A 144,179-nucleotide genomic window follows, 5' to 3' on the forward strand; every position below is an offset into this window, starting at 1 on the left:
GCTGGAGTAAGAACAGAAAAGGACAGTCAGTGTAGGACTAATATGTTCAGTTTAATACAGTTAAGAACTCTAGCAGATGCTTTCTTTACAGATTAAACTTTATGGGAGCATTTATAAAACTTGAATACACAACATTACAGTTATCTTGAGTTAATAAACATTTGCCGTTATTCAGCAGAGGGAAGTTATGCAGTATGTTATCCATCCCTAATGTCCTCCATATGTTTCAAGCTTAGAGGATTGAAATCTGGCTTGATATGCAGTTGTATGTCACCATTATAGCTATGATAATTAATACCATATCAGCTGAACACCAAGAAACTGTTCTTTTGTGAATATTACAAGTAATTCATCATTTACTCAAACTTTGTAACTTTCTGACATACGCCTGAAACCAACAAGCAAAAATGTTCACCAAGTAAGACCATACATTACACTGTCCTATTGTACCAAAGGTGTCACGTATCCCTAAGCACTAAGATTAGCAGTCATAGGAGAGATGCCATGTTGTTTCAGTGTTACTTGAATTCAGTCTGTGTGTCATAAACCTTATTGGATTGTTACAGAATTTTCCATATAATTGGAAATCGTTCATAGGAATCTAAGTTAATCTTTTTGGAAATATGATTTCCTTTAAAGAACTCTAACCAAAAAAAGATTTGTTTAGTTCCACCTAGATATTTAAGCTTAGCTATTCAAAACTGTGTTGCATTTATACTATTGTGAGTTCAGTGATGGCATTTGTATAAAAGAAATTCCAAACTTCAACTATGAATGATTCAGTTGATTCATTTGATATATCCTTTTTATGGCTTAAATGTTAAGATACAACATACTAGCAGAAGGCATGATGAAGTACATTTAATCAACCACATGTCTTTGCATTAAGAGGAAGGAAAGTGATTTTATGTCAGATGAATATGACCTGTGATTTATTTACTCATAACTACGTTGATGGGATGGAACTTTTTGAAATTGCTGGTAAGCCAGAATAAAAATCTGTCAGCCCATAACTTTAAAGTTAACCCTTACCAATGCAGCAAGCATTTACATCAATAAAATACAATTACAAATGTGTTTTAGTTAATTGTAGAAAAACTTCTACATTTTACCCGATAGCATAACTGATGTTTTATTGGATTATTAATGTTTATTTAGCTCAACAGTAATATGTTTTATCGATTATAACTACTGTTTTTGAGATATAAGAATTGTTTCACTGGCTTTTATTAGATGTATAATGTATATTTAGCTTGATAGCAACATGTTTTATTGATTATAACTGTGTATTTAGCTCAATAGCGACATGTTTTATTGATTATAACTGTATATTTAGCTCAATAGTGACATGTTTTATTGATAACTACCATATATTTATCTTGGCAGGACCATGTTTGCTTAACCTGAATGATTTGAAATAAGTAGGCATGTGTTATTCGGTATTTGGGCTCTGTTAGCATTACCCCCATTCAAGTCAAGTAAACTTATGTAACTTGATACTATTTTCTACTTTACTTGTACAAGGACGGTACTTCCTCCACCTATGATAGTGTTGACAAAAAAGTCTGAGCAAGCAACATTCTTTGTCTCTGGGACCCAGAGAAGATAGCAATCATCCATCTGTTTGTAAGCCTCTCACACTCAGTTGGATTACCACCTTGGGTTGCAGTTTCCATCTTGATGTATGTGCTGTCCTGTGCTTGCTTGTACATATGAGTTCTCCAGTGGATATGTCTTCACCCTGGGAGCCACTCCCAATCAGGGCCGTAGCCAGATATGAGGTCACTCAGGTCTGGACCTTGGTAATTTTTGTAAGAGCTAAAAATAAAATTTCAGGCTAAATATTCACCTGAATAAAAAATCAGCAGTTGAAAATGTCTACGGGCCAAATGGATTCTTAATTCAGTTTGAATGTGTTAATAATAGTGTCTGCTGTGTGTGTGTGTGTGTGTGTGTGACAGAGAGAGAGAGAGAGAGCACACATTGTGCACATTGTGAAGGAGGGCATTCGGTAAGACAAAATAATGATCATTATATGTTCCAAAACTGCGTCCTGCTGTCGCGTTTGGAGTACAGATAACTGTATGAAACATGATAAATATAATCATTGGCGAGGCGACCCTGGCCATGTTAAAGGTTGGGTTTCTTTCATATTACACCTAATGGGCTAGATGAGGCTAACTAATGTTTCACGTAACGTCATTAATAAAAAAAAATAATTTATGAAGGGGACGGTATCAGTAATAGTGTCCATAGAAACATTTCAAAGCCTTGGCTATCAAAACAAGTGTATTTGATGTTGGCTTATAATGGTGTGTTAATATGAAGCATTTCTCTTTCATTTTTATCTTTATACAGTGGTACCTCGACCCACGAACAGTCCTGTTCACGAACAAATCAGGTTATGAAGCAGAAGTTCGAAAAATTTTTGTACCGGTTCACAAACCGTGTTTCAGGCTGCGAACATAAAAACATCCCCCAAAAGCATCCCAAAAACCACCCAAAACACAAAGAAGTGTACATTATGCCCAAGAACGGTTGTGAAATGTATAAAAAACTTGTAGTAGATGTATGTCTTATTATATATCTTCAGTATGGAGCCCGGGAGGGAACATGGGAGAAAAAAAAAGTGAACATTTGCGAGATTTCGCAAAAAAGTTTGTTTTTTATTGTAAAAGTACTTCTGGGTCAGTCGGTGATCATAGGGAGAGGACAGCAATGGAGCGCGCACAATTGTGGGAGCCGTTCAGAGAGTTTTATTTTGAACTTGGCCTCAAATATAGAGACATTCAATCGGTGCTTGAGAGTAAACATGGTTTACACTTAAGTGAGAGACACTTGAAGAGAATACTTAGTGCAAAGGGCTATTCTCGTCGCAAAATGTACTCCGAACTGGTGGACATGCTTGAATTCATTAGTAACCAACTACAGAACTCGGGACAGCTTCATGGGTACCGATGGATGTATGCTAAATGCCGGGAATATGGACTACGTGTGAGAAAGGTGGATGTGCGCTTGGCTTTGAAGGAGTTGGATCCCTGAGGGGTGTCATTAAGGCAAGCAAGACGTCTCACACGAGGCAGTTACCTTTCAAAAGGGTCGACCTTCATCTGGCACCTGGATTTGTATGATAAACTTAAGCCATACGGTATTTGTATAAAGGAAAATTGATGGGTTTTCAAGAAAAATAATCTGGCTCAATGCCTACACAACAAATAGTGACCCAAAGTTGATCAGTGGATATTATATGGAAGCAGTGCAACGTTTAGGTGGCTGTCCTAGAGTATGAGGGGTGATCTTGGAATGGCTAATATGTCAGAGGCTTTCAGCGTTTCCTTCTCCTCACTCAGCCAGACATTTTAGAATTTTTTTAATATATATTGTTGGTTACTTCATGACACACACATTCTGTTTTTGAGGAAATTACCTGTGATGGCGTAAAGTTATAGTTTGGCAAATGGTAAGTCAAAGTTTTGTTGTCAATTTTTCATACTGATTATGAAGGCCAAGGCATATACAGCAACTACAAGCTGACATTTTCAAGCAATAATTTCCATCAGCTTGTAAATTTTGTAAGCAGGTATCTTCAGTATTAACTTGCAAACAATACTTTACCTAAATAATCAAAAAGTCTCTAACACCATCAAATATCAATGGTATATCAATATGTAATCTCCCTTTATAGCAACCCAACTTGTACCCAAACACCATATAAATCTAGACCAAAGCTGCAACAGACCTTAAAGCACCAGCCACTTCAAACATATACATTATTAAAATGCTACATTAAATATAATAAAACAGAAATAAACAATGATAGTGAAAACTATGGTGATGCCTTTACGCACTAATTGAAATGCAGACGTCTCACCACATTCCTGGCCTGGCTGGAATGGAACCGTGCATCAGAAAATCAAGTAAAAAACAAAGATCACAAAGAAAACAAAATCCAGCATCGGGAGCTGAAGGCCCCCCGTCATTGGAAGTGATGCACCGCGGGCTGCCACCAAACCTTGGGACTTGTCTCAGTACTGAGGTGGGGGCTGGGGGTGGTGGTCGCTGGGACAGCTGGGGGGGGGGGGGGGCAGTGTAGGAGGGGATTGAGTATCCCGGGAAGCTCGCAAGCCTTGTATATGGCCCTGTGTATGTCCTGTAAATAGACCTTGTACGTATTTGTTAGTGTTATTACTGGTGCTCCCGACTGCCGTGTGCACTGTAAGGCTGGAGGCCTTGCAGGCCCCGTCGGTCTGAGCTCTGCTCTGGCAAGCCTGTGATGCTCCACCCAGTGTCCAGAAGCAAAGGTCCACCGGCTCCGACAAGACTGGACCCAAATCACCTGATCACCACATCAAAAGGGACACCTCACCCCCGCTGGGCAGCCAGAACCCTGCAGCCAGATTCCAGTGACAAGTCCTGGCTGCCTCAAGACACAGATGCATCCTACACTCACTAACACAGGAGGTATACATTAGGGACACACACACCCATGTTTGGTCTCGTTTGAATGGTCACAGTACGACGAGCACAATACTCTCAACCTTAAAGCGGTATGTTCTCACATAAGAGAAATATAGAAAATAAGACTAAACCCACCAAAGTGGAGGATCTTATCACCTGGTAGAACAAAGGAATTGTCACATTCCTCCTAAAGCAATTTGATTGGCTGAAGGCCAACAAAGATCAACAGTTCTCCAGGACACACACACAGGATCAAAGCAGGCCCTAAAATAATCAATCACAACCTTTGGTACAGTCTATCACTTGGTTTGGAATACTTAAGGAAGAGCACCAGAGTAGCATGGGGAGTCACTCTGTAATCAGAGCTCCCGCATAGTGCTGTATGAATCTACATCTGTAATCAGATATTTTCTGCAGTTACTATGTGTCCACTCAGCTGAGGTATGGAATTGTTGTATACTTTTAATTGGATTATATAGTTTAGGACTTGTGGCCACATGTTAAAATTACTTTAATGTTATATTTAGTGAAATTGATGTGTTATATATTAATTGTGAATAAACATCAATTTGTGTTTTTGATTACTTCTTGGCTGTCTGACTTTGCTAACCTCTGCATGTTTCTCAGAGACTGGGGTTATTCTAACACTCTCTTGCAGCCTCTGACTCGACCCTGTTTCTCCGAGACCCCTTGTCACTGCCCAAGTTGAGTTACGGTGAATACCGGCTCAGCCTCTGAGGTGCGCACACGCTGGGTTACAGTAAAAGACCGGCTCAGCTTCTGAGGCGGGCACACACTGAGCTACGCCAAAAGTCCGGCTCCGCCTCTGAGGCGGGCACACACTGAGTTACACCAAAAGTCCGGCTCCGCCTCTGAGGCGCGCACACGCAGAGTTACAGCAAACACCGGCTTAACCTCTGTGGCCCTCACTAGCTCAGATTTGACAAGTGTCAGCTGAGCCTCTGAGGCGTTATGGGTCGCCAGGTCCTGACGGGTATCTAGGCTGGCACTGTATTACATTGTAGTGATTTCCCAACTTCTAAACCTACATAGCAGATCCGCGGATCGGCCGAGGCAAATCCGGTGTACCCCACTGTCCGGGATTAGTGAGAGTTCAGCAATAGAAGGCACAGCCCAGGAGTAATCTAAATAACAGACATGTCATGACTAAAATTGCCATAGAGATCTTTAATTAAATTGGAGTCAGATATAATTCGGTCTTTACCTCAAACGGGTAAGTAACTTACAGGAGCGCTCGGAAGGACCCACACGCATTCCAAGCCTTTGGCTGCCCAATTGGATTGTGCCATTGGGCCAGTGGACGGTTACCCTACAGTGCCATTACCTACACTATTAGGCATTTCTGTAAATTTTACAGTCAATTACTGTATATCACTCAGCATGATACAGTAAATCCTTTTTCCAGTAAATAACTGTAATATCCAATGCATTATGGGAATTTTCGGTGACGTCAAACACCATATACAGCTTCTTACTGTATTTTTACAAATTAATAATATATTACTGTAGTTACCTCAACGGCTCGTTTCGCGCCCATACATCATTTTGTTTCTTTTAGGCACAGAGTTGTTTTGTCATTTTTCAGTTTTTTCATTTAGATTAGGAACCCTTTTTTTCACCTTTGATTTAGGTAGGAACCAACACAATAGCGGCACGGGATTTTACCAGGTGAAGGGCCACAAGAACTTATCCAAACAAAAAAGATTTTTATTGCTGCGAGGACACCAACTGAACAAGAGACAGACTAACTAGGTAAAAAATAGTGAATGTAATAGCTGTACCTGAATTTAACTTGAAGATAAATTAGCGACTTGACAAAATTAGCGACAACTTTAAAGTAAACGGAGTTGTCCTTTGTTTTTTACAGACAAATTTGTCAGCTGAATTAAAATCAAACTTATTTCATAAAAATACAGAATGTGGCTGACATTAACATAAAGCTAGCCTCTGCAATATTCACATACTGGAGTCTAGCTAGTGCTACAAAAGTGATTCTCATTAGCAGGCAGCAGGATAGGGATCAATAATGGTCCACATTTCATTTAAATGATCCTACTATCTGTATTGCCCTTGAAAAGACAGTTAAGAATATGTATATTTGTATGGTTTGCACAGAAACAAAAAACATATCTGAGTATTAGTAACCACACGTTCAGTGTTCAAGGATGTGATTATGTGGCCCATAATGTGTCCTTGCTGTGTGTTCATTTTAGATTACACAGACGCAAATGCAAATCACTTGTGCTTTTGAGGGATGCTCAAAATACTTTAGAGTGAGGTCATCCTTTGCCACACACATATCTAGAAAACATAGGTAGTCATCTGTCACCCAGCCACTTACACGACAAGATGGTGATCCAAGACATCCAAGCCCAAGATGAGCATAACTCAGCTCTTGATAGTCACAGATCCCTTGATAGTCACCCGGATTTGATCCCTGAGATGTTTCTAAAGAATTTGGCATTATTTTATTTAAAACTGCAGGCCAAACTGCTTTTGCCACCCAAAGGTGTTTTGAGATCAGACTGAACCAGGAAAACATATTTTCCTGAGGAAGGTGAACAGTTGGGAACAGGTTATTATTCACTTGTTAATCAACTTAAGATAAGAGTTGAACATGTCAATCATAACAACGTAACTGCAAGAATACGGAGACCAAGGTCAATGACAGAAACTAATGATAGTGCCACTACCACCAAAGTGGTACCGTGCAAAGGAGATAGCTATGGCTGAATCATTTGGCAACCAAGATGTCTTCCAGAAGGAGAGATAATAAAATATGGCAGCTATATTTCACTCTGCTGGCCCCAGAGCTGCGGACAAACCAGATGTTGACCAGTCAATGAGTCTGACATTCATTTGTCAACGTCACATGATAAACACCTGCCCTTCCAGCATCAGTGACATTAAAGAACAGTGGCCTTTTCTCTTTACAAAAAGAGGAGTCTGCGCCCATTTCAAAACTCTCACAGGTATTGATATCTGTGATCGAGTTGGAGAGGCTCTTCAAACCAAAGGGTAGAGGATCATATACTTATTCCAATGGTAGATGCAGAACAGAGACATGCAGAGTCGTCTACAGAACATTGAGAGAGACACCACAACCATGCAGCAGAGCCAGACCAGCGTAGCGGTAATGCTTCTTTTGATGAAGCACTTCCATGACAAGGAGGACTTTATTTTGGTAGATGTAAGTAGGCAAATAGTCTTCTGAATTACATGAAACATATATTTGGTCATTTTCAGGTTGTATTTTTATTATGAAATAATCACAGACTTTTGGTGTTTTAAAGGAAACCGCGACAAAGTCATCAGTAGAGAAAGACTAGACCCTGCCAGCCACATCGAGACTGATAATGCTTGGTAAGAGAAGACTTGGCTATTTTAGGATTTTAAGAAAGGTTATTGTGTCATGTGTGCAGTTTGCCTTTTAGGAGTGTGCAATTTTTATTTGTTGTCTTTAGTGTTGTAGTCAAGACCGCCTAAACCGAGACCAAGACATTGCCAAGACCGGAGGGTATCAAGACCAAGACACTGCTGAGACTTGAGGGTACCAAGACCAAGACCAAGTCCAAGACCAAGACCAAGACACACTAAGGCGAGACCAAGACCAAGACTGTTTGTGGACTGTGAAGCACTGGCAGTGTCCGTGGAGAAAATGTATAAAATGTAACGTTTTTGAAATGGATGCATCTGACTGGTTGCATTTGAATTGAGGCGCGTAATAAATAATGATACTGTTCTGTGAGGATGTGCAGTTTTCTCTTTTTTTCCCCATCCCATCGAGAACGCTATGTCCGAGACCAAGACAAGACCGAGACCAAATAGAGTCGAGACCAAGACAAGACCGAGACCAAATAGAGTCGAGACCAAGACAAGACCGGTCTCGAGAACTACAACACTAGTTGTCTTTCAGGGAACACATTCCTCTCCCCAAGAAAGTGGATGGAGAGCATTGAGGGAAAGGTGACCTACATTTTGGAGTAGCACCTGAGTTTTGCAGATGCCCTGTCTGTGTTTTTTTGCATGTTTCTATGTTCGTATCGAATACCAGGAGCCTGCCTGTGCGACACTTGAACTCATACAGCGGTTAGTCTTTTTTTCCTTCACGTTAATTCTCACACAGTTCTCACATGTATAGTTGTTTACCTGAATCACAAAAATACACATTTTCTTTTCCTCTGAGCTGCATTAATTAGCCATGTAGACAGTTTAATTCTTATCAGGAATTCACCACCCACCACATCTGTACACGCGTTTAGCCAGTGAGTAAAGGCATTTAAATGAATTTTTGTGTTAGCATATTTGTTATTGTTGCAGTGGTCTAGTGGCTTTACACCTCCACTGCCCCTTGTGTTTCCCCGTTATTTCAGTAAAAGTGTCCTGTTGTGGTGTTTGGTTTTCTTATATTACATTATACGATACGACACCATGTTTCATTCTATAGCATACACATTGGTTCCAGATGTCACTTATGAGTCTCCATGCTTAATACTAATCAGTATCTGTATTGGCCCTGAAATATCGACCCCTAATTCTGATAGAAACAGTTACTCTTTTTCACAAAATGCAATAATGGAAACATTTCATTATTGTCACAATTGATGTATTGCATCCTGATATTCATCATATATTACATGTGCTCTAGTTTTCACATGAATTTTCTCTTGCCAAAAGATTCTTTGTCAGGATAAATCCAGAAGATGGAACAAAATGCACTGCAAAAACTGGCATGAGTCGTAAGAGAGGAGAAGTGAAGAGGAAGACGACAACAACAGTGTCATCCTTTGTTCGCCACCTAACAGAGTTTGAGTGGAAGAACTTAGATTAAACAGTGCACACCGTTTATTAGGGACAAAACGTTAAAACATTCAGTTTTTGTTAACTGTTTTATATGGGAATTGGCTCAATTTGTTTGAAATTATAATTTTGCAGGATGAAGTTTGTGCTGTTCGTGAACTGTATGTTGTACTGATGGTTGTTTCTGTTATTTATTCTGTATGTTAAACAGTAAACATGAATGTAAACAAAGTTTCACACAAAGGCTTTTGCATAATGCCTTTTTTCAGGTTTAAAATACACATGTGGCACTGAATGCAGTTTTTTATGTGAAAGTTTTGCTATTAAGCGTATTTCTGAAAAATATCATTTGAAATTACACTGTTTTAAATGAAATGTAAAGTTCCCTAAGCATTTGCAATGTTTTAAATAAAGATTTTCGATGTTTTGTAATGATTGTGTAGATTGAATGCCGTTAGTAATTTTGTAGGATTAAAATAAAATTAGTAATATATAAGAATTATAAAATCCAATAATATACAGAAATAAATAAAAAAAACATTACAGTCTAGTACTGTACACTGCGTGATATTTTTAAGGACTGTACATTAAAGAGCAACTTGATGAGAAACTGTCTCCTCTCGTCGTTTGCCGTCACAATACACTTTTCAAAAAATATTGCTTAGAAATTGTTAAAAAAAAACATTAGAAACATTTCTAGCCAAGACAAGTGGTCTTTAGGGTGTCACGTGGCTACCTGTGAGAACACTGACGTTTCTAGCGAACCGACTGTTACTCTTGTGAAATGTTGGGCTATTTAGAGAAGCTGAAAGCTAGATCCACTACGGGTTATTTGCTGTATTATGAACAAGCAAAACGAAGTAAACCAAATTAGCGACATAAATGCCTTTAATGAGCAGATTTTAGTAGTTACAGAGATTCGTGAATTATGTCATTTTTTAGTTCGTTTTTTTTAGTTTCAAGTGATGGTGAGTTACTCCGTCTAAATACACGTACAGTATATGTGGATATTTGCTGTGTAAGTAGATAAAAAATACATTAGACGTTTCTTATTTTATTTAGGATTTTGGTGTCATACATTAGATATATTGAAAGAATATAACCGTATGATGTCGGAGTAGTGATTTGTCTATCGAGTAGCAAGCAACACGTTCATAAAGTTTCGTTTAAACTACGATGTAGTGTAACAGTTCTAACTAAAGCAGATATTTTTCATGTGTTTTAACGTGATAATACATTTCTCACAGATGTATGCACAGATGTATAAAATCAATGGAAATTTTTGTTTGACATATAGACTAGTATTTAAATAACGTGCGAGCAAAATTGTACGGTTTTAAAACAGAGTTCAGTGGCTCTTTTGATTAATGTGCCATGCGATCACGGTTCATTTTATTACAATTGCGGCGCAGATTTCTGTAATGGATGTTTAACAGAGAAAACTATTTAACCTTTGATCCTGTCTGTTCATCTGTGGTGGGCATTGGCAGTGACGGAAAACGTACGTGTCAGCATTTAAAGTGATCAATCTAGCAGTGCATTTAAGTTATTGCAGCGGCCTCCATTGCTTTCTCTATCCAGCTGTCACCGGAGCGTATCAGTGCAGCACATTTTAGCGTTTATGTAATCCTCATAGTGAAATAATAATAGGCCTAATAAAAACAAAACCGGGACCGCTATACGATTGCCAAAACACTGACCTAGGTAAGACACGAGTAGAAACGTTATTTCAGGGATAATATATTGAGCTAAGCCTTTAACGAACTACAACTTATGTAAGGACTTTCGGAATGTATAATGCTTCATCATCAGATTACAATTAGTACAAATGAACTGACTTTTTCTTAGAATGTATAGGGTTCTTCGGACCCTGGAAATGTACACTAACAAAAATCAATAGTAAATGTTTTAATACTTAAGTTTGATTATTATTTAAATAACGCAATAAAGTTTAAAAATTTCTAATTTAAATTTGAAGACGAACTAAAATTTAGTTGTTTAGAAAGGTTTCGCTAAGAGCAGGGGTTTTCTATCGCGATTACTTGTTTTTATTGTTTTCATTTCGGCTAGCTACAATGTACTCTTCAGTTATCTGATCAATGCAGTAAAAGTTGGCGATTATAGTATAAATATGAAAACACATAAAGGTAAGAAAGACTATTAACAGAGAACCAACATTTCATTCCCAATAGTCTCATTTTAGTCTGCCATTTCTAATGATTTAATCTGTACTGTCTGACAAACAAATGATTGCAAAAATTTCCAAGTAAATACTTTTCAAAGGGGGTTTTAGAATGCCACATTACATCCGTGACTTCTCATAGACTGTGCCATACAGTTGTGTAAATGTAAAAGGAACCCTTAGAATTTGTAGGATGATCACAGTCCCTTAATACATTCAGTACAAACTGTGGTCATATACCTAACATGTTTCACATAAGTGTACATGAATGTTTAGTGTATGACTTGTATTTTGCATTTTCTGCGAAGGTAGAAAGATTGCCGGGAAACTGCTGGTGACTGAAGGCACTTTCCATGCCCTGAAAATGACAAGCAAACAATAGATTCTGCCACCATTTTGCCATGCTGCCAAAAGAACATAAAAGGTATGTCTTAAAGATTTTATGATTTTAATTTATTAATGTGCAATACCTGTGTGATGCTCTCTACTGTTTCTTTTTAACAACATAAGCCCTTTGTCAAATATTAGTTGATTTAGTATATTTCTGACAGTTTGCTTACAATGTAATTTATAGATATACCTGTGTGCTGTACGAGCAACTTGCAGTGTACTCACTGCTGTCAAAGCAAACAGTGAAAACTTTAATGATTTCAAGTGTATCAGCCAGTAAAAGCTGAAACGTAAGCTATGGACAACAACGTACAAGCTGTACTGCACCATCACTGTAGCTGGTCAAAAGAGTGAACCTCATCCCTTCATCTCAGTCAGCATTTAGCTGAACCATATGCGTACCATTATGGGAAAAACATCACTGCAAGTTATAGTGACATGCTTCATAAACTTGGAGAATGTGTGATGAATTGTACACTCTTCTGAGGTGGAGTGTATATCATTCAATTTGGTCCGGTTCTTGGAAGGCAGGTGGTGTGAATTCATAGGTGTGTATGAATATATACATATATATGTGTGTGTGTGTGTGTATACATACACACACACACACACACATAGAGAGAGAGAGAGCTAAAGTGGGGGTTAGTGTGTGGCTAAGCCTCTGTGGCTGTGATCAGAAGGTCACTGGTTCACGCCTGGCCTCAGCAGAATAGTCACATGTCTGTGGGCTCTTGAGCAAGGCCATTAAGCCCTGGGTGTCACAAGGTGACTGTCCCTTTGCTGTGACCCCCAAGCTGGCTCTCACCTGTATGGAGAGCAGGATGAGCCAAAGCAAACAGAGAACTTCCTCACAGCTATTATTAACTGAGTACTGTTATTACTCGCAGCTATTATTAACTGAGTACTGTTATTACTCGCAGCTATTATTATCTGAGTACTGTTATTACTCGCAGCTATTATTAACTGAGTACTGTTATTACTCGCAGCTATTATTAACTGAGTACTGTTATTACTCGCAGCTATTATTAACTGAGTACTGTTATTACTAAACTCTAATTAAAATATTAATTACACTGTACTAACCATTTCCCATTAGTTTATCATTTCAGTGAAACGTAGCCCTATTTGGTCTGTATCCTAAGACTTCAGCAATGTAACTATTAACCTGTGAGCTGATGCTTTGAAAGCGATTCTGTCCGACATGTTTTTGAGAGTTTTCAACCAATTTCTGAAATAGCCAATGCAGAAATAAAAGTAAAAATAAGAGTGACTTGATTACAATATGAGTAGGCTACCCAGTTTTGCTCTAGATTACATGTGGAACACAAACCCACCAAAAGACGCCTCGTGGTAGCAGGAAAGCACATCTGTAAATTCCCTGTAGGAATTTAATATTTAATAACGTAATATGTGCAATGGGTGCAAACTTCTCTCATTTCCCAGAAGACTTAATTGGTGAACAAGTGGGTTAGTGATGCACCGATAAGGAAATATTTAGCTGATACCGATAGCCAATTATTTCAAAAACTGACACTGATTGTTTGGGAAGATCTGCTTAAATAGGTTTAAAGGGATGCTCCATCCAAATAAATGTAAAAAGGATTTATTTTTTTGGTAAGAAAACAACTCTAGCATGCAACAACACTTCCAGAGGATTATTTTATAATTGTATACATCTTATTAATTTCTAACATTTATAACAGAGAAGGGCCAAGTGTGATGAATTCTCTTATTTTCCTAGTAGTATCTTTTGGATTTTGCACTGTCTTCACTGAATTATCTTTTGCTATCAAAGGGCTGCATTACTGATGGGCTGGAGTTATTTGGCAATACTGCAGGATTTATTTATTAGAAACTCTTCACTGTCTTGCCTTTAGGTGAGCAGTCAAATTTGTTGTGTTGAAATGTTTTAGTAGATCTTCCTCGTGAAATTTTAGTAGACCAACGTTTGCAAAATGCATTTCTAATATTGTTTTTGTTGCTATTAAAATAATTCCACAGAGCAGACATTCTTCTAACTGTTTAGTATGAAGGTGTGCAAATCAATATGGGATACCATTTTAAAGGAAATTTTCGGTGGTATATATCAGCTCATTTTTAACCATTGGCCAATGGCCAAATGTTGCTGCATCAGCCGATGTCGATAGTTGGCCAGTGCAATCGGCGCTTATCTGAAGTGGGTTTATCTTGCCTGTGAGTTTCCTGAAGCCTTCTTAATGCTACGTCGTTAAAAGGTAGAACTTACCAATGATGTAGTGCTAAGGAGGCTTTGGGAAACTCACCCCTGAATGGTTAAATGTGCATCAGTCATCTATGTGTTGAAAATACTATTATATAAGAGGTGACAAGAAATATATTGAAGTCTATCACCTTACTGAGGCAGAAGTTCCTATCATCAGTTCCAGTAGTGCTGCTTTGCATGATACATAATCAGACATTTTTTGAACAGCTGAACGTCTTTAGTTTCACATGGAAATGATCATTGTGGTTATACACTGCCATTAAAATTACATTTTATGTGATATGAATGTTACATTTTTTTTTTCTTTGGTGAAGCTCTGCTTCACCTGTTATCTTAAAGATACAGCCACTGGACTCCACTCTATTGAATTCTGATTAATTGCACTTTGTGTACCTGTGACAGGGGGGAGTGTTGTGAAATCAGGCCAAAGAAACAATAACAGGATATTGCATCATAGTATTGGATACGGAGGTTCTGATTCTGATCCTTGCTATTTCCCGCTCAGCACTTGCTCCAGTGCATAGCTGGGTAAGATTAGAAGCACATCATCTGCAAATAGCAGGGATGTCACCTCTAGTCCTACATACCAGAAACTGCTCCAGCTATGGTTGTGCCTTGATATCCAATCCATGAAAATCTCAAACAGGAATGGAAAAAAGGCACGCAAATCCCTGTCTATTAGATTTTCTGCTAAGTATTAATAAATAGCTCTTGCTACGTGAATAGAGGGATTGATTAAACACAGTATACCAGCACCTCATACTCCGACAGACCCTCCACTATCATTGCATTTTTCCACAAAATCTCACACAACTGGCCCACTGATTTCACGACCAGGCCAGAATCCACATTGTTCTTCTTGAATCATGGGTTCAGCTATTAGAATTTTTTTCTTTAATACTTTGCAGTACTGTTTCATAGGCTTTCCCAGGGAGGCTGAGAATTGTGAGCCCTCTACAGTAGGACACTCAGTCCTGTCTTGCATTTCAAAATTACAGGCTACTACTCCTGTTTGGCAGTCCAAAGGTACCTTACCTGCCTTCCATGCAAAACTGAAGAAGCACAGCGACCACATTTCCTTCACAACAAGATGTGCTTTCAACTTCTCTGGGTGTATTTCATCTGCTCCTGCAGTTTTCCACTGCAGAGGCCTGTGAAGATGTAACACCTTCAGCTGCAGTGATAGACTTACTAGAAGTGACACAATGGAACGGACAAACTAAGAACAACAAAATGGACCATGAGAGATCGAAACTAAGTCAGGAGATAAAATTAGAACTAAACAGGCTATAACTGAACACAAGGAATGAAAAACACAGGTTCAGGTGGAGATGGCAATTTCGGCACCCAGGATCGATCCGTTCCGAAGACGTCCGAAACTTCTGGTCTCGATACAGAGTTTACTAAATGCTTCGAAACATCAGTCACGTGACCACTGTGTCATTGTTCACGGCGAGAGAAAAAAACCTATAAAAAACCCTGGAAAAATCGGTGCTTGTTGGGTGTTTGTGGCGTTGTTGGTTTGATTGAGTAGTCAGGCGATTATTATTATTTGAAATCCAATTGTATTAGTGAAACAGGTTAGCAGTTAGTGTGATTTAGGCATAAGTGTAGTGAGGGACATATCGTTATAGTAGGTGTAATGTCAAGGTTTTGCTTAGAATAAGTTAGAAACATAAATCGAAAAGCTAGAGTATGCATAGACACATAAATTGCTAACATAGACAAAGACTGTTGTCTGAAACTGCATTTTTGCACTGTTCTATTCTATACAAATTAATTAAAACTAAACAATTCCTATAACCTGCTGAACATACACAAACCTAGATAGGATGAGTATTCTGACCTCAGTAGCTAATTAATTACTATGCACACTCAATATTCGGATGGTATGTAAATACAGAAATGATGTTTTAACAACACCCAACCATGGGAACAAATAATTTCTATATGATATAAGACCCAATTGATTGACTGTATTGACTGGGGGAAATTCTGGTGCATACAAACATGCAAATAATGCAGATAATGCCAAACAGACAAGGTACAAAGACTGTACACATGGTGCAAGCAAAGTAAACATACTGCAGCAGATTTAAAAGGTACATAGTGCACAAATGGATGTGAAATCTTGAGGAGCAGAATGTGAGACTAAACGTGAATATTTAAAGATGAGAATAATAATCATCTGAAAATAAATTATGTGCAGTTAGAACACAAGGCACCGGATTGTATTATAATAAGAGAGGATGATTCCTGATGTATTATGGCTATGGATGGGGAGTGTAACGTCTGGAGAAAGTGTGATGTTGGTCACCAGTTGTCTGACGGCTTCGGGCAGCGATAATCCCCAGTAGCATTTTTAGCACAGCTTGGTGGAATGAGCCGGTGGCTAAATATGCTCCATTATAGAGGCCACTGAAGTGGACATGCAGACTTGTTCATAATATTGCTAACATCCTCTTCTCTGCTTCTGATATCTGTGCAAGAGAGGTTTCGCGACCATACACAAGAGACATTAGTTGAATTATGGTTGGCAAAATGTTATCACACGCTAATTGCAGATATAGGATACCTATGACAGAATATAAAAATAATCAAAAAGAAATTATATTGTATTATGCACATTTTTGACAGTTCGAGCTTCGTGACATTCGAAACTTGCAGCAATAGGTTTTTATTCTGCCGTATTTGCTATAGCTGCAGTTCCAGGTTTTGCCAGCAGGCTGTGCACAACTAGTGTTTTGAAACTTTTCGAACCATTTCGAAACATTGTTTGTTTCTAATGTTTCAAAATTGTTTTGATGATTCGAAATTGCCATCTCTAGGTTCAGGAAACACAGGTAAGGAATACACAGAACCAAACAATGCAGCACCTACAGAAAACACTCAGGAACACAATGACCAACCAAGGAATAGAGTAAGGGCAGGCATTTAAATACGGAGATAACAAGGGTGAAATGAGGGACAGGTGTGGGTCATTACTTATTACATGCAAACACTAGAGACTATAGGGGCAACAAGGAATAGGTGAGGGTAATTAACAAGCACTAAGGACAGAACCTCTAGGAATACCAGTGAAACAAAACAGTACTACAAACCCAGACACAGGCATGGATAACCAGCAACAAGGATACAAAAACAAAGACCAATACTGAAAGACAAGGACATAATAACCTTGGCAGGGGAAAAAACAAAATTCAAAATGTCTAACAAAGTTGAGGCTGGCTTCTGGTTCAGCCTTGAACTCACAATGGTAGGGGAAGCACTGTTCTCAGCCACACACTCAGCCCATTCAACCACACAGTGGCCATGGGACAAAGGAAGATACTAGGAACTAAAAAGGCACTGAAAAGAATGGGATGACCAGCAACACCTGCTGGTCAAACAGGGAAATGACAGACATAGCAGGGACTGGTCCTGACAAGTCTCTGGCAGATGTTTTATAATTGAGACATTTCATATTTTATATATTTTTTCCCTTTTAGGTGATCCTAATGCTCTTTCATACAAACCCTGTGGAGGAAAAAATATGAGAACTGTTAGTTAATCACAATGTATTTAGTGAAATGGGCTCTATCTGTAACTATATATATTTTTTTACCTTTTTTGACCAGGAAACTGGTCTCCATAAGGGAAAACTCAGTTTCCTAAAAATCAATGACTGCAATCAAAAAACTAAAAATGCAAAAACTCTTGCATTTTGTTTGGTTATTTATGGTTATAGTTAGGGTTTGGTAGGGGTTAAGGTTGTCATAGTTAGCATTAGCATGTTTCCCATTAAAATGGATGAGCGGTCCCCACAAAGATATGATTACAGGTGTGTGTGTGTGTGTGTGTGTGGTGGGGGGGGGGGGGGGGGGGGGGTGTGCACACTGGGTTATTCCCTGCCTTACACCCATAGCTTGCATGACCCTTGCAACCCTGCATTGGACAAGCAGGTATAGAAAACGGATTGATGGATGGATGGATGATAGGTTGGTATGATAGTCCAGACAGACCCTGCATAACCTTGTATTGCATTAAATGATCTTATCCAGTTATATTTTGGTTTAGGTTTTAATAAATCCATAGTGAGGTGTTTTGATTTTAGGCCAAGAGACAAAGCATTTGTTAAAACCTACACTATTCATACTATCTGTAAACTTAAAGTTGAATCTAAAAAGTTTCAATTTCTTTCTTGAAAGTTTATTTTGACTTTAATCCCAAACTTTTAACCTTTAATCTCAAAATGATTTATATATTTTTTCCTTTGGTGTTTCCTTAATAGTTCTATAGTTTCGATATTAAAATGACAGTGGCAAGACAAAAAAATGCTAAAATGCATAACTTGGCTCAGTCAAGTCTTATAAAGTTAAAATGTTCCAGGGAGGTAATAAAATTTGTATTTGGAGCGTTAAAGTAATTGTTGGTAATCAGGAGCAATTAATTGTTGGTGATGGCATGTGGGGGGTCTGCAGTTTGAGAAGGCATGACAGCACATGTACTCAGACAATGTTGTGCCACCAAAAGGAACTGATCCTGTGATGACACAAGTACAATGCTAATGGCTAGATCTGTTCAATTCCCAAATCAGGAAACTGATCAAATGCTTGGAACAATTTAAGATTCAAGAGGTTTATTTGTCACAAACATAGTGATACACATAGAACAAGTAGTGATAGTTGAATTGGTGTCATTGTCTAGTCATCAAAGAATGATAAGGGACTCATAACAATGATAGTGTTTGAATTACTGTGGTCTTTTCAGAGAGAATGAATCATGGAATATAATTCCATTGAAACGGACCTTATTATTTGTTTAACATATTTGTGTTAGCTGTTAACTGTAAGTCCAAGTAAAGACCTTTTTCTGAGGACAAAACATAACTTGTATATGTAACTTATGGGTGTTAATAAATTACATTTTACGTCTGGAACTGTGACATGACCTAGGCCAGGGGTCCCTAATTATATTTTACTGAGGGCCAAATTCCATCAGCAAGCCAACAAAGTCAAGGTCCACTGCTTCTGGAAAAAAATGCCGACCAGGAAAATCGCCAGTTCATGACCACTGACCTAGGTTAATGTAATGCTTAAAACTGAGTACTGTCACAGTTTGGTAGATAAAAATTATCTTTTGAATTTGTTTGTGTTTTGGTTGATGAGGGCTGTCTGACAAAGTAACTGAATATGACTTTAGAAAAGAATGTACTCAAGGACAGAGGTTATTCAAAACCCCATGTCTTCACCAAAATTGCCTTTCAGTAGATGTTCTTTGAGGGACTTGATTTAAATACATTGTGCATTTATATTTGACAATGAGTTGGAGGTATTCATTTCAATCAAGTTTCTCTTGCATTAAACTGAAATTTAAAATGTAAGCTTTGTGTTTCTTAGTGAAGTTAAAGCAGTGAAGATGGCCTCTTACGAACAGACCAATATCATCAGTAAGAGGAAGGAACAGACGGACCTTTGCTTTGCTGATCCTCCAGACGGAGGTTGGGGTTGGGTGGTGGTGTTTCATTGTTTTCTGGTAAGTACTTGACTTTATTACATTGTGCTTTGTATTACTGCCTCAATTCTTGTGTAGGCTACTTTTCTGCAAATATAATGATGTAACTAAAGTGTCTGCTTTTTGAACATTTTTATTAAAATAGTGTGCTATGTAGTTTTAGTTTACCAAGATTTTAATAAACCGTGTTTACATTTTGTCACATCCTGCATTGTGTATTGCATTATTGCAGCTGTTTCACATTTGATACGATTTTGTCTCTGCCTTAAAAATATAGCTGAGAGAGGAGGACCATCCATTTGCTTTGTCATGATTTCATTTTATACAAAATGTAGTAATTACACAAAATACAATGTTTACTTTTGAGGTTCAAGAAAAGAAAGAGCTTGGGCATAGCACTTGAAACAACTGACATGACGAAGCCTACAAGAATGTAATTAAAGTCCTGGATAAAATGTACTAGTATTAGGCAATCAATTACTAATTGAGCTCAAAATTCCAGACACAACAAATTGCTTTACAAGGCAAGGTACATAATAAAAAGTACTGGACTAAAATGTACCAGACATGTCAATAGACAAGAAAGTACTACAGTACCAGGTAGATCAGAGCAGATACAAGAGTTTTGCACATAAACGGCTGCTCTGAGATTACTCATAACACAATAACACAGTCAGGGCGGATTAAGGTATCACAATCCCTTAAGATCCCCCTAGACAACTGATGGGGCCCCAAAAACCACAGTTGGCCAAAACTGGTGTAGAATCTGAGACAGCTCTGGGCTTTATTAAATAGCTAGCACTGCCATTGATACAGGATGACATAAACTAAAAATGACCAGGACTGCTTTCATAAGGTGGGGGACGTTTATTCATACTGTGATTGATCATATAACTTATATTATGCTAATACTCCCAACAATACTCCATGAAAACCACCACAGATAATCAAATCCAATCATACTGTTACAATCACACCAGGACACTCGGGGAAGTTCACCAGAATCCTATAATGGGGAAAACCAAATCGTAGTCCAAAGAACAAGCGATTATAGTGTGATTAAAATAAAATAAAATTAAACACAGAGGACTAATGACAAAAAACAGAAACAGCTGATCACACGGGGATTCCACACGAGGTTAACGTGGGGGCGTGGCACACGGAAGGAGCAGGAAGATCGGGGCAGGACAGGGGTAGTATTGGGTTACTGTACATTCTTTGTTGTTTTGGAAGCCATTAAGAATTTTTTTTTTTTAAAACATATTTAGGTGTAATTTATTAGGGCCAGAAACCAATTAATTGGTTTTCCATAATTTCTTGTGGGGAAAATTCAATCAGAACTCAAACTTTTTAGGATTCAAACCCGAGTTCTGAACAGATTGAGTTTGAGTTCTGAGGTAGCACTGTATTATGATTCTACTGATATTTTTCAAATGATTATTATTATTATTATTTATTAACTGTCAGGTATATTAATAATATTACAAAGTTTGCAAGTTATTGCATGCTTCCTCCTGTGAAAATCAGACCTGATATCTCTGGTACCATTGTGGTTCGAACTACGGTGGTTCCAGCCATTATGGATCAAACTACTGTGGTACTAACTAAGTATGATGGTTTTTGGAAACAATTGTACTTTGGGTATTAGTTGGTTTAACGATGCATCATACCATGTTAGTTCAATGAACATTTGTCATTGTACAGGAAATGCAACCCTGGGCGGCACAGTGGTGCAGTTGTTAGCACTGCTGCCTCAAACCTCTGGAACCAGGGTTTGAGGCTCCATGTTTGAGGTGTTTGCATGTTCTACCCATGTTGTTATGGGGATCCTCTGGGTACTCTGGTTTTCCCTTACAGTCCAAAAACATGTTGCGGTTTATTGGAGCAGCAAGGAAGCCTTTGTTTTTCTTCCCAGCCACTTGCCAGTTTCTTTTGTTGTGTAAACCAGCAAGTCTTCCCCATGTGCCCCCCTCCCTTCCTTTCTTGTTGTTCTTGAAAGGGGAGACTATATAATGAACTCTGGCCTATCACCGTCTATTTCGTAAGCTGCTAAAGTTCCCAAAAGTGGTGCCAAAACCCAGGACGGTACTTAGAGATGTGAACATTTTGCCATTGGGCCACATCCTGGAACAATTAATCATTACATTGGAGGGGCAACAGTAGGTCTGTCTCACCTGTGAGCAGCAACAGCAGAAGACATTGCATTTTCTTACAGAAAATTAGCTCCCCCAGCTTGCCAGTCCACTGTCTCGCAGTGCATGTGTTTCCTGAAGAGGTTTGTCCAGCTGATGAAATGAAGCAGCGCTGCAGAAATTCAGCTACAGTGTCCTGGACGCTGCCTGAAATCGGCTGAGGTGCCATCAGCTCCCCTTCTTGTCTATGGCTGTCAAGCTGGCTGAAAAGCAAATAATTGGCTGACTTGAAACCTCAAAACCCCCTTCATAAAACCAAACTGCTGCCCTCTTGGTCTGCATTGTCCCCCTGGCTTGTGGTCCGGTTATAAAGGCTGTCCTGACATTTAATGCCTCCCATCTCTCATTTATCAGTACTCTAGTTATTCTGATGGAGCTCACTCTTCCATTCCAATGCCTATGGCTCTATAATCAGCGATGCACATAACTGGTACGCAAGTATGCATTCACTGTATACGAAGCGATACAGGCAGAAATTTCCTTTCAGTACAGCACAAGTGCATACTAATTTTATGTGCATTTGCACTTTTGTGACAGGAAATTACCATGGATTTTAACCTTTAAACTGTGAATGAAGTATGCATCAGCCATATAAAGGTTAATATACGTAGAAGTATCTTGTCATAACAATGCAAATGCACATAAAATAAGTTCACATTTACAATATCATGGAAACAAACTGCCACATGTATTGCTTTATGCAGCAAATGCATACTTGTGTGACAGTTATGTGCATTCCTGTCTATAATACACTATGTATACATGTTTTTTATTATACACTATATGGACAAAAGTATTGGGACACCTGGCCATTAGACCTACAGGAAATTTTGTGACATTCCACTCTAAATCCATAGACATCAATATGGAGTTGGTACCCCCATTGCAGCTATAACAGTTGCCACTCTTCTGGGAAGGCTTTACACAAGTTAATGGAGGGTGTCTGTGGGAATCAGATCAGGCATTGATGTTGGATGTGAAGCCCTGGCTCGCAATTTCTGTTCTGGTTCATCCCAAAGGTGTTTGATTGGGTTGAGGTCAGGGCTTTGTTTGGGCCAGTCATGTTCTTCCACAAAAAACTCACCTAACCGTGTCTTTAAGGACCTTGCTTTGCGCACTGGGATACATTCATGCTGAAACAGAAAAGGGCCTTCCCCAAATTATTCCCTCAAAGTTGGAAGCATAGAATTGTCCAAAGTGTCCTGGTATGCTGAAACATTAAATAGTTCCTTTCACTGGCACTAAGGGGCCTTGCCCAACCTCTGTAATACTACCCCACGCCATTAACCCTCCTCCACCAAACCAGTGGGAACACATTTCCACTGCTCTGGAGTCTAGTGGTAGTATGCTTTACCGTTCCATCCGATGTTTGGCATTGTGCTTGGTGTTCTGAGGCTTGCATGCAGCTGCTTGGCCATGGAAGCCCATTCCATGAAGCTCCCAGCGCAGAGTTTTTCTGTTGGGGTTAATGCCAGAGGAAGTTTGGAATTCTGCAGTTATTGAGTCAACAGAAGGTTGGCCACACTATGCACCTTAGCACTTGGCAACCCCACTCTGTTACTTTATGTGATCTGCAACTACTTGGCTGAGTCTCTGTTGTTCCTAAACACTTCCAATTTGCAATAATGCCATGCTATAATACAGTTGACCATGGAATATCTAGCAGAGAAGAAATTGCATCAACTGACTAGCTTATTGCAAAGGTGGCATCCTATGACAGCACCAGGCTTGAATTCACTTCAGAATGACCCATTCTTTCACAGATGTTTGTAAGCCTGACTGCATGGCTAGGTGCTTGATTTTATGCACCTGTGGCAATGGGTCTAAATGAAACACCTGAAATCAGTGTATGAGAGGTGTGTCACAATACTTTTGTCCATGTATATAGTGTACTGTATATATTTTTTCAGAGAAATTCTTAAGTCACCAATTCTTAGTTATTTAAATGCAAACATTTTCATAACTATGGTAAAACACTCTGTAACAATATTATTACTATTACTATTGATACCGAAATTGACATTTTGTATGGATAATGTATGTATATGCATACAATAAGTGCCAGCTGTATGTCTGTTTACAATAGATATTAAATTACCTTCACAAAATGTTTTAGCATTCACCCACTGGTCATTGTAAAAGCAGCTTTAATGTCTAAAATGTCCAGGGTGCACATTTTCTTTTGAATGTTTTGAATACGGATCTATATCATTTCATATTGTATATTATTATATGACTGCATGTAGTGTAAGGAGTGGTGCTGTGGCCCAGTGGGTGACATTATGGCCTTCACGCCTTCAGGGTCCCGGCACTGGCTGCTTGGTCTTCCTGTGTTTGCTCAAGTTGATTTTAATACAAAAAGAATACAGCCTTTAACACATGGATTATCCCTGTTTCCTACCCAGTTTAGTTATTTAGCATTTAGCAATATTTAGTGCTGTTTGTTCTACAACAATAGTGCTCCTCTAATACATGGCCTTTCATAGCCTTGCAGTGCAAACAACATTTTATTATCCATTCAAAAACGCAGTAAGGGTAGCTTGGCCCATATAATTATGTCATGTTTTTAGGTTCTGAAGTGGTGGGGAAATAATTGGCCAGGCTTAGTTATGCCCAAGAGCCCATACTCAGAAGGAGGTATGGCCAGTGATCAGCGTCCACTCACAGCTGCATAGATGCAGCCTCTTGTCCATCATGAAGGACTCCAGCTTCACAGCCTATAGGCTGGGGTTGGTGGGAATCCCCATACACATCTTAGGTCTTTCACCATGCTTAATTCTAAAGTTATATGGTGTGGGCTTAGTTCCAGAGCCCACCTTGTACGTGGATAAAAAGGCCAGTTCTATATAGCTGGTACCTTACAATATTCCACACATCACTGATAGTGTTCCATTTTCCTAAAGCCAAAATCCACTGCAAGGCCTGATCCTTCTAGATCCGTTCCACTCATACTTGCTGCCCAACTGGCACTGTCTCTTTAAGCAGGAATTTTGGATCAGACTCAAGTACAGGGAGGAAAATATAGGCAGTGAGAATTAAGATTATTCCAAAGATTAATTATGCAGAAACCCAAGAAAAAGACAGAGAAAGTTCCAAACACAAGATTTCATAAATATATCAGCTTGAACTAAACAGGTTTCTCTTGGCAACAATCTGCTCAAGACACAGGGTTGGGTATTGTTTGAATTCCATTGATTCCGGTTCTTATCGATTCCCCATTTCAGTTCCATTGAGGTGAATAAAAGGACAAATGTTTAGATAACAAAAATATATTTATTCTGAATATTCAGAAAGTCCCAGGAGCAATGGGTCGAAAATGCTAACTGAAGTGCGTTCAGTGCAGTGCACAACACCTGCTTGCAACCAAACCAAACCATGTGGTTACTGCTTTGGGAAACTCCTCAGTCTTTTCTTTGATCATATTTCCCTTTAATATCAATGATAATGGTGTGTCACGGCTGGTTGTCCCTTGTTTGTGAGGCGCTACTTCCATCATTGGCTGAAGATGGTTTATTCAGGCTTGGAGACCACAAGGCATAAAACATTGTACACTCCTTCAGATATTAATTCATGCACTCTATTATTGCACTCTGCCTTATCCTTTTCTTGTCTAGTGTAATGAAGCCACATTTGTGAACATTTTCCACAATCCATGTTTGAGACCGGCACGTATTCTAGCCTGCAGTATTTTTTTAAAACAATTCTCTTTGGTAGTTGGGAAGTTTTATGTTAAATAAATAGCTGAAAAATTAGTAAAGAAATGAACATCATGTGAAAAAAATGTGTTTGTTTGGGCTGAGCTGAGGTGATTTTACAAACCTGATGTTAATGCAGCAGAATGTTGGACTATCCCGTTAACTTGGCAACTAGTATATAACCCTCTGCGGTCTAAGGCCTTCTGAAACAGTTTGGAGATGCTCTGACTTTTCTGTGTATATCAACAGCACAAAACATAATGATTTTTGTTTTCAGCACAAACACAGCTACAATAATATGGTAGCAGGATCACAATCCTTGATCTTATCACTTTTTCTTTTACATGTATGTTTTTCAGACTAATTTGTAAGTTACTTAACAGTACAACCAAACAAATTCCTCTATTAAAAAAACCCCCCAATATATATATATATATATATAGGCCTATAAGGAAATAAAACCTAAAAGAAAACATACTCAGCATATTTTTTCGGGTGTTTTCTTTTGAGGTGGTGAAAATGGTTTGTTGTGCTGCCATCCAATGTGTGAACCTTATCTTTGATCATTCTGCAAATAACTGTATGTTTCCCCAGTCCGGTCATTAACGTTGTGTGGTTGTATGTGTTGTCCTTTCCCAATTAAAATCCTGAGCTCATCCGATTCCTGAAGTCCTGTTCTTGCTACGCTTGTACATGACAGCTACAGGTTGACTTAAAGTGTGTTTTGAAATGTCAGATTTTTGTCAGTTAAGGAATGTTTGTACTCATGGTCACTTGTCTTGCTATCCTACACATGAAAATGGCCTTTTTATTGACCTCTAATGGTGGGTTCTGTTGTGTTTTTGTTCAATGACAGGTGAATGTACTGGTGATGGGAACCCTGAAAAGCTTTGGAATTTTCTTTGTGGCATTCCAGGACGATTTTGGGGCATCTTCAGAAAGCATCAGCTGGATCGGCTCCATCATGTCCAGCCTGCGTCTCTCTGGAGGTCAGCCCGAGCTGTCTGTCAAAGAAATGCCGCAGAAGTGATGCAATGGAGCCCACAGTCACCCTTCACTCTTCTCTAGGTCCCCTGGCTTCAGTGGCTTGTGCTAAGTTCGGAAACCGAATCACCTCGATTGCAGGAGCAGTGCTGGTCACCACCGGCTTTCTTGTGAGCATCCTGGCCACAAGTGTGGTCTTCTTGTATGTCAGTTTGGGACTGGTTGTAGGTGAGCAATCGGGCCAGCAGTGGTCTTCCTTTAAATCAGATTTTTTTTCAAGAGAATGCATTAAATATAAGTAAAAATGCTTTTAGCATGAGTAAGAATTAATTATGTACTTGTCAAGCTCTTCCTTACTCTTCTGCTCATGTGAGAATTAAAATTGGTTTTATTTGATCCTTATTAGTAGCTTTATCACCAAAATGAAAACTGAACTACAGGGAATTATTTCTACACTCAGGTTTACAGCTTCAGCGTACCAAGTATGCTGGTTTTAATTCTAAATGTACAATGTACAGCTGTCAATTTGTATTTAATTGTCTAAGGATTAAAAAAACTTGCGAGGATTTGGGTATGCATAGTGAGGATGCATGTCCCTACCAATATTGTGGGAGGACTATGTGTGTGTGTGTGTGGTGGGGGGGGGTGTTCAAGGTTGTTTTGACCTTACTGATGTCAAAACCAAACCTATTCTGTTGGGCATCTGCATTATTCATTTATATGAACAAACATTTTTATAACTTTTAGTTAACCTTTGTAGTTTATTCATTCATGTTTAGCAGAATACAATTTGTTAAGCACAGAGGTGGAAAGTCCAGAAAGGTCCAGAAAGTAAAAATTAAGACCAAGATTTTGTTTCAACCAACCAGTTGAGTTTTATAGAGTCACAGCCATGGAATACTCAACTGGTTGGTTGAAACAAAATCTTGGTCTGGATTTTTATTTCCTGGACCTGAACTATCTACTTCAGGTTAAGCGTGACAAAATACTACAAACAATTAATTGACAGCTCAGTTTTACTAAGAGAAATGCAATCTGCAATAAGCAAGTCCAGGGTTAGAGTCAGGGTCAGGGGAAGAGTTTCAAACTAATTAGAATATCAATCTAAAAAGTTTTAAAACGTGAACATTGCTGATTTGTTGCCACCGCACTGTGTTTTTCAGGTCTTGGCTTTGCACTTCTTTACCAAGCCACCTCTGTGGTCACAGCCATCTATTTCAGGAAGAGGCTGGCGACGGCGTACTCCATTGGCCGCTCTGGGATGGGCTTGACCTTTGCTCTAGCTCCCTTTTCTCAGCTCCTTCTTGACCAGTATGCCTGGAGAGGTATGCAAATTGTATTCTATTTCTGTGTGTGTGTGTGTGTATGGCTTAGGTTTACAAGACATATAATAAAAACTATTTTTTTTTATGTTGTGGGGACCATTTTTTGGGTCCCCACAAAGATCTGTGAATGCAATCAAAAAAGTAAAACTGCCAAAAGTCTCGTATTTTGTTTGGTTGCTTATAGATAAGGTTAGGGTTGGGTAGGGGTTAAGGTTGTCATGTTGTGATTAGAGTTTTCCCCATAGAAATGAATGGAGAGTCCCCACAAAGATATAATTACAAATGTTTGTGAGTGTGTGTGTGTGTGTAGAAACCTTATTGTTATTCATCCTTTTATTTTTTCTGTTTTAATGTTATCTCCTTGGGGTCTGTCTGACTGACTGACGGTCTGTGTGTGTGTATGTGTGTCTGTCTGTCTGATTGCATATCTATTTATTTATCTAGGGGAACTACAATTATATTCTGTCTGTGGATGTGGATCCATGCAGATGTGAATCCATGCAGAAACTTTATGATTTAAATGTTTTAATTATTGTTAAATTATGGTGCTTAAAATATTAGAGTGTTGGTAATATAACTAAAATTCAAATTTTGAATTTTTTGGTTCACAGCCCACAGTACTGACTGCATATTGATATTTAGAGCAAAAGAGAGATCAGTATCACTGTAAATAAAGTAATATGTGCAATTTTAATTTTATTATACAGATTCCTGTGCCTTTGCTCTATGTAGGTGGTTCCTTGTTGCTGAGGCCATTCTTAAAATGTAATGAATGGTTTAGGTATTCCAACAGCTTAACAGACTATACTCAAATGTTTCAGTCCTGAAAGGTGTATAATAAGTGGTTAGCTTGGACAACTGAAACACTTGCTTTTTGTCTATAAAACTAAAGGAATTTGCAACAATAAATGGATAGAGAAGACTGTGTTCTTCTCTTCTAGGTGCTTTGTTGATTTTGGGAGGTCTCATGCTACACCTTGTAGCCTCTGGGATGCTACTGAGGCCTGCAGTTGTGAGGCCACACTCTTCTCCCAGCTCATGCAGGAACCATGATGACATGAAAACAAATGGCTTTGTCACATCAGCCTCTTCATCACAGGCCTTTGAAAAGCCACCGTCTGACCCAAATGCCCTGCTCACATCAGAGCAAGCAAAGCTGGTCACACACAATACTGGTGCTACAGCTGTCTCCTTTTCCAGATCAGAGGACGTCTACCTGGAACAAAATGGAAAGCCACCAGCTATGGAAAATGCATTGCAATGCAATAATGGCAGCAAAGAGTTCATGAAAAAGATAAAAGTGTTGGATTTCTCCCTCTTGAAAAATCCTTTCTTTTGCATCTATACGTGGTCAGTAGTCTTTAGCCAGTTGGCTTATTTTATTCCATACTTTCACTTGTCGGCTCGGGCAAGAAACCTTGGGATTGACCCAATGGATGCATCCTTTATCATCTCTGTTGCTGGTAAGTATTGGTAATGTGACAAAAGTGATATGATACAGTTTCTATTACAGGTGTGTGTATAGTACAGGAAGTACAGTATAAGCCATTTGAACTGTGAAATGTTACAGATATTTAAAAAGTGTACACAATTGTGTTTGATTTGCCATGTAATTTAGATTAGCATCAAAAAGTTGACCATGAGCTGACTGCTTTGGATCCGCCATGCTAAAGTGATTTTGCATAGAGTAGGTGTGCTGGCTGACTGAGTGGTACCTTATGATTATGCCATTCTTATTGGGATGTAGGTTAACAGTAAGTTTTTTAAAAATCTTGTTTTATCATAGATTTTTCTAAGGACCTGTCTGAAATTGGCTAGAAGCCTTCTTCTGTACAGGGGTTATAAAATTAGTGTGGGGGTACAGAAATGGACTTCCTCATGGGACAAACAACATTAATGTACCCCTGGTGGTACAAAAATGTTCCTCATAGTCCATTTCTGTACCTTAAAAAGTTAACAAAATTAGCTACAGTTAAGGGTACAACTGTACAAACCTTTGAGGGTACAGCCCCAATGACAAGCAAAGGTACAAATTGGTGACCTTTTTCTGAGAGTGTAGGATAGTCAGATTTGCTTATATGCTGGATTTTTTCCCTAAGATTCCTAATAGTATTCACAGAACTTTGTCTATGCCACACAAAGGAATTCTTTATCCTCCGGGAATGCTGCATGGTTTGACCTTTTGCTTGGGATTATTTGTGAAATTCTCCAATAGCATGCAGCAGTCCATCATATTATGGTCTGGTGGATTAAAATAGGGTTTGTGATATTACTTTTCTCACTGCTGTATTTTCCTCCTTTTTTCACTTTGGACATTTTGCTACACATACTTGGTATAGGTCCACCTTTCATTGACATCATCATCGTACAAAAATATTTTAGACAATTGTGTGCTTCCAGCTTTGTGGCAGCAGTTTGAGGATGGTCCTTTGCTGGTCCAGCATGACTGTGCCTCTGTGCACAAGCAAGGTTCATAAACTGCCCAAATGGCAGATAATCTTCACTGGAGTAATGTAACACGCAGTGCATCCAGCCTGTTTGCGTATGGGGCTACGTAGCTGCAGGCCAGTGACAGTGCTCATGCTGACTCCTGTTCCCCAACGAAAGTGCCTGCAAGGGGGACAAAAGCTTTGAAACTGGACCATGAAGTAACAGAAGAAGGTCACCTGGGTCCCATTTTTTGCTGCATCATGTGGACGGTCGGTTATGTATTGAGCATCTGTGGCATGCTCTGGAACGACAAGTCTGACGTACGGCTATGTAGCCCAATACACAGCAGGGCTCCATGCACTGGGTCATGACACATTATTCCCGTGACCATAATTAAAATATATCTGCTATTTGTTCCCTTCTCTTGGTTTGTACCACATGCAGAAGCCTACATTAACATTCCGCATTAACCAGTCTGGGTCGCCCAGTACCCTGTCGGTGGTTCGTGGTTTTTCCCTCTTTGGATAACTTTCAGCAGGAACTCACCATGGCTGACTATGAGCACCTCACAGGCCTTGCTGTTTCACAGATGCTCTGACTGATTTTTCTGACCAGAATGATTTGGCCCAACTTCTAAAAGTTTAACCTACAAAGATACATGTCCTGTATGACCTGAATTCCAGTCAGCCTTTTTGAGTGATTGAGTTGCTGAACCATAGACTCACTGTGCTTCTGATTAACTTCTATTGGTTTCTGAACTCTTGCCTGTTTTCTGACCCTGTTTGCTGAAGGTGATTTTGATTCTGTGCTCCTATTGGCCAGGATTGGTTTCTGAACCTGGCTTGTGTTTGACCCTTATTCCTCGATTATGATTTGTGCTTGTCATTCCGCATTGTGAAATATTAAACCTACTTGCTCTGCAATTGGATCTTCAAACTCTTTCATTACAATCTAAAAATAGCTGTAACCCGGTGCTGCACCTTACTACAGTATTTTTACACTTATAGGGCTGCTTTTGGAATGATGTGACAGTCATTTCTATCTGTCGTTTAAATTTAAAATCAGGCTTTAAATAAAAAAATGCCCCATAATGAACTTATGTACTCATAATTAGATGCTTTATTTCATAGATAAAATGTATCAGTATGTAGGAAATGAAAAGACATGCAAAACTGATATAGGGTCGTGACTGAAAAAGCATGGTAAAAATTGGGTCGCTGTGCAAAAAAGGTTGAGAACCACTGCCCTACACCATAACCTGATGCACACCTCCCAGAAATGTAACTCAAGGCATCTGGTTTTGGTCTAATGTACGCAGCTATTGAAAGTATAGATTCTACACAGAAGTATAAATCAGCCTTTAGTTATATAATTTATAACAAAAAGTTCAGCCCCTTGGAGTGGAATGTGGAGATTGTAGCACTCCTATCTGTGCACTTGCCTCCAAACAACAGAACCTCAGTTTTCCTTGCATTTAATGACAAAACGTTCATTAAAGCAATTAGCTAAAGTCACAATATATGAGGTATATTTGGTGTTGTCGGCACAGGAGTGATAAATAACATTATGCCTTCTTATTATGTCACCTAATGGCTGCATGTAGATATAGATTGAAGCAAGAACTGATCCCTGCGGTACTCCATATTTGATAGGTGACGTTGACAATGAAGTACAGTTATTAGACACTTGTACATATTGATATTGCTGATAAATAGGATTTAAATACGACATAAAACACTTCAACCCAACATAAAATTCAAGTCTATGTAATATAGTAGAACAGTCAGCTGTGTCAAAGGCCGCATTATGGTCCAGAAGCATAAGTACTTATATAGTTACAATCAGTTGCCATTGTTATGTCATTTATGACTTCAGTTAGGGCAGTTTCAGTGCTTTGTCCCTGATTGACCGTGATTGCGAGCTATCCAGTATGTTGTGTGTCTCCAAGTATGACTTAGATCGAGCAGTGACTATCTTCTTCAGAACTTTTGACAAAAATGGTACGTTAGAGACTCGTCTATAAATGTTGCGCTCCTGTGGATCCAAACTTGGTTTCTTCAGTAGTGGTCTGATGACTGTTACTTTAAATTGGTCAGGCACATCGCTTGAAGGCATGCATTATGGCAGTTATAAGTCTCACCATAACTCCCAGGGATTCTTTAAGGCATTGAGTGGGGATTGGCTCCAGTGGTCAGTTTAGCTTTAGTTATTAGTGTTTTTTGAACTCTTGTTTATTGACTAATTCAAACACATTAAGGGTGTGTGCACCTTGTGTTTGCCTCAGAGCCACACTATATGGACAAAAGTGTTGGGACACATTTCTTAATCTTTGAATTCAGGTGTTTCATTCAGACCCATTGCCACAGGTATATGAAATCAAGCACCTAGCCATGCAGTCAGGTTTACAAACATTTGTGAAAGAATAAATTGTTCTGAAGAGCTCAGTGAATTCAAGCATGGTACTATCACAGGATGCCACCTTTGCAGTAAGACAGTTCGTGAAATTTCTTCCCTGCTAGATATTCCACGGTCAACTGTAAGTGGTATTATTACATCGTGGAGATATTAAGAAACAACAGAACCTCAGCCACAAAGTGCCAGACCATGTCAACTAACAGAGTGGGGTCGTCGAGTGCTGAGGCACATAGTACATAAAAGTTGCCAACACTCTGTTGACTCAATAACTGCAGAGTTCCAAACTTCCTCTGGCATTAACTCCAGCACAAAAACTGTGCACTGGAAGGTTCATGGAATGGGCAGCTGCAAGCAAACCTCACATCACGAAGCACAATGCTAAGCATCGGATGGAGTGTTGTAAAGCATGCCACCACTGGACTCTGGAGCAGTGGAAATGTGTTCTGTGGAGTGACCAATCACGTTTCCCTGTCTGGCAGTCTGATAGACGAGTCTGGGTTTAGCAGATGCCATATTGATGCCTATGGATTTATAATGGAATGTCATAATAGTTCCAGGTGTTCCAGGATTTTTGTCAATGAAATGTATGTTAGGCTGTTAAGGTATACAGTTGAACCTTGGAACTCGAATACCTCTTAACCAACTCAGATATCGAATGGGTCTGTTGAATTTTTTTCTCAACTGAAATCTTGGAACTCAGCCGTTCCTGCTACAGATCAAGATGCGTCAGATCGGACCTACTGGGATGCTTATGCCTACTGTATGAATCCACTCTAAGACGATTCATTTTTTCTTTTTGTGCTACAGTAATCATGGCCCCTAAGAAAGTGAGCAGTGATAGTAGCAAACCAAAGAGGAATGTGGTTGAGTACCTGTCAAACTTAAAAAGAAGATTATAGTTAGACTTGAAGCTGGGGCATGTGTGTCTGCTCTCGCTTCAGAGTATTTCACGTTTAGCCAAAGCAACATACAAGTGAGGTAAATAGCACATTACTTCACGATTATTGCTTTTGTATGTGTGCTTTTCCATCTGTGTGTTAGTTTTACATTGTTTATTAATGCTTTTCCTCAGTTAGATAAGTTTAAATAGTCAATCATTTGGGGGTCTGGAACGGATTAAATTCATTTATATTATTTCTGATGGGGAAATTTGACTTGGACCTTGACCAAATCTCAACTCGACCAGCCTTCGGGAACGATTTAAGTTTGTGTCCCAATGTACCATTGTACTTACATAATGCTCATGAATGTTCTATGAATGCAAGCCTGAGAAAAGAAAGTTTTAAGTAAGTTTTAAACTGCCAGATAGATCTGGGGGATAAAACGATAACGATAATTACAGCAATATAATTTTCCTCAGTGTCAATATGACAGATGCTTGATAAAAGTTTGACATAATTTAAGATCCAATTTAATTACATCACTTCCTCTCTGGTGGCTTGTCAGGACCGGCAAAGGAGCACAAGCGCAGACGCAGCCATAAAAACACAAGGGGGATTTGCTGAACACATAAAAGAATAGGCCAGGCAGACTGTCAATAACACAGGCAAGACAATACAACCCAAACAACAAGACAACTAACCAGGAGAATGAGTAAGTCCAAAGCAACCTGTCCAATAAGGGTAATCCAGCAAAATCCAAAATGAAAGTTCACAGTAGAATATAAGAAATCCACCCAGTATTAATCTACAGAGAATTCAGAAATTCTAGGAAGAAGGCGAGTTGCGGGGTTTTTGTCGAAGCTGACTAAAATAACCTGGCCTGCCGCCAATTACTGTTTTAAGGATGGACAACCTATGCACAACGAACGCAAAGCGAGATTTATTGAGTTAATGGGGCACCCCACATACTGTACTACTGTTCCGGTAAAACACGTGAGTCATGGGAGAAAGATGCGCTGCCTCTGGGGAAGTTTCTACTTCAGTTAACTTAAGAACATATGAAATTTACAAACGAGAGGAGGCCATTCAGCCCATCAAGCTCATCTGGGGAGAACTTAACTAATAGCTCAGAGTTGTTAAAATCTTACCTAGCTCTGATTTAAAGGAAGCTGGTGCATGTGTGAAATAAGTGCTGCAGCCACAATATCTACAGTAACAGAGTAGCCACACAGGATTTGTCCCAGGCCTAGTGGAAATTATAATAACTAACACTTTGAGTTAAGAACCTGGCCTATTGTTTTTCAATTAAACTTCACTGTAACATTAATAGAACAAATATTCATCCAGATGGGTCATTTAGCCTGCCTCTGAAAGCAGACAGAACTGACCCAGCTAGTACCCTTTTCCAGTTCTTATTTTGAATTACAGAATGTTTGAATGGCAGTTAAGTTGTCTGTATGTTTGAGCACTGACCAATCAATGGAATCCAAATGGACAGCCGAAGGCTGACCCTCTGAATGCCTGTCGCACAGTTGGGCTTGAGGTGGGGTTACTAATAGGATGGTCCGTGGCCTTTGTCCAGCCTCACTGGAGCCCAGTTGATGGTTTCTCACTGGGTGAGGTGCTGTGCAGGACCAAAGAAGTCTAGGGTCACAGAGTCCTTTATGGCCAGCTGCCTTACATGTTTAACTGAAAATGTGTATGCATTTATCAAAGATATTGCTTGTCATATCATTTCTGAGACAAATTCTTTTGATACTGGGAATTACACATTATCATTCATGAAAGTAATTCAAAGGAAAATAAACATGTATTAACATTACAAATCTTTTTGTAGTCAGTCATTAGTTTCATTAAAAGTGACCTGCATTAAAGGAGAAAAAATGTAATGAACGTAATAACCGTGTTTCAGAAGCAAATAAGACTGTTTTGTGAGGATGTGCTTGTTCTTCTCTCATTCGACTTTCCTCAGGCATAACAGAGACTGTGGCCCAGCTGGGTTCTGGATGGTTGGCTGACAAGAAACTGATGCACAAGTACCACTACCATAAGACCTACCTGATCTTGTGTGGATTGATTAATCTGCTCTCGCCACTGGCCACCAACTACGCACAGCTCATGGTCTACGCCGTTTTCTTCGCTGTCTTTTGTGGAGGTTATATGGCATTGGTGTTGCCTGTCCTGGTGAGTGTGCACTTCACATGGAGAATAACGGGACTTTATCACATCACATATTAGGGACACTGGGGGGTACATAATGTTGATACATTTATATTATAATTTACATTTCTTTATTCAGCAGATACCTTTATCCAGACCAACATATAATAATATATAATAGCACATTACAAATGTGCACCTGTCAAGCAGTCAGTCAGGCAGCTAAGCTGAGCTTCCAATGAACGGCCAAGTGCAGCTGTTAAGCAGATTTGAAGCAGTAAAAACATATACAACTACAACACTTTAATGTTAATTTTCAAGATGAAGACTATAAGAAGTCTTGTTTTGGTTCTTGGGATTGTGTTTTTACATTTAGTTTTACTTAAATAGAAACACTGACTATGCTGAAATGGTGAGCTTATCCTTAATAGCACACCACATGTGTCATACTTTATTTTATACAGAGGTGAACATTTCAGGTCCAGAAAGTAAAAATCCAAACCAAGATTTTGTTTCAACCAACCAGTTGAGTACTCTGTGACTGTGACTCTTTAAACTCAACTGGTTGGTTGAAACAAAATCCTGGTTTGGATTTTTACTTTCTGGATCTGAAATGTCCATGGCTCCATAATCCATGGCTGTAGTGCCGTAAATAATGCTCCACTACAATACAGGTAATGTGCCTCACTGGCAATTTCCCAGGGAGTCCCCATTCGATAAAAAGTCAAACCAGCGGTACCCAAGGATTCTCTGAGGACACACAGTCTCAAGTCAAAATCTTTGGATTTTTACTTTCTGGATCTGAACTATCCACCTCTGTTCTTTACCTTGGCCAGTGTGCTAGCTTAGTGGGTAGCATTGTGGCCTTGCGGGCTTGTGGGTTTGATTCCCATCCCGGCCTTGTGTGTGGAATTCCTCTTCTGTTTGTCTGGATTTCCGGTTGTAGCACCAGAGTATTCTCTGTCATGCCTCTGGTACTCCAGGAGGAACCAGAAGAAATGCGCAACATTCACAACCCCAGAAGTGTGGTAACTGTAAACCACAATGCTCCCCAGTGCCAAATCTGATGAAGGTTAATCAGTAGTTCTAATAAAGCTTGACAGCTAAGTCACAAAGGTAAACATTGGTAGCTCTCTGGTTATTAGCAGGTAACCCTATAGTCCTTTGCATTATACATTACCAGTCAAAGTTTTTGCACACATTGAGATTGACATTTGCATGTTACTCACTTAATATTTACTAAAAATGCACGCAATATTCTTTGCCAACAAATTTACAGTATGTTCACAATTTGAGTAACTTTATTAGCAAGAAAATGTCATATCTTTGATTATCAAAGTCACCTTTGCTAGCTGTTATAACAGCAGAGAAAATTCCAGGCATTCTTTCTAAAGGGACATTACATACTGCTCTGTTTCATGGGATGAAGCAGTTAACCAGTGCATTTAAAGTTAAAGGACAGCCTAGGGTTTGACTCTGCCATCACCACACCACTAGTTAATAGGATGTCTGACATGCACTGTTACATACTCTTTCCATGTTATAAACAAAACGTATTTTTACTTATATTTACTTATTTGTTCACCCAACCTTCCAATGCTTACCAAGAATTAAAAAATTAGCAGTTTATGAAACAATTGGAAAAGTGTTAAAAACCTCTGGTGTACAAAAACTTTTGATTGGTACTGTATGTCACTGCCCTGACATTGAATAGGGGTAGTGTGTGGCTGAGCTGGCTAAGCCTGTATGCCTGTGATCGGAAGGTTACTGGATTAAGCCCAGCCTCAGCAGAATAGTCACTTGTCTGTTAGCCCTTGAGCAAGGCCCTTAACCCCTGGGTGCCATTAGGTGGCTGCCTCTGTACTGTGATGCCCCCAAGTTTGCTCTCACCTGTATGGAGAGCAAGATGGAGCAAAGAGAATTTTCCCACAAGGATTAATAAAATATCACTGTTGTCTCATCTGTTTCTGAAAAAATAATGTAATGTTTTCACCACACATTATGGATTTGTCATTTGTGTGCATCCTGGTCTGTTATGAATCTTAAGGTAACATTGTAGTATCTAATGTGTTTTGGTGTGTCTCCTACTTGTGTCTCCTCAGGTAGATCTTGTTGGGGTGGACAAGGTGAATAACTCAATGGGCTTTTCCATGTTTTTTGTGGGCCTAGGATGTCTGACTGGTCCTCCTCTAGCAGGTGAGAGAGGGTTTGGTGTATTTGGGGACACTGGGGACTCTGCTCAGTGAAGAAATAGATGTGCCAAAAGCTTTACTTTGTGCGCATGTATACATCGTGGAGGTATGGTGGTGGCCCCTCCTAAAATAACGAAGTTGAAATGGTACAAACCTGCTTTGCGTGAAACTAAACTGTAGGGATGGATGATCCCATATGAAAAAAAAAAACTGCATGGTTTACAGGTCACGGGTTTGTGTCCAGCCTCAGCAGAATAGTCACATGTCTATGAGCCCTTGAGCAAGGCCCTTAACTCTCAGCTGGCCAAGAAACTGTATCAGGCTCATGCTAACAGACACTGGTATCATTCCTGAAGGCACTTCACATCAGATGCTACACAGGACCCTTTGTCTTACCTGGCATTGGCCATATTAAAATTTAGTGCAAAAATGATAATTCCTGTTTTTTTTTACATTTCATGAATGTTTTTTCATCTGAAAGTAATTGTTTCTAACACAGAAATTTTCTGGTGCCCCTGCTGCCAGAAATTTTACATTTTTTTACTGTGTGTAAAATACAGTATATCACATATGGTAAAATGTGAAGTTCTTATAAAAGTGTTGTATTTTTCCTATAGGCTTTTCCCTTGAGTACCTTATGTCACATGTGATTTTTAGTATGAATGGTAACCACTGCGCTAACCACTGCACCACCGTGCCACATGGCAGTGCATCCTCAATTTCAAATTCACTCATCTCGCGTTCGGTCAAAACCAAAAACTGATGTACGACCTCGATGTGAATACGCAGTGACATCTGTCGTGAAATCAAATGTAATATTACACCAGTTTTTCTGTTAAGTACAGTACCGTGAAGTACTCCTAAAGTAGCGATTCATTTTCCACATGAGCTAGTTTAAATCGTCATACATTTACATCGATTTTTAACCGATTCGCGATTTATCGTTACATGCCTAGTAATGAGCATAATAGCCAGCTAGCTAGTAAATGTGACTGGCTGTACAGTATGTCATATAGCCTAAAATGTACTGGGTTATAAGCACTATTAACACGCTGTTTCTGAAAAACTAATAAAAGAAAGTAGGATCAGTGTTACACACAGGCTTTATTCCAAAACTGACATTGCTACATAATCATGTCCACAGAGAAAGACATCCTTGTCTTTTGAACAGGGGTCAACACCATAATATTCTGATGGACATTGTGATCAAAATGCAATTTTTACCAAAGAAATGGTATTTAAACATATAGCCTACATAGTTCGTTTACCACAGAAACATTCAAGTTTTGCCACAGACACATTTGTCCATGTACAGACAGGTTGACGATGTCTATTTTGGACACTGATGGGGTCTTTAAGGTTGTAAAGACCAAAGACTTGCTAAGGAGGCTATACCAGTAGGTATATTCTGTGTCTGCTATTCCTAAGCTTTCAGACAGCCATACCACTGCAGATTATCATTTTACTAAGTAAATTTAGAAACTGTGTACTGTAATTGCTCACATAGTTGGACACTAGCTAAAAGTGTCCATTAACAGTTTGCAATGAATAGGAATCATTGCTCTGATTTAGTATTTTGAAACATCTTGTGGTAGGTATTGTACTGGTCCCAGTAAAATATCCATCGGAAAAAAAAGAAAAATACTTCATGTATGTGAAGAGTTTATATTAATAACAGGGTGCTTTTATAATTTATAATCAAATAGAGCACACATATTCCAATGTTTCATGCTATAAATCAGACCTTAACATAGTAGGATAATATTCCAAGAACCCTAATCACCTTTGGGGCCTTTTACACTCTTGTGAAATGTAAGGAGAGCCCTGTTGTACTCAGTGATATTGACACTTTAAGCTGCTAGATATTCCTGTATGAACTGTACCCAAATCCCTTGACTGTGTGCACTGTAAATAACAGCTTCGTGGAATCAGTAATAACATGCCAAGAAATTCTGGAAAAACAATGTAGGATCATACAGTCTGACTTCTAGCTTAGTGCCAGGCTGGTTTTTCGCACCATACAGTAGAGTTTGTGCTACTGGCTAGAATTTGCTTTGCTGCTGTCAACAAAGGTTCTTAACCGCTCTGCTAAGCAGGTCGTGTATTATGTGGGAGCTGTAACGTTAAATCATTGAATGGTTGGATGGGTTAAGCCCATTTCACTGTGAGGCTTATTAGTCTGTGTTCCTTTTCACAGGCTTCCTCTATGACTACACCCAGACATATGATTGCTCCTTCTATCTGGCTGGTGTCTGTTATCTGCTGTCCTCTGTCTCACTGTTCCTGGAACCACTTGCACAGAAATGGAAGGAGCAGAACAAAAACCTGCCTGAAAGACCCTTGCCTCAGTGTCCCTGAGACAGCATCACATGTGGCATGCATGGTGATGCCAGATCCAAGGAACAGTGTAAATCAATCACGCCTTTGCAAAGGAAATCACCGAAAGAGATAACAAGGATGAGTATAGCCACCATTTCTCTATAAAGTATATTCACCTGACAAAAGCTAAAAAGATCATCCTATTTCGTAACATCTGAGAATGCAAGTTAAATGAACAGTTTTGTGTTTAAGTACAGCCCGTGACTGGCCACTCTATGAAGCTTATTGTAACATTTAAAAAATACATCCTTCACAGTACAGGAGAAAGGCCAATCTGAGAACTTTGACTCAAAACCAGCCATTTGTTAACTAATCTGAGAATTTCGGATTTTGCAATGTAGCAGACTAATACAGTAATGATGGCATTCCACTGCCTTTACCAACCAGAGATGCACACTGTTTGAAGCGGTCATTTAGAGTGTTCACTCCTCTGTAAGAACTGCCTTCCAGTACTGATCATTAATAGTTCATGAACGACCACTTTCCCCTTTAGCACAAATTCCTTGCCTTTCCTTTTGTTCCCGGCTCTATGACTGTTGTACTCTAGGTGCTGTTGGTTTTGCTGTAATTCCCAACAGAGTTTGCATACTCAACATGGGCTACACAATTCACTGTATACCTCTGAGGCTGTGTTTTGTTTGGCTACCTCAACACTTTTCAATTGGACCATTAGAAAAGCACCTGGCCTCATTATCCTTATTGTTGCTCTGTTGTTAACCAAATGGGGTAATTGCTGCAGTACCAGATTAGTAATCTGATTACATATCAGACTGAAATAAATGGTGGACAATGCAGCACGATCTGCATGAGAAGTTCTTAGAGGGCAAATTTTAGAAAGTCTTTTGTACCTTTGACATTTTTTGGATATTGGTTTATTGATTATTGGTCAACAGAATAAGGTTCATAAAATAAGTTTTACTTATTTTTGCATGAATCAATAATATTGTACAGTTCATATAATGAATAAAAAGTTTTTTAGCCTAATGTTATTTAACATGATTTGATACATCATTTCCTTAAACCAGTCTTTTTCACTGAAATGGTAGTTTACAAACCCTGTCCTAGCGCCTTCCAACATGGATTAGGTGGTCACCCTACCTTTGACATAATATCAAGACTGGGTCTCTGTTCAAATGCTTATTGTTTAGTGGCATTTATCATTGACTATTTTTGTTTCATATTAATTTCACATGTAACTAATGGAAATATACACCTCAAATATACATATTTTATGTACAAACTTCTTTTAATCTCCATTAAAATATGTAGTGGAGTTTGCCCTTCAGATCAGAAACAATCATTGAATAGCTATGAAATTTTGCAATTTGCACGTAGCACTTATAGTGGCTTGCACAATTATTTGCAATATTAATGCAATCTTCATTTTATGAAGACACATTTAAGAATAATTTAGTCAGTACTGTAATTCTGTGTGAATGGAGTTTGAAATTTCTCCACTCACCCCAAAATCGTGTGGTTGCGCACAACGGCATCTCTAAGTGATCCATTTTTTTCATGTGTATGTCCTGCTATGGACCAACTTAAGGTCCTGCTTTTATAATCGGCACAGTAATAATACAGTAAAAGGCAGAAAGAACTAATCTATTTTTCAGTTTGAGCATTACATTTTAATACTTTTGTAAAGTTTTATGTGAAATTGATTTTGCAATGAATTGAATTGTTACATTGTTAATACAGGATGTTTGTGTGATATGAGGGAATCTAAAGGGCTGTATGAAAATAAGTGCTATCACCTGATTCACTGTTCACTGATTGTCTACTACAATCACTAGCAATCATTTTTAACTTATATACAAACATACATACACACCACTTGTTCCCATGACATAGAAAAATCTACACGATTCTAATTAAAATAACCAAACTTACACTCTTCCAGAAAAATACTTTTATTTACAAAGATCAATGCACACACTAAACTTTGAAAGTTCCAAACTACAAAGACATATGCTGGGGAAAAAGGAATTAGGCTTGTACTCACCAAAATGCAGTTTCAGTTTTGATGATAAAGATACTATGCCTTACCCCAGAATATTAAAATCAATACCTGAGAGAATGTTTCACAGAAAAAAAAACAATTTAGATCACTGGAAGAAATACACGTATCAGTTCCCTTGTTATACAACTTGATTTTAGTTTTCTATAGTATAAAAGTTTTTTTTATTATTATTATGTATATGGAACATGTGGAAACAGACTGAACAAGGGCTGTAATCTCAGTTAGCAGATTATTACCCCATTATATTTTAAGTACTTTACCCAGAATTGTAGGTGAGCCCATATTGCAGTACTGGGAAACGCATGACCTAGAACACAAGGGGGTTGGGTCAGACACCTGAGAACATGACCATGGCCCAATGAAAGGCTGCTTTGATGCCAAAACAATATGCCATTTTTCTATTTTTACTCTGGTTCAAGGATACTGTATGGTTTTGAATAAATATTTTACACGACTATTGCCCTGTGCATGCACTTAGCAGTGTGTATTCTTCTTCAAATGAATGCACATCTGTGAAATTATTTTATTTCCTGTTTCCTAGTGGTCACAAAGTTTTACGATTTGACTGTGTGTAGAAAAAGTACAGTATGGTTCTGAAAATCTTGCTATGTTCTATGTGCTGAAACAAGAGCAACCCTGTAACACCATTATGGTTAATAAAGAGACAATGAAAGTCTTTTCTTACCTTTCTAGTTGGGAGAATGGAAACACCCTGGGTCAATGGAATGAGCAATTACACTTCTGACAGCCTATCATGCAATATGGACAACTGAGTAAAATTGTGAATCATTCAATTAATTTGATTTCAATTAGTATCACCTATTATTCTAAACATGTTACCACAAAGCACTGCATTTTATATCAAAATAAAGCATTCCTTCACTTGTTATAAAGAGGTGATGAAGATTTTGTAAAGTGTACCCAAATGTACATGCTTCAGGCCACCTTTCTAAGGTTTAATGTCTATCACTGACCTGACAGTTGTTCATACAACAAAACCAAGGTGAAAGTGGAGAGGCATGGACTGATGTAGTATTGTCCGTGAGTACTGGGGACGTCCCTCCAAACCTATTACTCTGAGCACATTTTAGATCATCTTGGTGACATAAGGAGCTTACTGGGGTCGTGCAATGGGCGTACAGAAAGGTTTTATGGTCTTCAAATGGCCACAGGATGGACAGCACTGTTACCAGCTAGTGTGGTAGACGGAGACATGATGGAAGTCACACACTGGACCTCAACTATAGATGTTTTGGTCCAGACCTGTTCTCTTAGATATAGGAGTACCTAAAGTACAGGGTACTTTCAAATCCATTTTCATTCTTTTCCCTCTAGAAGTTAAAGAAAGAATATAAAAAAGTATTGTTAAAAAAAGATTACATTCGGGGAATTTATTTTTTTTTAATTCGCTTCTTTGACTTGACTTATACATGCCTGTGTCCAATTCTCTGGCAGACTTAGCTACCTACCACCATGAGTCTATCCATGTTTTACAGGATGGAAAGTGCTGCTCCAGTATACTCTGCAAAAATGAACATTTTTAGTGTAGCAAAGTAGTAATGTATCTATCACTACTGTCAACCCCATGCAACACACAGGGCAGACTAAGACCACAGTTCCTTTGGGTTCTGGTAACTTAAATCACCAACAAAATATAGATATTATATGCTGTGCAACAAATGCTTTGCTGTATTACAACAAATTAAAAGCAATTAAATTTGTAAAATAAATCACTCCATGCAATTCTACGACGATTCCTAGACACTGCATTTTTGGTAGGGCCTAATTCTAAAAGATCTATGCCCATGATATCGGTTCCCAGGGTAGGTAACTCTCTGTTCCTGGTATGAACAGATAAAAATTGTCACTATTCATGAAGCCAATACCAAAATGAAATATAAAACTTACCAGATTAAAATAAAATGTTATTTTGAAATTGATAACATGCAAAATAGTGTACATTTGCCGCAATATTTTGTTTACCAATAACAAAATGTGTGCTTCTTCTAAAGTAACAGACAAAATGATCATCAATACTTACCCATTCCTTTCATTGCACCAACAAAAGCACACAACTTACCGGCGTCTATCCTCAGAAGATGGAATCCCGGCTACAGGCATGCAGAGAGAATAGCAGTGAGCAGATTCCTAAAGGACCAGCAGCTCCAGCGGGCTCAGAGCAGAACACTATCTAACCTGGGAGATGTGGCAAGCGCATCCTCAAGGACTGGTGATAAAAACTCATCTGGTCTTCCTGGTTGAATCACGATTTGTGCAAAATAAGAACAATATGTATCCCTGTTTAGTATAGCAGTGCAACTATGGAATAAAAAATAATCCTTTTAAGTTTTTTGCAGTGGTCGAATTCCTCTTTTCAAGAGACAAACACTTCTGAACAGGATGATGGAATGATGGAAGCTCCACATGTTGGAGCTGCTACAGAAACAGCACAGGTTGAATACACGGACTCCCAAAACTCCACTTGGAGCTCTTCCAGATCCCTTGTAATCAAACAATGGAAACAGGAAAGGGTAAACAAACTCATAGCCCTGATACTGGGAAAATCCTCTTCCTTCCAATAGCATGGGGAAAATTGAATCAAATAATAACTGGAGAAAATAAACAAACTTGAAAAGAAATAACTGTTCTTCTGAATCAGACTTAGGTGTTCAAATCCGCATCACTTTGTTGTTTGTGGGAGAGAAACTCTGTTAAAACTGCCAGGATGGTTCCCCACAAGACACTTTGCATGTACAGATGATAGATCCCTCACTTGCTTGTGTAAGGAATGCAAGGACACATCAGGCCCAAACCTTGAACGTGGTTGACAAACCTGAGGCAAATCATATAGATGAACTGGCCAGGCAGAGGCACCAGCAGAAACACTGAGGGCTGTCTCCACCTCATGCTCCTGATTTGCATGAACAAGCTTCCGGCAGCCACTCATAGCAAAACAGGATATTTCCTGCCAAAAGGCACACAGTGCAAGCCCCAGTTACCCAGCCCCTCCCTTTCCATGGAGAGGTACAACGGTGAGAAAAGCTGAGATCACAATTTACAGTGAGCCAATCAGGAACTCCTTTGAGAAAAAAAGGTAAGGGGCAGACATGGATGAGCAACACAGAGATAAATGATGACTTTTCCCTTTTCACTGACTTTCCTTTTCACTCTCCTCTGCATGTTGGACAGCAGAAGCATTTTTTTTCTTTTTCTTGAACGAAACGTGCCATTTAAAGTGCGGAAACAACTCCTTCCAAACACAACAAAAAGGGTCATAAGTTGTCTTCAACTCATTTCCAAGGCAGAAACATTTTTCCCTTCAAGAAAATTTATTTATACCGAGACAAAATGAGTGCCAATGCACTTTTTTCTGTGTGTATGTTACTTCTCAGCTGTGAGTGCAGATGGTTTCCTTTCTCCCCAGACATCAGGTGTACACAGCACAAAGCGAAAAATTTTACGTGTCCACTTAACACGAGAACTGGCATCACAAAAGCAGTTACAGAACTTATAAGCTGCCCTCTGAGTAAAATGCACAACATCAAATGGAAAGCTGATGGCCCCTCCACATATGAAAGGCTCCTGTGTGATTTTTACACGAGCGTTTGTGTCTCCGGGCATGGAGGTCCATGTGCGAGGTGACACTGCTTCCAGTCTAGCGTTTCCTTCTTGCAAAAGAAAATGTCTGACAAGTAGATGCTTTCCCTTTTACACAAACATAGAACAATTTCTGTTTGATGGAAACCGACAAAGATTATCATATTCAGAATTAAGCGTAATGGGCAATGGCACCAACAACAAAATGACATTAAATGAGCATGCAAGCATCAGGACACCCTGAAGCGCATCACATAACCACTCAGAGGTCTACACGTTTACAACAGTTCAGGGAAAAGAAAAAAAAAACCAGGAACATCATCAGGAAATAACATGAAGGACATTGTTTAGATTTAAATTTTTAGAACTAAATCCAGAACTAGTACACTCAATCTGGGCAACAGCTGCAATAACTGCAATTCTGTCCTCAATATAAAATATCCAATTAATGTCTATTTTAGAAATTAACCATTACGAATAAAAATCATCTGTGCCGTAAGACAAACAGAATGATAATTCTTGGTTTTCAAAGCATTTGCATATGGTTACATCACAATGGAAAATGTAGAAAAAAATACTGCATGCCTGTGCTGCATGTTTTGCTTCTGAAAATAAAACATCTCAAACTATAACAGATCTGCAGAAAAAAAATCTTTCAACTTCAAAACTGTTAGATTTCTTATTACAGCTGTTCATTTAAACCCCTAGGTCTGTGTTGTTCGGTGTATTTAAAATGGCCAACTATCATACAGCACAGCCAAATACCAGCATTTCAAATTTAAACTGAAGAAGATTCTTAGAATTAGATTAGAATAATCGTCACTAAGTAGCCAGTTTTATGGACCAATTACCTGCCAACATCTAAAACTCAAATGCTATAAGTCTGTAAAGTGATATTAAGGATACCATAAATAGGGGTCAAAAAGGGTCAAAGATCATAAAACAGAACACTTTCACTTTTCACACTGACACTTTCATCCATTTCAACTGGGCTACAAAACTAAAATTCATTTTTTCCAAAAATCACTTTCCCATATTCCTTGCAAAAGCCCTAATTATACCATTTTCTCTCATTTAAGGTAAACATACTGTTAATACAAATATCATCAACATTTGGTAAATATTTAGTTATGCAGATATCAAAAAGACCCGAGTTTTCCTGTGATTATCATGATACTCTGACCTCATAAATTCTCAAATGCAGATATATTACTATCCAAACAAAACCTTGATTTAAAAAGCTACTGTGGTCAGTTTATAGTTAAACGGCACATAATCTATGGCAGATACTATTTTGCCATCTTTACACAGAAAATAAATATAAGTATTTCTGAGTCTAACTTTTCTCTTTGTTGTACATGGAAAAAAAAAATATATATACACACAAACATCGGAAGAAAAATTACATACATTTAAAAACACTGTTTTGGGAAAAATAAAACAGGCTTGAAACATGTGAACATAGTCTTAAAAACTCCAGCGCTCACGTCTCAACACTCAATACCTTTAACTTCTATGTTACTGGTGCCAAGCCCAAAACCAATGACAGGACAAGGAAGAAAAGAAGTGAAGCTCATCAGTTTCCTTGAAATCAATGTGAATAACTAGGATTAAGATACAATCTGTCATATTCATCTATCCACATAACCACATGCTATTGCTGGCTTTTTCATATTGATCTTGATTTCATTCTAGTGCTATTTGTCTTAATGCAGATGATGTTATCATGAAGGAAATCACTTGACTAAAGCAATCTGGCCCTTAAGCATTCTGCTAATTAGACTAAAAACACGGATAAAAAAAAAAAGCAGCTCACACTCTCAGGGGAGGCACCAAAGCTTCATAGCTTTTTTCACACCATTCGACACAATTTAAGATTGAAACATTAAAACCTGTTTTTTAACACTGAATTTAAACTGACTGACAAATAAGAACCAAACACCAGGGAGGAAACCATTCAGACAATGGGGTCAATGCATTGTAGCTATTAAAAGAAATCCTTAGATGCAATTTCCTTAATAGCTACTGTTGGCTAAAAAGATCTGAAACCATTGTAGACAACTGGAATAGACATGCAACAGGGATCATTTTGGTGGGGACAGGGAACCTCACCTCATCATAAAAAATTAAAAGAAAATATATTCTATTAAGTGGATTAATATACAAATGAGCAAATATTCTACAGGTTTTGTGGAACTAAAATCTGGTTTCTTTCACAAATCAGTTCATACATTATTTCCTATAAAAATCAATAATTACAACCAATGACTAACTTACAACTGTACTCTAAACAACCTCATCCTATTCAGATTCTTGTATATGTGTCACCTATGTTCTCAGAAAGATTTAGCCAAAACAATTCTTTTAAAAACCCCACCCCACCTGTAAAGATATCCAATAATACAGAAGAATACATGCAAGTGTTAATGGTACAGGACATTTTTCCATATGATATATTTTTTGTGCATTTTTTGAGGTATCATGATGCCCCTCGGACAATGATCATCACCAGGTAGTCCTCATCCGTTTTAGTAAGAACTTTAGCTGAGGAATCCAAGAACTGCTGTGAGAAATCACAAGGAGGAAAAGCATGAAGTACTCCCACGTTGTCCTTGTCACGGCTGCCACCCACTGGAAGGCTGATGACTCCAGCTGCCTGTTTCTGTTTGAGGTACGAGACCAGGTTACGCAGAGGCCTCTGGGTGGAGGCTGCTGGGTCCTGTGATGAGCCGTCGTCTGTGTTTCCTGGAATGGCCAAAAGTACAGAGTAACCACCAGGACCAGCCATCTTGATTCGTCGTGTCACCTCATCCAGCTTGGGCTGATCTAAACGAAGGCGTTGGGTAATTTTCAGCTGGGCTACCTGCTCCCTAGTTGTGCTGTCAAGAAGGAGACTGGTAGCTACACTGAGGTCCCCCTCCAGAAGATGCATACTGGAGGGAAAGTTACTGTTCTTCAGCAGGAGCATACCCTGCCAGGCCAAAGTCAACTTTTGTCCACTACTGTCTTGCTTAGCTGCCTGGTTACTCTTGGAGGAAGCTCCCAGGAGGTCGAGGCGTTCCTTCTTAGTCATATTTTTACCAGTCTCACCAACTTTCCTCTTCCGCTCAGCAATGGTGGTAGAGCAACCAGTAGAACTCGCCATCTCTGGCAGTGTATGATTCTTTTGTCTTTTCTCGCCAGGGACACGGTCCAGACTATCATGGCGCTCCCGAGCTGGAGTAGTTCTGTCAGAGCGTAAGGGTTGGTCTGAGTCACTGAGACGGCCCTCATCCCTGCTGCTGCCACCAGGACTACGCTCCAATGAGGGACAGTGACGCCGGCGACCCATCCTTTCATTGCTGTCTGGAGATGGCTCCAGATGCCGATTATCTTCCAAGAGACGTCGCTTGCGAGATGCATCTCGGCCTTGCAGCTCCCGCTCCAGTGACCAAGACTCCCGTGGCCGTCGTTCCCGCTCTAGGTGCTCGAGAGGCTCAAATGCTGCTGCTCGAACTCGCTCACGTACTGGGGGTGAAGTCCAATCAACACCTGGATAGAGTTCCCTCTCTCTGAAATGCAAAGGGGGCGGAGTCCGCTCCCTGACTCGTAAGGCCTCTGGTGCACCCCTGTGGACAAAGGACTCTGCCACAAGGTCATAGTGCGGGAGGGGCAGGGGCTGCAGAAACTGCTGCTGGTAACGATGCTCTGTGTCAGCGAAGTCCACCCGGAGTCGTCTTTCTGGGCCTCCGAGGGGAAAGCCCCGCATATGGCTGCAGGCTGCCTGTGCGGCATCCAAACTCTCATACTGAATGTAGGCCCATGTGTCCCCTTTTCTGTAATCAATCGTCCTAATGGTGCCAAAACGGTCAAATTCTCTAGCCAGGGCTGCCAGGGGAACCCAAGGCCCAAGGCCTCCAACCCAAAGGCGAGTGGTGGGTGTGGCTTTGCCATAACCAATCTTGATCGGGTTGCGGCCTACCACTTTGCCAGACATGCTTATCTTGGCGCGATGTGCCATATCCAAGTTCTCAAATTTTAGAAAGCCATAAGTACTACTTTGTCCACGGCTGGGCCTTTTGATGTCCACCTCAGTTATAACACCGAAACGGTCAAATGCTCTCCTAAGGTCATTCTCAGTGACACTGATGTCAAGGTTACCCAGAAAGAGAGTTCTGTTAGCTCTTTGGTCATCCTCAGGGGAAATAAACTCCTCTTCACGGAAAGCAGCTCTTTCAGCAATATAGGCTGGACGTGCCCTAGCCTCATAGAAGGCGTATTCCCGTTCCCTCTCTAAATCTCTGGGCAAAGGGGGAGGAGGTGGAGGTGGAAGACGGCCCAGTGCTAACTGCTGTAGCCTGTAGTCTCTGTACCCAAGAGTAGTAGGTGACAATGGTCTCTGTGTGTGCAAATGTCTATGCCCTGGCACTGCAACATAAGGGTCCTTCTCTAAAGGAGAACGACTTCTCCTCCTATTAACGTACACAGCTTCAATTTTTAATGGGCGGTCATAAAGAACTAGCCTCCCGCGGGCATGCTTCGCGGCCTTGGCATCTTCGGGCCTCCGAAAGTTCACAAAAGCCACCCTCTCGTCGTTAATCCGGCTTATTTTCACGCTCACATCGCCGAATTTCTTAAATTCGTGAAATAGCCCGTCTTCGACCTCCTCGTCGTTCAACTGGGAGCCCAGCTCGCTGATTTTTAGCGTTTTGTACTCACTCTCCGCAGCAGCGAGCGGAGGCCGCTGCTCCACCCGGGAAGTGCTCCTCGTAGTGAGGGGATCGAGGGTAAGGCTCGGATTGTGATTCTTACTGCTGGAGCTCGCAACGGGGCTGGTGTAGCTGTGGTTACTCCCGGTTCGGCTGGAAGCGTGTCCGTCGAAATCACGACTTTCCCTCTTTTCGCCCAGTAAACTCCGTCGCGTCGAGCTGCCCTCGCTTTTTGCCGAACTGTTACCGTTATTACTGCACCCAGAAACAGAAATAGTCGCTATTTTCTTGCTCGCAGGGTGGCTTCCTCCTTTATCGCGTATATCATCCAGAACCCGTGAGCGCTTTTTCACCGGCGATCTTTCTTTGCCCTTCATTTTTGCGCTGTCCGCTTTGTACACACTATTAACCACTTTAACTTTTTAAACCACTAAATACTATAACACAGTTACTGTAAATACGTTCTAAATATTTTTACACAAAATACTACATTCGTTTTGTATTACTCACAGCTCCTTTTCAAAAAATAACTGTCTGCCATTTTGAAACAATACCTTAATGATCCCACCCATCGAGTTTTACTGGTTAGTTGAATGAATAAGAATAGCATTCATTGGTTTTGACAGTTGTCGTTCAGTGTCGGTCTTCACTACGTATCGCGTTCAGCAGTAGCGCCATTTTGGCTCTGCGTCAGTTTTACTTCTGTACGACAGAGACTCAAAATGGCGAACTTGTTTTGTCAGTTTCCTGAATTAAAACGAGAACATTGTTCAAATCATATGGTCTTATAAACACGTTTTCTTAATAGACACGTCATAAGCTACTTCCGTTTGTCAATGATTTTGTCTCAAAAACAATTATTTCTGTTGTAAAGGATGTTCTGTTAAAAACCAACAGGAGGTCGCTGCTGACCATATGTGTAATGCCTATTTAATGCGGTCATTTAAAAATATAGTTAGCCTGTAGTACATATGATAAAGAACATATCAATGGAAAGTATGTAACAAAGTATTATGAAATTGTAATATGTATTTGTGTTAAAAGTAACAAATATTTTGTGACAGTTATAAAGTAATGTAACTGTATTGACAATATATGTAACTTGAATAAAAATTAAAAAATTTATACTTTTGAAAATTGAACTAATGTTGGCTTAAGAGCATTTTTTATATATATATAAAAACAAGTTTTAGATAGGTCATAAAAGTGTTTTGCTTTTGTTTGACTACACTTTTTAAAATGAGAACGTGAAAATAAAAATATAGCACTTTAAAATAAGCATGCAGTCTGCCTTTTTCTTTAATTTTTGAAAGCTAAATATTAAAACATACCCAACAACATACAACCTAAATTGGCTCCAGTTAAACAGAGAATACCAATGTCATTGAGTGATTACTCCACGCGAGTGTGAACTGAAAGAATCCGAAAACACTTGACTCTGCCATCTCCTCCTCACTAGGCTACATCTTCAGGGGTCAGATGTGTCTCCTGGAGGAAAACAATTTTGGCCTTTAGCTGTCTAATCCTACTCATGACTTGTTTTAGCTTGACAAGTTTGTTTAAGCCTATTACATTCCAAGCGGTAAACTGAAGTTAAGAGGAGATTTTCTTATAGTATCAATCAAGCTGAGTTCAAAAGACATGAATGAACTGCTATCAAATAATAAAGCATAACTAAAAATGGATATGCCTTAGAATGGTGCACATATAATTGAGTGTCCTTCCCCCACTGAAATACACCCACCCCTCCCATGAGGTTGGGCCCTAAAGAGGGGCCATAGAGCTTAGCTGGTTCACTCATCCCAACATCACGGTCAAAACATGTTGTCACACTTGCCCCAGCCTCTCGACTGCAAGCCTTTAGTTCATGAAGAAACATCTCTGCTTCAGGTGCCGTGTCGTTTCCCCTTAAGAGTCACCAGAAGTCTAGCAGGGGGAACGATCCCAAGCTGCAGGGTTGGGATAGAGAGGGAGGCTAAATCTTTCTTCACAAAATCGAAAAAAGACCTGGGAGGAGCCTCCCTAGGACACCATTTATTGTCTCATTAGGAACATATATCAGGTATGCATACAAGCACCTGGGGGCCATATTGTACCAACTAATGAGTACGATTTTGAGTTGCTGCAATGAAATTTCGACAAAATGGACCAGCCTGCGGCATCATTTTTTAACTTTTATTTTCAGGGTGTCTTTGAATTCAGTCCTCTGTAGGTTGATCACCCTCACTTCCATCAAACGATGCGGCATCCTTTCATTCCTAACACATCACCCAGTCCATATCTGTACCGATATCCAGCATGATTTTTTTTCCCATTAAGATCTGATGTGTTTTCAAAGTGTTCCCTTAATGTTTTTGAGCAGTGTATATACTAAAGCTGTAAAGGTGTGTTAGGATGTTAAGGTATACTTACGTGCCATTTATGAATGTTCTTTGAATGCATTATGAAGGTATCATGAAGGTGCTGATAATGTAAAGGGTAACCCAATAATCATAAATAACTAGCAATAATGTGAAACTTAAATCCATCCATTTTCTCTAACCGCTTGTCCTATGCAGGGTCGTACGGGTCCAGAGCTTATCCTGGAGGCTATAGGTGCAAGGTAGGGAATAACCCAGGATGGGGTGCAAGCCCATTGCAGGGCACAGCCACACACCATTCAGTCACACATGGACACCCTACAGGCAATTTGGTAACTCCAATTATTCTCAGCACATTTTTGGACCGGGGGGGAAACCAGAGTACCCGCATCTCGCTGCTCCTCGCTGCTCCTCGCTGCTCCTCCCATAGGGAATGAATGACTTCCAGTCGCTTTCACGCTCTCACCGCCCACAGTGTGATCGTACAGCAGCTTAGTTCTTGCTCTTCAGCTCTGGGTGTACAGTATGTTGTTTGCAGGTTTTCTTCATGTCTACATGCATTTCATCCCAAGTCCAAGAATATGCATTTTGGTGAGTTGTTCTTAACCTGTATGTGACTGTGTGTCCTATGATTTGATGAATAAAGCTGTTTTTTTCTGGAACCCATTTAAGTTAATCATTGGACATTTGTCTCAAAAATCAAATTTATCATCTGTTAAAGCCTAGAGCCAAAGTGCTTTATGCCACAGTAAATGTTTGGCTATAACAAGAGGACTCTGGCATCTGTTTTCTGTGTATCATGCATACTTCTCTCTAGTGACCTGGTGCTAGATCAATTCAAAGTAGATCATCGTTTTGACTAGTTTTGTGGTGTCCTTTGAAGGGCTGAGTTTTTGGTTCTAACACCCCTGTGACTGAATAGGTGCAGCTGTTCACTATTCCCTATACACTATAGATTAACCTCAGTCTAATTAGGAAGGGTTCCTGAGAGACAAGGGGAAAATGGAGATGGTGATACCTGGAGTGGTATCCTGGAGACAAATGAGTGCTGTGATGCCCCGTTCCCCCCCCTGCTCTCTTACCTGAGTGGATGAACACTGAATCTGAACCAGTAAAGAGAGTACACAATAACCTGTATAACACGGGCAAAATATTTGTGGGACCGGCAGTGTGAATTGGTAATGACTCACTGGTGAATTGCAACGATTTAATGTTCCCTTCCCCTTTCTAGAGGGCGAGGTTTACTATGGATGGCTTTAGGAAGGCCTGCACCATACTGAGTAAATGGATTGTTGATTTGGCTCTATAAAGTAAAGGAACATGGAATTACGCACAACTGTTTGGGAAGTATTTGGGAGTACTGGAGCAGGCCTTGGGAGTAGTAAGCTTTTGTTTTTTGGATGGGGTGCTGTGGGTTATGATACTGTATTCTGTTTAATCGTTTATTTATTTTGCCACCCTCTATATATACTATGTATACTCCCTGGTATTGCTCATAATTTGTTTTTCTTTGTTATGGCATTATAGTAATTCTTTTGAAAATCTCCACACCGCTTACATATTTTGCTACAGATACACAGAGCATATCATTCAGAATTTTGCGTTTCTTCTTGCACATCTGAATGACAGACACACTACGTATATTTGCAAAGTACTTATCACTAAATTGCCTGCTAGCTATGCTTTTAGAGCACTTTCCTCAAGGCTTTTAAACACTCATTTTGCCAAATGAAGTAATTTCCCTAAAATTGCACCACATTTTTCTCTTCTATAAGGATGTGGTTGTTCGGTTAAAAGCACTTGATAGTCATTAGTGGCACATGGAAAAACATAGATGTAGTCTAATACTTCATTACTGAAACCAATTGTTCTTAATGAGTAAGAAATTCAGTGCAATACTGTATCTGTGAAGGTAGGGATGACCATATTGTACCAGCAGAACACATCTACAGCAAATATTCTCTGCTCTTTTTAGCAATAAGAGCATAATTCTCCCACCTTGTTAATAATAGAAACTATTACACATGACTATTTACTACAATTTAGTTTTAGAAGAAAGTTGTATGAATATTATATGAGTTTTCTGAATAAAATTTTTGGCTTTAGTGGTAGAATAAAATAAGTGATTGATTGATTGATTTATCTCGGCCAGGGTTGTGGGGGGCCATAAACCTATAAAATAAAGTAAAACCAGTTTGAATTCTTCCAGCTTTCAGGGAAAGGAAGAGCTGGTTGTATGGGTGGATTTAATTAAATCTAGATCTACAGCAATCGTTGCTAAATTCGAACACTATAAGCAAAAATAATTCATTAAAAGCAAAGGAAGGGGGCTGAAAGGTAACTACATATGGGCTCAATGACCAATTTCCCAAAGAAATAGTGGAACTAAGAAAAAACTTCCCATCCTGAAGCAACTCCGGAAGAGAGGTAGACTAAAAATGATGAAGCACCTGATCCAGCTGCAAGCAGACATATGCTTATTACAAGAAACACACCTAATGGAATCCGAAACTCAAAAATTGAAAACTCCACAATTTAGCCAAATACAGTATGCCCATCAACTTATAATTATAAGAAATGAGGTGTATCAATTCGGATAAACTAAAGAAATAACCCATAACACGACAATCACAGACCCTGAATAAGGCATTATTAACAGCACAATCAACAACAAAACCTCACTATTGCAAACATATATGGATCCAATTCTGATGACTTTCATATTTCTTATTTTTATATTTCTTTCTCTCCTTGCTACTTGCTCATCATGTTCTTGGCATCCATACAACTTACTCTCACCAAGGCCGTCTGACCCCCCAGCTCCGGGAGTCTGTGTGAAGACCACAGATAAAGGGCCTGTTTCCCTCAGTGGGGGCAAAGACAGACACTATGGATAAACTCATCTGTAACATCTTCATTCTGTCTTGATAAACTGCTTAAGCTTAAGGAACCTGCCTCATCATTCAACTCTAAAAGAACCTGAGGTTTCTCTGAAGAAATCTATCACTAGTAACTTAATTATATCCGATATTCTAGAACCCAAAATTCATCCCATTACAATCAGTGATCTTGCCCCTGTTTCAATAAATCTAAACATCAACCAACCCAAACAACCCATTGGTAGATGGAGGTTTAATATATCTCTGCTTAATGACCCTGACTTCAACACATTCTTTATGAAAGAGTGGATATCCTTCATGGTGATAAACGACTCTCCTGAAATCTCATCCGCATTACACTAGGAAACAGTGAAGGCAGTGCCGAGGGGAAAGATCATATCATTTTCATCATACAAAAAAGGAACAGGAACTTGAAAAAAATCTTGAACAGAAAATTAAATGACATTTATGCTAAAATTCCCAGAGAGCTAGAGCAAAAAGAACTGACAAACACCAAATCACAGCTCAACAATATTATTAATAAAAAACAGAATTTCACATTCAAAAGCTCAGACATGAACATTTTAAACACAATAACAAATGTGAGGAACTCGGGAGTTTCTGTCACAGGGGTGCGGAATGATGCAGGCAGAAAAAGATGGCGGACGATCCACTGCTGGCTCCACAGGAACACAGAGGCTTATTTACAGGAAATGAAAACACTGGGAATACTACAAAACAAACAGACCACCAGGGGTCAAAACTAACAAAACCAAAAAGACCTACAAGGGGAAAACTGGTAACAGAGAAGAGGCAGGGAAGCAATCATGGCAAACAGAGGAACTAACATCACAGAATCAGGGAACCACAGTCAACAAGAACACCATCAATGACTCCACAGGGAACAGAGCAGGGGGGTGTTCCATGGTCATTTATAATAGCTTCATAATAATAATGTCATAATAACTTAATAAAAATTACAATGAATCCAGTGTGATGCAAGGCTTAAACTTGGACTTAAACTCAATGTAAGACCACTGGCTCCTAAGGCACTAATAATTACTGATTTTAGTCTTGGTGCCCTATGCCTCACAGAGACCTGGCTTAAACTTGGACTTCTCAATGTAAGACCACTGGCTCCTAAGGCACTAATAATTACTGATTTTAGTCTTGGTGCCCTATGCCTCACAGAGACCTGGCTTAAACTTGGACTTCTCAATGTAAGATCACTGGCTCCTAAGGCACTAATAATTACTGGTTTTAGTCTTGGTGCCCTATGCCTCACAGAGACCTGGCTTAAACTTGGACTTCTCAATGTAAGATCACTGGCTCCTAAGGCACTAATAATTACTGGTTTTAGTCTTGGTGCCCTATGCCTCACAGAGACCTGGCTTAAACTTGGACTTCTCAATGTAAGATCACTGGCTCCTAAGGCACTAATAATGACTGATTTTAGTCTTGGTGCCCTATGCCTCACAGAGACCTGGCTTAAACTGAATGACTTCATGGCACTAAATGAATCTACTCCAGCTGAGTACAGTTATAAGCATAACCCTCGACCAAATCGCAAAGGTGGTGGTGTTGCTGCAACATGAATGGCTCGTACAGACGGTTGCTGACCCTGATAAAAAAACTAGGGAAACATTTGGCCAACCAAATTAAAAAACATACAGAAAAATCAATTATACCAGCAATAAAGAATTCGTCAGGGCAGACCATGTATGCAACCAAGAAGACAACTTTTTTTTTTAATTAACTGAAGAACAGATCAAGACGTTAAGTGAAGCCACTCCAAATCAGCCAACCCCTCTCCATCCCTGCCCACCCCCCTTTATAACATGATGGTACACAGACAAATAAGATATGGCAGGTCAGGGGAGGGGAGGGGAGGGGAGGGCGCGTGGTTGGATATTAGAAAAAAGAAAAAAGAAATGTATCCTTATGCAGATAAGGATGCATGAATTGCATATGAAATATACTACTCAGATACAGTGAAAAAATCAGAACACAAATAATTTTTTAATTGTGATGACAGTTGCATTGTCGAATGATTACTCAGTCATTCAGAGCCATTTTCTGTGAATGGCAACAAAAATGTATTTGCCCTACTCTTCAATTCAAGGGATTTCCTCATTTTATTGTGAATTTATGTGTGCAGTTTGACAAAGTGATTGGTGTAGAATACTGAGTATTACGGTACTCTTGCCTATTGTCAGCTTCCTACACTGGCCTTAAAATGTGAATGAAGAGAAAACAATGTGGACCTGGGTTGCTATAACAACCCCCTTCATGTCTATTTTTTCACTTCTTATTAAATGTCAGAGAGCTGAAAAGGATGAAGAGGAAGTGGCTTCACCTATATGACAGCAGGCATTGAGCAAGTTCCATTCTTCCCCCATTTTCATTGGGACAGATTTTTTAAATCTACCACACACTGTTTTCCCTTTTAATTCATATTATCATGGATCCTCATTTAATCCTTAGTTCGTGTTGATTTTTTTTCAAGATAATCTGAGATGAAATACCTTGTATTGATACAATGAGGCTGTATTTCTCTATAATGGGCCCAGTTAGGGAGTTCTCCCGTGTGACGATACAGAGCAAAGTCCAGAAAAAAATGGCAGTTTGCACTTCCAACAGATTCTTTTTGGAATTATTTCTGCTTCGTGCTGATCTGAAACTCTGTCGTTCCCCTTCCTGTCCAGCATTTTGTAAAAGCTGCTCTCACATGCCCATCACCATGTGACATGGATTTGTTTGCCAGCCCACCTGAAAAGTGTTTTACAAATCTGCGGCACAATAAAATGAATACCCAATGTGGAAAGCAATACCTAATCACAAACTGGTAAAAAAAAAAACTACAAAGACTAGCGTTTTCATACATGAATCATGAAAACTTGAGTCAAATTTCTCTTTTTAATTACTTAATTAATTAAGTTAGGTGATGGTGAAATTTAACAAACTCATGAAATGGCTGAGGTGCCCCTGAGGAGAGGTTAGGGAACTGAAGCAGTGTTCATCTAGCCATCTTAGAAGATATCAAGAACTTTTTGGAGAAAAGAAGAAATTCTTGTTAGTTTTTATTCTGTTAGTTTTATTCAGTCAAGGGGGGGTCCAGGGGAATGAACGGAAGGGTGGACACATGGGACCCTGACGTGAGACAGTACTGGGGTTGCAGACACCCGATGTGCAGGGACCCGGGAACGGGAAACTGGAAAGACAAAACACAATGGGACAGTCTAACCAGGTCATTGGACAAGATAAAATCTGTAGCTCTAAATCACCCATGCCTGCACAGGAAATGTGGGGCTGGACAGGCAGAGCTAGTAGGACGTGACACCAATCCCATAAAGTGCATATGAATTTAGAAAAAGTCATGATTTTTATGAGCAATACAGTGGAGGATAAGAGGCTGGGTGGCTTAGCGGTTTCATCCCTCCTCCTGGCTCTGTCTCTTCTCCGCTGTTTCAGTGTCTGCTCTGTGTTCTAGCACCCAAGCACTCCAGTGCTTCCTGCACCTTGCTGCAACTATGTATTGGATGAGTTTTTATGGAAAAACCAATGACTGGATAGTATCTTTTGAGCATCTCCAGTCACAATAGCCAACCCTACATACAAACACTTCTTGTTGTGGTGTGGGGGCTATACTGTCCCTGCTAGTTTCCACAACAAAGATTCAGTTCCATAATTGGCATGCAATTGCTTTTAGTCTACTTTTTCAATTGAAGCAGCAATCTGTTGCCAAGTGAAATATGATCTTGCCATTAAACAATCGAGTTTTAGTATCATGTTTTGTACCATCTCCTTTCAAATCAGTTTATTAAAGGAAGAATTTAAGAAATAAAACACTATACAAGACCTTTCATTTTGGAAAGCTTTCTTTATTTGTGTTCCAACATTACTGCATAGAAATACATATGAACGGGATACTATGCCAGTTTTGCCCCAATGACAGCAAACATCCTACACCATTCAGTCCCAGACGTTTAGTGTACCAAACATTAGATTGTGCGAGAGCTCTGCATTACGTTTACTATCATCACACAAACTCAGGAACATTCTATCACCAGAATTTCAGCTATAATCATACATATAAAGCACACTAAGTATAAACAAACAGTCGTTTACATGTTTGTCAGTCACGTAACAGGAAAAGCCCTTCATACTGTGCTACATAAAGCCCATTTGCTAGTTTACACATCTCCTATAGCAAACAGTGAACTTGATATTGAAGTTTGACTTAAAAATATTTTGTTTGGTATTCTTAAGGCAACCAATGGCATTAAAATAATTTAAAAATCAGATATGGAAGGATAAGAACATCAGAGGTATACAGTTGCATTAGGCTGAAATAGATTAATATACATATCTATGCTTTACAACCAAATAAAGAACCATATAAAACTAAAAATATCATTTTTGGCCCCCTTTAAATCACGTGATAACAGCATTTTTTCTTATTTCTTAGAAGTTGGCATAATATTTTTGGAAAAATGGTTTGAAATGTAGAAGTGCAACACTATCTGAATAGACCAAACACATATTACATCAAAGAGTTGCTACTTATTACAATATAAACATTGCATTTCAACTTAAATTCTGGATTCTGATGATCTGGATTTTCAGTCGGCTGCATTTTAAAAAATGAAAAATCGTGCATGTACTGTATGCTTGTAGCTGTCAATAGAGAAAGTTAAGTTCTGTATTCTACATTTGTGATCCTCATCAACAAAACTAACAAAGATCAGAGGAAGCCTGTAATGACACGCAAGTGGACTGAGACACACACACGGCCCCATTTTCAGTTACTAACAGCAAAGACAGTTTACATTTGTCCTTCTCAGACAGCGAAGCCTGTACCTCAGTGTGAGAGGGAGGACAGAGCTGAGGCACCCAGCAGCTCCTGCTGCACGGTGAAGCACAGATGAAGCACAACTACGTGGCTTAATGTGCTCAGCCCCCCTTCAAGTCAGAGATGCTGCTTCTGCTTCACTGTAATTTGTTGCAGCTGCAAGGGCCTTTTCGCTATTCTCTGTGGTTAAAAAACAAAATCATTCAGAATCATTAAAAAAAAAAAAATAGTTACATTAAATATAAGACTTTAGCTTAAAATGATGCTTGTGTTTTACCCTTAAGAACTGCTTCATTAAAACTGCTGTATGAAAATATGTCCATCCATTTTCTAATTCAGGCGAATCATATAAGGAAAATTAAACTATAAGCCACATAAAATCACACTGCTGTATGAACTTGAGAATTACATTTAACATACTTTGTTAAAACATACATCTGATGCCTCCTGCGTATGTTGTTAATAAAGCACTACCTCACACTGTAGTTTTTCGGTGACACCCCCCCCCCCCCCCCCCAAAAAAAAAGAACCCTAAAAATTCATGGTATGATAATTGCATATCCCAATATCATGCTTTTCGATATATCACAGTTTAAATATATCTGAATTAATGTGAACTGGGAGCATTAAATGTGAGTATAATTCATTATTTCTGTGTTGAGGTGTGTCACGGATATTAACATGTTGGGACCTCATTTGAACCACAATGTCACTACCTGTGCACTGGCACAAGGCGGGGAAGCAGGCACAGGAGTCGAGTGAACAAGGGGTTTATTATGGGTAAGTTACGATCAGGTAAAACATTAATGACCGGACTGGGGAATCACAGAAACTCACTTAAATACACAAACTTATTTAACACAACTAGAAACAGCTGATAACACAGGGATTCCACACGGGGTAGATGAGGGGGCGTGGCACACAAGAGGATCGGCACAATCGGGGCATGACACACAATATATAGCAGTACTAATTATATAACTATATTAGATTTTGTAATCACGGTATACCACCGTATCATGGCGTTCCCATCTTATTCCAATAGCAGAGGCAGAGTATGAAAAAGTGGAATCCATTAAGCAAAATCAAAACATTTTTAGGAATAAGAATGCAGCATTATTATGCAAGAGAAGCCAAGCTTTACAGATATACTGTAATGAACATTTAGAAGTCTGGTAATCAAATAATGTCTGAAGTACATGGATAATGCTCACTGAATGTCATTATAAGACAGAAAAATGGAGCTATTAGCAAACAGCAGTGCAGTGCTGTAGTTATTGTGAATTATTTTGCTAGCCTGTGAGAGGTATTCCGGTTTATTTTAACAGGCAACTTGTGGTTTGTCATATAAGGCTTTGTTGACTGCATTAGAGACAAATCAGGCTAGCTACTTTAGCTCCTAAATACAAAATTAATTTCTATGAGCTTGACGTAGGTGTTTTTATAGCTACTGAGTTTGTGTTAAAGGGAGAACTGGCTGGTGAACATTGCTGCTGGTTACATTTTTTTTGAGCATATATGCAAAAAAGTTTATTGTTTCAGTTTGTGCATGTTCTGCACCCTACTGTAAACCAAAGCAGGAAATTCAGGCATTATGGTAGCTAATTTGAGTAAGCGTAGGTGTGTCTCCTTGCATGTGCATGCATGCACGCACACACCCCTGACGAACCCTAGAATCAACTTGGAACTACACAGAGGTTCTGCACAATGGCTGCAAACAAGCCGATATTCGTGTTTGCACTTGATTAGAACCCTCAGTGCCAGGATGTAGCCAATGGTAGACTTCTTAAGCATGAAATCAGACCAGCCCCAGTCACTGCTGGTGAGCAAGTTATCATGGATTCCATTGTGGAAGACCCTAGAAAGGACCTTACCCTGCACTGAGAGCAGACAATCACCCTTCCCTTTCCACATAGGGACAGCGAGTCCTGTTTTCCAGTCAGATTGGATGACGCCTGTCTCCCAAATGGAAGCAAAGATTTCCTGCAGTGCCAGGAGGACAGCGATGCCACCAGCTTGGAAAACTTCACCCTGGATACCACAGATCCCTACCCTTAGCTGGTTCACCACCTGTGAGATTGGGTACTTCACAACTAATTGGAGGATTGGCCTCAAGAACTGTAGACCCAAAGATGTCCAACATCCTAGCCGGACGATCAGCATTAAACAGCTGCTCAAAGTACCCAGCCCAGTGGGTCACAACTGCAGTGTCATCCGTTAGGACGGTTTCATCACTCTCCCTGACTGTGAGACTCTGAGGAACAGATTTGGATGTGCGTCATGCTTCGATTCCTCTCTAAGCAGGGCGTGGGTCACTAGACCAGAGATGGTGTGTCACTTGCTCACAGATCCCTCTAACAAACACCTCCTCATCTGCCCTCACGCCATCTTTCTCAGTATCTGGAAAGACTGGAGTTGCCATCAAGTCATGCGCTTGTTCAAGACTTTTTTCAAGTTCCTGTTCCTTTTTTGTATGATGAAAATGATATGATCTTTCCCTCTCAATAATATCCAGGGGGCCCTGTGAGATAAAACATCTCCTTTTGGGAACATTGGCAACACCAACACAATCCTCGGCAACCTTAAGGTTCTTGTTATGGAAGGTCTCCCACATCACATTAGAATCAGCAGTTGCCTCCAAATCTGCAAGTTCCTCACACAAACCAGGATCCAACGATCCACAGCACCTGACCTTTTGCAAATCCAAGGAACATGGACCCACTTTCACCATGGTTGCCAGACCCATGAGGACCGACACAATCCTCATACCCAGCCCTGTCAGTGTCAGTGGCTGCATTAAAGTCACCCATGATCAGAGAAGTGTCACCTAAGATACAAAAGTATAATAAAAAAAACTCCAAAACTGGACTGTTGTCAGGCAGGAATGCCAGAGACGTGTCGAGCTTGGGCTGGTCTCCATGCTGTCTTCTGATGCTCACACAACTTGCCATCTGAAAGTGTGTGAAGTTAATGCTCATCCCATTATCCCATCCTGTTGATTCTGTTCTGGTCCTTGCTCCCACAGCTGCCCCAATAGCTTTCTCTACTAAAATAAAGGTGATTAATGCCCACTCTGTTGTTAAGTATTTTATTCTTAATGACTTATTCTGTCATGAGTCTGGATTTTATGTTTATCTCAGATGTGGCAGCGTGAGAATAAAGTTTCGCATTTTTTGGAATTATGTCTCAGAGACTGTTCATTTCTGTGAGCACCACGTACTTCTGGTCGAGGAGGCGGAACTGCTGTTATATTTAGAAAGATATTTTTATGTTAATTGATTTCTTCATGCTCTTATAGCTCCTTCGAGATGATTATGATTAAAATTGGGCAAGTTCACCTCTGTATTCTGCTACATTGCTCTCCTGGTTCTGCAGCATTTTTTTTTCTCAGATTTTCAGGGCTATTTGTCTTCTACCATTAAATTAGGTAGGATTATCATAGTCGGGGACTTTAACATTCATGTAGACGATTCATCAAATAATACTGCCAAGGAGTTAATGAGCGTTCTGGGCCAACTCATATTGCAGGACACACTGTGAACTTTACGTATGGTGCTATCCTTGACACGGTAATTTGCACATTAATTAAGTTACTTTCAGTAATAATAAATCAGTCTCTTTTAATGCATCTTTTAATTCAGAGTCCTTCCCTCAACTTGCATTAAGTGCAGCCGCTTTATTGATGACTCTGTGATTTCTGACTTTTCTTCACTTTTTAATTTTTCTGCCAGTTGTTTTGATGATCATATTGAGCTCCTTGTTAATTCTTTTAATGAACAATGCCATTCCATTCTTGATAAGGTTGCCCATTACAAAATTAGTTGTGGCTCTGTTGTCTCTCACTTACCATGGCTAATTAATCAAACCTTGGCCTTCGACGCTCCTGTCAAAAAGCAGAACATTTGTGGAAGATCATGGGTATTACTGTCCATCGCAAACATATTAAAGAATTACTCTAGTTTTACAATGACTCAGTGAAAGAGGTTAGGTCTTATTATTTTGCCCTTATAGCTCGCAATAGGAATAATCTTGGGGTATTATTTAATACTATTAACGTCATTGTTTTACCCCAACCTCAGCATGCTCTGGTACTCTCAGATAATGAATTCTTAACCATTTTGTGAATAAGGTGAAGGTCCAAAATCTTTCCCCCTATTATGAAGATCCTCCTCAGTGCCAGGAGTTATTTACTTTATTTTCTCTGATTTCACTTAATTATCTATTTACAATAATAGGAAAAATGAAACCTCATTAACTTCCTTAAAGATTTTAAGACCTTATGTCTTATTTGAGGCATACCAGCATTGGTCCTTTGTTGCTATCATCATCTATTAATAAACAATCATAATCTATTGTGACTACATGTCTGTGAAAGGCAATTTGTAAACATTACTTACTTTCTTACTAAACTAAATGAAAACTATAAATATTGCTTTCAATATGACTTGAAATAAAATAAAAAACAAATGTCAAATACTTTCCATTACCGCCTTTAAATACTAATAAGTTGAAGTAATGGTTTATTCATTTTTCTTTCAAGATGGAAAACGCTCAAGGAAATTCAATTTCCTTGTATTGCATTAAAATGACCATTAATAACACATCATGAAATCATGTTTTGCCCATTCTCTAATGTGCATTGTGCATTGTGTATTCATGTTTGATTCTCTACAGAAAAGACACATAAAATAGTTCTAAAACTTTCAGTCTATCCCTAGAAATAAAACTAAACAGAAAATTATTTTTCAAATAAAAACTAACGGAATAAATAACTGAAAGTACACTGGATTTCGAATGAATATTGAAAACAATATAAAAAAAAAACTAAAAAAAATAGCTATCAAAATGCTTATTCTTTCCAAAATGGAGCTGGAAGCATGAATGATGATAAAGGATATGGGTTTGGCTATGGGGGTGGAGGAAGAACCAGAGAACCCACAGGAAATCCCATGACAACATGGGAAGAACATGAAAATTGATTCTTTAGAGACTGCAACCAAAAGAAGAACTTTGTCAAGACTTCGGGCCATCATGGAGAATACCGACCACCCAATACAGCGTGGTGACTGAGCTGAAGAGCACCTTACCAGCGTTAAGTGCTCCACTGAGCGCCACAGAAGATCCTTCCTCCCCACCGCAACCAGACTCTACAACTCTTCCTTCTGTCACTCATCCTCACAATAATGCGCTTAATAACTTCTACTGAATTATTAACATGTGCAATAGAATCATTCACAACAATGTGCAATATAGTCAAGTTACATTTATAATAACTTTTTACAGAGTCACTTATGTACGAGGTAACATAGTACTTTATCCTACTCTATTTATAGAATTTTTATTAGAGTGTTTTACTTACGTAGAGTCAGGCCAGAGACTGAGGCACCATACCACCCTGATGTACTACCTAAATACTTAATTTTTAAGGGATGGAAACACTGAATGCAGATTTTTTTTACTATTCTGCAGACTGCTTTGAAAAACATGTTTAGTGATTGTGTACCCAAGACCTGAAAAATGTTACAAATAGACAACCTGCATCTCTTTTTAAAAGAGTTATTCCTATCATATAGGGTGACGTTTTCCATTTCTGGTTTTATATTCAACCCAGTCCTCAGGGAACCCCAAAAACATTTCTGCTCCCTCCCAGCTCCCTACCGGGAACAAAAATGTGGACTGTCTGGCAGAAAACTGGGAGGCAGCAAAAATGTGAACTGTCTGGCAGAAAACTGGGAGGCAGCAAAAATGTGAACTGTCTAGCAGAAAATTGGGAGGCAGCAAAAATGTGGACTGTCTAGCAGAAAACTGGGAGGCAGCAAAAATGTGGACTGTCTGGCAGAAAACTGGGAGGCAGCAAAAATGTGAACTATCTAGCAGAAAATTGGGAGGCAGCAAAAATGTGAACTGTCTAGCAGAAAATTGGGAGGCAGCAAAAATGTGAACTGTCTAGGGGGTCCCCGAGGACTGGGTTGGGAAATCGTGCTCTAAATGAAGTTCTGAATTGTGTCTCCCTCCCAGTAATCTGTACCTGAGTGTAAGTGGCTATCAGAAGCACAGGAAATGTCACCAGGCATCAGCAGGAAGCAAGCGGCCTCCTTCTTGGAGTTCTTCCGAGCACAGAAGCGAGAGTGGCAGAGTGACCATTTCTCACTTGGGGAGGTGGGCTGGACAGGACCACAGCAGTCCTCTCGTGATATCGCCACATTGGCATCACCATTCTGCTTAGAGTCTGGCACAGAGAGGCAGAGAGAGGACGTTATTGCTATCCAGAATCAGTTGAGGCCATTCACCAGTAAATAATTACCCGATTATGTAAAGGAGCCTCTACAAGCATAAATATCAAAAGTAAAATATCACATTATAAGTAAGTCTGACAACTTCTGAGCTACTGCAATCATAATAGTCATTGTTATTCTACTACTTATTCTCAATTATATATAGTAGCATAGCCCTTACTATTTCTGACTTGTGTCGATTAAAATTTCAAACTTTACCAACAATATTACAAAGCAACACATAAACTTTCTTGGAGTTATTTTAATGAGTTACGAAATACAAATGAAATACAAATACAAAATTAAACTGAAGTCAATAAATACTTAGTTTCAGATGAAGACTGCCAGGTACCCAGAAAACAATACAGACTACGACATGAATCGGGCTGGGTAATCAGTACAGGCTAGGCTACAAGCTAAGCTTCAGAATGTGATGTGATGTAAGTACATGTTAGCATTTAAGCTGTGCTGTAGACCTCCCCATCCTACCTGGGTGACTCCTTTCTGTGGACCCCTCAGCTGCAAGAGGGCAAGTGTCACTCTGAGTGCTTCCTTGTGGAGAGCCAGTTATTGACTTTCCAAAAGGAGAATCTATCGTCGCTTCCGGGTTTGGGTTACGCCTCTTCTTCTTCTTGGGCAGTTTCTGTTTAGCCATAGCCAGAGAGTAATACATGCCAAAGTTGTTGACAATTACAGGGACGGGCATGGCGATGGTCAGCACCCCTGTTAGCGCACACATGGCTCCCACTATCATTCCCAGCCAGGTGTTGGGGTACATATCCCCATAGCCCAGTGTGGTCATTGTCACAACTGCCCACCAGAAGCTGATGGGAATGTTCTTAAAGTTGGTGTGGGCACTAGCAGTGGGGTCCTCAGGTTGGGCACAGATCCGCTGGGCGTAGTAGATCATAGTGGCAAAGATGAGTACTCCTAGTGCCAGGAAGACAATCAGCAGCAGAAACTCATTGACACTAGCCCGCAGCGTGTGGCCCAGAATCCGTAGCCCTATGAAGTGACGAGTCAACTTGAATATCCTCAGGATTCGCACAAAGCGGACCACCCTCAGGAAGCCCAGTATGTCTGTGGCAGCTTTGGAGGACAGACCACTTAGCCCCACTTCCAGGTAGAAGGGCAGAATGGCCACAAAATCTATGATGTTGAGGACATTTTTAATGAAGAGCAATTTGTCTGGGCAGAAAACAATGCGCACCAAAAATTCAAAAGTGAACCACACCACACAGACACCCTCGATCGTGGTCAGCTCCGGTGAGGTCACCATCTCTAGGGTTGATTCCAACCGAGTCACGTTCCCCACAGTCACAGGCTTTGTACGGTTCTGCAGGGAGTTGAATGCCTCGTGTGTTTCCAGGCAGAATGCAGTAATGGAGACCAAGATAAAAAAAAGAGATACAAGTGCAACGACCTGCAGAAGACAAGACAATCTGTGGTACAGGGGGAAGGAACACATTTACCAAGCTGTAAGAGGCCAACCTGAAAAAGAAATACTAAGTGTGTGTGTGTGTGACAGAAATTTCCATCTATCCATGACTGCTGATCTAGTTGTGGTGAATCTGGAGTCTGTCTAATGAAGCACAGGATGTGAAGCACAGAAAATTTACAAATGACAGGAGGCCATTTGGCCCATCAAGCTCGCTTGGGGAGAACTTAACTGATAGCTCAGAGTTGTTAAAATCTTATCTAGCTCTGATGTAAAGGAACCCAGGGTTTTAGCTTCCACAACACTAGCAGGAAAACTATTCCATACTCTAACTACACTCTGTGTAAAGAAGTGTTTTCTCAAATTCAGTTTAAAATGTTCTCCAGCTAATTTCCACTTATGGACACAAGTTCTAGTATTTAAACTAATATTAACAGCATCCAGACCTGTTAGAATGTTATATACCTGGATCATGTCCCCCCTTAATCACCTTTGTGCAAGGCTAAACAGATTCAGCTCAGCTAACCTCTCCTCATAAGACATTCCCCTAAGACCAGGAATCATTCTCGTAGCCCTACGTTGAACCTCTTTCCAAGGCAGCAATGTCCTTCTGAATGTATGGTGACAAAACCTGCACACAATATTCTACGTGTGGTCTTACCAAGGAATTATATAATCGTAGCATCAACTCCCTTGACTTAAACTCCACACACCTAGAGATGTAACCCAACATCCTATTGGCCTTTTTTATTGCTTCCCCACACTGGCGAGAGTGGGACATGGAAGCATCAACATACATGCCAAGGTCTTTCTCATAATCAGCTACCTTTGTTTCAGTTACATCATTTTCGGTTTGAAACACACAATGAAATAAATGAATTCATTGCTTTGACGTGGTTACGGCAAGTAAAGCATTTAATTCATTATGAGTGTTATGGTGCATTCTTATTTTTCAATTTTTATTTATTTTATAATTTATTTTTACTATGAAAATGAGCATCTCGTTTTGTCATTCATACAAATGTTTGGTTTACAACTATCCTATATTTGTTTATTAAAAATGCAAGCACATTTATCTATATTCTTTAGCTTTTTGTCCTATTCAGGATCGCAGGGATCCAAAGCCTATTCCAGAACCCATCGCAGGGCACAATCATACACTATTCACTAACACATGCACACCTACCGGCAATTTGGCAAATTGATAAACAATTTCAAAACAAATTCTTTCCTTCTTCCCTGCAGTGCCAAAATAGCACCAAACTATAAACTGTACTCAATTCAAGGTATCCGTTTCATTTATAGAATCCAAAGTTTGCCCAATTTTTTTGCCCAATATTTTATCAAATACACATGTGATTTCATGTATTTTATCAAATATTATTTCACACATGTGATCCTATATATTTTATCAAATATTATTTTACACATACGATTAGATATTTCTTGTGTGGTTTTATCTATTTATGTATTGATTTACTTATTTTTGTGGGTGTATGTATGGGGTTGTTTGCTGGTTATGTGGATGCTGACTCTTCTCCGGGAAACTAAATTTACCTACGGCTACGAATAAAGTAACCTGAACCTGAATTGAGATGGTGCTGGAAAAGTCTCTGCACACTCTTGCTGACCCATGATGCACTGTGCACTTCTGCATGCCTTCACAACATTAGGTGGTGTGCAGCTGGGCAAATGTATTTGACGTAACAAATGTGATTTAAAAATCGCCACCTTGAAGAACCATGACTTGTACCTGAATTGACCTTCCACTCTACCACTATTCTGCAGACCTTAGGAAGCTCTTTTGGTCTTAGCATGATGTTACCATGTACTTCAATGGCTATGAGTAAATAAGACTAAATTGTTTATATAAGGTGTGACTCACAAAGAAACAGGATAATAATGACCTAATCATTTGAAATTAGAATATTATTTATTTGAATTGTATAAATGCTTAAGTATAAAATTGAAGTATAACTTTAGTTTTATCACATTCCATAACAGTAATCATTTTCACATGTATTTGGGCTGTATATGTAAAAATGTTGCATGTTATAGGTTGTGTTTTTCATCTCTTTTTGGAAAAAATTGCTTTTGACACTGCAATTTCGCCTTTATTCTTCAGTTTTCTTCATAAGCTCCTAAGATAGCAAAAAAGAAAAATCAGCCAAAGATGTTTGCTAAGAAAGAGCTTTCTGTTTTACTACTATGCTGAAAATTGCAAATCCAGCCATTATCATCTATTACTGCGAAGGAGAACTATTGTCTTGTGGGATAATGGCATATTACAGAACATTGGATTTGCCTTCTAATGGGCTGATACCACTCCAGAAAAATTCAATCTGTTATAGAACCACTAGGACAGGGGTGGGTAATCTTATTTGCAAAGAGCCGCTGTGTATGTGGGTTTTCTCTGCAACACCATAATTAGGTTACTAATTAGAGGACTGATTGGCTGAAGAGTCCTCACCCCCAGGTTTGAATAGCTGGCCTAAAGGTTATCCTAAAAACCTGCATACACACTGGCCCTTTGCAGGTCGAAGCCCAGCACCACAATCTATAGTTGAAACCAAACAATATGTTTATAGTTGCTTAAGCTGAAGATAGAGGGAGCTTATTCAGATTTTCTATACCAGAGGTGTCAAACTGCAGTCCTGGAGGGCCGGAGCCCTGTGTAGCTTAGTTCTTTCCATGTTCAAATGATTCAGTTCAAGAGCTATGTGGAGTTGAATCAGGTATGTTAAATAAGGGGAAACCCAAAAATGTGCAATGCATACAAATGTGCCCTGCTCGTCTGATCCTCCCGTGTGCCACACCCCCTCACTACCTCGTGTGGAATCCCCGTGATTACCAGCTGACTCTTCTTGTTGTTGATTAGTTTAATGTATTTAAGTCTGTTTTCCCCAGTCCAGTCAGTAACGTTGTAAACGTCTTACGTCTGGTGTTCCTGATTGTGATTTCCTGCAATAAATCCCTTGTTCCCTGATTTCTCCGTCTCCCTGCTCCTGCTTCCCTGGTCCAAGACACAACACTTTTCATCACCATTCAAGAACTTAAGAAATTTACACACGAGAGGAGGCCATTCGGCCCATCAAGCTCATTTGTGGAGAACTCAACTAATAGCTCAGAGTTGTTAAAATCTTATCTAGCTCTGATTTAAAGGAACCCAGGGTTTTAGCTTGCACGACACTAGCAGGAAGACTATTCCATACTCTACACGCTGTGTAAAGAAGTGATTTCTCAAATCCATTTAAAAATGTTCTCCCGCTAATTTCTACCTATGGCCATGAGTTCTAGTATTTAACCCTCTGGGGTCTAGGGGTACGGAACACACTTTAACTGACTTTCACACATTTCATTCAATATCATAAACTTAATTCATTGCAAATCAATTATTTCTTATAAAAATAATCAATACTTTATTGATCCCCTTGGGGAAATTGTCTTTATGCCTCTGAAAACTTGCTCTGGGTTTGAACCGGCGACCTTCTAATTACAAACACACAGGTTTAGCCCACTGAGCCACACACTGCGAACAGTAGCTCGCCCACGAGACTAAAGAATTAGTGTCTGGCAAGGATGCTCGCACTGCCGACAGTTGGGGCGAAAACTGTCATTCACTCCAGCTGGGCAACACTCACGCTGTCAGTCGTGGCCACATATCTGCGGTCTCTGAACGGTCGTAAAGTTTGTCAGTCATAAGTCGCATAGGTCGTAAGTCGACGATGACCTGTAGTATTTTTTTAATGATATAGCATTTTGCCATGATACCTCGCTATTTGTAAAAAACAATGGCTGGATACTGGAAAAGCTACAGCTTTCTAAAAGTAGCTGTGCTACTAAATATTAACCTACTGAAAAAAGTAAAGTTAGTAGCGTCGCTAATTGTAGTTAGCTATTCCCTAACACTGCTAGAATGTAATGTGGCCATTCAGATGAGCATAAAACACAAATTGGGGTTTGCCAGATTACTGCTGAACTAAAGGAGTTCTATAATAAATAATTATAATAAAGATTCAGTGAGCTGCATCCTGTTTGTGTACCATTTCTGCATCACAAAAAAGTGACATTTATGGTCTTGTACCAACCTTGAATTATATTAGATTACAGTGGATTGATACAGGATGCTTTTGTCCTGGGTAAATAGCACTGGAGATTTGATTACAGCTTTGTGCATGTTAAATTTGATTGTTCATTATGGTTTGCTTCATGTTGTTAAGTAACTTTGCTTAATTGAAGTGTCAATAGTGTATGCCCCGTGATGGAAATGGACTGGTGTCCGCAGCTTTGTTCACTGCATGTACTTCCTGGCATAGTGTTCAGATATAGTTGTACTGAAGCTGTAAAAAATAAATATTAATTTTATCACTTGGAATTTGGAATAGTGGCTTCAGTGAGACTATAATCCCGTTAAACAGTACTGTAATATGAATTTGACTGATTTCCTCTACGATTTAATTTAAGAACACAGTTCACCATAATCAACTGTTTAGTGGAGTCATTTTCAAATGAGGAACTGCGAATGAAACAAAACAAACCTCGTACTTAGGATATAGTATGAAGGATATTTAGGATTTAATGGCGTATTTATTTATAACACACTTTTTGGTGTGTGTGAGAAGCGTGAATGGGCGAGAGGGGTGGAGGGAGGGGTGGTGGTCAAACCTATTAATCTATACAAATCTTGTACTAAAATTAGTATGCGAATAATTGAGAGTATTGTTTCGATTTCGTGCGCTTATGTTTAATTCGTTTTATCAAGGAATATCAAAAAAAAAACTAATTTTAATTATTATTACGGTTGCTAAACTAAAATATTGCGGTGCTATATCCGTTCCTGTTATCATTTCAGATAAGCTGGGGACCGGAAATATACGAGACCGCCGAAAGACATGGATGTAGCGGGCAGGGATTCTAGTTCTAGAATAGCTGTACAACACCCAGCCTTATTTATATCCCATATGAGAAAAGTACCAGTATAACGTATATTATACCCACCCTGCCCGCCCCCCCCCCAAAACAGAACTGCTTCCCAACAGAAAAGGCAGATGTAGAAAAGCACCTGTTGATCTCCGCACGTCCGGAACCCCGAAAGGCAAAAATGACTTACCCTAGCTGCTCTTGATGAGTACGGGTCCTCAAAAAGCGCCCATATCTTTGGTTGCCATAAACGAAATCGACTCCGAGGTCTATCTGGACAATCCTCAATGCCAAAGCGGTGAGACAGCTCGTCTTCATCATCATCCTGCTCCGGGGGCTCGAAGCTGTTAAGTGCTTCTTCTGCATCCCTGTGCTGCCGGTATGACATCCAGCAGCAAGGCTCCACGTCCGTCTCGTCTATTCCCCAAAAGGCCAGCTCTTCTTCGAACAAGGGACCACATAGGTTAGCAGGACAATGGAGCTTGCCTGTTCTGTAATAGTTCAATACATAGGTGAATATAACAGGGTGGCGATCGAAGAAAAACTCATGTGTTCTGCCCTGACTTGGGTCCACATCGGAGTTTCTCCGGGAACTGGACTCGGCCAGCCAGGCTAAGCGTGTGCCGGGCAGGTTCTTCAGTGTGCTTTTGTATGTTTCGTGCCGAATGCCTCCCACGTTTATGACTATTTTGCCGCAGTCTTCTTCCCCTCTGGCTATGTCTCCCTTCAGACATGTTTTAGACGACGGTTTGTTGCTAGACTTACGTCCACGGTAAGACGAAACGCACACCGAGCTGATCATAGAGATATCCTTTTGTACTTTATTTCTTAAAATCAATTAAATCTAATATAGTTTAGATTGATGAGCAAATTCGGTTTACGCATCATCAAGTGTTTTTGTTAAAGAAAAGTAAAATATTGTCTAAACAAAATTGCATATAAAAGCAACACGACTTGTTTGGTATGTAATAAAAAATATACTAAAGATTAGGCCTACGTATTCGTATATACCAAATGCTTTTTCGGAATTGTATTAAACGTTTACGGCAATACTTGTTTATAATAAGAAGTTGCTAATGCAACGAACACTACGTTTTAAATAAAGAAATATTTAAACTTGCCTATTTACCAGACGAAGAAAATTACATTTTTTGCTATAAATAATTATAATAATTAAAAAAAGAAACATAACGAAGTAAACGATATCTGAAAAATTCCTCCTCAGGGGAAAAATTAACTGTAACGATCCAAGCAGTACTCTGTGCGTAAAGTACTTCAAAGTGTTCCTTCTGTCTCCTGGTAGTAGGTACATACAGCGTAAATACAGCGCTGCTTCTTCTGAACTATGCCCCCTCCCAATAATCAGGCGACACAATCCACAGGGATATTACCAGCACCATTATTAACTCGTTTTTTCCTGTTCGTTTTTAAGTGTAGTCTTTATCGATAATAATAATAATAATAATAATAATAATAAGAATACAAATAAATCAAACTTTCCGTTTAGTCGCTTAACGTAAATACGTGATTGAAAATATGTAAGTAATATTTATGCAAAGGTTATAATTTCCGTTTAAAAGTATTAAATTGGACAGTTAAGATGCATATACTTAGGATAATGTATTATTCTTTTTTTAATTTAAGAGATGTGTATTTTAAATGCCAGTTTCAAATATTTTAATGCTTAAACGCAAACAAACTCGGTTTACAAAATCATACGTTTTATCTTGAGTCCTGAAAAAATATTGGGAGTATTGCGTCAATCAATAAAATTAGGCAATAACTGCAATTAAAAAAATAATGACAATAAAAAATGAACGAATGAATTGCAAATATCAAAGAGAAACAGGACATAATTCGTCAATGTGAGGTTTCTTGCCCCTAGAGGACGGCTTAGGAAGCACAGAAAAGATATGGCTGCCTGACGGCATGATTCTCAAATAATTTTTAAATTATAGCCATTTTTACACAACGTTCGCAATATTTACAAAATTTAGGCAAAATTCCAAACAATGGGAAATACGACATATATTTTTCAGGGTTCTGTCGTCCCTAGGCTGCGAGAATTATGGCTCAAAACTACCGTACAATTTGTTTGTTTTTGACTTTTAGTGTCACCTTTTGGCCGTTGTGTGTAAATACTGCCCAACACGAAAATACGGTATATTGTATTTTTTTCAAGTATGGGTCCCAATTCAGATCTCTCAGCGGGGTTTCATCCAGATATTTTTCTTCAACAAAGGAGGCAATGGGGAAGTTGGGTGCCCAGGGGGTGTCCAGGCATGCCATGGTGGGTGCTGAGGCACCTTCAGGAGGTGACGGTGGTGTGCCCACTGGTGGCAGGCCAAGCATGGCAGGCACCTCTGATGGCAGGCCAGGGCCAGGCAGGGGAGTCTCTGTTGGCATCAGGAGCTGGTGGAGAGTTGTGAGGGATCTGCAGGAGCATATGCAGGGAGGCTTGAGGTGGAAGACTCAGGGTCGGCCCCTACTGGGGTCGGAGAGCCACTGGGGGAGTAAACCCTCACCATTTCCTCCAGGGTGAGCAAGTAGTCACTCACCAGCTCCAACTCCCAGGCCATTGGAGAGAGCCCGTCCAGCAACTCCCACACCTAAGCTAACCCATCCACCAGTTCTGGAGACTGCTGAACCGTTGGATCCTTTATATATATATATAAAAACTTGCCTTGAGTGTGGTACTGGGGAAGTCCTCTTCGGAGGGTGAGCTGAGTAGCCAGCATAGAGGCCTGCTCTTCCTGTATAGCGTTTTATGCATTTTTAGCTGAACAAAACCGTAAAACAGGTAAGGGGCAGGGGCGAGTTGAGAGGAGAAGACCTGAGTGGTGAAGTGGCCGGGCTTATTTTAGCTTCTGACATTCCTGCATGATTAATACAACGTAAGTGGAAGTCAGCTTTTTTTAGGCTCAGGCTATTGCACTAGACTTCATCAATCAAGGAGGAAAAGAGGAGACACTTCCACACTACTGCAGACCTTTTTTTCCCAGAAGCAGATATTTTTCAGTGCTGTCCGACAACTAATCTTTCTGTAAATGCATTAGTGCCCATGTTCATAAACATAAAAATTTTGTTACACCTACATCAGTTAGCTCCAATTGGTTCATACGTAGCTTGTGACCCCTTTCTGATTAGCTCTTAGTTTCCTTGTCTCTTTTCCTCACTGGTTATTCTTCACAGGAATGAAGAATGTATTTCCTTTGTTTTCACGGAAGTAAGCCACATGTGAACATGGACAATGTACAAGACTTTCACTACCTGGCATATGTTGTTTTGCTTACTTTTATGCAGCTGAATCATATTTTGTCTCCATTATATGTTGTTTACAACACTTTGAAGCACAGAAGGAGACTGTACCTGAGCCAAGATTAAGATGTGATGGTTCCTTTTATGCACAGCTTTGTGCTTGCGACACCACAGTGCTGTGATATTTCACTTTTGCTAAATAAAATACGTGTATTTAAACACATGGTTCTGCGTGAGATTAATCAACAGTAAAGTGTTTATAAAAACTGACAGTGACAGAAAAAGTGACAGAAAATTAAGAACTGCTGTTTAATGTGTATAAAGTGCATTAAGAAAATACAGCACAAGACCTTGTGTCTGGCGTGTTTAAGTAACTGGCACATTTCTAAAATCTGTATAAAAATTAAAAATTCATTATTGTAGGTAGTAACACTATTCTATTAAAATGTACACTAAGCAATCTGAAAATTAAAAAATGAAGATAACTATTGGAGCAGCATGCTTTGACACTTAAAATAGACTTTGGATACATTGCAGCTCCATTGGTCATCATTGAGATATTTCTGGAACCTGATTTATGTTCCCCTTTGGTAAATTCAATTGACTATAATTATAAAAATAATAATGACATCTTTTTGGGGAAATTCTCTTTTCGCCTGCAGCGGCACCCATGGAGCTGGGGGGCTAAGGGGCCTTGCTTTGATGATCTGACACATTTGCACATATAAGGCACCACACCACTGACTGCTTGTCTGGGGTAGAACCAAGCCATGAGAGCAAAGGAACTAGCCACAGCTCACTGAGGCAGGATTGCAGAGCTGGGGAAGGACACCAACAGCTGTCTGCAGCTTTGAAGGTTCTGAAAAACACAGTGGTTTCTACTATTCTCAGATGTAAGAAGTTTTGAAATACCAAGTGTTCCTCGAGGGCTTTAGTCGAGGACATGCCTAAAAACTAGAAGATTACTCTGAGAGAGATCTCTGTAGAGATGGGTGAACCTTCCAGAAAGATAAGCATCTCTGCAGCACCCTAGCAATCAGGCCTTATTGGTAGAGTGGTGCTGTGGGCCTGATTTTCAGCAGTAGAGACTGGACGGCTTTTCAGGATTCAGGGCCAAAGTAAAACCTCACCAAGAGGTCTCTGGACCTCAGATTTGGGTGAATATTCAACTTCCAACAGGACAATGACCTAAAGAACACAGCCAAGGCAACATAGGACTGGCTTCAGAACAAGGGATTGAGTGTCCTGGAGAGAAGAGGCCAAAGCCTAAACCCAACCGAACTCTGAAAACAGTGGAATATCAACACTCCATCAAGAAACTGTGCTGGTGTAATTGTTGTTAAGGTTGCTTCAATTAAATAATAATTATGCACATTTTATATCAGTATTTTTTATACATTTACAAAAAAATAATACAACTTATGATTGTGTGCAGATTTATGATTAAAATGAGTTTAATCCAGCCCCTAACTGCCCTCAGCCCCGAGTCTGCGATTAGCGCATGGCACAGGATTACCGCAAGGCACAGGATTACCGCAAGGCACACGATTACCGCAAGGCACACGATTACCGCAAGGCACACGATTACCGCATGGCACACGATTACCGCATTCCCTCCCAAGGATGCTCTGTCCACAGGATGGCTCCATGTGCACATTTCAGACAGAGCCCAGCTGGGTTACATGGGTGACCCAGCATCAGGAGCAGACTGGTGACTAAAGCCAGACTGGCAATTTGCTGCTAAGCCGCCCCTTTTCCATATTCAGCTGCTGAACAAGGGTTGGGGGTCCCCCTTGGCACCTTTTGTGGCCGATTGGGGGGGGGTTAACCAGGGGAGAGGTCCTTGTGTTAGTTTGCTGCTGACTGGAGGGAGGGGGGCATCCCCGGGTAGATTTTGCTGTTTACTGGCTTTCATTCTCCGAACTTCCCGGTGCCAGTCTATGCCGACCCAGCCCTTTGCCCTCCCTCCCCAAAACGCTCCAGATGACAGAGCTATGTGGAGCAAAAGGACACAGATGCCCCCCACCCCTTGCCAGTCACAATCCTCAGCCCACAGAGGACGAACACTTCTGCAATGCAAGATAATGCCACAAAATTGATTTATTTGAACCTTTAGAAGAATTTTAGATTAGATATAATACCAGCAAAGACTGATCACTCAGCATTACTTGTCTCTTGAAAAATACAAATATGCAATAATCTTTAGCTTCCCAACATAATTTGTAAAAAAGGAGAGAAAAAAAATGTTCAAGAAATGTGTACAAAACCATAAGCAAATTCATAAAAAACACCAGAACCATTAATTACACCGAAGTTTCATGTTATATCGTGTTAAATGCTCTATCCGGCTCTATCCGGTAGTATCACTACTAATTTGTAAATCAGTATTAATCTTAATGCGGGGGGGGGGGGGGGGGGCTTTTATGTAGAATACCAATCTCAGCGCAAGTTGTTGCTTTGTATGACAAGAAAATATTTTAAAAACAGGAATGTTTTTCTTTTAAATCTGAATCCTCACGCTTGCTCACAAAAGCGATTACTGCATCTGTGTTGTACAGATAAACAGAAGCTGTGAGGGAGGTAATGATTGGCTGAGGCAGCACTGTGCTCAGACGTCAAAAGGGACTCCACTGTGCTCAGACGTCAAAAGGGACTCCCCGTTTCCTTTAAGGCTTCCTGAGCACCTTTCAACGTCTCCTGTTTCACACACCGCCAGTAACCAGGAATCCCATGCTGAGCTTTTACCTATTGGAAAGGGTGCAATCGTAAGCGACTTCTGTAAACCACACAAGCCTGCCATCTACCTTTCTATGGACTCCAGATCCTTTAAAAATATTCTTACTTATAAACTTTAGTGGGTAACAATATGGCACAAGTCGTACCACTACAGCTTCACCCAGTACCTACAAACTTAAGAGGATCTCATCCTCTACAATTTCTGTATCCTCTCATTTCAAAATAAATATTTCAATTAAAAACAAATACCGCTACAAAACTGCCCAGCTTTGAAGTTGTTTGAATCGACATACTTACCATAGCCTTAACTTTAACTTGACTGCATTTGATTAATGTGCTAACTGAAAGAATAAAATACCCTGTTCTTGATTTCAGTGACTAGGACCATCATACTGGGAAATGGATCCTTCACATTGCCTTTTTAGTTTCAGTTCTTAAGGTGTTAACTCATAAACAGAACTGGTAGAGGGCTTATTCTAATATCACGTTCCTAACTTTTCTTCCAATGTGGGATGGGGGTGTATGCTGTATACAAATTCAGAAGAGCATTTTACCTTTAAGCCACGAAGAATTCTGTCATTCATTACTCCCAGAAACTCTTTACGACTGAGGCAATTATCACCATCTAGATCAAAAATCTTGAAAACGGTGTCCACCACACTTTCTGAAAGATCGTGTCCAGTTGCAATTTTGACAGCTCTTTTGAACTGGGCTACAGAGAAAGAGATCATATTTTTTGGGAAAAAAAAACATACAAAATTTCACTTGTCTAATTTTTAAACCTTTAGTGACTGCATGGTTAAAGCACAGAATATAAAATGTTACCTATTCCAATAGGACGGTTAGCTTCACTGATCATTTTCACAGAAAAGGCAAAATCTTCCAGGTTGTTTGTGAACAGGCAGAAGGACTTAAATTCATCAAAGGTGATACTCTGCAAATAAAGAGAAATGTTTCATTGGTTCTGTGCACAGGAGACTGATATTGAAATTAATACCTCTGGTACTTCTAAACTGAAAAAATAGGGACAAAAAGCTGGGAGTATCTACGGTGGCAACAAAGACATTTTAATGACAAAAAGGATAAAACCAAGCCCACAAAAATGACCTAAACCTGGCTGAAACACTTAGGAAGTTCTGGAATGTAAAGGGAGATTATGCCATAATTAGCTACATCTACGCTTTTCAATGTTTCATAACATGGACTGACAAATGAAGCATTGTGAGCTGCACTCTGGTTATTTTACACTGGAATATTGCAAGTGGCTGCATTTAGTTCAGGGGTGGGCACCCTAATCCGTGGAGGCTGCAGGTTTTTGGGATGACCTTTCAATCAGCCAATAATAAAGCAGTGGTTCTCAACTCCAGTCCTGGGGAGCCTCTATTATAGGAGCAAAGAGAAGAATTCCAATGTACTTATGCAAAAGGAAAATAAACTATTATTATTGTTATTGTTTTTTTGCACATGCAGGTCAGTTCAGTACCGTAACCAGTTCACAGTGGAATCTGATATTGGCCACATTTTAAAAATGTGAACAGACAAAAAATTAAAAATAAAAAAATCAGATTTGAGCAGAAAATCCAAACTGAGCACCTAGGCTTGCAGTGTGAATGTAGCCTTTGTTGAGTAAATTTGATTTATCTAAAGTTCTTTATACTCAACACATCTATTCGAGACAACTCATATTTTTGAGGCAGCCGGGTAACTCACTTTTGTAAGTTTAACTTTATTTTTTTTTGCAGTGTACTGCTTATCCAGTACAGGGTCACTGTAGGCAGGGAGATCCTCTTAGCAATAAATGAATTAATGAATCAATCAATTATCTATCTATCGTTAAACATTATGTTATCTCACTGTTTGTTTCAAAGTGTGTGAAAAGAACATGCAATGTCCCATTTTAGGGTATTATAGCTTGTATGTCAGTTACCTGGCCAGCAGGAATCTTCTTCCTAACGTTCTCCCAGTACGCTCTGTTGTCCTCCTCATTTGTGTAATGCAAGAGCCACTCAGCAAAATCCTCCCTTCTCATAGTTTCCATTCCCTTCGAAAACTGCAGAAACTCCATCTCTTGCACTTCAGCTTGCAAGTCCTCCATGAATCTGAGACGGCAGTCAGAAGTTCAATTGTGAGGTAATTCCTCAAAGATATTGGTCATTTCTTTTGTCAAAATTAAGCCTGAATAAAAGTAAATAGGCATGTTTTCATATTATTATTATTATTTTGCAAGCACGAGTTTTGTTTCAGTGATCAGCTATATTAACTGAAAATCCAGTAAACCCATAAAAAATGATTAGGCATATTTACCATACATCTGTACAAAGGTTTTCTACGTTAGGAGTTTCCAACTTTTTGGTGTCCGTGGACAAGTTTACATAATACGTATAAAACCAGCAGACTGGTAAAAAATTTTCCACAATAAAATTGAATGGGGGGCAGTAATAATTTAATATTTATGTAACCCTGGCTGTGTGCTGCTTCCCGCTCAATAACAAAAAAAAAAAAACAATCAAAGGAGCAGAGACATTAGCCACTGTTCCCACCTACAAAGTGTCAAAATTCATCCTGTCGAGCAAATGAGTGCTGTGCAGATGCGAGCGCGTAGATAAGGTCCAGCGAACGCGAGCGCGTAGAGAGGATGGGTTTTCAGCTCAGGTTTTTTTTGGTCCTCACAATGTAATACAAACCTAATACATACATACACACACACACGCGCGCACACACACACACAGAATCGAACCACTATTCTTGCAGGTGTAAGAGAACAGTGCTGCCCAACGTGCCGCTATTCCCTGTAACAATATGGTTTAGGATAAGAGCAGCCCGGTGGAAGAGAGCTGTATGAGAGCCTACCAACTTAAAGAGCTATTTTATGCTGCTAAAATGGGATACCTTCTTATAATTTGAAATACTGCTACCATTTCATTTTTAACAAAAAGATTTTTTTGAAATTTTTTTTAATTTTTTTGATGTATGGCCATTAATTCTTGGTTCATGTCAAATACAGAAGTTTTCAGGTGGATAGGGATACCTGGTATGTAATGCCAGAGCATACCAACTACTCAAAGAAAGGGAGAGTTATTAACCTAAACTGCTTTTTGGACTGTAGAATTATCTGCCAGCTGAAATACTTCCCTGTACTTTTTGCAAATCACCATTCATATTTAAACATTTATGGATGTATTTATCTTTATACATATACTTATTTACATTTGCATGATAGACTGAACCTGTATTTCACAAAACATTGTACCAGTGTAACAAACAAAAAAAAAAATCCAGAATCCTAAAGCAAGCAAGTAGACGCTTAGGCAGGAGACTAAACTAAACAAAAAAGTGTACATACTAGGGGTGTAACGATATACTCAGCCGACCAGAGGAGACAAGACACGATATTAGGTTGACGAGAACGAGATATTTTAACAATATTTTAAGGAAAACTTCAAAGAGAAAATATATTACTGGAAAGCAGCCTTTTATTTGATTAATTTGAAAGACAAGAAATGCTAAATAATGCAGATGTATGGTGAAATGTTTTAATCACCATCTTCATATGCAGTAAAGAACAGAACAAATATCTAGCGCCATAAAATATTTCACCACAAACTCAAATGACAGGCTTCTCTCGTATTTGACTACTCAATTGAACATAAAATAGAATATAAATAAAACAATATAAATAACAAACATGACACATTTTTTTATGTTTTCTTCACTGGTGCAGTGGATTTGCATAGTAGTAGCGTTAGCCGCTGTGTACGACATTATTTTCCTACAATGCTTACAGATGGTTCGTGTTTTGTCTGTCACGTTTTCGCCGCTTATATTTTCCGCTGCGTACCCAACATGCTGCCACGCAAGAGATTTAAAAGTGTCTGGGGCATCTGCTGTGGTAATTTCATCAGACGCCGACATGCTTACATCAGCTGATTTGCAGCGCCTTCGCGAGACCGCTTTTCGCTCCGACGAGAAATCCCGTTACACCCCTAGTACATACACATCCATAAATTACCTGACAGTGGATGCTTTACTGTATACTTTTGCTGTATCAGTAAACTTGAGCACTGAGTTATGTTTTTTAAATAGCCTTCTGGCGGGGAATAATACAGATAAATACTAATTTCTAATACTCAAAAACTTCTCTATATAAGAAATGTGAAGTTACCAAGTTTAAGGTCAAAGTTATATTATTGTACAAAAGAGAGAGCAGCAAATGAAAATCATAAGATGATGTATTTTTGCAAATTACCTGCAAAATTCCTTGTAGTGAAGTTTTTGACGTCCAGCTTTCCCAAAGAAAAACACTTGCAGGGTTGTATTCACATCTCCATCATCGTTAGGCAGCTTCTGAGAATGGACAGGTATTCACATTCTAATGATATACAAGCAGATTAAGAATGCCTCATCTAATCTGAGAAATACTCCCATTTGCACATATTAGCATCCCAAGCATACCAACAATCCCCAGTCTCCACTGTCATAAATGCAAAATTGCAAGATTGCTGTATTATTTGGAAAAGAAATTATATCCTTTTTCAGCCAACCCATATTCAATGCGAGCAGTGTCTACATGGTTAAACAAGCAGACAAACATAATGCTGTAATGACTGTCACAAAATATTTCAAAATATGAAAATAAAAAAATTAAGGATTTACGGAAATGGCTGGTTTGGAAAAATGTACCTAACAGGAAGCCGGCACTTAACAGGAAGCCGGCAGTGGCATCGTAGGACAGATTCCATTATAGGCAACTCTGAAACGTAGGTTTTTCTGTTATAATTACTAAGACGTTTTAAAGTTTATCTATAGAATACTATTAATTAATAATCAGCTCCTTAGACAAAAGCTGACTGACATCTGTACACATGGAAACCCATCTGGTGACTGAGTGTAAGTGGCTGGAGGTGAAAAGTCCAGGTAAAAATACTACTAACCTCAGCTTCCACCCTTGAAACTTTTTCACGTTTTCCAATGATATTTTTCAGCTTAAAAAAGACAAACACATTTTAACAAATTTCACGTTAAAAAGAAAAAACTAATTCTTGACATACAGTGCTCACAGACTGGGACACTTGCTTGATTCCGTAAAAAATGAGCAAATGTATTAACAAAAGTTCATTGACAAGCAATGTTTAAAATATTTGCATGTCTTCTGCACAGATAGTTTCTTTTTATTAAGTGTAAATTTATTTTACTGAATCATTCAGTTCCATTCTTGCCATTTTGCTATTACGTGCAATTGTTTTCATTGGCTATTTTAGTCATAGGGTACATGCTACAGGACTTCAGAAATCCCCATCAAAATAAAATAAAAAAACACAAACCCTAAATAGATTTCTAATTTAACTTCAGGATCCACAAAATCAGTTAGAGTATTTGTAGTTACACATTGCAGCACCTGCCCTTACCATGAAAACTAGGTTTCACATAAAAAAAAAAAAGTGTTTTGGGAATGGTTTTTTTTTTTTTTTAAATGGAAAAACCAAGACATCTTAGTGGTCAAGACAGCAAATGGAAAGACAAAATCAAGAAAAAAAAAATGAACAAAAACGGACTTCATGGCTGACAAAAATTATTACATTTGTCGTGCACACACCATTGTAAAAGGTGCTGCCGTATTTATTAAAATATAACTCACTTAGTGGGCACGTTTATAGAAAATAAAAATATGGTACGCTATACTCAATTATGAAGTTTATATAAATATAAAATGGGAAAAATATATAGACATTTTAACTTAGATCAAATTATGTTTTATCAATTGCATTTACAACCCCCTTCAACATGACAATGCATCTTACTGCACAAAATAAACCTGGACAAAAAGGGGATGGACAACAGTACAGATGAAATGATTTTAATATCTCCTAACCATATAAATCAGGTCTGTGTGGAGGAAATGGGTTCAGGAATTCAGCAAATAGATTATAACGGTACAAAACAAGCAGCTCTTAAAAAGAAACACCATATGAAACAAATGAAGTATGTATGTAGCATCTATACATACCGTGAGAAATTCCTTCTTGTCCACATGTTCATTGCCATCGACGTCAAGCATTTTGAAAGCAATATGAAATCCTGTGTCTGGCTCTAAGCACAGAGTAAATGCAGTCAACATAAAGAACTGACGCGGCTATACAAACACCAGACACAGCAACAAGCTAAAAAGTACACTCTATACTGCATACTCCCATGATTACCTGAGAGAACATCTTCCAAAAATTTTGTCTACATTAAGGCTTGTTAAATGTCTCCGTAATGTTGCAATACACAAGCTATCATTCCTTCCATAAACATTTCTGTGGCAGCAACACATTGCATAACATACAGCAGACACGGGTCAAGAGCTTTAGTTAACGGTCAGATCAAACACCAGAATGGGGAAAATATGTGTTCTAAATTACTATGACCATGGCATGGATGTTGGCACCAGACAGGGAGGTTTGATTATTTCCAAAACTGCTAATCTCTAGGGATTCTCACGTATAACAGTCTCTCGTGTTCCGATAGTTAATATAAGAAGGATAATACAACGTCACAAGTCATTGCATCACTCGAACCGCATTCTTATAGCAGTGTGAACGCAAATGTCCCGAGCCGCATTGAACGGCTGCCTACTCAGCTGACGTTCCTCATGCGTACATGTTCAATAAACAGGCAAGCGGTATTTAACACGTGTGTCAGAACGCAAATCAGTGCAGAGTGGGCCACTATAACAAGTTTAAATCTACTGGGTAGCTGGTGTAATATCAGACTGTCACGACCCATTCGCATGGAAAGCTTGTTGAAAGTGTGCGGTATTAGTATTGCGTGCAAATTCGGGAAAAATAAATTGTGTAAGAAGTGATTTGTTACAGATGTTTTGGAATTTGCACAAATCATATTTAATGCACACTTTGACAAAGCTTATTTATGTCAAAGCTGCTCCATGCTTTATTAATATTGGTGAACCGTGCCAGTGAAAATTACATGAACACAATAAAAACATATAATACAGTACTAATATAATTGTTTATATAGTTTTATATTGGACTGTCCAGGGGCTTGAACTCCTGGTTAGAAATTCAGTCCCACACCAGTGAAACAATGAACCTCTTCGTTGAAATTTTCATTCATTTAGTAACAACAAATCATTGGTTATGATTAAAAGCTGAAATATTGTCATATGGCAACTAACAATGCATTAAAGACTGAACAGTTTGCCCTTGAATAGAAAAGTATTAACCTGCCCTAGGTATATCCTAGTACTGAAAGACCGTTCTAACATGTACATTTATTAAACGCAGTACAATAATGCATGTCTGCAATGTATAAACTTGAATTTTTTAAGTTATGTGAAATAATATTTTATAATAATGACTGTCTAATTAAAATCACAACACTATTATGAAATACAATTTAAAGATTATGCGTAGAATACAAACATTATTAAATATAATACCTTTTACAGAATTATTCATTTAAAAATAAAAGGACACATTAATTATTGAAATATTTATTTATTTATAGATGTTTTTATTTATTTAATTATGTATTATGGTGTTCCATTGCAAACATTTCAGGCAGTCCGGGTACCCAGGAATACACCAGTAGCCTTTGATTCCTTCTTTTCCTTTTAACATTCAGCAGATTCTGCAAACGGAAGTGACTTATATGCTTAATTAAATACGTTGCAGTAAAGTGAGATCCGATTAAAAGCGGTCAGTCGAGACACATGCGGAGACGTTAATACTTTTTTGATCACCATGGGGACACCAGGTGTGAACAGCGATGAGTATGGTGTACTTCAATGGCCTCCTCAGTTACGAGATCCAAACACAATACAGCACCTTTTGAATGTGGTGAAACCAGAGATTTGCAGCATGACTAGGCAGCTGAGTAATCTACAATAATTATGTGATGCAATCATGCTGTTTTGTGAGCTTAATGCAGCTTCTAATAAAGTATGACCTCTTAGCACCATCTAATACACTACTGGAGGTCATGTTTGTTAACAAACATAGTAAATATTTAGGCTTAGGAATAGCACAGATATTCACTGTGACCTCACAACTCCAGGATTGTTGGTTCAATATCTGATTCAAGATATGTGGTGGTCAGCATGGTTCTGCTTAGAAAATGAAATTATTCAAGTTTTGTTTTTATTACAGGTAGTTAAGAACTCCCAACTTACGATCAACTCGTACTTGCGAACGAACTACCATAAAGGCTATTATATAAAAAAAATTTAAATACAATGATTCGAAATAAAGGAACACACTGCTTTGTGATGCTTGTGAAATCACTGCACGGCTTCGGCTGCACTGAGTAAGCTGTTATGGAAGTTGGATGGATTGATTTAGGAACATTGAGCACACAGCCATCTTAATAATAAATGCTCTACCAACTTCAGTAACATATTTGCAACACCTGGTGACCTCACCTCAACCCCCACTGGGCAAGAAGCTGGATTATCATTATGAACGAAAACAAAAAGAAAACATTTATGACATATAATGATTAAATAAAAAATACAAACAAAAACTAAACTATACTGCTTTGGGTGGAACAATATTGGCATAAATAGGCGTAAAGAGAATTTCCCCATGGGGATCAATAAAGTATCAATTATTATTATTATTATTATTTTGTATGTGTTTGGATTGTGTTTTGGCTAATTAGGGAGTTAGTTAGGCTAGTGCTCGTCTTTTATTTGGATTTTCTTTTGCCGTATGGTATGTAGGTTTTATGCACCTAATCAGTCACTCGTTTGTTGTTTTGGCCTGGGCCACCCTGTTTCTGTATTTAATCGTGAAATACACCTTGGCGAGAAGTTCAGTGCTTTGTGTCCCCTTATTTTCTTTTGCCCGTCTTCCCTTTTACCCACCTGATACATCCCAACCCTGGACTGGGGCATAACAGTGAACATTTGTTTGATCTTCCGGATCCCCCCCAACCCCAACTTGCTGCTGCAGATGCAGCTTACTGAGCTTATACTACATTACTAATGTTACAAAAGTAATTTTTCATTTTACTATTAACACAATAAGATATGCAAATCACAAATTATTCTATTTAAGGTTAGGGCACGCTGTATGTTTTATAAATAATACACATTACTAGGGCTGTAATGGTACACTGATAGATCATATACCATTACTAATTTATGTGTATATTTGTATTTTAATAAAATATATTTTGTCACTAGTATTTTGTTACATTTGATGAGCAAGTATTTGTAATTTGCAACAAAATACTTTTTGATCTATTTGTACCCATCTCTGCCTGCAGTCCCTTACACACCTGTGAATATCACTTTATCGGCCAAAAGGGAATTCTGTGTCAAATTGTAATCTAAAACAAACAAGTTTAGTTAAACAAGGAAAAGTCCAGAAGAAATCAGAACAGTTCAAATTAACTGCAGTTCAAAACTAACTTACACCCCGTAAGCCAAAATAAAGCAAGGTGAAGTCAAATTTAATTCAGTTTGATTTAAAGCGTAACTTTTCAGGAGTGATTGGAAGACCTACATGCATTCAGAGCCTTCAGATGCCCAATAGGATTGTTGTTGTCAGGCATTTGGGTTGTTCCTTACAATCATATTTCAGAACTAAAACTGAGTGGGAGCTTAATTTTCAGAAGTTGAAAAGCATAGTCATGATATCCAAGAACAACATTTAAAATTGTAAATATGCATATAATAATACCCATCCATCCATTTCTCAAACTGCTCATCCTTCTGGTTTGCGGGGGGGTCTGGAGCCTATCCCAGAAGCTACAGGCATGAGGTGGGGAACAACCCAGAATGGGGGGGGGCAGCCCATTGTAGGGCACACTTGCACATGCACACCTATGGGAAATTTAGTAACTCCAATTAGCCTCAGCATGTCTTTGGACTGTGGGGGGGAAACCAGAGTACCAAGAGGAAACCCCATGACGACATGGGGAGAACATGCAAACTCCACACACATGTACCCTGGGTGGAGACTCGAACCCGGGTACCAGAGGTGTGAGGCAACAGTGCTAACCACTGCACCACCATGGCACCCCTAATATAATTATATATGCTATTATGATATAACAACAATATGTGCTGACAAAATATACAACATTGTAGTTTGTTAAACTATTAAATAATTCTATCAAGTAAGAAAATTTGTTCTTTGCAGTGAAGGCATGTGGGGGAGGTCCACTTACTTGTGAGAATTGTCAGCAAGAATAGATATTCTGTGTAAGAAATCAAACCTAAAAAATGAATTGATAAGTTTTGTTCCAATATGAACAGTACCACCTTCAACAACTGCAGCATGGATATATTAAAGCTTACTAAACATAACTTAAAAATTAAACTTTACAAAAATTTAGAAAATGTGCAAACTATGCTGTCAAAAGAGTCTTGTGAATGTACAGGCATTAAAATGTTTTGATTAGTTCTTTAATCCAAGACCAGCCCCCAGACTGAATAAATATTCAAAGAAACAATTTCTTCAAATAAACATTCTATTAAGAATACTTTATTTTAAACTGTCTGGACCATTTAAGAGAAAGTTCCTTTCGATAAGAAGGGTTGAAATTATTCAGTAGTACAAAGATCAGCTATTTAAAAAAAAATCATAACAGGTTTCTGACCTTACCATTATCTCCAATGGTTCTGAAAAGGCTTTTGCCTGCCTGAGCTTTCGATGCAATTGTGAGCATTTTATCCACTTCCTAGAAATGTGATTTAAAAAGCAAAGGTAATGTTAAAACAAACTAATTAAACAATTTAATTTAAAAAAAGGACAAAAGAGGTTGTTCATACACTTAAATCTTTAACTCATTTTAAAAATCTTTAAGATACTCACTTGTTTGGTAAGGACTTTCTGTCGTAACTTACCTAAAATTAAAGGAAATTCACATATTCGTAACTTCTTAAATTTTAGTACAAGCCGTTCATTCGTCAATCTACAAAAGCCTTCAGTTCTTGATTTTTGGTTCTCCTTTAGGATAATTGACATGTAAAAGCATATGAGTGGGCAGCGTGTGGCTCAGTGGGCTAAGCCTGTGTGCCTGTAATCAAACCCAGCCTCAGCGCGTCTGCGGGTCCTTCAGCAAGGCCCTTAACCCACAGCTCCCTGGGCGCCCCAACAGGTGGCTGCCCTTCACAGACAGCTTGTGCTACAAAGAGCAAGTTGATGGAGGCGTAAAAAGAATTTCCCCATGAGGGACAATAAAGGTTTATTATTATTAAATAGTTAATGCCTTTAAAATGTTATGGTTATATTGGTACTAAAGACATTTATTAATGCCCACAATTTAAGCAGATCAGTAGTATGCCTAAAATATTAATGAGGCATATTGTGATACCTGAAAAGTTTGTAATCTGTATAAATTTGAAGTATCCTCATGTTTAATTAATGTGCCAGACTTTAAACTGCAAAAAATAACGTCACACCACCGACATCTTTTTCACCTTGTTACCCCACAATATCTCCTCTTTCAAAAGATATTCTGGCTGTTGAGCTGTCCCTTTCTTCACCACCACTTCAGTGCTTATTGCTTCCATGATTTATCAAAACAGTAGCATGTGGCGCGCTCCGTTAACTGAATGTAATAAACATAAGGATGTGGCAAATTTATACAGACTACTGACTTTTGGTGGTAACACTGTTTACACCAGGGGTCTCCAACTCCGGTCCTGGAGAGCTACCATCCAGTAGGTTTTCTATCATACCTGGCTTCAGATGAGCCACACCTGTTCTCAGGTAAATACCAGGAGCAGGTGTGACTCATCAGAAGCCAAGTGGGACAGAAAACCTACTGGATAGTAGCTCTCCAGGACCGGAGTTGGAGACCCCTGGTTTACACATAACGTTTCTATACTTCAAAGTGTCAGCCTTGACAGACAGTAGGGTGATATGAACCAAAAATCATCTCTTTCGATATTTTTCAGCTTAAAATTTTCCCCCCCATAAAGTAATAACAAAACTACAGTTCCAAGTCAAATGTTCCCAATGTCACACAGGCACTTTTATTATTACATAAAAAATGGCTCAGAAATAAACCACCAGCATATATTATTTTAATTCAACAACTTCCCTTCGCTAGCTGACCTCGTGTCTGTGTGTCTCCATGTTCTCACTGCATGCAGGACTTGTGAGGGGGAGGGAGGGACGGCTTGTGTTCAGAGAGGGGGAGGGGTGGGTGGGGTGCAGTTGTGCGAGAGACAGACATGGAAAGGAGAAATAGGCGAACTGGTGGCTCTACAAGCATAATTTTAAAGCAAGTTTATCGATATAAAATGATACTGTCTCATCCTATATCTTAATGAAAATTACATGACCTCCCCAATCAAGAGATTTCAGAAAATTTATGGGATTTTTTGGGGCAAAAAGTGCTAAGCCCATGTCCAGCTATTGCATCAATCAAAGAACTGGAGGCTATTCTTTTTCATGAACAACCCAATAATTATACACATTATACACAACTGTGTGACAGCATTGCAAGGAGTCTCAAGCTGGTCTGATGGCAGAAGCTGGCATTCCTCCATAGAGACTTGTTAATGGTGGAAAGGTGGAACAGACTGCATAATACTTAAAATATTGAATATAAGTGGTTATAAATTACTTACGGTCAACATCATCTAGCATTACAGAGAATAGGAAATCGCGTGGTGTCATGTAGACTTCCTGGTCATACACTACAGAAGAAAACTGACTGAAGCGTAGTCTTCGAGCAGATTGTACGGAGTTGGCACTTTCTCTCACAGTCTGTAAAAGGTTAGCAACAAACAAAAAGTGCAGATTTAATTTTCTTTATAAACACAGACAGGAGGAAAAATAACTTGGAAAGGTTTCCATAGTGAAAGCTGCGGGGAATCTAGGGCAGGAAACAAAGTATGTTGCAGGCAGACTTCTTAGACAGTACAATTAGGGCTGGCCGATATCATATCGATATTATATCGCACATGTGCAATAATAACCAAGGCTTCAGATGACATTTGGCCGGACCAAATTGTGGGCGTAAAACATCCGTATAGTACCATAAAGCTGGTGTCCAACCAAATGTTTTGACCATCAACTGAAGCCCTGGTAATTATTGAGCATGCATAATATAATAGAGATGATATCGCCCAGCCCGAGACAGGATGCCAGTCCATTACAGGGCACAAGCTCATCCATTATGGCCCATTTAGAAACAGTTAGTATAACCTTGCATAAGTGGATTGTATGATAAACCTGCACAAATATATGGAAGAACACAAACAGGAAGAGCTGGGACACAGCTTGAGTGCTCCAAAACAAAGGCCCTAGTCCAGCGGTGGCCAATCTCATCCGCAGAGGGCCGGTGTGAATGGGGTTTTTTGGGATAACCTGTAGGTCAGCTGTTCAAACCCAGGTGTGAGGACTCTTCAGCCAATCAGTCCTCTAATTAGTAATCTAATTAGGAAGTTGCAGCAAAAACCTGCATACACACCGGCCCTGGCGGATAAGACCGGCCACCCCTGCCCTAGTCCATCATGTCTCTTGTACTCCTTTTAGACTAGTTCAGTTTTCTCCTTGTTTAACAGATTTATTAATGAGTTATCTACATTTTAATTTAGATCACAAGACATTTTCAAAGCTTTCTCTTAAAAATAATCAGATACTTTCTAGTCCGTTGAATATGGGTAGGAAACCAATATGATGGACAGGATTCCCTTCCAGGTGACATTCATTCTTGTTTTCTAGGATGAGTTCCTGGCACTAGGTAAGTAGTCCAGGATGAATTATTAAAAAACAAACATGCCTATCACCAGAAGACACTTTAAGTACCTCAATCTGACCTAATGATAAACAACCCAAAGAATTCAAAATATCAAAAATAAAAGTAGCATGAATATAGCTTGATACTGACTAACAAACACTGTTATACTACATCGAGAAAAGATTAAGAAATTTTTATCATCAAGCTAGGACTTTGTCAAAATACCTGTCCATTTAAGCTGTTTATTTTTCTTACACAGTAGAACTATGGCAATTTATCATCATCGAAGATGCACATAATCAATGAGCTGAACTTGTTTAAAGTGAAATGCCTGCTCTCACAAAGCATATACCTTACACTCCTTATTTATCAGGAAATTTAACTCAAAGCAACTACAACTCTAAACTGTAATTAAAACACCACATTGTGCTTATTTCTAATTTCTATTACTACTTCACATGAAGGTGAGAAGACTGGGCAAGTCTTATTATGTTAGGTAGCTGCATTGTGAACATTATTTGTTAATCATTTTATAGGTAATAATTGATAAGTACAGATGATTATGGTGGATGGCAATAATAATAATAATGCCTCACACTTCCAGTCCTTTGCAGTGGGTACGTGCGCGCGCATGTTCTCTCCATGTTTTTGGGTTTCCTCAGGGTACTCCGTTTTCCACCCACAAACATTTGAGGCTAACTGGCATTAGCATTGCCCACAGGGGGTGCGTGCCTGTGACCGAGTTACCAAGGCATCCCGTCCAGGATACATGCTCCTTGGTCTCTATGCTTCCTGCTACAGGCTCTTCGCAACCGTGAACTAACTACAGATCTACAGATAGATAGATTGATTAAAACCTCCAGTGTGACTGAATTATTCAAAAAGCCGCGTATTTCTATTCCAAGAAGGCAAAAATAAATCGATCCATTCCATGGGAGTGAAACTTCCTGAATCATACCGATACACTAACAGTTAACCTGTAAGTCGTTCATTTTTCTGTCGACAAATAAGGCCTAAACTCTGGAAATACACATACACCACAAACAACTATCTAAAACGAGATGCGATTACGGTCACAGCAGTTTATTTTCCAATGGAGGAAGATCCCATATTATAAGGGACGGGTGCATGGCTACCCTAGATACGGTAGAGCAAAGCATATCCAGGTAACAGGTGACATTTGGTAAAAATAAGCCCTATGAATAGCGCGAATAATAAAAATGTCGAGTAACATAAACATGAAAAAATCGCCATAAAGCTACTACATACCTTTAATTCATCAGCAAGTACGATGTAAGGCCTACTCATCGGTAAAGGTCCAAAGTGCTGATAAACTAGACCACCTGCTACAATGACAGAACCGACAACACAAGGGTGGCGAATGAAAGCTGAGTTTTTAATGGCTCGGGATCGATTTAAACATCGTCCAAAAGCCACAAAAAGTTTGCTCCAGTTCGCCATCTTTGCTTACTTTACAAAGTTTGAGTAAACGCCCCCTTTTTCTTTGCCCGAATGCAACCAATCTATGCAGCTTAAATGCGCAAAGCGCCCTCTACTGACCGGGAGAGTGCGCTGGAAGAGATTCACACAAACAGTGATAAATAATGATCGTTCTGCATCCGTGTGGCGTTTGTTCTTGGGATTTTCCGTTACAAAACAAGAAAATAAAAAAGAGGCTTCGTATTTTGTTTTTCTGTTTTAAAACCAAATCACGTTTTTTATTTCTTTTTGTGATATTTACGGTAAATTCAAGGGATGCCGAACATGTAACATATAGCCCATATAAACATTATTTTAATATTATAATGTAAAGTTCTCCGTTATAAGAATGAGAAGGCAAGTGGCCTAAGTAGAGTACTCTGTGACTATGATTCTTTATGCTAAACTAGTTGGTTGAAACAAAATCCTGGTTTGGATTTTTGCTTTCTGGACCTAAAATGTCCACTTCGGTTGGCCACAGCCACGCCATACACAAGTTATAATAAAACAGTACGTGACTCCACACCTCTGCCGGGATTGCTCTCCCCTTTTTTCCTGCCAACCCTCCCCTCCCACACCTGTTATGCTCTGCCTCTGTATACAAGAGAACAGGGGACTACTGAATATATTAGGTGCTCAAATGAGGTAACCACTTTTATTAAGCATGCCGGCAGGATTGTGGCTGGGCGCTTGAAGCAAAAGGACCTGTTTTTTGTGAATTGGAGCTGGTTACTGCTGACAGAGGGGGCAGAGATCCCTTGAAGGTCTCTGCCTTACAAGACGAACTGGCTCTCCTGTCAGAGGGGAGGCACGGGGGGCCGGCTCCGAGGAGTGGGGTACTCTTTGTTGAAATTACATATTTTAAGCGCCGGGAAGAAACAAGGGGGGTTTTCAAATTATTAAGGGCAGTGTGTGCTGATGATGTGGGTGGTTGTGACTGACCCAGATGTAATATTGTTTTCAGAGTGAAGGGTTGTTAGAGGCATGCCTCGCTCCTGAGGACGTTGCCCTGTGCCATGCCCCGCTCTCAGAGGCTGAGATAGGAGATGCCATAGACCAGCTCCGTCTCCGCAAGTGTCCTGGTTCCGACAGTCTTCCGGCTGACGCTTATTGTGCTGTAAGGGTATTTTAGTTCCAGTTTTAAGTTTTATTTGATGACATTTTAGCCTGTGCTGAGATGCGTGGCACCATACGGCTGGGGCTTTTAAAACTTTTGTATAAGAAGATGGGTGAGAAGGATGTTTCCTCTAATTATAGGCTCCTCACCGTGCTCAACACTGATTATAAGATTTTAGCCTCTGTTTCAGCCTCACGCCTCAGCCAGGTGATGCCATCTCTCGTCCGCACTACCCAAGAATATGGAGTGGCGGGTCGCCGATGACATCTCCCTGCTGCTGCCTGACGCAGCTAGTGTGAGTACTGCCCTCCAAAGTGTCTTACGTTACTGTGAAATCACTGGGGCCAGGGTCAATCTGGGCAAGTCTGTCTACTTGCGTTTAGGTTGTGCCGGGGTGCTGCCCGCTGACCTGGGTCTGGTGGAGGCAGAGGGGGATGTGGGACGAACTGACGGGGGGTGTTGAGCGGCGGCTGGCCCAATGGGATGGTCCAGTTGAAGGCACTGGGAGTGCGTACCATGCAGGCTTTCCTGGATGAGAGGTCACCATCCCTATGGAAGGAAGTGCTCTCGATCCTTCTGGCGCAGCCGCTGCTCTTGAACCCGAACATCCTCACTGAGGGGCGGCCCTTGGTCTTTCGGCACTGGTGGGAGGCTTGAGTGCGCCAAGTGCGTGACCCTCTTTCATGAAGGGCTTGGTTAGGGAGGCAAGGGCTTCCTGCCTCCTGCCGCAATTTACAACCAGGTGGAACAGGTCAACGAAGGGGTTTCAAGGGCCACTGTTACCAGGCGATGCCTGTTGGCGAGGGCTGCCCTGCCCCCTGACTAGGGGCGCATTAATGAAGGGGCTGCTGGAACCTGCCAGGTAGCCGCCTGTTCCCCCGAGTATTTGTTAGTCAGGTGGGTCAGTCCTTAGTCCCTTTTGAGGATTGCACCACAAGGGATTTCACCTGACTATTTCGGAGATCCACTTTTATTCCACCTGTGGCTGAACGTTTCTGGGAAGCTCAGTATCCTGAATTATGGAGAGCTGTGTTGTGGGGGAACGTGGCGGCAAGTGTGGCAGGCCTGGTCCTGGAACATTTTGATTTTAGACAAAGGCACAATGTGCTTTTAACCATGAGGACGCTTAGGGTTAGGGTTAGGGTTAGGGTTAGGGGTTAGGGTTAGGGTCTGGGCATGGCGGCGTCGCTGCTGTGCCCAGTGTGCCGGGATTTGGAGGAGACTTTTACGCATTTGTTTTTTAACTATCCTTTTTTGCTGGATTTTAATGTGTGAGTGTTTTGTGTTATGTGCTCTGTGCCTGAGGTTGTGAGGTCTGGGGATGATTTTAATGTAACGAACTGGACTGAGCTTTTTTTATTTGGGTTGGACAAACGCATTCTGCACAGTATTGTTTTAAATCTGTTTTTATTAGTAGCAAAGTACTCTTTCTGGTTACAGTGTAACAGGGCGAGGTTCGAGAATGTGGTTTTATATCCTGTTGTCTTTTGTAAAAACAGGTTTAGGAAAGTTTCAACTCGTCTATTTCTTTTAAATGCCAGACCCGAAACACTACCTCGATTTTTGTCCACATAAGTATCTGGAGTGTCTTTTGTGTCTTTGTATGAGGGTGTTTTAATTTGGGATTGGGATGTTTTGTTTTGGGTTTAGTCCTACGCTGTTTGATGTTTCTGTGATGAGAACATTTGTCCAGTGTGTGATCACCGATTTTCAGACCTCTAGCTCTACGCTACACAGAGTTATCAACTGACAAATGATTCTCCCAGAAATCACGAGAGCATTCCTGAACAGCAGACATTTTTATTCCATAAATGAGCACAAAAAATATCATGGTACAAATTCGGCCACACTGTCTCTGTACTGAAAAAGAAATGGAAGGAGATTTTTCATATTGGAATCTACTGATGTTATACCAACATACACCAATAGGTGGAGTAAGAGTTCCATAGAAAACTTGGCTTACAGTATTTTTACTTTTGTACCTCTGAATTACTATTCTCAACAAGGTTGGCCTGCCTCAGACATTGGTTATCAAAACGACTATGACAAATTATTCTGTTTCTGGAACAAAATGGTGCTTTTGGAATGGTATATTGTGTTTTTGGAATGTGAAATCGTGTTTTTGGAAGAAAGACTGCGCTTCTGGAATGAAAGATTGCATTCTTGAAATAAAGGTTGTACTTGAGGAACGAAAGATCACATTTTGGGAATGAAGACTGCATGTCTGGAATGAAAGATTTTGTTTTGGCAATTTCTGCCTTGGACTCTCAGATCTCTCTTTTGGAATGATCACTGCAATTAAGTACCCTAGGCATTTGGAAGTACGTGTCTTGGAATTAAGATCGTACTTGTAGAACGAGAGATTATGTTTTGGCAATTTAGATCATACTTCTGGAAGGAAAGATTGCATTCTTGGAATAAAGATTGTACTTGTGGAACAAAGATTACGTTTTGGTAATTAAGATTGCATTTCTGGAAGGAAAGATTACATTTTAGGAATAAAGATTGTACTTGTGGAACGAAAGATTACATTTTGGTAATTAAGTTTGCATTTCTGGAAGGAAAGATTTTGGGAATTAAAATCATATTTCTGGAAAGAAAGATTATTAAGATTGTCCCTGTGGAACAAAATATTACATTTTGGGAATTAAGATCGTACTTCAGAAATGAAAGATTGGTTAATTTAGTGATTAGTATCTGGCATTTGGCATAAGCTGGAATTTCAGATCTTGATATTGCAATGTCACTCCACTTAGAAAATTAACACTGAATCACATACATGCTTCTTACCCTATCCATTCCAGAGTACGCTTCTTGGAATGACAGATCGTGTTTTAGATCTCGCGACACTGTACCACCTGGTGGACAAAAACACCATGACAAAAGTGCTCAGAATGTGGAACTAACCAAGCGTCCATTGACTTAGCAATTCAAAGTCATTGTCTTCTTGGAATTCTTTCCAAGCTCCATATTCCGGCTCATGTTAAAAATTACAAAAAGAAGAACAAACCCTAATTTGGGGCCTTAGGATGAAACAACAGGCTGTTGGAAAGTAGAACTCGAACGAAAGCATGCTAAACTGTGGTTACTCATCCTAAGGGGGCGCAGAACTGTCATAAAAACACATGTTGATGCCTGAAAATGCCATACTTTTTCTAATCCTAACCCTAGCCTCAGTTTGCTAACCCCAATTCAGGGCCTTTGGGTGATACAACAGGCTGTTGGAAAGTAGAAAAATGTATTAAAGCATGCTAAACTGTGGTTTCCTATCCTACAGGGGTAGAGAACTGTCATCAAAACACATTTCGATGCCTGAAAATGCCATATTTTTTCTAACCCTGGCCTCAGTTTGCCAACCCTAACCCTAATTTGGGGACTTTGGGATACTACAGGCTGTTGGCAAGTAGGAAATATGCTACTGAAGCATGTTAAACTGTTTCCTATCCTACGGGGGCCCAGAACTGTCATTCTCAAGTAATGTTGAATCCTAACAAGTGAGCTCTTGCCCAAACTTGAAAAACAGCCTGCTCAAGACTGAAGGACACAAGGGACAACTCAATTATCTTTATTTAAAAGTAAGGTTACACTGATAACCTTCAAAGACATACAAAAATATTGCTTCATTTTAAATAAACATTTTTCAAACGAAACATCTCATTTTATTCATCAATATCCCAGCCATCACTGTCACAAATAAACATAGACTAATACAGTCTAAGAAGTCCAGCAAAATTAGGAAAGTACATTAAGTTTACATAAATACACAAGCAACACAATATATTATGCCAGTTCATTTAAATGAACTATACTAATAATGCAAACAGTAGATGTTTTTCTACAAACATAAACCATAGCTTCTTTAAATACAATAATACAATGCAAATTGAGTCAATAATCGATGCCCATTAGACACTCATAATATACTGTAACACCATCAAACCAAATAATCATGTCGTTCAACATGAACAACTAAATAAGCAATAGTTAATCAGACAGGCCGAGCAGGCACGCTAATGGCCATGATTTAAATACTGGTAAGATTACTTAAAATTACATTTGCGCACACATTGATTCATCATGATAAGCTATAGAAATACACAATATTGGCTCCACTCCGGACTTGCACTGAATTGGAAATATTTTAGAAAAATACAAAGAAGTACAAGGCTTTACAGAACTGTGCACTATTGTAGACTTAAATCCTTATATCGCGTCTAGAGCATTGGGTGGGTATCAAAGGTGCAGCGTTAGATTGGTTTCGCTCTTACCTGGCAGATAGAAGTTTCTGTGTTGGTATGGGTGCCTTTATGTCTCCTTCAGAGCCTCTTCGTTATGGGGTGCCACAAGGTTCAATCCTAGGGCCCCTTCTTTTTTTTCTGTATCTGCTTCCTTTGGGCTCTATTTTGAGGAAACATGGGATCTCTTTCCACTGTTATGCTGATGATTGTCAGATTTATATTCCTTTGCAGCATAATAGTCCTTATGCCATCCAACCACTGGTGGATTGCCTCAATGATATCAAAGCGTGGATGTCGTTAAACCTTTTGAGTTTTAATGAAAAGAAAACTGCAGTTATTTTGTTTGGTCCTAGTGGTACCACTGATCTTTGTCGTTTTAACCTCGGTTATTTGGAGCCTTATGTAAAGAGCTCTGTTACAAACTTGGGAGTGATTATGGACAGTGATTTTAAATTTAACATGCAAGTTAGTGCTGGTGTATAGAAAAGTTTTTTTTCATTTAAGGCAGATCGCTAAGCTAAAGCCTGTTGTTACACAGCAGGATTTTGGAAAGGTGATTCATGCTTTTATTACAACTCGTCTGGACTACTGCAATGCCCTTTATGTTGGGGTTAGTCAGGCTGTCCTTTTCCATCTGCTGATCACCTGACCTTGGTGGTTCCCAAATCTCGGCTGAAGCTCAGAGGAGACAGAGCTTTTTCAATCATGGCTCCCAAGCTTTGGAACAAGTTGCCATTAGATGTCCGGCTGGCTCCATCTCTTTCTGTTTCTAAATCTCGCATTAAAACATATTTGTTTTCATTATCTTTTACCTCAAGGTGAGCTGTGCATCTTTTATGGCTGTTGTTTGTATTGTGTATGTGTTTATTAAGTTTAGATTTTTGATTGTACAGCACTTTGGCAGCAACTTGGTTGTTTAAATGTGCTCTATAAATAAAGTTGGATTGGATTGGGTTAACATGTAAGGTTATAATTGTATGATTTTAATAATAATAGGTCTTGATCTAAAGTGAGCCGGTCTGAGGCATGAAACTCCAGGGCTGAAAATGAGTCCCACAACGGCCCTGTTCTTTTATTTTGTTTGCTCCTTTCTTTACAAACTATTCTCTCAGCAGGTGCACAGATATATGGGTCCCTCTAGAACCACTGGCTGATCTTTAGGTTTCCTAATAAACACAGGTTGTTCTTTCTGCCCTCTACAGGTTCACAGCAGTTCCCATGAGAGCTCATGTCTGTGTGATGCTTCTAGGTGCACTAAGTTTGATGCAACAATCATAAAAACACAATTTGATTCCTGAAAATGCCATAGTTTTTCTAACCCTAAGCCTAGCCTCAGTTTGATAACCCTAATTTGGGGCCTTGCCAAAAGAATTAGGGAAGTCGCAGTACTCTGAGATATGGGTGTCTCTCTCTGGCTATGCCCACTCAAGACAACCTACACGGGAGGGAAATGCAATCAGTAAAACACGGTACAGCTGATGGGTTTCATTCAAACAACCACTACTCCACCGGTCAGCGAACTCCGCCTGCCTCTCCCCCCACAATATAATGGTGATCCGTTCGTTCGTTCCTGTCACAGTGTTCCCTAATTTTCAGCCTGCTACCTTCTGCCTATACTAAGGTGGCTTACATAATAACTCTATTAACCGGTCCCGCTCGTGAATGGGTGACCGCTGTGTGGGAAGCCGTGGCATCTTTTTGTGCCAGTTATTCTGATTTCACTGCTGAAATGAGGCGGGTATTTCACCGATCAACCCATGACAGAGAAGCAGCCCGCAAATTGCTCCAGCTTCATTTCTGATTTTGCCATATTTTTTCCAACCCTAGCATTATCCACTGGTTGGGATCGGCAAGCTCAATACGACGCCTTTTACAATGGGCTTTCTGAGGGGATAAAGGATGAATTATCCATCAGAGTTGCCCACTACCTTCAAGGAATTAGTAAATCTCGCAGTACGAGTGGACAGCCACCTCTGTCAGCGCCAATAGGACTCTCACAGAGGGTCTGTCGTTTCGAGAGTCTTTGACTTGGCTGGGGGGCAGTCTGTACCTCCACCGGTTTAACCTATGCAGGTGGACCGGACCCGGTTATCCCCTGCCGAACGGTAACATTGACGGGCTACTAATGCATGTTTGTACTGTGGACAGTTGGGACATTACATCAGGAACTGTCCAGTAAAAGGATGCACTCATCAGTGAGGAGGAGGGCACTGGTGGGTGTAGCCCCAATTTTCCCCTCCTCAATTTGGAGGACCTTCTTGCCCATGCTACTATCTTATGGAGATATCCAGCAGCCCTTAGCCACCCTCGTCGACTCAGGAGCCGATGACACCATGCTGGTCCACCAGTGGGGACTGCCAACCACACCCGTGCAGACACAGCTGGACACCCACACTCTGGATGGGCGTCGTATGGCCACCATCACCCATGCTACACTTCTGGTGAGTCTTGCCGTAGGGGCAAATCACATGGAAGAGTTCTCTGTCTTTGTCATTGACTCCCCTCAAGCACCTATAGTGTTGGGCCACTCTTAGCTCATTAAACATAACCCCCACCTAGATTCAGTGATGGGTTGGAGGCCATTTTGCCATGCCCAGTGTCTCTGCACAGCTCTCCTTTTGGTTGTTCCGGAGGAGACGGAGGAGTTTCCTGACCTGTCTGCAGTTCCTGCCGACTACCTAGATTTAAAACAGGTATTCAGGTATCCCAGGCTTCCTCTCTTCCAGCAGGCGCCGGTTTCTTTTTTGTGAAGATGAAAAATGGGTCCCTGCAGCCGTGTATTGACTATCATTGCCTGAACCAGATTATGGTGAAGAACCTCTACCCTCTACCCCTGTTGTCTTTGGTCCTTGATTTACTCCAGGGGGTTAGGTGGTCCACTAAACTAGACTTACAGAGACTTACAGAGCACCTATTATTTGGTTAGAATCCATGAGGGGATGAGTGGAAGCCTTTAATGCCCTCTGGTCATTATGAATACCTGGTTATGCCTTTTGGGATAACCAATGCACCGGCCGTATTCCAAGGACTGATAAACGACATCCTTCGGGACATGTTGAACAAGTTCATCTTCGTATACCTAGATGACATTCTGTTTTTTTCCCAATCTGAACAGGATCACGTCCTACACGTTCGTGAGGTGCTCCAACACTGCTAGGCAATAAGTTGTATGTCAAGGCGGAGAAATGCGAGTTTCACTGACAGTCAGTATCCTTCCTCAGGTTCATTCTCGGGGAGGGGTCGGTCCGGATGGATCCAGAGAAGATCCAAGCTGTCGCGGAGTGGCCCCAACCTCACAACCGGAGGGAAGTACAGTGTTTCCTAGGTTTTGCAAACTTTTACCGGCGTACTTCAGTATACCATAGAAACATCTGACAAAAAATCTACAAATACTGAGGCAGCAAACTTTGTGAAAACCAATACTTGTGTCATTCTCAAAACTTTTGGTCATGACCGTACACTTGTAAACTGAACATTTATTGGAAGCTTTGTTTACCTGAAATCATGCCATGATACTGTATGACCTTGATCGCTGCTTGTTTGTAATGTGCTGTTTGTCTCGCTTTGCTATTTGCCTCATGTTGGTTTCACAGAAGAGTGCCAAATAAATGCAAAATGTAATTTGATGTAAAAATACATTTAACTGAATCTAAAATACATTTAACTTACAAGTTCAAACAATTATCGGTTCAAAATATGTGTAGAAATGCAAGAACTCTCCAGCAATGATCAGATCAAGTACACTGGCTAATATTTATTTGAACTAGTAAAAGAAAGCACCCATTATGTCTGAAAAGTAATTGTGTTAGTGGTAATTGTTTCTATTTTCAGGAGAATGGCCATATGGACAGTCTCAAATTAGAGTAGCCTACATTTCACATTTTTAGACGTTCAGCCTTTTTTTCCCTTCCAGCAGCAAAATGCCTAGGACTTTGAATGAGTACACATTGTAAAGTGAAAGTCTTACATCTGAATGAAATCTTCTACTGCTGTGGTGGCTTGTTTCAACAGTTACACCAGCTTTATTATTTATGTAAAAGCCTCTGCAAGTTTGAAGGTGAAAGTTGTAGTTTTAATGTGAACTGGCACAAGCATCAATATACCCATAACATGTGTGAAGACTCATCAAACTCAAATTTCACTGAGTTTAGTTCAACTTTATCAAACATATACGAACAATACAATCAGACTTAAATTTATGCAAGAAACCATTTCAGCCTCCCTATAAATGTGCTGTTTATTAATAACATGATGGTGATACTAATGTGACATTGACCTTTATATTAGTCATATCAGCCGTAGAAATGTCGGGCTTCTTTGGAATATAATGGGAGTGAACGGCTTTCTTTCTGTGGTGATGAAAGCTTCAGAAAAATGATCCGGTTATTGAAGATCATCCACCGACTTTGTAGTGAGCAGTTTAATGTACAAACTACTTTCTTCTATTGAACTCCACACACCGCTTGTATCACTGTGCAGAAGATATGAGCACAGGCACCCAGACAACATCTTCTGCGCAGTGATATGATTGGTGCGTGGAGTTTGGTATGAGAAGATAGTTCCTTACTTGTATACGTGACACATAAATTACTAATTGAATGCATCTGTCTCCTGTATTTGGTAATATAGGTTTCTTAGACTATTTATGTTACCCCACATCAACTGTTGAAAAGATCTTTTATCCCTCTTAGTGAATCCTTTATCTTCTCTGTTTTTTCCCCAGTTTTGGTGGCACAGATCCTTATAAGGAATAAGACTTAAGGAATTTAGAATATAATGTTTGCAATAAACAAACCTTAATGCAAAACAAAGTACTAGTGTTACTTATAACAGTAATTTAGATGAATACACTTGTTCTTAGAATAGATAAATGGAGGCATATAAGCATTTTTAACTTTTTTTGTCTTGGGAATACTTAAATAATGACTTACGTTGTGACTTTAAAGGTTTCTTTAGTTTCTGACACATTATTGAGATGAATGACACTCTGCACAAGGTCAGAGGAGCTAGTTGAATGAGGCAGCCATCGAAACTGCGGACTCATAATACTTTATGAGAAGACTTCAATGCCTGGCTTGAGAAGTATCACACCTTTCTTCGGTTCTACAGAGACGGTTAGACAAAAGTACCAGTTGACTGGCTTCAGAGTGACCACCCAGACAGCACAACAATCTAGTTTCATGGTGACCAGCCAGACAGACTGGCTCACCTATTCCACAAAGGCCAGCCTGACACTGCCACCTGCTCCAGCTTGTGAAGTGAGCAGGCAGAGACTGCTGTCGACCGACCACATGGCAGTCTGCCAGCTCCCAAAGCCACCTGTTCTTGTGACAGAGGAGGTCAGCCAGAATTTTCTGCCAACCAGTTCCTCAACAGCTAGCCAGATGGATGGCCTTCTACCTGGGATGGCATTAGAGCAAATTCTGGATAGAAAGTGCTTGTGTTTTTTGACCCAGAGGTCTCTATGCAGGTCCTGCTGGCTGTCTTCTTGGTTTCACCCATAGGTAAGATGGTTTTAAAGTACAAGAAGAAAACGGGAGTCAAAGGAATGGCACTGGGTTTAGGAGCCCTTGCACTGCAGTGCCTTGGCAATTATTCACCAACCCCTAACCCACAGATATCTCACTTATTGATATACATACATATATATTTGGGAAGATTAGTTTTGAAATGTTAAAGATTACAATAATTACTAATTACCCTGTCAAACATTTAATAAGTAATGTAACTATTTTGATTACTTTATGAAAGTAAAACAATTTGAGGTTTTGTTGACTTGTATTGTTGGGAAATATGTCGAAAGAAGGCATTTCTACATGGTGAAAAGATGCAAATTGACAAAATTAATGTTATATTCTACAGTACTCCCCCATATCTGTGGTGATACGTTTCTAGACTTATCATGGTTAGCCAAACCTGCAAATAATAACAACCCATCCACAGACCCCATTTATAATGTGATGACACAGTACTGTACAGTACCATACTCTCTCTAATGAAAAGGATTCTGAAGTTTTAGCCAAATTCTCCAGAGATGATATAAGAATGAAAAAATATGTATCAAGGGATGATAGAACAATGAAAATCATGCTTTTTTTGTACCCCTCAAAGGAAAATGAAAAAATATAGGCTACTGTTACACATATTAGAATGACGTATATCATATCATGTACTTATACGTAAGCTATAATGAGACATTTAATTGTTTAAAAATATCTTAGTGAGTTGTGGGTACTCGCCAACTTACAGCCTGTGCGCAGGTGGCATGCCATTTTAAACCACGGATAACTGAAAGCACAACTACAGAGGTCCCTCTGTACAGGTAAGGTTTCCCATCCATCTTCTAAAACTGCTTGTCCCATTTAGGGTCACACGGGTCTGCAGCCTATGAGCAGGAGACCAGGAGACAGGGCACAGTCACACAACATTCACACCTACGGGCAATTTGGCACCTCCAACAGTCTCAGTATGTTTCTGGACTGTGGGAGGAAACTGGAGTACGTGCAGAAAACCCCACGATGACAAGCGGAGAACATGCAAACTCCACACACGGAACGCAGGTGGAAACTTGAACCCTGGTCCCAGGGTTGTGAGGCACCAGTACTAACCAGTGTGCCACCATGGTGCCTTATGTAAGGTCTTCAAAGAAAATAATCTATTCAGATGTAAACCCCTTCATAATTACCAATATTTGGATTAGTTGCTATAATAAAATACATTATATACATTATGTGTATACTGATTATATATATATATCTACAATGTAAATGGCCTGTCCACTGTCTATATTTAAATTCAAGGAGCATTAGAAACAATATATAAGTTAAGCCTCGTTTCCACCAGCGTGGTGCTGGTGCTGGACTTTTACCCAATCCGACTCTGGTTCCACGGGTTTCCACTGCAAAAAAACTGCCCATGGGCCATAAATAACAGCTCCAGCATGGCACCACAGAAAAGCTGGGTTCAGAATTTGAAACCGCAACGTCAGCGGAAGAAGGACGGGCTATCGAGTCCAAATTCCCTGCAAAACTGTATTTGCCTCCAGTACAACCAAACTGTATCCAGATTACAATCGGGTCGATGATGGATAACAGCGAAAAATTAGGCCTGTGGTTGTTAGGTCCTCTACCTTCATACCGTGAATAGTCCACTTGCTCAGTTACAGATATGAGTTCAGAACAACCGCCCCGTCTTTATTATTTTCCTTGTTTTTTACCATCCCTGTCCCCAATGCATGTTTGCCATCTAGTGGAAACATCAGTACATGACAGTGGTCAGTGGATGAAACAAACACCCTGTTAACTATACGGTTATCGACGGAGATGCAGCTTCAATCAGAAAGCACACACAGAAGGAGCAAGGTACTGTATATGAAGAAATAAGGTCATGATTGGAGGAATTACAGAAACAAACACCAAATAACGAACAAATTTTAAAAAGTTTAAAAAGATTCCAGGGATCAAAAAAAAAACAACTATCAAGAAGTGGCGCAGGAAGAAAGAAAATGACCTAGATCCAGAATAAATCTGGACAACGTGCTTGGAAAGAGACCAGCCAGCCAAAGAACCTGCGCTTTTCATTCAGCAAGTTCTATATTAGATGTGATATGCAACCCAATCGCATACAATCTTGGTAAGTTTCTTTCTATTTTGTCACAAATGTATAGGTCCTTCACTGTGATCTAATTCTTTAACATTGTAAACCAATGTATATGGTTTTGTGAGTGCAGATGACCCTTTTGCATTGTTGCTGAAGTAGAGAAATTTTAATTCAACCTCTCTAATAACTCCAGTCAAGCCACTTCGAAGCTTCCTGCAGGTGGTTCACCCCCCCACCCCCCCATTCTCCGCTGCCCATCTCTTCAAGGTCTTCAGGACCTGCGAAAACTGACCATGTGCAGGCTACCATGAGACAAGGACACACAGTATTCAAAATACTCTTCTTCCCTAAGGCCTAAAACATAACAGACCCAATATGCCTCCCCTCCTGAGCCTGCCAATGTCCAATTTTCTTTCCACACTGCATTCCACATGATTTGCAGGACACCAATCGCAGTTACCGTGGCCTCTCAGCGAATGTATTTTGCATTTCTCTTATTTTCTTCTGCCATTTTAGTGTCCTCATGTGTACTAAAAGCCGAAAGACCTTGCTCGCTAAGCGAAAAAAAAAAAACACTATTACCCCGAACCACCTTGATGTGGAATGGTTGACTAATATTATGTTGCATTATGAGTTTGAGCTCATAGTATGAACGCGATGATAAGCTTCTTCATGGTACACACGTGAAACTTCCTTTTTTTTACAATTTCAATAATCTTGATGACACCACTGCATCTATGGAAAATGCTTTGATGCCGACACCCACACAAGTGAGAAGAAGTGAACAAAAGGAGTGACGACTGCAGCCCACTTACCATAGGCCAACACATTAACTAGGCTTTGTTCATGTCATACTGTCTTATGACTATTGAATGTGAAGATACGTATATAAAAGACAAGGTAAATTTTCATGTACCAGTTTAATTTTTCCAAATTCTTATAAAGGTGCTGACACTGCTGAAGATACCAACTCTATTTCATGTACCAACGGAACTACACAGACACCTCCTTGTACAAGGTCCGCTGGAGCCAGAAGAGGTGAAAGGAGTTCACTTGATACAGTACAGCCACAGACGGCCTTTCATAGATTGAACGTTTTTTTTCAATACTGCTGTGTTCTTCACAAGGAAAAGGAAGCTGGAAAGACTGGAGCTGTTGGACTATTTTGAGTGGTCAGAAGAGCGATTCCTGGGCCAGAGCAGAACAATGACTGACTGCCTGGCCAGAATGGAAAGTACGACGGGCAGTGCTGGGGCTCATGGGGCGGCTGGTGGCAGCTATGGAGAAAGTATGGTTAGGACATGGCAAAGACATGGGATGTGGCAGTCTGCACTTTCCAGTAAAGCATTTTGTTTACAGCTTTGTGTTAATTCATTAATTGTGCACTTAAAATGCTTTTGCTTGTAGAGAACAGCTTTATTTTCGCCCATCACAAATTTAACTCATCAATTTAAAATGTGCACATTTTCACATTGATTTTTGGGATGCATCAGTTTTCCTGGGCATTGAAGTAATCCATTAATGAAGCTCGAATTTCATTTACTTCTTGCCGGCCAATCTCGGATAAAACGTGCACTGGGGGCTGTATGTTCACGACAGTCTGGAAGCTCTTCACAAAAAAAGTCCCCATTCTCTTCACAAATGTTGTGCAACACACAACAAGTGAGCACCATTCTCCTTGTCTTGTCCACATTACAGTCATTTCTACTTTGACAGACATCTCCATCTTCCTTCAAGCCTCCCAAAAGTTGTCTCCACAACAGACCATGCCGTACTTATTCTGAGCTTGTATCTATGGTACTCTAGAGTTAGTCTACCAGTATCAACAAATGGCTTCATAAGCTATTTCTGTAGCGGGTATGCTGGGTCAAAAATAGAATTCAGTGAAATCACAACCTGCAACGTTAACTTTCCGAGATAGTAATTGTCCATCACTCAATCTTTCCCACAGATGTGACTGTTTGAGTACTCTAGCATCATGGACACTTCCTGGATAACCTACACATACATCCCAGAACAGACCCTTTCTATCTACAACTGCCTGTAGTGTTATATCAGGGGTCACCAACTCCGGTCCTGGAGGGCTACTATCCAGTAAGTTTTTTATCTTACCTGCCTTCTGATGAGCCACACCTGTTCTCAGGTAAATACCAGGAGCAGGTGTGGCTCATCAGAAGCCAGGTATGATAGAAAACTTACTGGATAGTAGCCCTCCAGGACTGGAGTTGGTGACTCCTGTGTTATAGAGTGCCACCCTTTTCTGTTGAAATGGTCACAATGGGCTACATCTCCAGTTGTGTTGAGTTTAAATTAAGGGAGGTAATGCTAAGTTTATACAATTCCCTTGCAAGACCTCACCTTGAATACTGTGTTCAGGTTTGATCTCCTTACCACAAAAAGTACATTGCTGCTTTAGAAGTGGCCCAATGCAGGGCTATGAGAATGATTCCTAGACTTAGGGGGATGTCTTATGTGCAGAGGTTAGCAGAGCTGAATTTTTTTACCCTTGAACAAAGGAGACTAAGGGGTGACATGATCCAGGTATATAAGATTCAAACAGGTCTAGATGCTGTTCATCCAAATTGTTACTTCAAAATAAGTTCTAATTCAAGAACCCGTGACCACAGTTGGAAAATAGTGGGAGAGCACTTTAGTTTGGGTCTGAGAAATAACTTCTCACAGCATGTAATTAGAGTATGGAATAGGCTGCCCATAGGAGTAGTGCAACCCAAAACCCTAGATTCCTTCAAATCTGAACTTGACAAGATCCAGCCAACTTTAAATTATTAGTTTAGTTCCCTCCAAGTGAGCTTAATGGACCAAATGACCTCCTCCTGTTTGTTTGTAAGAACAGCCTTTGTAAGAAGAAACACAAGTGGCTGCTTAGAGCCACTAAACGATCAGGGGGCTCCGTTGTGATTTCTCCCACTTTGTAGAGTACACTTCCCATTTACAAGGTGACAATGTAGCAAGTTCATGTTCAGGAGCTGGGGCCAATTCATTGCACAGTTCCATCAGAATTTCTTTTGACAGTCTAAGATGGCTGATAGGCCACAAATATTCATTGGAAAAATAATCAATGCAGGGTTGTCAACTCATGCATCTGGCATGACACTCATGCTTTCTGACTCTCACGCTCACACAAGACATCTTACGGCAAATCTATATTACCGGTATTCCATTAGAAACCTAAAATTAGCTACATCAAAAGCATTGGGGTAGTTTGCAAACCCTACAGACTATTTACAAGGTAATTAAACTCTTACATAAATGTAAATGTGTGTGCAGACGTGTCTCAAATTGAAAATCTCATGCCAGCCAGCTGACCAAAGTTGGCAGCTCTGTCAATGTAAGTCTAAATACTCATTTCTTTCATATCTGGCCACAAGTCCTCTAACAAAGCTGAATATGCCACGATGATGTGCATGTGACATAAGTACACACTGGCCTTTGTATATCTATTACATGCGGATGCACACATGTTGGTACCTATATGTTTTTTACTTTTCAGTACAAGCACCTCTAATTTAGATTCTAACAAACATCCATCCATCACTGTAACTGCTTAATCCCAACTGGGGTCATTGGGGGGACTGGAGCCTATCCCAGGAACAATGGGCGCAAGCAGAACCAACCCGAGGCAGCTGCCAACCCACTCGCATGCACAGGGCCAACTTAGAGTCCCCAATTAACCTACAGGGCACACTTTTGGACTGTGGGAGGAAACTGGAGCCCCCGGCAGAAACTCCACACAGAAAGGTCCTATACCCAACCCAGGGACCAAACCCAGGACCTTCTCGCTGTGAGGCAGCAGCGCTAACCACTGCGCCACCGTGCCACCCTTGCAACAAATATATTGGCATCTATAAAAGTAATTAATTTAAAAAATAAATCAAATGCTGAATGTTAGTTGTGTATCAGATATACAGTAATAAAAATGTTTCTGTATTTAGCACATTTCACCAAGCACTACAACTGACTAAATGCAACTTAGATGCACATTTCTATCTAAGCTTTAGATCTGGCTTTTTCTGTTTCCTACAAAACACTTGTATGACTTTCTCAGGGTACGTTTTATGTATGTTCTTCCTTTTCAAATCCAGTCCAAAAGTCCATAAGATAAAATAGAACACATTTAGGTTTTTCATTTCCACAATTACTAATGTATCAAGGAGTGATAAAACAACTGTTTATTTGCCTTTTAGCCTAATTGCATCAGCTGTGGTGCAATTTATCTGTTACAGTAGTATGGCATGGTGCAGGCAGGAAACGATGTGATGATCCACTTGCGGGCTTGATTTAAGGGAAATACAGAACTGGGAATAACACGAACTAAAGGACCATGTGGGGTCAAATCTATAACACAACTTAATAAAAAAACAAGCTAATGATGGGATATACAATACTGAGACTTCAGAGCTCGTCTTGTCAAAGTGAAGCCCAGCGACTCAAAGCTGGCAGTTGGAGCTTGCCTCGTTTATGCTAAGTCATGTTGGCTCTTCGGAACTTTTAGAAAAGCAAGATGAACCTTTTGGCAGCATGGGGTTCTTTTGCATTTGGAGAGATATTACATACAACACCTTTTGATTCATTATGGAAAGTGGCTCTGGAAATGGCAAGAGGTAATCCTCAAATGTTTGGTTATAGCTTGAGTTGATGTGTTGTAAGGTGGATGCTTGGGCGCCACCACCATTAAATCTGAGGGGGGCGTGTCCCCCTCACATTTCATAATTATTCGTTTGGACCCCCCCACATTTAACATAAAAATATTAGTTTTATGCCAGTGTCCCCCCCCCCCACATTCAAAATGCTTCTGACGCCCGTGGGTGAATGAATATTGATATGGCAATTTATGAAAGTAGTCACTATGATTATTATTATTAGTTCCTTTGCTTGTTCAGTTGGCCTAATGGGTTTCCATTTCCTTGTTGTAATAAAAGCATCTGCCAAATGAATAAATGCAAATGATTATATTCGTATTATTTATCATTAATGTACTGCCCAAGTTTATACGCCAATTACACATCCTCATAGATACATATAAGTAAACTGAAATAAACATAGTATTTTTTAATATTATATTTAGCGTAACACAGTCATACCCTGCTGTCACACCAGCCAAATTTTTCATTTGATGCAAACGCACTTCATAGACTTCATTCTCAAATTGTTCAAAGCGTTGCCAAAACCCACTAGGGGTCTCTCTCTGTTTGATAAATGGGGGATGCCTGAAAGCTAAAACAGCCTACAAAAACCATAAGGGAAACACAAGCAGGGAGCAGAGCAACACAGAGAGCAGAACCAGGAACAAGTAACAAGGACCAAAGCACATGGCAACATTGCACCATGACGTTACACTGGCAGACTGAAGCACGGAGTGAAGGAAAACACAGAAAAATACAGAGACATCCAGGGGAAACAAGGAAGAGGTGTAACCTAATGAATGAACCAATCAGGGGAGACGTAGGAGCAACAAGAAACACACAGAACTAAGAGAATTAATAAACAGTAAAAACTAAGAATCTACAGCAAGGACTAGGGGAATCACCACAAGGACTAGACAAAAAAAAACTAGAACAAAAAAACTAGAAACAAGAATACACAGAAATAATCACAATAAACCCGGGGAAACTATAGAATAAGAAAACACGAAATAAACAGTAGAGAACAAAAATCTGAAAACAAACTGGGTGAAACTGGTCTCAAGCCAGCCTTGAACCCACAACATGAGGGAACCACACGCTTAGCCCCCAGACCTATGCGGCAGTCTGAGGACCAGGGAAAACACACTAGAGAAGAACAGAACTAAGACTGAGAGGGGAACACTTTTGCCTGCAAGGCTAAACATGGAAGAGTCACAGAGGGCGGGGTCGGACAGTACAGACCCTGACATTTATCTGCCATACACTTCAATTTCAAACGAATACATAATCAAGTTGTTTACAAGAAAACATGTAAACTTGGTCACGGATCAACAGACTCTGCTATGAATTATTAAAGATTAGTGATTGCTTAATCCATTTCAAGAATCTATGGCCAAAAAGCAAAACAAGATGGATTTTGCATCACATATTTTTAGTTTTCTACATTGTATGCATGCACATGAAAACTCATATCAAAAACGACTTTATATTATAACTGAAGAAAAACATGAGATAAACGTCTTTTATCCTGAGGGAAATTGTAAAACCTTGTTACTAAAACCTCTAGATGGAATACAAGTCCCTTGTATACACACAGTAACTTGCACACACAGTCACAGATGATCAGAAATATTGAGACAGAATTTCACCTAATTGGATCTTTTTGGAAAACCGGAATACCAGAAATAAACCCACTAACTTTACCTCCTGTTATTTCTATAAAATAATTTGTATTTGCATTTGAATACTGGCATATAGTAAAATCAACAATAAATCATTAGACATAAAATGAATTGTCACTAGACGATGTTTGATAGAACTAAGTGAAACTGATTTCCATGCTCTAGCTCACCAGATGTATAATATTCAATCTTCTTGACAACTCTTCTAATTAGGCTGAGGATCACAAACACAAAACGTTTGTGTAGCTATAAATTGCTTTCAGATTTGGCTGAAGAATACTTGAGCACCCATTGTAGCACTTTGGGTTAAAACACTCCCCGTGACAGTCTACCCTTAACAACACTTTCAACACTAATTTTCTTTAAATTAAACATAACTGCAACCAGCTGTTTACCTTGATGGAATATGATACAAAGAGCACGGCAGTATTTTGCTTTCACTTAAACAATAATAAGGCATTAGTCCATATAAACAATAGGCCAGGTTACGATTTTAAATTTACTTTAGATCACGTGTCTTCAAATGCCGTTTTAAAATAGCACTTCAAAGATCTAGCACTAGAAAATAATGCTTCACAAACACGATCTCATTTTATTCTTACAACACATTTTTTTTTACAGATTATGCTGACAGTTCCTGAAACTTTTCACTGTGCAGGTAGTATCAGTGAATGAAACCCTACAACTTTTTCTGATTTCATTTAAATTACGGAATTATAGATTTTTTTTGCAAATTTATTAAAAAAGAAAAACTGAAATATCAAATAGACGTAAGTATTCAGACTTTGCTGTGACATTGTATCTTGCCAGTGCCCACCTCACCCAAGCCTCCAGTGCCCACCTCACCCAAGCCTCCAGTGCCCACCTCACCCAAGCCTCCAGTGCTTGGGAATGGTTGCCAGCACCTATCATACGTCACCCTAGTTCACTGGCATCTTCCTTATGTGCTGCCTCACTGGCACCCACCTTGCCTATCTCACCTGCTGCCACTTTGCTGCCACCTGTCATGCCTGCGGTCACTCTTTCAGGAGCCTTACTCATGACCACTTCACCTGCATCTGACTCCCTGGCCACCTCTCCTGCACCCGACTCATCAGCAAGCTTGGCAGAGAGTGACCCAGAGGATGCCCTGGTGGAGGATTTAGAGTGGGATCTCATGGGCATCGCTCTGGGTATAACATCACTGGTGTCCTCTGTGATGTCGCACCCTGGTTCACCTGGATGAAAGGTCCTGGGCAAGTCAACAACATTGAAGATCGGTGTGAGGGACACTGGGGGCTGCTCTCCATGTTGTTACAGTGTTTCAGCAATGTGTTTTTATTTTTTCCTGTTTAAGTTTGGTTTCTCCTGTTTCAATTGTTATAATTTGGCTGATTGACTAAATGAATCACCCTCATGGATGACCCTGCCTTCTGTGGCTTTAAATAGCCCACACTCTCAGCCTTCACTTTGCCCCTTGAGGGCATATGGCAACTTTTTTTGGTTCTGGATCCCCTCTTTTTGTCCCTGCATCTCTGTCTCAATGTCCCTTTGAACCTCCATCTTTCCCCTACCCAAGTCCATCTCACCTTCCCTCCGTGTCTCTGCATTAATGTCCAATATCAGTTCCATCTGCCTCTCTGAACACAAACCACTCAAATGAAGATTCAGTACTATTGTTTTCTCCCAGCTCCAACTACCTGTCTAAATAACTTCTCTTCTGTCAGTATTTCTGAGATTTGTGTCATAATCACTGCTGCAAATTCTGCCACTTGTTCACTCCTTATGACCGTCTTTGAGCTATTTCTAGCCCATGGGCTTGTTCCTACTGCTTTTAAATTAGCGGCTTTCACCCCCATCCTTAAAAAGCTTGGCCTTGATCCAACTGACCTTGCTAACTACTGCCGCTTTAGTTAAAGTTTTAAATGATCTACTTGCAATTGCCTCCTACTTCTGCTCAATTTAAGTGTGGAGAGTCAAGACAGTCTCACACCCTATTTTGAATCAGAGACTCCACAACCTAAGAGTTTGTGGGGCAGCACTAGACTGGTTTATTTCATATCTCACTGACAGAAAACATTTCATTACCCTATCAGGTCATAAACCAGACACATCATTTATCACGTGGCGTCCCCCAGGGCTCTGTCCTGGGGCCACTGCTCTTTATCATTTACATTCACCCCCTAAACCTAAATTTCCATCTCTATGCTGACGACACCCAGATCTACTTCAGTCCCAGCTCCATAAACAACCTGGCACTTGCACACATCAAATTATGTCTTTCTGAAATCAAGCTATGGATGAGCCAAAAATTTCTAAAACTAAACAGTGATAAAGTGGAAATAATTGTGTTTGGGACAAAATCCACTCTCAACAAAATTACGCCGATTACACTCCAATTGGACCACGCCACCATCTCCCCTTCTCCTCTGGTCCACAACCTTAGTGTTATCTTTAACCCCACTCTCTCATTTGGTGCACACATACGTTCCATAGTAAAAACAGCTTTCTTCCATCTTCACAACATTGCCCAACTTAGGCCCTGCCTTTCTAACTCTGCTGCTGAGTCCCTCATTCATGCCTTTATCTCTATCCATCTTGAATACTGCAGCTCACTACTCAATGGTATTACTGCTAAATCTCTCCATATACTGCAAATCATCCAGAACTCTGCCACCCACCTCCTCACCTAACCCTAATCCTAACCCTAACCCTAACCCTAACCATCATGCCCATTCTTCACTGGCTCCCTATAAAAGAACACATCCACTTTAAAAAACTTCTCCTGACATTCAAAGCTCTTAATAACCAAGCCCCATCATATTCCAATTCAATTGAATTTATTTTTATATAACGCCATTCACAACAGAGTCGTCCCAAAGTGCTTTACATGTATGTGTTGTGATACATTAAACATCATTAGAGAGAGATACAGAATGGGGAAAAGGAAGGAAAGAAATTAAATAAGGAAAGCCAGAAGACAATGGAGGAGAGGAACCAAAAACTCCCAAGTTAGGAGAAAAATAACCTCAGGGGCCCCAAGGTTAACTGGCTGCCCCCCCCCCCCAAAAAACTAACATTACTGAAAACAGAAAAGAGTGGACATGTTTGCAAAATGTAGGTTTAAGCTGTGATTAAGAATGAAGACAAATCATATCATATCTTTCTGAACTGCTTCTCCTCTACCAACCCTCCCTGCAATCTTAAATCCTCCTCTTCTTGCTCTCCTCATCCCCCCTTCTAAACTCCATGGCTATGGTGACTGTGCATTTTCCTGTTTAGCTCCCCCACCTTTAGAACTCCCTCCCTACTGCCATTCTTCTGTTGATCTCGCTCTCAGATTTCAAAATCAAGCTAAAAACCTTTTTGTTTGCTCAAGCATATAACCTCCCCTATCCATAATTTGTTTGTTTTTTGTATGTTTACTTTATTCTATGTAAGTGTCTTTGAGATCTTGAACTCAGAACACTTTATTTCCAGTATGTGAACATACCAGAATTTGTCATGGTTCAGTGCTCACAGTAACAGAGACAAATACAATGCATACAGACGATTCGGTACATACACTCTTTACAGTGCAAACAAAGGAACTTACAGTGCAAATAGACAATACAGTACATACACCACTCCTTACAGTGCAACAACTGCAGATTGCACTTGCATCTTGAAAAGCACTATATAAATAAGATGTTTTATTATTATTATTATTATTATTGAAATGATCTTTTTTATTTGGGCTAGTCAAAATTAATTTAATCTCAAGAATGCCAGCCCAAAGGGCTACCAGGGATTTAGAAATTTTACGAGTCCTGCCTTTTCTCGTAACAACTTTTAGCTTCATTCACTGATTGTCACATGGGGTATTAAGTTGATTTGTACTTGCTCATATCTACCAATGCTAGTCCTGCATTGTAAGCAGCAATGCGCGCATCCACTGGATCCCAGATGGGTTTGTTGTCTCAGGGTTTCTGGCTGGGAACAAACAAATTGATCCCTGAGTGTATAAATAATGATGAATATAGTAGTAAGCTTTCCCTGTGTGAAATTTGCATCTTTGTGTTGTCTGTGTTAGATGGATGGATGGATGGATGGATCATTTGGTAGGTACTGACCACTGCATAGCAGGAACGCCCAGCAAGATCTGCCTCTGACCCAATCGTCCAGCCATCACAATTTGTCCCAGGTCAAAGTTGATCAGATCCTTATGCTTGCTCATTTTAATTCCTTTCAACACATCAACTCTGAGAACTGACTGTTCACTTACCTAATATATAATGGCACCCTTGACAAGTGCAATTGAGAGAGGAAAAATGCATTTTTTCAGTTTTTTCCTCCTAGACAAAAAAGCTGATTATATAACAAACATAATAGTTAACTCATTGCTGAAATTTACCTTATGAGAAGTAATTTTAAAAATTCTCCCTGACATCTCAGATTGAAGAATGGTTTTAGTAGAATTCTCATTTTATCTCTTCCTTCAGCCTGTGTTTTTCTCAGGTCCATCCATGTTAAGTGGAAGCAGTCTCTCAGCACCAAGACACAGCTTCAATTTAGCTGTTCCTTCAAAGTCAGTTTATAGAAACTGCTGACATGGCACAATAATACCAATAGTTGAGACCATGTTGATGGAAGATGTAACCGCACAACAAAGCCAGGATGAAATTACAGTCCATCGCTGGACAAATATGCATGCAGTCATACACACTATGAGCAATTTACAGAAACCAATTATCCTACCCAAGTGTCTGAACTTCAAGGGAAAGTCCCATAAAACACACCATCATCTTACCACACGGAGTTCTTTCCACCTTTAACAAAAATGTTAATTTCATGTTAATTTCCTCATGTTATATGGTACTGAAATACCTTTATGGTACTGAAATACCTTTCTGGTACTGAAATACCTTTCTAGTACTGAAATAACTATGGTCTGTTATGATATCAGCTATGTGACGGAATCACTATACAGCTTTTTTTAAATTGCTTTTAAAATTAAATTTCAAAATTATAATTATGACTATTTTACAGTTATTATAAGTGAATTTGTAATAAAATGTCCTGAAATTCTCCAATTAAATGAAATGCATATATAGTTTTAAACATTAATAAGAATTTTATGCACAGCTGATTTATATGGAAATATGCAAAGGCCCCTTCACCTTGGTCAGAAGGCATGAGAATGGTGAGAATGTGATGGGTATTTTAAAAAAAAACAACAAAAAAAAACATATGACATTCAACGGCACCTTAACTGCAGTTCAGATGTCAACCTCCCAGCCTTGAGGTAACAATTAAAATGCCTTACACAGCAACTAATTTACCTAATAATAACAACCAGCTTTCCATTTCCTCATCTAATGTGTAATTACACTCTCATTAAGGCTATAATTTGTTTCCTGAATTAAGTATAATTAATTGATTGACAAGTTGATCATGCTAAATTGCAAGTAATGCTACTGGTTAGTATTACTCACCAAGGTGAAAATGATATGTACAAAATTGAAAAAGAAAAGCTTTTTCACGTTTTTGGGTATTCCAAATACGTTCTAAAATTCAAATTCAAATTTTATTTGTCACATACCAATCATACACAGTATGACTACCAGTGAAATGTTATTTCACGACCTTCCGTGACATAAAAACAATAATGGGATACAGCAGGGTTACACAGAGTTAGATAAATTACATATAGGAATCTAACAATTTGGGGGAGGGTACAGCTGTGGAGTAGTATGTGCAAACAGTCAAGCAATAAAGCTATTTCATTTGATACTGTTTGATTTGATACTATTTGATTCTATTTGATACCTTTGTGCATGTATGAACTGTATATGCACACAGATCAAACAAAAGACCTTAGAGTCATTGTTTGATTCTTAAAAACCATCTCTTTGATATTGTGTTCCCCACTTTTTTGCTACTTCTTTTTTCTGTCAGACATTTAGTTGTATAGAATGATGCTCTACCATCACTCTGTTATTGCATCATCAAAACATAATGATACTGGGTATTTATTAAGCATTGGGCATTTTACCTGCTGGATATGACACTTGGCATACAATGATGGAGCACTTCTGTAGTAGGATTAGAATATTTACTCCCTTTGATCTGTTCACTGTCTTGCATCATTAAAATCATAATGACAAAAGGTATTTCATGGACTTTGCATTAACATTATCTTTCAGTGAAAAATATAGGACTCCTTTTTTAAGAAAGTAGAAAACTTTTAAAGGTCATTTTTTTCTCCTAAAGCCAATGATTTGACATTTCATTGAGATGGACAATTCCTTTTTTCTTTTCTTTTTTTTGGCTTTCAGACAATAACTGAAAGATGCAAGGGGAGAGTGTGGCAAATCGAGTTAGAGACTTTTCATGCTTTTAACCTTTTAAAATAGATTCACGGAGAGGTTCTAAGGATCAGAGAAGGCGTTCAACATTAATGCCCGACAAAGAGCCTGCTGAGAGGTCTTTAAAGGATTCTTATGAAAGGCTTTAATGTAATGGCCACCGTGACTGGGTAAGGATTTAGGACTGCTGTTGTTCGGCTGTTATCCATATCTGTATGAGAGACAACAATTTGTGTTGAATCTGACAGTATTTCAGCTAACAAAAGTTAGCCTTAAAGATTTGGTGTATTTTTTTTATTTAAGAAACGATGTTTGTATGTCAGTCCAAATCATTACTCCCAAATTATGGGAGTACTTGGTTGCTACAGTAAGGTTCTTTCTTCTGACTATACTCCAAAAGGAAATTAAATATTTAGGACTATTGTACAGTGCTTACACTAATTACTAATGCACTATGTTAATGTAAATAGTGCTGACATTATTTTGCTAATGGCTGCTTTGGCTGCAGAAAAGAGTATATTACATTTTTCCACATATAAAATTTTGGCTACATAGAAAATTATTAGCTAAGCCAGTAAAGGTAAAGTGTATATTATGATAATATATGCACTACATTTAGCACCTGAATGAGGGAAACCTGCAGGAATATAAAAAAAGAATAAACAAACTTTAAAAAATGCTTTAAAATGAAGATTATGTATTAAAAACACTAAAAACAGGGTATTTTGCATCCATTTATTCTTTACTGAAGTGAAAAACTTTGGTTAATATTAACATTGCATTTGTCCCACTATTTTATAATTTACAAAAGACTTTTAATATTTGCCTTTTTTAGTGGAAGTCACCATTATAAATGACTGGCAGTCTGGTGCACTGATTGGAAAATTAGAAAAAGATGATAAATGGTATTCCTTCTCACACAGAACGACAGAAAAAGAAGCACAAGAATAATGAGAAAGCTGTGGACAAATGAGTTAAATGAATATAACTATGAATTATATGCGATGACAGCTCCAAATATAAGCTTATAATCTTATAAGCCATATAAGAGGTTCAGGCATTTTTACCAGGGGGACCCCGCTGGTTATTATACATGCAATAATGGAGCACTTCCATAGTAGAATTACAGCATATTCATTGGCAATGCAAACATGTATTTTCTCCTTAATGTGAATAGGATTCAGAATTGCAGTTTCATTGTTTATATTTCGTGCATCACATGACTAGAATTTACAGTGTTATATCACAGCTTTTTTGACTTTCTACTGTTGGCAATGTAAATAAAAAGCTGATTTTGTAAACATAAAAGTTTAGGAATGTAATTGCTTAAGAATGTGAGTGGCAAAGTACCTTTGCTTTCCTTTTCCTAAAAGCCAAATGTAAAAAGAAGAAAGTACAGACAGAGATAAGTTGGTCAGGCAAGTCCAAAAAAAAGCTTTGCGATTGTATTGAGTTTCCAAAGTAAAAGGGGGCGGGGAGATGGGGTGGTCAATTTGGCTACTGCAAGCATTCCTTTCTGCTTTCTGTCTGTGTTCACGGTTCAGCGATGGCGCTGACAGAGCAGATCTGAGCCAGTGTATGCATGGCGCCTGGTCGACTGGGGCATCAAGTAACGGCTCTTTACTTTATTGTGCCTAATGTACCTAAGACTGAATTATCAATGGGTCAATTCAGTGACGTAAGTGGCACAGAAATAGCAGGCCGCATTCGGCTCTGAGAACAAATTCTGAATCCAGTGGAACAGGAGAATTTCTGAATGGGACCATTAGAGTGAAAACAAATGTAGTGTGACTATTTCAAGCTTCAGCCGCCCTGTTGAATGACTGTTAACACTAGTGTCCTACTTCAAATTCATCGTCGTCCTCGTTGTCAATTGTGTAACTCTGTCATTGCCTCAGTATTTTAGCAACATGTTTTCAGTTTTATGGCTAACAGGTAGAACTGAGTGTATATAAATTTCACATGTTGAAATGGATGTCCTGTGATAGACTGGCATCTCGTCCATTGTATTCTCGCCTTGTGCTGTGTGCTACCTGGGATTGGTGCAGTGCTGCGTGTCTGGGTAAAGGGAGGCACAAGGTGGGAGCAGAGACAGGTGGTTGGAGATGCTGAGAAATGCCCATGGGATCCCATTCGGGGGGCATCGAGGCGGGTGCCAGCAGGACAGCAGCTGAGGCAGGTACTGGTGAAACAGCGGGCGAGACTGCAGGCGAGGCGGGTGCCAGCGGGACAACAGGTGAAGCAGGTACTGGTGAAACAGCGGGCGAGACTGCAGGCGAGGCGGGTGCCAGAGGGACAACAGGTGAAGCAGGTACTGGTGAAACAGCGGGCGAGACTGCATGTGAGGCGGGTGCCAGAGGGACAACAGGTGAAGCAGGAGTTGGTGACACAGCCACTGATGCATCAGGCGCCTCAGGCACTGCGGTCTGGGAGTCAACAACAGCTGATACAGCAGCTGAATATTCAGGCTCTGTGGACATGGTAGTTGGGAATCCAGGTGCTACTGTAGCACATTTATGGCTGGCAAGGTGGCCGAAGATTCTGGCACTGGAGAAGAGGGTGCTAGAGGAGACGCAACTGGCGGTACATCCAGTGGTTCTGGCACAGGCAAAGTGGCCTCCTCTGGGCCAGCCACAGGAGACCCGACAAAGTGGCCTCTTGTGGGCTGGGTGCTAGAGGGGCCAGAGACAGAAGACCTGGATGGGGCCTCCTTAGGGCCTGGAGCAGGCTCTGCAGATGGGGCCTCCTCAGGGCCTTGAATGGGCTGAGCAACCTCCACAGGGCCTGGTGAAACAGGGTCTTATCTGTGCCGGGGATTGGAAACACAGACAGGCCTCCTTTGGACTGGAGATGCTCACTCTGAACTGCGGACTGGAGACATGGGGCCCTCAGGACCAGGGACTGGAGACAAGGGCTCATCTGGCCCGGGGACTGGAGATGCAGGATCCTCTGGTCCAGGGACTGAAGACACGGGCTCCTCTGGACTCGGGACTGGAGACGCAAGGTTCCTTTGGAACAGAGACTGGAGACACGGGCTCCTCTGGTCCGGTGACTGGACATGTGGACTCTTCTTCACTGGAGACTGGAGTTTCGGTCCTCTTCCATCTCCGGGTCTTGGTAAAAAGGGAGACACAATCTTCTTAGGAGGCAACATCCCGTCCTGAGGGGATGCCTTACTTACCTGGCCATTGCTTCTCCAATCTGAACCACCTCCCAGGGATCCAATGTAGGCGAGAGTCCCGTCAGCCTCTTCCCTCCCTGCTGGAGCAGGGTGACAGCCTCTGGTAACCTCCGTACTGAGGGCTTCCTCATCAGGTCCTGGTGGGCTTCAATGAGCACGAAGAAGTCCACTGCCAGAATACAGGGGGTGACTGGCTTCATTGTCTCATGTTTAAATATAAAAAAAGAGAGAAATAGCCATATTGAATCGAACCAAAAGACTTTAATCTGATGAGAGTTAAAAGTATTAAAATAAAATCAGTTTTGTGTTGTTATGTTTCTGAAGCATGTTCAGTGCTACTTGTATGTTTAATAACTGTTTATATGGCATTTTTTGGGTATAAGTTTCATTGAATTACATAATTCATTCAATCCCCTATTTTACATACATAGTATCAACAAGTATTAGGATCATATACCAGCCCAATTTCTAAATTTAGTAGGGATACATCTGAAAGCCTATGAAACTGAAAGCTTTAAACACTTGGTTTTCGCTTTTTCATTCAAATGTATAGCTCTTGCATTTCAGATAATTGAATAGATTTTTTCCCCTTATGAGCAGCACTAAAGTAGTGTGGTTCAATATATTTTACAGCAAAGTACATCTGCAAGGCCTTCTATTCCCCTGATACAATAACTGTTGTTATGGTCATTATTTGTAATGGCCCTATTGTGTTGCACTGGGATATCATAGCTCATAGCAAAGCTGCATGTAAATAGGTGGGCAAGCCAGATGCTATCTAACAAGAGCCTGGCACTGCTAGAGTATTTAGAAAAAATGGTGTAGTCCTGAAGAATATCTAAGATCAAAAAAGAATTTCATGAAAACTATAAAAATAAAATCTGTATTTTATGGATTGTGCACTGAAGACTGTAAGTCTGGGTTCCCTAATTCGTCAAGTATTTTCATACATACACCTCATACATACACCTCATACATACACTAGGTCAGAGGTCCCCAGCTACCTGACCAGGACACTTGCCTAATTGGTAACCATTTTATGCTTAATGGGGTAGATGTGTGGGTTTTAATGACAGTGACTAGAAATTGGTTTGGAATAACACAACGCTGTAGCTTATAAGCTTGGTTGGACTATGTAGTTGATTGCATTATTATTTTATCTGTAATGCATTTTAAACTTTCGGTCCATGCTACTAATAATACTGACATTGACACTACATCTTTTGGTTTGGTATATTTGCTTGTTTACAGAATTGTTCTGAATTTAGAGGGGAAAAAAACGAAATACATATATGGATTTGTTCTTAAGATAAAGGTCATTTTCACAAACTAATTAACATAAAATGTCAATTTTCTAGAATTCTTAAAATAAGTCTGATGAAAGACTGACTGTATTATTAATGTGAAATGTCTAACTAAAATATCGATGTTCATAGGTTGCAGAGTAAAACGATTGACATATAAAACACCTGAAGAAACGAACAGAGGGGCAAGATGTACTGAGCATGCTCTGACATTGTAAATAGCCCCTCGTAGTGTTATTGTTTGTAGTTAGTGTTATTACTTGTTCTTGATGGTGGCAGAGCAGGAGCCGCAGGAGCCGCAGGAGCCGCAGGAGCTGGACTGGCTGCGTGGTGAGCTGACCAGCTGCAAGCAGGAGTATGACCATCACATGTGTCTGGCTGAGGCAGCAGAGGTGGCAATACGTGGCCGTGAGTCAGTGCTGGTTGGCTGGGAGGATGTGTGTAATGCCCTGGAGACCTAGCTGGTCCAAGATTGCAGCACGTTAGAGGAGCAGTACAGCTACTTCATGTGGGAGCAGGAGCAGCTGTGCAGGGCCATTCAACTCTGGGAGCAAAAGGCCCCATGAGAGAACCAGCCTGGCAATCTGTAATACGTCCCCACAAAGCCATGGAAGAAGAAGGGCTGAGGTCAGGGGAGACCATTGCCGCCAAAGCCCATTGGAAATCCGGCTCCGCCAGCAGTCCACCGCAATGGCTGTCCCCGGTGAAAGGGGCCTGGCTGGAGTTGTTAGTTGTGGTGTTCCCTGGTCAGGAGGACCCTCTGGAAGGGGCAGCAGATTCCCCTAAGGCACATGGGAGGAGGGGGCAGCGCCCCCAGGGACCTGTCATGCCAGCGCCCGCCAGCAGCTGAGCCATGCCAGGGCTCGTGAGATGAAGGCCCTCCGTCATTGGAGGAGACACACTGGCAGCTGCCACCAGACCACTGGGACTTGCTTCAAAGCTGAGGTGAGAACTAGGGGTGGTGGTCCCCAGGATGGTCGACCTTTGGGGAGGGGGGGGCAGTGTAGTGCTGGCAAGATGCGCTGAGCATGCTGGGACATCGTACATAGCCCCTTGTAGTGCTGTTGTTTGTAGTTAGTGTTATTACTTTTTCCTGAATGTGGCATGTGTGTTTGCCCCTGGCTTATGTGAACTCTGTATAATCCTCGCATGTCCTTAAATTGTAAAATCTTCCACTGTGTGTGTACCTTAACAGTCTGGCGTCTGAGCTCCTTGTGTTTTCCCTGTTCTGTTTGGTTCAGTGCTCATTGGGTGCCTGTTTTCAGTCCTCGTAAGGACTGCAATAAATGAGCCTATTGTTCCACCACACACACAAATCTTAATTTTTCGCCACCCCCGCAATGCCTGGCGCTACAATACTTTTTTATGCTAATTGATTGTTTGTTGTGGGTTTCTTGCAGTAAAGGTGAAAGATTTAAAAACATTTCTTAAAGTTTTGTGATATTTGATTTTAATACTGCAATGGTAGTGCCTATTTTGAGAAAATAGTTGAGAGATCATTAAATCAGAGCTATAATGTACATGGTAACACTTCACTTGATGGGGCACAAATAACATAGTATTATACTATTACTTACATATTAATTAACCACAAACTAAGTCTTAGTTATATACTAATCTCAGGTTAATTCATCATTAATGAACCGTGATGCATCTTTTATCTCAATAAGTTACTATATTTGTTACTCCATCCATCCATCATCTACCGCTTTTCCGGGTCAGGTCGCGGGGTCAGTAGTCTAAGCAGGGAAACCCAGACTTCCCTCTCCCCAGCCACTTCGTCCTGTTCTTCTGGGGGAATTTGGAGGTGTTCCCAGGCTAGCCGAGAGTCTCTCCAGCATGTCCTGGGTCTCCCCCGGGGCCTCCTCTCAGTGGGACATGCCCGGAACACCTCACCAGGGAGGCGTCCAGGAGGCATCCTGACCAGATGCCCGAGCCACCTCATCTGGCTCCTCTCAATGCGGAGGAGCAGCGGCTCTACTCTGAGTCCCTCCCAAATGACCGAGCTTCTCATCCTATCTCTAAGGGAGAGCCCAGCCACCCTGCGGAGGAAACCCATTCCAGCTGCTTGTATTCACGACCTCGTTCTTTCGGTCACTACCCACAGCTCATGACTATAGGTGAGTGTAGGAACGTAGATCCATTGAGACCATGACAGACTGATGCAGCACCTGCATCACTGCTGATGCCGCACCGATCTGCCTGTTGATCTCCCGCTCCTTCCTTCCCTCACTCGTGAACAAGACCCCGAGATACTTAAACTCCTCCACTTGGGGTGGGACCCCCTCCCTGACCCGGAGAGAGCACTCCACCCTTTTCCGGCTGAGGACCATGGTGTCGGATTTGGAGGTGCAGATTTTCATCCCAGCTGCTTCACACTCGGCTGCGAACAGTGAGAGCCGAAAGTCACGGTATGATGAGGCCAACAGAACCACATCATCTGTAAAAAGCAGAGACCTAATCCTGAGGTCACCAAACCTGACACCCTCAACGGCCTGACTGTACCTAGATATTCTGTCCATAAAAATTGTTTGGTGACGAAGGGCAGCCCTAGCGGAGTCCAACCCTCACCAGAAACAAGTCCGACTTACTGCCAACAATGCGGCCCAAGCTCTGACACCGGTCATACAGGGACCGAACAGCCCATAAAAGGAAGTCCGGTACCCCATACTCCCGGAGCACCCCCCACAGGACTCCCCGAGGGACATGGTCGAATGCCTTCTCCAAGTCCACAAAACACATGTAGACTGGTTGGGCAAACTTCCATGAACCCTCCAGAACCCTGCGGAGAGTATAGAGCTGGTCCACTGTTCCACGGCCGGGACGAAAACCACACTGCTCCTCCTGAATCCGAGGTTTGACAATCCGGCGGACCCTCCTCTCCAGAACCCCCGAATAGACCTTACCAGGGAGGCTGAGGAGTGTGATCCCCCTATAGTTGGAGCACACCCTCTGGTCCCCCTTCTTAAAGAGGGGGACCACCACCCCGGTCTGCCAGTCCAGAGGCATCACCCCCGATGTCCACAGGATGCTGCAGATGCATGTCAACCATGACAGCCCCACAACATCCAGAGCTTTGAGGAACTCCGGCCGGATGTCATCCACCCCCAGGGCCCAGCCACCGAAGAGCTTTCTAACCACCTCAACGACCTTCGCCCCAGAGATAGGTGAGTCCACCCCCAAGTCCCCAGACTCTGCTTCCTCATTGGAAGGTGTGTCGGTGGGATTGAGGAGGTCTTCAAAGTATTCCTTCCACTGACCCAAAATGTCCTGAGCTGAGGTCCGGAGCGCACCATCCCCACCATAAACAGTGTTGATGCTGCACCGCTTTCCCGCCCTGAGCCACTGGATGGTGGACCAGAATCTCCTCGAAGCCGTCCGGAAGTTGTTCTCCATGGCCTCGCCAAACTCCTCCCATAACCAAGTTTTTGCCTCAGCAACTGCCAAAGCTGCATTCCGCTTAGCTTACCGGTACTCATCAGCTGCAAAGAACTTCAGCTGATATTCGTGCTTGCACTCGATGAGAACCGTCAGAGCCAGGATGTGGTCCCATTTTCCAGTCAGTTGGGATGATGCCTGACTCCCAGATGGAAGCAAAGATTGCCTGCAATGGCAGGATGACAGCCTTACCACCAGGCTGGAGAAGTACACCCCGGATACCACAGATCCCTGCGGCCTTCCCTACCCCTGGCTGATTCATCACCCATGCAATCTCAGTGAGATTGGGTAGTTCACAGCTGATCAGCCTTGAGAACCGTGGACCCAGAGATGTCCAATGTCCTAGCTGAAGGGTCAGCTTTAAGCAACTGCTCATAGTAGCCGGAAAAGAGAGTCACAACTACATTACAACATCACCTGCCCTGACTACAAGTCTCCTTATCTGCCCTCAGAGCCCTCACAGCCATCCTCCTCAGTTCTCGGTACAGACTAGAGTTGCCACCAAGTCATGTGCTGCGACTCTTCTTGAAAATATCTTGGGTGCCCTGTGAGACGAAACACTTCCTTCTGGGAACACTGGCAACACCAGCACAACCCTTGGCAACCTTCAGGGTCTTATTACGTTAGAGTTAGTAGTCGCACCCAAGTCTGCAAGTTCCTCATACAAACTGCGTGCAAACTTATCAGAAACTGCTTGATCTCTGAGTCTGGCTAAGTCTAGCCTCATTCTCCGAGTAGGTGGTAGCCTACAGGGATGAAGCGGAATGTTAGTAACAACAAGTCTATGGTCAGAATTCACAAACTAGGAACTTCTGTAAACTCTGCAGTTCTGCAGGAGCCTCCAGAATCTGTCCACGAGGATGTGATCATTCGCCGCACCACCAGTATTAGAGTACCAAGTCCAATGATGTGGCTCAGGGCGTTGGAACCAGGATCCATCGATGAATGTATTATTATATGTTATGAATGTATTTATAAATTATTAAAAACATGGTCTTTTCTCTCTTCATTCAGAACAATTTTGTATACAAGCAAATACTCTAAAACAATAGATATAATGTAAATGTTTTATTACTAGCATGGAGTGAACGTTTAGAATGCATTGCTGATGTTTTATTCCAAACCAATTTCTAGTGACTGTAATTCAAAACAGTCTTTTCATGATTCACCTGGAAACATGTGATGCATTCAGTGTCGGTCAGTTTTAGCACATAAAGTCAAGGATGAGGACATCTCTATCTGTCCCACTCTCGCAGGAGCACAAGTACATTTACTATGGCTTAGGATTGCGAGGACATACTACTTTCTTAGAACCTTTTTTTTTAAAAAACTCATTTCAATTGAAAGAATTATGTCACTTGAATCCTGTGTGATGGTAATATACTTTGTATGCACTTATTTAATTCTATATAGTATTTGCATCATGTATACTTTATATAGCTATATAATTCTGATGATTTTCAAAAGAAGATAATTTCCATCACATGCATGAATGCAATATATATGACATAATACATATAATACAAGTCATACAGTTACAATTTTAAATGTATAGCACCATATATAATGTACATATCTGTATTTAATTCAATATATACACATATAATAAAAAAAAATGATTATATGGTCACAATGTCAGCACAGTGAGATATGCTTAGTGAATGAATACACAGAGGCACATATAACAGTAAACACTGTTTACTTAGCACAACTGCCAGAGACAACACATTGAACACATCAGTACACCCATCGAACACCATCGCGCTTTCTAAAAAATTATGGAAGACCATTTGAAATCATCCGTCATACATCTGAAACCTGGCATCCATTAATTTGGAACACTTTTTATACTATTGTTCTTTTCAGAAGAAGACCCAGGACTCAAGTGTGAACTTAAAACAAAGAGGCTGGTATGTATTATTTCTGAACTGTTTTAGGCTACATTGACTGTGCTGGAGATCAGAGGCAGAGACTTCAGCAGTCAGGACTGGATGAATACTAGCATCTGTCATACATGCTTGTAACCCTTTAATTAAATTATGTTTAAAACAAACATTGTGTAGATTTGAAATCCTTTCATTCAGAGGAATGCCACTTGGAAAACCCCACCACAGCTATTTACTGTGCAACAAAAATATGCTATTAAGTCTTCTTTAAATTCATGTTGCTTTTTCCCACAGTTCTATGAAGATTGTGGACAAATTATTTTAAGATAGTGTACTGTAAAACAGGACCAGGACAGAGGATTCCAAGTAACCAGGTTTATTTAGGGCGAGACAGAGGGAGGTCACAAGGGAGCCGTCCGTACGAAGCACCAGGTACCGAGACGTGTCCAAAGGCCGTAGTCGAGATGGGGAGATCCGAGATGGGGAGATCCGAGATGGGGCGATCCGAGATGGGGCGATCCGAGGGGCGAAGAGCCGGGGAGTCAGTCTGATGACGTAGACACGCAGAGAAGGAGAATCCATGAGGGATGTCACGTGCAGGGCGGAAAGAACGGAGGGCAGGCAGGAGGCACAGGTAACTCGAGAACGGCCAGACAGCCGGAATGCAACTGTGGGAAGAACAAATAGTTAATTTGCTTGGTAGTGGCCTGCCAACAACACCTCGCACCGTACACCGTACTGCTGCCAGCGCGAGGAATAAGGAGGGAGTTCCACTAATTATCCCTTAGCGGGATCAGCTGCGGTTGTTGTCGTCACCAGGTGTGCATGACAGATAGGGGTTTTATCAGTCCTTCCCCTGAGAAGTGAAATCTTAATCTTAAGACTTCATCTTAATCTGTGCTTTTCTGGGGGTCAAGATAAAGTTTTAGCTTCATGTAAAGAATTACATACAAGAGTACATAAAAGTATGACAGATTAAAGTGGAAAGACCTTTGAATTTTGTTCTTTTAGGTGTTTTTGACACTGCAAAAGAATAATTTCTTATATTTTGCACATTTTCTATGTTCATATCAATGCAAATTATTATTATTATCTACCTGGACCAAAATGTTTTTCTTTATCTATTTATTTATTGCCTGTAATTGCATTTTATATGCAAAACTATGTCATTATTGTCACGGCCAGCTCCGTCCAATCCTAATGTGTGCCACGCCCACCTCGTTACCTCGTGTTCATCCCTGATTGTTCTCACCTGTTGCCTGTTCCGTTTGTGTAGTCTTTTGTATTTAGTCCGTGTCTCAGTTAGTTTCCCCAGATCCGTCATTGTAGTGTCCGTAGATGTCCGTGCCTGTCCGTCCCTCCCTCAATAAACCCCGTTTACCTGACTTCCTGGCTGCTCTCGCCAGCTTCCACGGCTCGCCTGCCTTCCGAACGTGACAATTATAACTTTACATGCCACAGATTTGTGAGGTGAGATGCCATGGAAGGAACTGAAAGGAGGCCCACTACCTGCCTTTTGCCATGCATCTATCTTCTAGCTTAGGGCCATAGAAATGGGGGGGGGGGCTGCTCAACCTTGTCCCAGCAGAGCTTAGAAGGCTGGGCTGTACCCTTGTTTCTTTACTTTGGCTAATTTTAAAAACCAGATATAAATTTTATCACGAATATGTTTGTTCAGCTTCATGCAGAATTTAAGATATAAGAATTTAGAATGTAAATAAAATCAGTTGTGTACACAAAAGCAGTAATGCAGTTAGACAGCAGTAGAATGGGATATTTTAAATTCTTTTAAATTATTAAAAGAACCATAAAAGTAATCAGTAGTGATAAAAAGTATAGATATGTATAGGTCTGTTTTTGATGAGACTGCAGTGGTCTTGAGGGGAAAGATAAAGACATTATTAATATATTCTGACATGAATGGGCTGGCCAATCATATTGGACTTGCTGGTTTTGGTGCCCAGCCCAGCTGTATTTGACAGCAAATAGCTTAGCTTTGACAGCAAAAGGCCTTTATAACACGTAGTAAAGGGAGTGGGTTATGTTTGTCTTTCTGCCCATGCCAGTTCCATGAATCAACATGTAAAAACATATAAAACTACTTTGGATGCTTATCTTGGATTCATTGGTAGGAAAAAGAATAAGAAAATATATGGCTTGTGATTGGAAACAGCAGGGAGTTGTAGGATTTACTTGGCAGTTGCCAACACACAATACATGTGTTGATTATTCATTTATAATGTTAGAATAGATGCAATTATGACATTTAACAAAATTTAATAACATTGTTTTTGCTTTGGGCAGAGGTGCAAAGTAAAAATATAGACCAACTTTGAGGGCCATACTCAATTTACCTGATTTACTTTACCCCAGACAATATAGAAAAGTTCTCTCTGTTTTCAATAATAAATCCATTATTTTCTCATAACTTAAGCTAAAAATAGAGGAGCAATGGGAGTTCATCATATATTTCTTTCTTTGCCAAAAAGCAACATATTTTTATTTTGTATTTGCTTTGATATGAAATGCCACTTGAAATGCTACAAGTAGATATTTCAGTACACGCCTGCTCTTGACAGTGTGTCCTATAACATTGTTTCAAGTTCCAACTAAAACATTTGTTTCTTTGACTACTGCATGCAATTCACTTGTCTAATTGTACATTGTACAATTTGTACATTATTCCAGGAGTATTTTTTTCATATTCCCTACACACGTATAGGCAGTAAATATATTTAGTCATTTCCTTAATTTTAATAACATAATTACTGCACTGTTGTGCAAAATAGCACATATAACAATAACAGCACAGCAGTATTCACAGGAAAATCTCAGAGCTCCCGAGGACCAGATATAAGCATCATGTGTCCTCCCAGGCCACTTGGCTACAATGTCAGTAAAAAGTCTTTGATAGTTGCAGATCACCTGGACATTTAGGCCTAGTGCCAAGAACCCATTTCAACAGGTGCAGATGGGATTCAAGAGGCTGCAAGTATGAATAGAACTGAGGGTTCCATCCACTGCTACTACAATGACAGGTGTGCCTGCAATGGCATGAAAACCAATTTTAGCATCATGCAAGGCATCCCCTCCTGCTGGACATTGTATGTAGTTATATGCATAGTGCTACAGAAATGTGGTCAATGCATGCACAGATTTGCTGAGACCATGTGCAACTCTAATGGTCTGCAGGAATCCACTGGTGGTGTAGAATCAGAAAGCTGTGAGAAGCTGCACAGTGGAACTGAGGAAAAAGTTCCTCTTTTCAATTCATCCTGCATGAGCCCAACGAGGCTCATTATATCACCCCAGGTCAACCTGTATTTTTTAATAAGTAATTGTTTATTACTGAGATGGGCCAAAAACACAAGAACATAAGTAATGTACAAATGAGAGGAGGCCATTCAGCCCATCAAGCTTGTTTGGAGAGTATTCAACCAATAGCTTAAAGTTGATAAAATCGTATCCAGTTCAGATTTAAAGGAACCCAAGGTTTTATCTTGCACTACACTGACAGGAAGACTATTCCATACTCTAAGCACACGCTGTGCAAAGAAGTGTTTTCTAAAATCTAGCTTAAAATGTCCATCCATCCATCCATTATCTGCCGCATTTCTGGGGTTCGGGTCGCGGGGGTAGGAGCTTCAGGAGAGACACCCAGACTTCCCTCTCCCCAGCTACCTCTACCAGCTCCTCGGGGAGGACGCCGAGGCGTTCCCAGGCCAGCCGAGAGATATAATCCCTCCAGCGAGTCCTGGGTCTGCCCCGGGACCTCCTCCCTGTAGGACATGCACGGAAAACCTCTCTGGGTAGCCGCCCAGGAGGCATCCGCACCAGGTGTCCAAACCACCTCAACTGGCTCCTTTCGACGTGGAGAAGCAGTGGTTCTACTCTGAGGCCCTCCCGGATATCCAAACTTCTCATCCTATCCCTAAGGGAGAGCCCAGACACCCTGCGGAGAAACCTCATTTCGGCTGCCTGTATTCGTGATCTCATTCTTTCGGTCATTACCCATAGCTCATGACCAAAGGTGAGGGTTGGGATGAAGATGGACCAATAGATCGAGAGCTTTGCTTTTTGGCTCAGTTTTTTCTTAGCCATGACGAACCGGTTAAGCGCCTGCAAAACTGTAGAAGCCGCTCCGATTTGTATGTCCAGCTCCCGATCTCGCCTACCCTCACTCGTGAACAAGACCCGGAGATACTTAAACTCCTCCACATGAGGCAGTACGTCTTCCCTGACCCGAAGAGGGCAAACCACCTGTTTCCGGCTGAGAACCATGGTCTCGGACTTGGAGGTGCTAATCCTCATCCCCGCCGCTTCGCACTCGGCTGCGAACCACCCCAGAGCACGCTGGAGATCCCCAGCAGATGAAGCTAACAGGACGACATCGTCTGCAAATAGCAGCGAGGCAATCCTGAGGCCACCAAACTGGACACCCTCAACACCCTGGCTGCGCCTAGAAATCCTGTCCATAAATATTATAAACAGGATCGATGACAAAGGGCAGCCCTGGCAGAGCCCAACCTGCACTGGGAACATGCCCGACTTATTACCGGAAACGTGGACCAAGCTTCTGCTCCGTTCATACAGGGACTGAATCGCCCACAACAGCGGACCCCGGACCCCATACTCCCGAAGCACCCGCCACAGAGCACCTTGGGGAACCCGGTCGTATGCCTTTTCCAAATCCACAAAACACATATAGACTGGATAGGCAAACTCCCAGGCCCCCTCCAGTACCCTTGCAAAGGTATAAAGCTGGTCCAGTGTTCCACGGCCAGGACGAAAACCGCATTGTTCCTCCTGAATCCGAGAATCGACTATCGATCTCACCCTCCTCTCCAGTACCCGGAATAGACTTTCCCAGGAAGGCTGAGAAGTGTGATCCCCCTATAGTTGGAACACACCCTCCGGTCCCCCTTTTTAAATAAGGGGACCACCACCCCGGTCTGCCAATCCAGCGGCACTGTCCCTGACCTCCACGCATTGTTGAGAAGGCGTGTCAGCCACGACAGCCCCACAACATCCAGAGCCTTCAGGTACTCCGGGCGGATCTCGTCCACCCCCGGGGCCCGGCCACCACGTAATTCTTTAACCACCCTGGCCACCTCAGCCCCAGTGATGGGCAAGCCCCCCCCCCAGCACCCTCGGGCTCTGTGTCCTCAGATGTCTCAAAGGCAGTGTGCATAGATGTATCTGAGGCAGGGTTGAGGAGGTCCTTAAAGTATTCCTTCCACCTCTGGGTGATGTCCCCAGGTGAGGTGAACAGCACCCCCTCCCCACTATAAATAGTAGGAACCAGGAGCTGCTTCCCTCTCCTGATATTCCGGATGGTTTTCCAGAACCTTTTTGAGGCAGACCGAAAGTCACTTTCCATGGCCTCACCAAACTCTTCCCACGCCCGGGTTTTTGCTTCTGCGACAGCCCGAGCTGCGATCCGCCTGGCCTGCCGCTACCCATCAGCTGCCTCCGGAGACCCCCGGGCTAATAATCACCTGCATCAAGGAATTGTATAATCTTAGCATCACCTCTCTTGATTTAAACTCCACACATTTAGAGATGTAACCCAACACCCTACTGGCCTGGGGCAGATGAAGGAGGCGAGGAGGAAGGAGAAGGGGACATTGGAGGAGGGGAGGAGGGAGTCAAAACTGCGGCAGGCAATGGCACCACCACAGCCAGCAAAGGTACAGACAACCATCGGGTCAGAGCCGGGGGACCCGCAGGTGACCGACCAGGCGTCGGGACTGCAGCCACTCGACGAGGCACCGCAGGTGGGACAGCAGGCGATCGCAGAGCTGAAGCCAGGGGGATTGCAGGTGACCGCAGAGCAGGAACCGGACAACGCGCAAGCGACCGCCGAGCCGAAGCCAGGGGGACCAAAGGCAAGCCAGCGGGCAGAGTGGGCGGGACCCGACCCCGGCATAGGTATCCTCTCCCCCTTCGGCACACCGAGATCAGAGGTCCTGGCCGGGATCTGCCATGCTGGGGCGGTGGCTGGGAACGGGATGTCCCTGTGTTAAGTTTCAGGGAAAGCCCGAGAGGATCCCACTCCAACTCTTCCTCTGAGGATGAGGAAGGGAAGGCAGTCAGGAGGGCAAAGTCCTCTGGGGCTTGGCTGGGCCTCTCGGGGATAGGGTCCAGAGGTAGCGGGGCTGATACAGGGTCCGGAGGTAGGGGGCCTGGAACAGGGTCTGGAGTAGGAACCACAGAGGGTGGAGCAGGAACCGCTGGAACAGGACCCACAGGGAGATGACGCGCCTCTGGTGAAGACGCCACAGGAAGGTGATGTGCCCCTGGGGCAGGAACCACCTGCACAGGAACCTCAGGGGGCGGAGCAGGGACCACCGACACAGGAACCTCGGGGGGCGGAGCTACGGACACCGACTTCCTAGGGAACTTGGGGACCTTACGAATGGTGTCCTTGGGAGACCTAGCCCCTTTAAGGGCCAAGCAGTTACCCCTAAAGGTACAGGCTTCCGATGCACACGTGGTGGAAGTGGCAGCACTGGGAGCCTCAGGCACAAGTGCGGTGGAAGCGGCAGCACTGGGAGATTCAGGCGCGCTCACGGAGGAAGCGGCTACAGCATGGGTAACATCCTTCTTGATTTTATTTGTCATAGGGGTCTATATGAACCACACTTAGTCTGGCTGCTCACCTAGGACCAATTTGCCTTGGAAGACCCTCCCAGGTGCAATTTGTCACGAACTCTGACGTACATCGCTTTTGCCTTTTGCCTGCCCACGGACCACAGAGTACCTGTCTGAGCCCCCTGATCACCGACGTACATCGCCCAACCATCGCCTGTTTTTCAACTACGAGTTTTGTCTTTCGATTTGGACTTAGTGGCAAGACCTACCTCATTAACATTCTCGAGAGTAGCTCTGCCCCAGATAAAGGCGGTTTTTGTCCCTAAGTCCTTCTTACTTGATACCCTTTACACAATTGCCCCTAGGATCATAGCATGCAAACCCCTCCACTACGATAAGGTGGTGATTCATAGAGGGAAGTACTTGCCAGTTTGATACACTGTCCCTATGTAAGTAGTCACAACTAAATTTGTTTCCTTTTTATTGAAACATATTAAGTTGGCAATCTCTTGTCTTTAAAAAATGGAGTGAAATAAGTTACCTTAAGTTGCCTCAACTTGTTTTTTTACAGTGCATATTAGGCAAGTGGTAATGTTTTTGCTGATGTTTTACCTACATGTTCTATTCATAAAGGTAAATGGCAGTATATACGCCTAGAACCTACACAGGCCACATTTCAGGGGACATCCTAGTTGGGATACCAGGTCATGACAGCATGTACACACGCAATGGGCAATTTTAAAGATGCCATTTCTTCTAAAGGAATGTAGGCATAGCCATAGGTGTGCGACTATGTTGCCTGTAGATCTTTAAATAACCATTTATTTAAACTGTGATTGTTACCACCCTGAACTAGATATAGTCAACCAAGAACTTATTTAGCACACAACTCTCTATTACCTGGCAAAACGTTCTTTTATAGAAGGTTGATTGAGGAGGCAAGTTTTTGATTGGCCAGGGCAGTGATCGGCCAATGCAGAATGACAGCTCCCTACCTCAATAGGACACCTCCACCTTTTACAAAAAGGAAGACTCTCCACAGGGATGTAACAGTGATCCTCACTTGGTTTAAGTAGAGTATCTATTTAAGACGTTTATAGGTAATAGGAAAATAGTGGCATAGAAATCTGCCTTAAATAATTTCAGCTTTATCGTGATGTGCAAGCAACACTTCTGCACTAGACTTTATATTCTTATCTTCAGAATAAGTTCCATGACTTCAATTTATACGTGTTCCATCAAGTGGTTCTTTCACTTTTCAAAGAAGACACACATATCCCAAATAAGGCCTTCCTTTCACCTGGGGGCCCCAACCTGAAACTAGATTTCCCGGTTCTTTAAGAGCACACAGCTCCCGTTACAGTAGACTCCCTGTCGCAACCGATCATCGTCTAAACAGTAAAAATACTACAATTAAGCTTAGGAATTTTCTGTCTCAGGTGCCTGAAGGAGAAACCTGATGAAATAATTACTTCAGAACAGCATGAACATCAAGTATTCCCGACTGTGTTGAATGCCAAAGGCTCCAAAGACTGTTCCATAAAAAGCTGTTATGTGGAATTGTATCTTCCTCTCATAGGACAAGTGATTAAGGGATTCAGGAATTGAAGATATGAGCATCTTTGGGTTCAAGCAGTGCTAGAGGACGCAATATATACTTTGCAATTTTCCATTCTAACCTGTCCTTAATTTTTCTTATTAAAAGTAAACCTTTGTATGTCTTTCCATTGTTTTCTTTGTTCTATTGCCATCTTGATCCTTTCCCTGACATAGAAAAGGAACATTTCAGTCACATGGATGCATCTAAATGATTCCATTTGGAAATAATCTACATATTAAGTTGACATTGTCTTAGTTTTACTTTTGGAAAGAAGTTTGGAATATTTCATTCACATGCTGAATTTTACCTCTGTCTCAGGGAATGTTGCTCTGAAAAGCAATTGCATCCAATATATACTTTGAACAGCACTCATTGGTTTGCTGTTTTTGGGGTGTGTGTGGCTCAGCAGGTTTGGATTCAGAGGGTTTGGATTCAGAATGCACTTCTGTGCGCATTGCACTGAAGTATACCAAACCATATTATACCAAAACAGAATTATGTGGTGTGCTCTGCTGCATTGCATATCACACTGAAGTATACCAAACCATATTATACCAAAACAGAATTATGTGGTGTGCTCTGCTGCAGTGCATATCACACTGAAGTATACCAAACCAGAATTATGCGGTGTGCTCAGCTATAGTGCATATCACACTGAAGTATACTGAACTATACCAAACCAGTATTATGTGGTGTGCTCAGCTACAGTGCATATCACACTGAAGTATACTGAACTATACCAAACCAGTATTATGTGGTGTGCTCAGCTACAGTGCATATCACACTGAAGTATACTGAACTATACCAAACCAGTATTATGTGGTGTGCTCAGCTACAGTGCATATCACACTGAAGTATACTGAACTATACCAAACCATAGTGAACCAAATTTAATAAACACAAAAATATGGCAAGTTTATACAGATTATTAACTTTTGGGTTTCAGAAAACGCATCTCATTAATATTTTAGCTGCACTACTAATCTGCTTACCAAATAGTGGGCATAAGTAAATGTCCGTATAGTACAAAAAACTGGCGTCTGGCCAAATGTTTCGGCTGTCATATGAACCCCTGGTGATTACTGTGCACGCGCGATATAATACCGAGCTGTGACCCTCAAACTTCCTTTCACCTGCATATGTGCCTGTGTGTCTCACAGAGAGCAAGATGGGGTAGGCAAAAACACAATTTCCCCAATAAAGTATCATTCTATTCTACTATTATTGTCTACTATTAGTGTTTTCCTACTATATCTGTCCATTTGGCTGCCTATAGATTTATAGCAAATTAATATAGATCAATACAGAAAGATCACTAACTAGTTTTATCGGTTTTTATTTTTGGGAAGGACCATAATTCATTCAAAGATCACTTATTGTTATAGCATGTTTACATATTATTCACTTTGCTTATTGATGTATCTTTTGACCTGTTTGTGCTCTATTTTTATTTTGTCACCCATGACCTAATTTTGAAAATATGAAATAATTTTATTAAAAATACTTCCCTGTATAACTGTCTAAAAAAATAAAATCGTTTTTCTCCATCATGAAAGGAGAGCATCTTCCGAAGCTTGGCTATGTCCCACAGATGATAGAACGCAGTTCTAATAATAGTAAATAATCATTTAACTTTATTCTATTTAATAGCTAAACGTTTTACATTGGCACGACAGCTTGTTCTTTTAGTGTTATGGGTTTGAATCCCGCTTCCACCCTGTATGTGAGTGTATAGTCCGGGTATATATTACATTCTGGGGTCCAAATGTCCCTGCAATAATAAATAGATCAATAAAAATCTGTTATTTTGACATTGAGGAGACCATTTTTTCAGTCCCCACAAGGGGAAATTCTATTTTATAAAAATCTGTGACTGCAATCAAAAAAAACTAAAAATGCCAAAAGATTTAGTTTGGTTACTTATGGTTAAGGTTAAGGGTGGGGTAGGTAGGGGTTAGGGTTGACATTGTTGGGATTAGGGTTTGGCCCATAGAAATGAATGGACAGTCCCCAGAAAGGTATGAGTATAGGTCTGTGTGTGTGCGTGTGTGTGTGTGTGCGCATGGATTTCCTCTTACAGCCCCAAGGCAATAAGGGTTAAAGGCAATAAGAGCCTTTATCCCTAAGCAGTGGTCAGCAGGGTCCAAGCATGTGGACTAGCAGAGGCCTCTCAGCTGACTAAAGACAAACAAACTTCATGCTTTAGCACAGGGTCCACGTAGGAATCCACTGCCTATATTTGACCCTGACTGACCGGGAAATGGCATGCACAACATCTGCTCAAATCTGATTGGCTGCCGGTGACCATATGCTTTTCCAGGTATCCTACTGAAGATATTACCTTATGCTAAGATGAAGATGACAAATTTGGATTTGTTGATGCTTCTGGAGATACTTCTCTCAGGGTGGGTGCCTGTCAGGCCCACTCCCTGTGCCCCCTCCCTGTATGGTTAGCAGATCCTGGTAGCTGTCCCATTTGATTTTGCCCTAATATGTTTTTTCCTGCTCCTCAGCTTACTGTCTGGCTCAATGAGCTGAGCATGTGGCTTAGAGGCAGATATCACCTTCATCATGAGTTCCAGGCTGACCTGAGGCCAGTCTCACTTTTTTTATTGTTTTACTTTGATTTTCTCCATTAGTTTCTGATATTAATTTATGTCTTTATTAGTGTGTCCTTCGTTAAGGTTACCCTGCCTGTACCTTGCTTAGTTATGATATGTTTTACTTGTGTTCCCAGTCTTTCCTTGTGTAGATAGCCCTCAGAGTTTGTTAATGTTTCCTAGTCTCTCGTGCCTGTTAATTGCAATAAACCGCACCTGTTCCTTATTAGGTTATAGTTCTCACCTGTCCTGCGTCATATTTTGTTAGTAGTGTATTTAAGTGCCTGGGTTTGGTCTGTTCCTTAGTATTTCGCCAGAAATACACACAATGCTGCTTGCTACTATTCCTAAGATTTCTGATGAGAAATAGTTACACATATATTACCATTTATAAATCAAAGTTATAAAATACACTTGTGATAAACTAAAGCAACCTGTAAAAATGCCACTTTGGAAATACTGCAAGCCCAAAAATAATAAAATGTATCGTTGCTTATTCTGTTTTAGCGGTGTGCTAAAGAAATTACAGGAGTAATCTAATTTGGTAAGATTTTGACTTTAACTCATGTAAAACCAAATTACTCTTCCCTGTGGATGTCCCGTTTATTCTATAAAAAAGCTGTTAAGTACATCATTTTGATCAATGTAACTATGTATTTAACTTTCATTTTTCTTATATGTTAACGGGAGGCCATATATTTATAAACATAATTTCTCTTTAGTTTTCAAAAAGGCTTCTTAAGTGGGTTCAGAGCATTAATAAATCTTTGGTCAAAAATTCTTTTAGTGAGGTGGAATCGAGCCATAATATAATAATAATTAGCGTAATAAAGTAGATAAATTACTGCAAGTTACATTAAACTGTGGTCATATTTAGGTTTTTGAAATATCAATGATAAATACCAAGGAAGTAATGAAATCTTAAGGGGTGAAGTTAAGTACCAAGCCCCCTTAACATTAAATGTTACTTTGTATCCGTTCCAGCTGTTCCTACCTTTTCCCTTTGCTTTTGCCTCTTTTTCGCCTTTGTAGATCCAGCCTCTTTGCAAATCCAACCCGGTTTCTTCCTCCAACCACTTTGTCACACAGATCTGTTAACCGTAACTAAGGCCCAACTAAAGCGAAACTTGCGAGTTGTGCCACAGATGCCACGGAAGCCTTATGACTGCGGTGTCCTTCAGCGCCTCGCCACCCTCCAGGCTGACCATCCACACGCTCCCTTCACCTGCCAGCTGTGACCCTAATGATAACTGAAACTAGATGAAAAAGCCCAATTTCTCATGCAGTATTCTGCATTTTACACAGAATATACGCAATGTGTGTAAAAAAAAAAGTGCCTTTTTTCACACTGTTGCTTTTACAAGTTTAGAATTATTTCTATTCATAATTGGGATGATTTTATGTTCAAGATACCTTCAAAACATGTGCTCTATAAAAACAAGGGTAAATGATTATTATGCATTGGTCATACACAGGTGAAATGGATATGTACTGTAAAATTTGGCTAATGCACGTTTTACTTCCTCTACCCCTCCCGGCATGTGCAGCCTGAAGACCCAAAATTATCAAGATACCTACCTGTCCTGCTGCCTGCAACAGCTCTACTACCTGTGAGGTCTTTCTGGCCTGCTTGCCCTTCTGCTTGTGACGTCTCTCAGCATGCCCTGCATCCTTCTTACAATGTCTACCTGAATGAAAAGGTTCTGTGGCACATGGCTGGAAGGATAAAAACTGTAGTGGTTATGGGGAATCTGACCGATTGATTGAACATTAGATAAAGGTTTTCACTTCCTGTGTTATTCCTTTTTGTTAACTGTGTTTTATTTTTGCACCAGTTTGCCATTTTTCAAAAGTATTCTGAAGACGTTTTGGCTATTTGTCTTGAACCAAGGCTGTTTGGCTCCTTTCAAATGATGGAAGGGGTAATGAAACTGCAGTGAATGTGTGTGTATTTGTGTGTGTAATACAATGAGACTTATAATGTTTTTATTTTTACAAGCCGAATGGTGTGTGGGCAAAAGATGAAAAAATACTAAAAATTGAGATTTTCATGCGTTCAGTCTAGTAGAAGAGAAATTTTTCTGTTGTACATTCACGTTAGAGTAGTCAATTGCACCCTGGAGGCACAGCAATTTAAGTGTGTCAGATCATCAGATGCGTGGGAGGTGCAGTCAGCCAAATTTAGGGGACGTCCTTGAGAGGAAATTGGATGCCGTCAGGAGTTAAGTTGATGGCTTCATTAGAGGTTGAGGAGTCAAAGATGAGCTCATTTTCTAATTCTTATGTATGGTCCTCCTGAATTCCATTGCTTGAATTCTGTACCAGCAGAACATTAAAGTCGTCATTTTGCTAACATATGGGCTTTTAAATATGGAAGGTTATCCTGGTCATATCTAAGATTTTATGTACATTCTTAAGGGTTGCCTCTACTTGTGCAGCTTCTGTATTATGTTCAATGGCACATTTGGACCCAGCGTGTTCATTGCATGCATACATACAAACATAATGACATTTTGTTTTCTGGAACAGATGTACTCAGTTAAATGTATAAAAAGTGTTAAACAGGGAAAAATGCTAAATAATAGTAGAAAAACAAGCAGGGGAACACCATAGAACCTGTGAAGCACGCAAGACTAGGAGAACAGAGAATCGGATGGCCAGTGACCCCGACTGGCCAAACAGCCGAATGGAAAGTTCTAGTTTAAGCATATATTTTAAACACTTGCCCATGCATTGTGAAGGTACAAACATCACATTGACAGTCTCATTTCATGCGTGTGGCATGATTGTACTTAATTAAGACTATGATTGGGCTGTCTAAAACTCACATTTTACCTGAGCAAATTCAACACTGAATTTTTTGGAGTTACGTATGATTTATCAGCTGACAGGAAATGCAGACTAGCCGGCTGACTCTCAGATAAGCAAAGTCATTGTAAAATATTTTCAGAAGGCTGTTTTAGTGAATGAAGGACTTCAATGAAGAATGACTTCTTTACACTCCTGCTAACAGTGCATTGCCACCTGCACCAACAGCTTTGGTGGTACAGTAGCTTCATTCCCCAAGCCACTCGGCTGACAAACAACCAGTGACCTGCATCTGTCCACCCACCACTTTCAATCGCACACTGTTGTTCTGCACTTAACTAGTACTTTACACAAGCACTACTGAAATCCTGTGCTGGGAACCTAGCAGATGAATGCACAAACATCCTCAACACTTCACTGACTCAGTTAGTTACACAATATTCTGACATCATACCATTCCCATAATGTCATTGAAGTCATTTCATTGAATGACTTCTGCATCTGTGGCACTCACACCAGTCACCATGAAATCTCTGGAGAAACTGGGTATAAAATTCATTCTTTCTACAATCCCCCAGTCTGTTGACCACCCATAGTTTGTCTATCACACACAGGTGAGTAGATGACGCAGTAGCTCTTCATTCTGCCCTGGAACATATCCCTGGATTATAACCCAGCCTTTAATACCATCTAACAAATGAAGTTGGTGGTAAAACCAGTA

General features: G+C 40.3%; 4 protein-coding genes and 1 pseudogene across 17 annotated transcripts; 2 read left to right on the forward strand and 3 right to left on the reverse strand.

Annotated features, from left to right (window-relative positions):
• Nucleotides 1-5,430: 5,430 nt before the first annotated feature.
• Nucleotides 5,431-9,310, forward strand: LOC140579729 (uncharacterized; annotated as a pseudogene).
• A 706-nt stretch (nt 9,311-10,016) lies between these two features.
• Nucleotides 10,017-41,223, forward strand: slc16a4 (solute carrier family 16 member 4). 9 transcript variants are annotated; one of them, XM_072702469.1, is made up of 11 exons: nt 10,017-10,247; nt 11,770-11,885; nt 19,472-19,607; nt 26,330-26,462; nt 26,542-26,685; nt 27,621-27,782; nt 28,724-29,245; nt 35,481-35,692; nt 37,771-37,864; nt 40,058-40,251; nt 40,291-41,223. In XM_072702469.1, exons 2-10 carry the CDS (start codon nt 11,863-11,865, stop codon nt 40,216-40,218), a joined length of 1,587 nt encoding a protein of 528 aa, XP_072558570.1. In that variant the 5' UTR covers nt 10,017-10,247; nt 11,770-11,862; the 3' UTR covers nt 40,219-40,251; nt 40,291-41,223. The 9 variants fall into 9 exon arrangements, with proteins under 9 accessions (XP_072558570.1, XP_072558566.1, XP_072558571.1 ...); XM_072702465.1 differs by having other exon boundaries at nt 40,058-41,223; XM_072702470.1 differs by having other exon boundaries at nt 26,557-26,685; nt 40,058-41,223.
• Nucleotides 41,224-42,133: 910 nt separating this feature from the next.
• Nucleotides 42,134-51,129, reverse strand: rbm15 (RNA binding motif protein 15). Of its 3 annotated transcripts, XM_023795849.2 has the most exons (3): nt 42,945-51,129; nt 42,520-42,566; nt 42,134-42,307 (listed from the first exon to the last, which is right to left on the reverse strand). In XM_023795849.2, the coding sequence occupies exon 1, from the start codon at nt 50,919-50,921 to the stop codon at nt 48,336-48,338; it is 2,586 nt and encodes an 861-aa protein (XP_023651617.1). In that variant the 5' UTR covers nt 50,922-51,129; the 3' UTR covers nt 42,134-42,307; nt 42,520-42,566; nt 42,945-48,335. The 3 variants fall into 3 exon arrangements, with proteins under 3 accessions (XP_023651617.1, XP_072558565.1, XP_072558564.1); XM_072702464.1 differs by having other exon boundaries at nt 42,134-43,781; nt 44,340-51,129; XM_072702463.1 differs by having other exon boundaries at nt 42,520-51,129.
• An 8,514-nt stretch (nt 51,130-59,643) lies between these two features.
• kcnc4 (potassium voltage-gated channel, Shaw-related subfamily, member 4) lies at nt 59,644-75,442 on the reverse strand. 3 transcript variants are annotated; one of them, XM_023795998.2, is made up of 5 exons: nt 73,459-75,442; nt 67,400-68,333; nt 66,664-66,864; nt 64,483-64,518; nt 59,644-60,815 (listed from the first exon to the last, which is right to left on the reverse strand). In XM_023795998.2, the coding sequence occupies exons 1-4, from the start codon at nt 74,068-74,070 to the stop codon at nt 64,496-64,498; spliced, it is 1,770 nt and encodes a 589-aa protein (XP_023651766.1). In that variant the 5' UTR covers nt 74,071-75,442; the 3' UTR covers nt 59,644-60,815; nt 64,483-64,495. The 3 variants fall into 3 exon arrangements, with proteins under 3 accessions (XP_023651766.1, XP_072558247.1, XP_023651765.1); XM_072702146.1 differs by lacking the exon at nt 64,483-64,518 and having other exon boundaries at nt 73,459-73,706; nt 74,390-74,812; XM_023795997.2 differs by lacking the exon at nt 64,483-64,518 and having other exon boundaries at nt 73,459-74,810.
• A 3,166-nt stretch (nt 75,443-78,608) lies between these two features.
• On the reverse strand, nt 78,609-94,481 carry micu2 (mitochondrial calcium uptake 2). 2 transcript variants are annotated; one of them, XM_023795947.2, is made up of 12 exons: nt 94,233-94,481; nt 91,849-91,987; nt 90,083-90,114; nt 89,873-89,948; nt 89,436-89,483; nt 85,267-85,349; nt 84,194-84,244; nt 83,509-83,603; nt 81,190-81,361; nt 80,088-80,196; nt 79,817-79,974; nt 78,609-79,271 (listed from the first exon to the last, which is right to left on the reverse strand). In XM_023795947.2, exons 1-12 carry the CDS (start codon nt 94,422-94,424, stop codon nt 79,170-79,172), a joined length of 1,257 nt encoding a protein of 418 aa, XP_023651715.1. In that variant the 5' UTR covers nt 94,425-94,481; the 3' UTR covers nt 78,609-79,169. The 2 variants fall into 2 exon arrangements, with proteins under 2 accessions (XP_023651715.1, XP_023651714.1); XM_023795946.2 differs by having other exon boundaries at nt 83,509-83,606; nt 94,233-94,479.
• Nucleotides 94,482-144,179: the final 49,698 nt, after the last annotated feature.

Source organism: Paramormyrops kingsleyae, chromosome 18 (assembly GCF_048594095.1).
Source record: "Paramormyrops kingsleyae isolate MSU_618 chromosome 18, PKINGS_0.4, whole genome shotgun sequence".
Classification (NCBI taxonomy): Eukaryota; Metazoa; Chordata; class Actinopteri; order Osteoglossiformes; family Mormyridae; genus Paramormyrops; species Paramormyrops kingsleyae.

What these genes read in the sequence shown, in the direction of transcription:
- slc16a4 (XM_072702465.1), top strand. Translation starts at nt 11,863, where the DNA reads ATGCTGCCAAAAGAACATAAAAG. An exon ending in CTGCCAAAAGAACATAAAAG is followed by an intron (nt 11,886 to 19,471) that starts GTATGTCTTAAA and finishes TGTGTTTCTTAG; the next exon opens with TGAAGTTAAAGCAGTGAAGA. An exon ending in CAGCCTGCGTCTCTCTGGAG is followed by an intron (nt 26,463 to 26,541) that starts GTCAGCCCGAGC and finishes ACTCTTCTCTAG; the next exon opens with GTCCCCTGGCTTCAGTGGCT.
- rbm15 (XM_072702464.1), bottom strand. Translation starts at nt 50,921, where the DNA reads ATGAAGGGCAAAGAAAGATCGCCGGTGAAAAAGCGCTCACGGGTTCTG.
- kcnc4 (XM_023795997.2), bottom strand. Translation starts at nt 74,070, where the DNA reads ATGATCAGCTCGGTGTGCGTTTCGTCTTACCGTGGACGTAAGTCTAGC. An exon ending in ACTCATCAAGAGCAGCTAGG is followed by an intron (nt 68,334 to 73,458) that starts GTAAGTCATTTT and finishes TGTCTTCTGCAG; the next exon opens with GTCGTTGCACTTGTATCTCT. An exon ending in TGATAGCCACTTACACTCAG is followed by an intron (nt 60,816 to 66,663) that starts GTACAGATTACT and finishes TTTTAACCACAG; the next exon opens with AGAATAGCGAAAAGGCCCTT.
- micu2 (XM_023795946.2), bottom strand. Translation starts at nt 94,424, where the DNA reads ATGGCGAACTGGAGCAAACTTTTTGTGGCTTTTGGACGATGTTTAAAT. An exon ending in AGAAAGTCCTTACCAAACAA is followed by an intron (nt 89,949 to 90,082) that starts GTGAGTATCTTA and finishes TCACATTTCTAG; the next exon opens with GAAGTGGATAAAATGCTCAC. An exon ending in AGAAGATTCCTGCTGGCCAG is followed by an intron (nt 80,197 to 81,189) that starts GTAACTGACATA and finishes CTTTATTTGCAG; the next exon opens with AGTATCACCTTTGATGAATT.